This window comes from Epinephelus fuscoguttatus, linkage group LG12, assembly GCF_011397635.1.
Source record: "Epinephelus fuscoguttatus linkage group LG12, E.fuscoguttatus.final_Chr_v1".
Classification (NCBI taxonomy): Eukaryota; Metazoa; Chordata; class Actinopteri; order Perciformes; family Serranidae; genus Epinephelus; species Epinephelus fuscoguttatus.
The window spans coordinates 40,132,375-40,276,553 of NC_064763.1; the positions used below are offsets into that span (position 1 = coordinate 40,132,375).

Here is a 144,179-nt window from a genome sequence, read left to right on the forward strand (position 1 = left end):
ATACAGTTGGACAGTTTCAGTAGAAATTGTTTGGGCATTTTTATGCTGTTCTATAAACAGCTGTATACCATTTTACACACAAACATAGGTGAACAGAGTTTTAACTAAATGTTGGTCTAGTTTTTTGGGGGGACTGAGTTGCCAAGTGTTGGAGATATCGGCCGTAGAGATGTCTACCTTCTCTTAAATATAATGGAACTGATGGGACTTGGCTTGTGGTGCTCAGAGCGCATGCTTGTGGCAACGCAAGCTGTAAATATTAATGGCGTCCTCCTTGGGTGAGCTGTAACGTTAGCTCACGAAGTGGTGCTAAGTGAGCTAGCAGTAGATGCACACTTCTCTCTGCATGGTTGGGGGGTGTAGTTCGGTAGAAAGAAAATAGTTCCCAACTGCTTACAAAAAGCTTTGTGGATTATTTTGAGTAACCAGGTCATGATTTCTAGAAAAGGACATTACTGTAGAGCTTTCTGATTTTTTTGGCGCTTTCAGCATCACAAGCCAATGCCATCTAGCTCTATTATATTGAAGAGAAGGCAGACATCTCTATGGTTGATATCTATAACACTTGGCAACTTGCAGCAAAACAATCTAGACTGATAAATAGCACTACAGGTAGGAGGAAAATTAGATGTTCTTGATATTAGGGTGAACTGTCTCTTTAACAAACTCATATCTGTCGTACTGGAGATGGGCAATATTTAAAATTCTCAACAAAAAGCAAGCCAAGGCAGTTTTATTTATATAGCACATTACAGGGAGACTCAACGTGCTCCACATTTAAATGTAAACAGCAACAGGTGACGAGATTATAATAAATAGAATACAAGAACACAGCACAATAACAAATTAGGTCAGTGTGAACAATTATGTGTATTCTGTTACTATTAGTTGTTGTCCTTGAAAAAAAGAAGACAGCCATTTCTTGTCAAATTGAGTTTAATGGATTTCCCCTCTTCACAGGATAAGCCCAATGCTGTGAGCGTGTCGGAGCTGCATGAAGCCTTGTCTCTGGGCTCCGTGACTGAGGACAGGAAGCTGTTCCTCTTGGCTGCCCAGCTGGGTTCTGATGGAGCCCTGAGGAACTCCTGCCGGGGCCTGGACACCTTCCAGGACCTCCTTCTCCAGCTCGTCTGATCTCATCCCCCCTCAGAGAGCAGAGGAGGGATGCAAACAAAGGGATGGCTTAAAGCGATCTTCCTCCTCCTCTTCCTCCGCCTTGTTTAAGCTGTGGCTTATTTGAGGCAGAGGAGGAGGAGATGGCGAACGCTTCGGGAACTGATGCAGAGAAATTACTGAAGAAGAGATTGAGAAGATGCCAAGACGGAGCGCAAAGCCTTGCGGTACCTCCTCGTCTTCCATCTCACCCCTTTTCAAATCGTGTCAGTTGGTGTCAGAAATACTTAAGCTCATCTCATCAGACGATTTCATTCCACTCGTCTTACTCACCGGAGAGGAGGAGGTGCAGAGTGAGGAGGACGAGGACAGAAGGTGGGACAGAAGGATGAAGGTTTGTTCATGGAGTCTGTGACTCAGAACCACAAAGATCACCTCCTGCCAATGATTCAGACTTTGGACTCGTCTGAATGTCAACCTGTTACAGGTTTATTTAAGCACGTAGATTTCACTGTATAGAAACTGAAATGTGTCGAGTTTGTAGATGCGTTTACAGATTTCGTTTTCTGAAAACCTTTAGTGCGTGACCAGAGAAGTCGGCAGAGCAGAGCAGGTAATATTCACGGTTGCCAAGTTTGGAGTCTTTGGGGAATAATACTGCACCAGCTCGGTGAATTCATCGACGGGGTGTTTGGAAGATACTCGCCGACTCCTACACTTACTGCTCTTCTCATTCCTCTACCTTGTGCCTCCTTGTCTCCTTTCTCTTCCGTCCTCCTGCCTGTGACCTGGAAATTAATCTCAGCACCATCTCGAAGGATATCTTAATTTCTAAAATGCATCTCACTGAGTAGGAAGTATGAGCGAGGATGCACAGGTGTATATTCAGCAAAAGTCTTTTAAGCACACATGACGTATTAAAGAGGCGTGACACGCAGCTGATAATGCAGCTGTGCCACGCTTCATATTTAATTAATGTCGCTTTAAAATGACATCACTAAAGTACGGATCTCTTATTTTGGTAAATACCTGTTACCTCAACTCCTCTCTACTCGTGTCTGCTCTGCTCCTATCTCAGGCGGGAGTGACTAAGACGCAAGGATTGGAGGAGAGGAAAGGATTGAGGATGTACACACGGAGAAATGAGAAGAGGGATTAGGCTTCTCAGAGATCTAGGGGAATTTTGTGAGGGAATTTAAAGGGACCCTGGGAAATTTCGAAAGCAGTGTTGTTTTTCTTGTCCAAATTCTCGTGACGTTGAGAAAGTTTCTTTCCATTTTGTGACTTTCTTCACAAGAGTGTGTTTTAACTTCATTTGCAAGCAGTTCCTCTTCAGTTCGGTTTTAAGTCCCGACACAAATTACAGCCAACTACCACATATCCCACATATTAGCTAAGTACAGTAAATATGCTAAACATCGAATTTCTTTATCAGATGACACTATAAACAGAACGATGTACAGACAAAATCAGGAGTTATACAAACTCAATGCTCATAAGGGAGAAACCTTTCAACAATTGACCTATGGCTAAGCCACGCCCCCCTCCACCGACTACTTCAGTGACCAGCGCTATGGCAGGTGTCACAGTACACAGCATTTCGCAGGAGGCAGGATGATTTTTGGAGATGTGACGATCAAATTTTGGTTAAGGTTTTTGGCTCAGAATATGAGAAAAGGATAACAGACTTTTTACCATCTTTACCAAGAGTGTCTCTCCGTTAGTTTGGTTTACATTAGCCATGTTTCCATCAGCCTGTTTAGATGCACATCTAAAAGTATCGCATTGGAAAATTATGATGGAAACGCCAAAATTCGAATTAAAATCCCCTGGTTCGCACAAACTAAAATACGCTCGCTTTAGCCGGGTTTTGGTTGATTTGAAAAAATGTTGATTCGCAAAACGGGGGATGGAAACAGTTATGTTCGAATTAAGTCTGACGTAGTACACCTCTCTCCATGGTGATATCCACACTCATTTACAAGCTGGTTGCCAACCGCCAGAAAATGTAGAAGAAGAATATGAGACTTGTTTTGTTTCCGGTTCTGCGGAACACTCGCACGAGTTCGTAGTTTTCACCAAAGTCCGTACATTTAATGGAAACACGCAGGATTCGTATTTCTTTTAATGCGCGTTTCCCAGTGATTCGAATCGTTTTTGGATGAAAACATAGCTATTGAATCATTCAGCATAACATTTGCCAAACTTTGTTATCTCTGCCATTCCAGATAAGTTAATGAAGCTAAGCTCCAGAAGTTAACGTTAGCTTAACTAGAGCCCTTTGGACAACAGCTAACAATGATGTACGATCACCAAAGTACAAAACTAGAACAAAATAGGCTAATGAACTCCCAGCAAACAAGGTGACATGATGAACAACGCAGCTAGGAGCTAACGTTAGGCTAAATTTAGCTAATGTTAGCTAGAGATGTTAAAGATAACTTTATATTTCTTTCCAGCAAAGTGACAATATGTTGCCTCAAACACAATGTTGACTTACCTTAGAACAGATGTAGACATCATTGTTAATCTTATTCACGTTGAGTTGATGTTGTGGTCTAACGTTACCACACAACTTTATCCAAAGGAGACACTTTTCTCGCTTGAGATGTGGTTTAAAGTGTAAAAATACACCTGGTCGCCCAGCCTCTCAGGATACCTTGTGTCAGAGTTGCATGTACCCCATGCACACCGTTTGACCATTTTTAAACTTCAAATCTCAGAAAAAGCTCATAAAACCGAACAAAACTGACTTTCTGTGTTTCAATGGACGTCCAGGTAGAGAATGTCCGAGTGTATGGGAATGGCTATACGCACTGTGATTGGCTCATCGTGTTTGAGGGCGGGACTTAGCCATAGGTCAATTAGTACCTGTTTTGCTTTGATTACTGACCGTTAGCATGCACTCCAAATCCTGTGTGCTCCACAGTTAGATCGCTGTGTAGAAGAAGCCTAGACAAGGACTAGTATCAAGCAAAACACATTCTTGAATGTACAAATGCAGATGTGAAGTACAGTATTTAACTTAAATGCTACCTATACAGTTACACTGGTATTAGCTAGACTCAGACTTTTAATGCTGCATGTGTGCAGCAATGTTTGCTTATGACGCACAATTTTGTAATGAATGTGAAGTTTTATTCCTTTTTGATGTACTGTAATTCTGCAGAAATGTTTTCACAGTGACCAAGAGTTTAGTGGATTGTTGTATGTACACGGTTTTTATAACCAATGACTCGTCATGCTCGTCATTCTTGTTTTTATGTGTTACGTAAATGGAAACTGTTTGATATGAATTTATGCATGTCTTTATGTTTTGTTAATCTCTTTTAAGATGTCATTAACGTGTCAGCCGCAGATGCCATTGGGCTATTTAGTCCTAAAGGGGAACTCATTTTAGACATCAAAGTGTGTTTCCAGGTGTTCACAGTCATATTGCATTGTGGGTAATTTAGGCACCAGGTTTTGACAAGATAGAAGAATGCATGGAATAAAAAAAGACGATATCTCTAATTCTCTAGCATCGATTTTGATCTTTCTTTTTTGTCTTACACTCGCCATCATGAGTCAATGAAGTCTTTTAATGTGTTTTTCTGTAATGAAATAGCATATCTTAAAATGTGCAGCCACTTATGGAATTTTTTTAATAATTCACCTTTATTTAATTCTGTAATCTCATTTATAGTAAGATCTCTTATGCATGGAAGACCATGGGAGTACAACTGGAAACATGTAGACAGAAGGCATGCCAGTAAACATACTCCTATGTACACAATATGTGCTCAAATAAGCCATTTTGTCTTACACCATTAAAAGCAACATGGATGGATCCACAAAATGTTACCTAACAAGCGACCTGATAACAAGCACAGAACTGGAAACGTTGAGTCTTGCCCTCTCTGCTGACTGAGCATGTCAGTGCAAACACAGATGAAAATCTATAGACCTCTATAAGTGTACTGACCTTGTTTTCGTAGGGCAAAGTTCCACGACTGGTCTGACAGGAAGCACTGAGACGTCACTCTGGCACAGTTCCAGTGTTTTCACAGCATGCTGTCAGCCCTGCAGGTTACTGTGACCGCGAGGCAGCGTGACTCAGACAGCATGAAAACTCACAGCTTGTAAATGAAAGCTCGTCATCTTTTCAAGCCATTGGATGCAATCAGAAATGAAAAAAGTGATTCATAGTGTCGTGATGTTAAGTGAAACCCGTTAGTATTTATTGTTGCCATGTTTCGGCTGAGGACATTTAAAGGGTTACGTGCTTCTCTGCGAGGTGAGCAAATAATATCACTCAGTGTGTTGATACAAGGTGTTCATGCCACAATAACAATGTTATTCTTACATATTGATGTTTTAACTGAAACAAGGGTGCCCTGCAGCTTTTATGTACTGTATGTGTTCAGACTGCTGATCTAAAAAGCATTTTTCTAATTGAAAGAAGTCCTGCCCACTACAAATACTATATATCACCACACCAATAAAGTAAATATGTTGAGAATTTTCTACGGGTGGGAGTGAAGGAAAGCGCAAAGTTGGTATAGTGGCCATTTTACGACATTTCCACAGAGTGCCCCAATGATTATGGCGAGGTTTCTTTTGACATTCCCTCGCAATAAATTTTGTGTTCTCTCATGATACTTTTGCGTTACCTTTCTTCTTCCATTCCCTCTGAGCCATATGTGTTTTTCCACTCAGTTGCTCCCAGCACAACGCCCCACTATGTAATCACAGAACTTATGTATATTTGCCAAGCACTAAATGATGCTGCTGGCGTGACAAACAATCAAAACACTTATTTAGAATCAAATTATTAATTCTATGTCACCCAAGTGACAACACAAATGTGCTATGATTAGAGCCAAAAGGAGTCGGACCCTTCTTGTTACCTGCAACCTGTATAGACCCTTATAGTATGTTCATTTCTAAACTTTTTATATCTTAACTGCAAAGTTTGATACCAACCACTGCCATTTTCACCTTATCCCTAGGACAGTAGATGGTCTTTGTCAGTCTCTGCTGTTGCGTCAATTTTAGCTTTTCCGATTTAGCTCTGACCATGTGTTTTGGAGTAATCCATCCAATAGTTGTTGAGATATTTCATAATCATCAGCAAACTATTATACAACCTCTTTCTCCACATTTGCAGACATTGAGGAACACTGTAGTGAATCGAGTTTTAGTACAACTCCAATTATAACACCATATTCAAGAAAACAACCATAGCTGGTGTGAAACGCTGTGCAATCATACCTCACATACCTCCAGGCTACGCTTGTTTTTCAAATACCTGTGCTGATTAAGGTTCCTCCCCTCCCTCCTGAATGTGCCGAGGGTGTGTTTACAATGGTCAAACACGTGACTCTGCAGAAATTTGGAACTGTTCAATGGAACAAGGCTGTAAATAGCTGACAAGAGCAGACAAAGCAGACGTAGGTCAAACTATAGTTTGGCTGTCAGCGTGTGCAGCAGATAATCTGAAGATAGTAAAGATAATAAGCTCAAGGTTCGTGACACATGCACTGAGGGAGATTACTGTATGTGTCTTGGTGTTACTATGTGACTTGTAGGTTTGTCCAGACTGTTAAAGTGATTAGTCAACTATTGCATGTTGTCAGACATTTGTAGTCCCTAGAGTGTCAATCCTAATGATTGGTTTGATTGGTTTTAAGCAAAATATCCCAATAACTATTGGATGCATTGCATGCATTCATGGCTCCCAGTCCTGCTGACTCAGTAATTCAATGTGTTCCTCTAGTGCCACCATGAGGTTGATTTTTTAGGTTTTGACTGACACTAATGCTGTGCCCGCTCATAATGTTCCTATTCGGCGCGGACCGATTGTTTGGCCTCTTGTGTTACTGCTTGCAGCTTTCTTGAGAACTGCTTATCCAAATAACTTTACAGCCGACACTGCACTCCTTGGGTCCCGAGCAATACACCTGTCATGACATCGTTGCGTCCTCTAGCAGTGATACGGTATACACGTCATTTACTAACAGTTAGACCAGGCTATTTCCAGGAACAAGTGTTCAGTGCGAAAGTTACATGCTTGAAATGTTTGAGTTTGCTTCAGTAAAATATCTCTGGTCTTTCTTTCTTCATCTGCATTTGAGTGTACTGTAGCAAGCAGCAGAGGGCAAGCTATACCCAACATGCTGTTCATCTACACAGTGTGTACATAATGCACTACTTCTAATGTGTCCCGTAGATATCAAGAGCTCGCACTCGGCACTGCACTTCCTTGTGTCCGCAGCAAAACACCCGCCAAGTGTGGAGTCAATTGGATGAAAAGGTTGTCGAGAAAATCAAAAGACAGACATACAAACAGGAAGCTCCTTCTCTTTTAGTTCGATATGTCAACGACTGGATGGACTGCCATTAAATGTGGTTCAGACATTCAGTGCATTTATATGGACTACGGTCATCTTTGATCGGTAAGCTTATTTCTCAAATGTCATGTAAACAAGAAACCTGGTTTCAGTTATCAGGGTATGGGATTAGAAAAACCTAAGAGTCATGAAATAAATGTATCATATGACGATTTTCTCCCTGACCTTGTATGTAAAATTTAATAGCTGTGTCTGGATTTCTTGGCCAAAAAACTGATTTTCAAGTATAAAAGTATTTTTTTGGACCAAGTCTATATCTTGATTCGTACTGATACTGTTGAAGTCAGACTTATATAACTTGTGGTAGATTACAAAGTAGTATTTCATCTTTGCTCATTTCAAACCACCAAGCTGCTACAGCTAGCTAACAATAGCTGACAGGGTTGGGGATGGTTGAAACACATTTTTAAAATATCAGAACCAACTCAAATGATAGCTAAACACATTGTATTTGTCTCACTCCTTTTTTTCCGCAGGCCAGGACAGTTGGTGAGAAAAACTGACAAGGGTGTGCTTGCGCACATACTAAAATCTGCATCAGATGAGGTGAGGAAGGGGAGACAGTAAGGTCTGTCTCCAAAGAATACTCTACCTGCCATGTGACACTGAGCAGATACTGCAAGAACTGCAAAACCTCAGTGAAAGAGGGTGAACACAAATGCTCTGTGTGGGCTAACACTGCATTCAAAGAGTCTTCAATGTGCAGGAAGAGGATGTCTTGACTTGTTACTTGACTATGACAGCAGGCTTGTATTTTAGACTCACTCTGTGAGAGGTACTAAGCATCTGACAGGTACAGCTTAGCAATCTAGACCTTAGTGGGATCTAGTTATTCGTGTGTGTATCAGTTTTTTTGTATTTGTGTAATTCTTCACTCCTCAGCCCTTTTCCCGCTGGACAGAAAACCCATGAACACCCACAAACATCTGGCTTTTACCTTGATCGGGAAAGGTTACAATCAGCATTCATTCCTGGGACAATGACTCTGCAGTGGTCATGGGTATTGATTGGCTCCAGCTTCGATCACCTCTGATTAGCAGTGATAGAAACATGACAGTCGGGTGGACATGCTAATTTCAGCCCCTTTTCCAGCACGATGTGATGACAGGCCGCCACAAAATATAGTCCATCTCCGTCCAAGCAGCACTCGAACATCGTTCCATATTGGTGGCGCCAAGTTAAACGGAGAGATTGAAGTAACAGATACACGAAGAAGTAACTACCGTAACAATTTCACTGGCCTCCATGAGCTTTCTACTGTCTACTAACCCTGTTTCTGGTGCATTCCTGACATTGAATGTGACACCGCAGTTAAAAAACAGAAAGGCTCAGTCGTCAACTGCAGAGCCATGTACACAGTTCTGGTTTACTGGCAATAGGGAAGAAGTCTATCGCCTGTGTTAAGGGTTTTTCCCTACTTTCACAAAACATACATCTACACGCTAATTTTGGTGGGTAAGGGGTATTGTTGTTACAACTTACCAATTTACCGTGGTAGTGGTGCAGGTTGTGACAGTGGAACTCCTTGTATTTCATGTCAGTTAATGAATACTGTAATATAGTTGAAGATGGAAACACTGCTATTTGTTGTAGACAAATGAAGGTACTTTGAGTCAAAATTTTAGAGCTTTAACACAAAAATTCAGCGAGTTATAAGTGCTGAACTAAAAAGTGTTACAACCATACTCTCTTTGTGCTCTGTTATTATTTTGCTAAAACTCCAAACTAAGATGGTTGAAATGACAAAATGATATCTGCTAAACATCAGCATGTTAGCACTGTCACTGTGAGCACATGACCATTAAGCCTTGACGAATTAATAAGATATGGCGACAAAATCGTGGACTGCTGGAAAAGTAACTGTCAGTTTCTGTTCTTGTGTTGTCAGTAATCACAGCATTAATACATTTGATTAAGCTATTTTAGGCTACGCTTGTTAGATATGTTACTGTATGCACACTAGAAGTTCCTTCAGTGGACATTTCACTCTGTCTAATCACGTCACTTTTCTGACCTAACGTACTCATTTTCATCTATAATCTACCGTGGTCCAATGCTGCAGCTTAGGCTGTCTCTGTATGTTTGATTTCATAAATCCAAGATTACTTTATTTGTCCCTCGGGAGATTTGTCTTGGACATAAAGGCTGCCATATAAAAATGCATACATAGTGCAGAAACAGACATAAAGTGCATAGCACAGACAACTGCAGACATAAAATGCATTCAAATACATGCAGCACTGCCCCTCATTTAACACCCTCCTAATCTGGGTTTAGGAGATTCACTGATAGAGGAATGAAAGCGTTTTTATACCTACTCAGGTATCTCCTCCTGTATTTAATTGGAAGCCTATAGCAAATGTCCCTGTTTTGGACCCAGCTCTGCCTATAAGCGCAGGTTTCATTGCTAAATGTCATTTAAACTGGATTCTTTACCTAAAGAAAATGTTCTATTAGAATCGAACATCCTTGAGGAAAACACGTCACTTTCACTCTGACATTGGTGCTGAAGGGGTTAGAATAAATGCTGAGGGAATACATAGAGACAGTTATGAAAAGTTTCAAGGTTTCCGTCTGTGAAATGTTATGGGAGTTATTTTAGGTTCAGTTGTATCTCCAGGTTTTTGCCTTGTTATTCTATACTGATTCTCTGCAGCCATGGAAACAAACTCAACAGGGTATTCAAGTACAAACTGCAAGAGTCACGTTTAGCTGGGTGTTACGTGACTCAGTGTCCATACATGTTCTACAGATGACAGAAGTGAATGTACAGAATGTACTGAAAAATAACAGTCACTTCCTGCGCATGGGCACAGAAACATGCAGAGATTTTCACTTAAGCTGCTTCCACCAGCCTTATTGCTGACATTTAAATTGGATGCCCCCCCGAGAAGTGATGTATGTTTCTATCTACCTGTCAAACTCGCCTCTGTTGTTTGCTTCACGCTGTTTTCTCTCCCCCGAGCCATCAATGCAACCAGTTTTCCAGTTGATGAGGCATTTGTGTTGGCACGAATGTGGAATTCATTTGTACGTTTGGAGTCTGTTGACAGACGCCAGACTTGTTTCAACATCTGGGAGATTTTCTGTCAAAAAACCCCTCAAATTAAGCCGATGTGTGGATGTTATATTCCTGAACTATTCATACAACTGCAGCCCCATGAAGCTCTGATAGGGTGTCACTACCTGAGGATCATGGGATATGTTGTAGTGTGATGGAACATGAGAAAAAATATTAATATTTATTTATTAATATTAAATGGCAAAAAGATTTGTGGATGTTGCATTTTCTACCATATAGTTTGGTGAAATTTAGGTAGAAAGAAGGTGTCGTAGGTGTGATATTTTCAAGTGTTTTAGACATTTAGCTTTCATGTGTATTTTTAAGTTTTATCTTAACGTGGCAGGTTCAAATATATTTAACCAAAAGCAGTGAAATATGGTTTGCTAGTGTGATGCCACCACATTAATAGCTGCTTGTGTATTTCCATCAAATGCTCACAGCAGTGATAGAAACTGCAAATGGAGGACAACAGGGTTAAATGAGCCAATGTATATTAAGTACTGTAAAAGTAAATAATGAGAATTTTAAAACATTTATAAATACATTCAGGGTTAGAGTAGTGGGAATATGAGCTCTGGGAGCTGCACAACTCTGAAAGATAAATGTGGTTCTAAAGCTTTAAAAGGGCAATAAGTAGGGGTCGCAAAATAAATCTGAGGGGTCGAAGGATAATCAACAGAAGAGAATGTCAGGAAAAATATTTAGAAATTATTTTTTTATACACTTTCCTCTAATCTTTGCTTTACCTCTTCTGAATTATTTGACCATTTTTACACTTTAGGTCTCTTACATGACACTAATGCCACAAAAACAATAAAACCTTCACATTATGCTTGACTCAGATATACGCAACTGGTGCTGAGGGTGTCGAATATAGACATTCCCTCATTTTAATGGGTCATAAGCCAAAGAGGTTTGATACCACTGCAGTAGAACACAAAATGTGTAGTAAAATAGTCCCAAAGAAATGCACCATTTCCTCCTGTTTGACAGTTTGATTAAATAAATACAGTGACCAGCTGTTTATGGAAATTGCTGAGCCTTTTCATAGAAATGAACTGAATATTTGTAAGACATTTTGAAGATTTACATCTTCGGTGGAAATCAATAGGCTTGGAGCTGAGAGCCAGAGAGTACAGAAGTATTGAGAGACAGACAAACACAATTTTGGTTTTGGTTCTTTTGTGGGATTTCTTGAAAATAAGACAAATGCCTAATAACACCAGACTGATCTTTCAAATCCTCATGTATTTTCCAGGAGGTAATCTGTCTCCACATCCTTTCTTCAGTGACTCTAATGCTAACAATATTTCTTGTTGATTTCAAAAGCTATTTCTCACTCTCTCCCCAATGTCGTCCTGTTTATCTGCACTTCTGTCTCCACTGATTGAGTGGACAATTTTGACTCTTTCAGACACTCCAAAAGACACTGAGCATGATCTGTTTTGTATTTGAGTACTGTAATCCAATGCCAATCATTCAAGAACATCCCAACTGAGCACATTTTTATAGCAACCTGTTTTAAGACCCTACTCTTTTACTCTGGCTATGGTTACTTAGAACCAAAAACATTCTGAGAACACTATTTTACAAGAGTTACAGCACATTTACAACCTCAAATTCTTCCACAAAGGCTTCAATTAGCATGTAATAAAGTCTACATTGCATCTGCATTCTTTTAAATTCAAGAAAAACAGTTTTAATAACTGTAGAAAGGGATGTTTTTTTCTCCTGCTGGCTCTTTTTTATAGCAACAAAATGTACCCTCAGTGAGTTTAAGCCAAAAGTTGAAAATAAAAGTGTGTGCACAATTTTTACAATCCGCAGTGACATATTAAACTGGAAATAAAACAGGCTTTCATACTCTCAGAGTCTGACCTAAACCATGTTATTCTAATCTCACTGTTACAAAATCTTTGACGCAAACTGAGTCAATTGGTTAACCGTGTGATCAATGATATCATCTGTGTTCTAATGCAGCTGGAAACATGTTTTCAGCACAAACTATATGCATCCCCGGTGCAGTTTAAACCATGATGCTGCAGAGTTTCCTTTAAGACATCAACATCCGATGCTTTAACTGAAGATCTTAAATGTTGTGTGTGCTGATCAGGAAAACATGAAAAAGTTGGAAACATCAGAGAACTCCCCAATGTGTATGCCAGGATACTTTTCATCCCGGAGAAAGAAAAAAACACATCTGCAAAATGAGCTTCAAGGTATTTAAATGATACATTAAAAATACATCTCAGTCAATCACGTTTGATATTCAGAACACAGGACACACAGATGAGATCAACAACAACAACAAACAAAATGGGGAAAAATAAAAACAGGAAATCTCGACAGGAAGGAAACTAGCAGAGAGTTCCTTAACAAGACACAGAAGTAGTGCTTGTCTCTCAGCGCTCCAGGACATCTCCACTTCCTGTCACTGTTGGTTATTATGATTATTGGTGGTGGATCCGCTGTCCTCACACTGGACTTCTGTCCTGTTTGCACTGCTGACAGTCTTTCCAGAATGAGATCCTGATACAGAGAATCATATAAAGTCCAGACACTGGTGGACAATGCCTCTACTGGACCGTCGGCTGTGGAGCAGCTAGTGAGTTGATGAAGGCATTATAGTGCTCCGGGTGGCAGCGCTTATACTCGTTTATTTTCCTCTTGATCTGTTTGGGTGTGTCTTGGTAATAGTTCTTCTCATCCCTGGCCATCGCCTGCAGGGAGGAGAAGGAACAGGACAGTCAGTTTGGTTAAAGCTAGAGAAATATACCGTGTTTTGGACAGAAGAGCTCTTAGAAGTTACTTCCTTGTTGCAAATTTAAATGTGGCAAAAAAATGTTGAGTTGACATACTTATAAACCCCAAGTTATAACAAGAATGAAAATCTTTAACAATGTTGGCACTCCAGTGAGGTTGTAATGCTCATTACAGGCCTGAAAACAAAAATACCGTTTGTAGATTTTGACTCTTAACATAACTATTCTTAGACATTTACTTGACTGTATCAGCCCCTCACCTATCACCATATACGCCGACGACACTGTCATACTTCTTTTTAATGACAGTAACTCTGTTTAAAGAGGAACACACCACCTAAATTAAGAATTTTAATGTTGGCTGCATGGCCCAGGAAAGCTCAATCAATGTTAGTGAACATGAGCTACTCTCTCTCATAGCCAGATCCCAGAGAAGTCTGGAGCTGCTCCATAGGCAATAAATAGGAGCCTGGTTTTGTGGACCCACAAAATGTTTGATTTCTTTTTTATACCCAAAGGAGCTTTATTACATTTCAGTGTTCTCAACTCTTCATACAGGATATGAAACCATATCCTTTAAACATTCCTCTGGGTGCTCTCTGTGTCACCTATAACATCCTCCCTTATTCACTGTGAATGGCGCAGCTCCAGACTTTACACCTTACGGCATCTCAAGTCTACGTTTTAGCACTCTAGTTTTGGATTTGGGAGAGAGTTGTTCAGGGTTACTAATATTTTTGGACTGGTGTAGACCACAGGAATAACATGTATGAGTCTTGAAAACAGGCGTAGTTCCCCTTTAAGGCTATTAGGACTCCATCTCCCACTGTTTCTGATGTCTTCCGTGTAGTTATGATGCAGTGTACAACATGTTCATGTACTCGTGTATTCGTGTGTGGCAACAAGTTTTCTTGGAAAAAGGCAAAACGGATCTATCTCACCACAAGTGGAGCACAACGTGCAATGTTTGCCTTAAGGGTGGTGCCAGTAGCAATGTCATGCTGTTACCCAAGTCAAAAAGGTTTATTGTCTATATGGTGGGAACTTTAGTACATCTCAAATTCAGTTTGTCAGGCTCAGCTTTACATTGCCAGGCTTGGCTCACTTTCTCATTGTATAGAGCTAATCTTGAAGAGCTATTTAGCACTATGTTCTGTCTTGAACACATCCCCTGCACATACCAAAAAATGCATTCAAATTCAACTGCTGCAGTGTTAATCAATATCGTTGCATAAACTGGCAGCATAACGGTCACACATTCAGTCTCTGGATCACTTATAACATCACAGTTCTGAGAATTCTGGATGATGAGTCGAAAGCAATGTCACAGATTCTCTAGTTTTGGAGTTCTTTTGTAACTAACACTATCGACTAGGAATCAACTGACTGTGTAATTAAGAGACTATACATACAATTTTTTTTACTCAAATAGTACAATTAGGACTTTTACATGCCTTTAGCTTAAATATAGACATGTAGTCTAACAAAAGTGGATGTTGACAATTAGCATAGAAAATTCCTGGGCAAATCCACACAGGTCTGTCCGTGTGATTCAGTTACACCTCTCTGAAGACACTAATAATATCACTGTAACTGCGTGTGGCTATTAGCTCTGAGCTTTGTGAAGTGGACTGGTTTTGCAATGAGGATCATGAGCATAGAAAGGATACCGCACCAAATGTCTGCATATAACCTAATTTAAATATGCACAGGAGCACCGAGACACTATTTGCTAGGCAGTGCAGTTAGGGGTGCATTTCATCCTTTGCAGGTGCTTTGAGAATTATTATTTTGTCTTATTGGTGCAGGTTTAACAGCTGCAAAATCCTTTTGTGAATTATCCTGTCATTGTGTTGCACATTAGCTTTCAAACCTGCTAAGAGAGACTTGGCGGGAGACTCCGTTTTGAGTGCGGTGTAAGGAAGGGTGTCCCTTTTTTTTGGGATCAAGGGGTAGTAGTGGTCGAGGAATATCGATATATATAATATAGACAACAAGCAACACGGCTGTTGCCAGTGCAGAGGAAGAAGCCCATAAATGTGAGTTTATCTTTGCAAATAATTCTGCATTAATGTTAAAATAATCAGGAGTGTCTTTATTTAATTTAGACACAAAGGACTGTGTAATTTGATTGTTATAACAAGTATTTCAGTGTGTTAACAGATCTGTCAGATGTTTCAACTCTTGATCCGTTACTTTTAGCTAACTATTTCAATGTTTACTCATTACTTCTAGCTTACAAATGATATTTCAACTATTTTTCTGTTACTTTTAGACACTGTTTCAACCATTACTCATCACTTTTAGCTAACTAATTTGTGTTTGCGCCATTGTTGGCATGATGACGCAAGGAGTGGCGTCCCATTTCCTAGGTTAAGACTTCAAACCCCTTGTCGTTCCATTCTGAAGGGCCACTACTCAGTCAGGGGCACTCTAAAACTAGGTGTGGGGCCAAGGGGGAAAATTGGGATAGGGCCTTATGTATGATAGTACATAACAGTAGTAGTAGTAGTAGTATCATAATGTTGGAATGGTATCATGAAATTTTATCATTAATCTCAAATTACAGCTGGACCTTGGTCATTAGTTTTAGAGAGATCCTATGTTAGATAAAAAGTCAGAGGATCGTCAGAGTATTGGGATTCCTCCTTTTTAGATCATGAGTGTTGATTTTATGACGACTAGGCAGGAAAAAAAAAATCAAGACCTAGATGCATCATGTTTCTCTTGAAAGATTATGTCTCGATGCAGAACAGTCATACCCTGGAAATCCAGAGTTCTCGCGAGAGCACAATTTGAATTTGCTCAGCGAGTCACTCTGCCAATCAGTAATGATGCTCATTACCCATGCCGTTGGAGCCGAGCTGCACCAATCACATCGGTGTATCTGATATAGGTGGGCCAGACGCGAGCTAAACAGATGACGACAGCGCTGCGACGAAGAAGTCCGGAATCAGTCAGTAAACACTGCAAGATGGCTACGGATGAACACCAGTTGTTTGAAACGGCTTTGGCCGCTACAATGAACGAGTTAGACTTGGCTTTTTCTCTAAAAGAGGAACAGAAGACGGCGCTCGAGTCTTTCCTTTGCAAGAAGGACGTTTTTGCTGTTTTGCCGACTGGATACGGCAAGAGTCTAATCTACCAGTTAGCTCCGCTGGTAGCTAAGCTCTGGATACGTCACCCTGTGTATTGTTCTGATTGGTCGTAGTGTTATCCAATTGCGTGCAGTGATATTTTCAAATGCATGCTTGGTGCCGCCCCTCGAGTTGGGCCATTTGCATTACTCATAGCCAGACCCTAAATCTTTCTAGATTTGGGTCTGGATTTCCAGGCTAGAACAGTCAATAATCGGAAATTTAAACCCCGATGCACAACATTGTGATTACCTGGAAGTTCCTTATGACTGAACCAGTTGGATGATAAAACATGACGGACATAAACGTGTGTGTTGTCTTTACGTTCTTCCATTTGTTACGACTATTGCATTCATAGAAGATGATGGAAGTAAATGAATCTGTTTATTTCAATTACAGGTCATTACAACTACATCATGTTTTCTTAGAGGAAGACAGTCACAGTGAGAAATAATAAGAAAATAAATCATGTGTGGAAATCAAAGATTTTGAAGTCATCCTTCTGCGAGCAAATGCCCACCTCGGGGTCTGAACTTCAGAATTCTAGAGCATGACTTTGAGTGCGATGTGTCGATCACAAAAAGAAACACACAGAACACATTTAAAAACTAACTGCAGCAGTCACATGAAGGTGACCGACTCAGCTTTTCACAATTTAAAGTCAAGGATGGAATATTTTCTATTGAAGGATGTTTCAATGCAGAAAATAACTACACACACACACTCACACAACATCCTCTGTTATTGACTGATTGTGACTTGGCTGTGCTCCCAGTGATGACTCAGTCCCATTTAAGGCAACTGTTGAAAATCCATTTGAATGAGGCACTTTCCTGATAAACGCTGAAGTAATTTAAACTTCTGCCACTTGCTGCTCTGAGCAATAAGAAACGAAAAACACACTAAGCTCTCCGTAATGTGCACCAGCGTGTCCCTTCAATCTAAAATTCTAAGAGAGAGAGAAAAAAAGCAGCAGCTATGAAAGAATAGCGTGCAGCTGAAACCGTATTTGTCCTTCAGATGTGCAGCTTCGTTCAAAACTTTTCAAGGAAACCAAACACTGTTATCATCAAGAGAAAAATATTCAACTGACAAATTAAGTTTCCTCCGTAGCAACTGAGCATGTCCAGGATGGTACAAAGAAAACGTCTTAGACCTTGGCAGCCTGCCCTCATATCTCAGACGTCAGGATGTCCTTGAACGCACCATTGGGGAAACTGTTTTCCCAAATAGTTTCCAGACATGCAGCCTAAATCCAGCCAGTGAATATCTAATGCCTCCTGTAAAACTCCCAGTAGGTCACAGTAAGCTACAAAATAACTTCATCATGGTAATGACGCTCTCCTTTATGTGTGGAGTTTATTGCTTTTACCTCAGCTGAATTGATCACTCACTCATCTACAAAGCTTCTAGAGAGTCTTAAAGGAATAATTCAACATTTTGCTGACGTTCTGACAGAGAGTTTGATGAGAAGATCTTAATCACTCTCATATCTATAGGATAAATATGAAGGTACCATCAAACCAAACACACAGATAACCAGCTGGGGGAGGTTATCGGTAGTGATTTGATGTTTTAAAAATAAAAAAGGGATTTGAGGTCATGATTGACAGCTGTGTGTGCCAATCAATGTGCTTGCTATCAATGGTGCTGCTTCTGATCGGTCCGACAGGTATATGGACAGGAAGTCAATACCAGCAAAGACTACGACTGCACAGACTCTAGCTCCAAATGATGTCACAAGCGCAAGATGGCAGCAGCCGTATTTGGGATATTTTGGCTTCATTTCTGTGCAGTGGGGGAAGTGTAGACGTGTCGTCCATCTTAATAAACAGCCTATGGTCACAACTCTTTAAAAACATACCTATCTCATCCATATCAAAGATGTTTGCTCTGTGTTGACGTTAACAAAAGTGGAATATTGTTTTAAACTCTCAAATACTGGTATCAGCCTCAAAAGCCCAGCATTGCACCCAGGAAGCTTTCTTCAGAGAGAATAATTGTAATCCAAGTTCCACGTTTTTCTCCTCATTGACTTGGTCAATCCATGTGAAATTTGGCACAGTGGTAGAGGGTCATGGGAGGATGCCAATGAAGCAATATTACATCAATTGGCCAAAGGGGGGCGCTATAGCAACAGACTGAAATGTCAAACTTTGAATGGGCATATCTCATGCCCCGTATGTGGTAGAGACATGAAACTTTGCACAGAGATGCCTCTCCTCATGAGGAACACATTTGCCTCAAGAACCCATAACTTCCGCTTATATAGATTTTCCGCCATTTTGAATTTTTTGAAAAACACTTCAAATGGATCTCTTCCTAGGAAGTTTGAGCGATCTGCATGAAACTGGGTGAACATAATCTAGGGACCAATATCTAAAGTTCCCTCTTGGCAAAAGTTGGAAAACTTACTAAAACTGAGCTTCTATAAGGCAATGACTTTAACTATCTGCCTTTCAACGTGCTACCTCAACTACTAATGTACAGTTTTAGCCCACTAACTATCCCACTATTGGCAATGGTACTACTGTACTTTCAATAAAGCAATCGTACTATCAAATTCACAAAAGCTCTGTCTGAATACATTGCTCTTCTTAATGGGTTCAGTTGACTATTTAATCTGCAACTTCCTATGACCTGTATCCCAAACACACACCATGTGAAACTGTACGTGGGCAACTGTGCACTCAATGGGCATGGACTAGTTTATTTATGTTTTGGGAATGCACTTCAGTGGCCGGATTCTGGGAAATGTTTGCCTCGAACCTCTCTGATATAGTAAAGATCAGCGTGCCTCAATCGCCTGTTTCGCTCATTCAACACCACCTCTCCAGTGGCTCCCTGTGGCTTTGACAAATAACTTACATGGAAATGAATAACAGTCATTCTTGAACATTTAATTTTCATGCATTACTGTTGTTGACCTGAAGTGATTCTTACACTCTCTAGTTGTACAAATGTGTAGCTGTACACCGAATATTTTTTGTTTTAACATTTTGTCAATTAAAACATGCATCATGCGTCTATGGCCTAGTGCCTTTTCCTCTACATTTTGCAGAACCTCTAAAGCAGTGGCTAGTTGTGAGTCTCCCTAGCTCCCGAATCCAAAAAAGAAATCCTCAGAGGAAAATACAGAATTTAATAGTGCATGGACAGAATGGTTGGCTTTCACCACCAAAGCTGCAAAGTTTAATCACCAAATTATCATAACTAACCCACTGCAGTAGGCAACTTGTGGGAAAACATACTAATGGAGGCTCATTTAGACTTGTACATAATTCTGATAGGCCAATTTAGACCCAATGGGCTGTTTTACATTTATTATGAGGCTCAAATATGTTTTGCAGCTCCAGAGAGATGGTTCTTGGTCAAAAGCGGCTCTTTTGGTAGTAAAGGTTGCTGCACCCTTTTCTAAAGATCTGTCTGAGCTGGACTTGACACTAATCATAAAGAGAGCATTTTTGGCCGGGCTTACAGGAAGCTGCTCAATCCCTCTCTTTCTGAGTGTGGGTTTTTATGTACCTGGATATTGTGTTCTTAGAGCTGTTGACAGCTCGTGGTCATAGGGCGAAGGAGTCAACGATAGAGATGTGGAGCACAGTCTCAGTGAACCTTTAAAGCCTTTTGGAATGGATATTTTGTCAGGTGTTGGTGGTCTGGATCCCATGGGGGTGGTTATGTTTTGGTTTTTCACATTTGTCTTTTTACTTCTCTTCTGTCTTTCTGAAACTGGCTGTCAGCACTGTTCTTACTCATTTTGAGCATTTTTTCCGTTGCTCCATGCTGTATAATCAACGTCAATAACAGAAAAATTTGATCATGAAAAAGGAGAAAAACCCAGTATTAGTCAGCCTCTATAAAACATGAGGCCGTTGCTGGGTGAAACCTTTCCTCTCAGGTTTTTTATTCCATAAGTGTATTAATCTCGTCTGATATTAGTCATTAATGCACTGAGGTGCTGTGAATAATTTATATCCAATAGGTTTCAGGTCTCTACAGGCTGACCGTCAGAATATACTGAAATGCATAAAAAGCAGAGAATCAATCTAACATGTTAGCTTTGGAAAATTATAGACAGTTAATTGTACTCAATATAAATACTGGGCTAAATCATCCAACTCTGTTATCATGGCAACACATTCCAGGACACATTCAGGCTTTCAGTTGCGGCTCTTACCTTGAAGTTGTCGTTGTGTTCTCGGATCATGTACTGAGCGTACTCGATCAGGTCGGAGGATAGCGTCTTCGAGTCTTTCTCTGGACGGCTGGCCTCCTCCTCCAGCTCTGCTCAAAACAACACAAAGACAAATCAGGACATCAAACACATCTGAGAGAATCTCAAGAAGCGGAAAGATTCATAATATTTTCGCATCTCGTTGGGGTTTAATGATTCATTGGAATTTTTTTTTCTGTTTAGTTTTGGTGAAAAGACAAGGACATTAAAATAAATGGTAAAGCTGAAACAAAATATGCAAGCCATCTCCGTCGCAGTAGAATGAAATATTCAACACAGCGTTAAAAGCACCGCTGGTGTTACTGGAGGAATGAAAGTCATTCAGTGCTGAAATCCAGAGCAGCTGCTGCTGAAGGCCGACTCCTCTGAGCTTCTATGCAACTGGGCGTAATAACAAAAGCATGCTGGAGAAGTGAAGCTCTGCTTTCAGTCAAATTGGTCTAATTAGGCTGAAATCACATTGAGTGTCCAGCTGAATGAAAAGAAAAGATCCTTGGAGGTGGTGCGAAACAGCCTTTATGTAAAACGCCAACTAACGAGAGTGCTGACATTCACTGAAGGAAAAAAATTCCGGTGCAGAGCTGCGGTGAACGTTCTCACTAAAAGCAAATAATTTCGACAGAATCACTGCTCTTAGGGGATTTGCTCACAGAGGCAGGGCACGTTCACACACACTAAAACTTTGATCAACTTTTTTTTAAATTGTTGCTCCCATTAGTCACTTAGACACAAAAACGTGGGTAAACAGAATCCAGATTGAAAAATGCTGACATTATCCTTCAAATGGAAGAAGCTAGACAGTGGAGATTGGCACAGAAGCGCTAAATTAATGGATAAATATCGAATACAAAATGAACAAAGTGCAAATGAAAGTGCAAAGTACTTGATAAAATGAAGGAATGACTTACGATTGAGAACGTAGGGCTTGGTCACGGTGCAGACAGATGCTTTGGCCTCCCTCTCTTCACCGAGGAGCTACACGTGTGAACAAAAACACAATATGAAGGCCACAATGGTCATCGGTCAGTGTGTTTGGACTCTGGGTTAACTGAGGGTGATAAACATTTTTCTTTACCGTAGATCAGCCATCTTCTACCCTAACGGGGCATGACAAGTATGAAATTTTTCATCAGTGATGCCATTTTAAGAAACAATAGTGTTACTGTCCTTGCTCCTGGGCCCAGGGGAGGCAGAAAAATTAATCATTTACAGGTCGCTCACTGTCGTAAGTTAACTAAATGAAATCCTGTCTCAGGCTGGTGAAAACACGCTGCAGCCCTGAGGACAATTTTAACTTTAATTGACCGCAGGGTGAAACCGTTAATGCAGCAGAGAGTGTCTATGACAACAGGAGGACAATGAACTAAATTCATAAAGCACCAAAAACCGAACAGCATCCATATTTCCACAGACTCAGAAACAAGTTGTATCCATACATGTAATGACTCTTACTGTGGTGTTTCCCGTGTGTTTAATCATCATAAGCAACACTCTGTTGCTCCCTTCTGGCGCAAATGAAAACTACATGAACACACATGTTTTAAAATCTTTCCCTGTTGGAAACATTTATTTATTTCTATTCCAATACTAAACGCCTTGCTTTATCAACTCACCAAATCGAAATCTAGCAGCTGCAGAGGGACTCTTGAGCAACACAGTCACCCAGCTACTGATTCAGTGTTCTGGTCAGTTGGCCTCGGACAAAGACTGACTTTGATCCTAATCGCATGTGGCACAAAAACACATCCCGTATGATCTAGTTACGAACACACATCCAGTGTTTCTCACAAATAAAAGTCATTTGGCCGCTCCTTAAATTCCTCCATTTATTAAAGTGTAAGGGCCCCGACACACCAAGTTGACGGCCGGTCGCTGGTCAATGTCGAGCCGTCAGTGAGCATCTGTCGCCCCAGCTTTTGCGAGTGTGTCCTGCACCACTGGCCCTTGTCAGCCCTTGTCAGGTTTTTTCGGCCGATTCAGCATGTTGGATCAGGGTCGGAGGCAGCAGAGCCCGTCGGTGAATGAAGTTACTCTGATTGGCAGTTCAACTCAGTGCACAAGAGGGAAAATGGGAGTGAGTGAAGCAAACAAACGACTAAAGTCAAGACAGAGTGACATTAAACTTGCTGTATTTGGTAATGCTCCTTTTTAGGCATTGAGCTCTTTAACATCTCTTCATCATCGGGTTGTGTTGTTAATGTGCTAACTGGCTAACTAGCGTCTTGAATCCATCCTGTCGGTCTTCTGGTTTGCCTTTCTGAATGATAAATACAGACTACTGTCATCTGCTGGTATGAAGAATCATTTCCTCTCACACAGGCACAGAGCGTACATGCTGGTTGGCCGTCGGCTGTAGTAATTTGGTGTGTCTGGGCCTTAACGTGTGCTGTGCTGCTCATCAGGCTCTGTCGGCCACAAACCTAGCTCCTCCTCCCTCCTCTTGAGCCACTGGCTGGTGGATTCTGGGAACCTGCAGCCAGTCAGTCCATCTGGGGTATATAAAGGTCAAGGAGCTGCTCCTCTAAAACTTCTTTGTTGCCATTTGTGCTGCCGGTCATGTCTGTGCAAGGATTTAGTCTTTAGTTCTTTCGTGTAACCTTGTCAAATTGAGGAATAAATACTGTTGTTGTTAGAGTTACAAACTTCAAAGTACTGTTTCCTGTTGTTTGATCTTTTTGAACTCTCTTCCTGAGCGTCATGCCAGGAAGCCCCACTGGGGCGAGCTGCCATTTTTTAAACCCTTTTTTCATGTTTTTCCTGTGTTGTCAGAAGTTTTAGAAGGTTTAGATGGTACCTTTTTGTTTTTGGGGAGTTCAATCGGCCTTGTGGTTTCGTTTTGACTTGGGGGCTGTTTGTTTATTATTTTGACTCCCTGGCTCTCCCTGGTGATTTCTTCATGCCTCTGTGTCTGGTAAAAGGTGAAGCTACATCAACTGACTCCTCATTTTCTTCCTCTGGCTTTATGTATATGATTTTCCGCGATTGTTGGGCCGTTTTGCCCGCAAGCTGCGAGCGTTTAGACACACAGAGTTGGTGACGCTGCACGTGCGAGCCACTGGCGGTGGATAAACAGGAAACAGCTGACAGCAGGAATTAGCGAGCAGCTAGTAGCAAGAGGGAAACACAAACCTGACAGACACTGTAAAGATGAGCAACTGGGGAGACAAGGAATTGCGCGCCCTCTTTGTCCTCGAAGAGGCCATTAACCATCAGATGATGAGGACGGTAAAGGACGGGCCGACTTACGAGAGAATCACCGAAGGACTGACCAGCTGCGGCTTCCCTCCCACGTCACTGTTTACGTCACACGCTGAGCTACACGTTTTGTTACTTGCTCACGCCCCCCATTGCCCCGAAAAAGGTGCATTCTGTATAAACAAAAGTAGGTACAGTGCCCTCCAAAAGTATTGGAACAGTGAGTCCAATTCGTTTACTTTTGTTGTAGACTGAAAACATTTGGGTTTGACATCAAAAGAAGAATATGGGACAAGAGATCAACATTTCAGCTTTTATTTCCAGGTATTTACATCTGGATCTGATACACAACTTAGAAGATAGCATTATTTGTAATGGAACACAAAAATTTTAGGTGAGCAAAAGTATTGGAACATATAAACTTAAAATAGATTAAAGTGAATGAGACTTAATATTTAGTTGCAAATCCTTTGCTTTCAATAACTGCATCAAGCCTGTGACCCACTGACATCACCAAACTTTTGCATTCTTCTTTTGTGATGCTTTTCCAGGCTTTCACCGCAGCCTCTTTCAGTTGTTGTTTGTTTTGGGGGGTTACTCCCTTCAGTCTCCTCTTCAGCAGGTAAAATGCATGCTCTATTGGGTTTAAGTCTGGAGACTGACTTGGCCAGTCTAAAACCTTCCACTTCTTGCCCCTGATGAACTCCTTTGTTGTTTTGGCAGTGTGTTTTGGGTCGTTATCTTGCTGCATGATGAAGGATCTCCCAATCAGTTTGGTTGCATCTTTCTTTAAATTAGCAGACAAAATGTTTCTGTAGACTTCTGAGTTCATTTTGCTGCTGCCATCATGTGTTACATCATCAATGAAGATGAAAGAGCCCGTCCCAGAAGAAGCCATGCAAGCCCAAGCCATGACATTACCTCCACCGTGTTTCACAGATGAGCTTGTATGTTTGGGATCATGAGCAGATCCTTTCTTTCTCCAAACTTTTTTCCGTCACTTTGGAAAAAGTTAATCTTTGTCTCATCAGTCCATAAAACTTTTTCCCAGAATTTTGAGGCTCATCTCTGTACCTTTTGGCAAATTCCAGCCTGGCCTTCCTATTCTTCTTGCTAATGAGTGGTTTGCATCTTCTGGTGCAGGCCTCTGTACTTTTGTTCATGAAGTCTTCTGAACAGTAGATTGTGATACCTTCACTCCTGCCCTCTGGAGGTTGTTGCTGATGTCACTAACAGTTGTTTTAGGGTCTTTCTTTACAGCTCTCACAATGTTTCTGTCATCAACTGCTGATGTTTTCCTTGGTCTACCTGTTCGACGTCTGTTGCTTAGTACACCAGTGGTTTCTTTCTTCTTCAGGACATTCCAAATGGTTGTACTGGCTATGGCCAATGTTTGTGCAATGGCTCTGATTGATTGTCCATCTTCTCTCAGATTCACAATTGCTTCTTTTTCACCCATAGACAGCTCTCTGGTTTTCATGTTGGTTCCACCTCTAAATGCAGTCTGCACAGGCAAAATCTATCGTACCCAATCTGAAACTGAGCTCAGACGTTCAGTGCTATTTATTGTTTGAATAATCATTGTAACTGGGAGACACCTGGGCAACAAAACACACCTGTCAGTGACATGTTCCAATACTTTTACTCTCATGAAAAATGGGTGGGTTCAAACAAAAGGTGCTATCTTCTAAGTTGTGTATCAGATCCAGATGTAAATACCTGGAAATAAAAGCTGAAATGTTGATCTCTTGTCCCATATTCATCTTTTGATGTCAAACCCAAATATTTTCAGTCTACAACAAAAATAAAGAAATTGGCCTCACTGTTCCAATACTTTTGGAGGGCACTGTAGGCAGCATTTTGCTGCACTCCCTGATTTTGTTTTTATACTGCCAATGCTGAAAAAAGACTGATTGGGCTTTCCTGCAAATTTGCACAATTCCTGTCTAAAAGGGGCTAATGAGACAAACTTAAGGTCAAACACAGTTGAACGTGATCAAAATCATTTCATCTGTTGCAGATGCAGAAGTGCACATCAAAGTGATTGACAGTTTATCTGCTGCATTCATAAATTAAATTCTTTCATTTTTGAATTATGATCATACATGAAAGCATCAGTTCAGAGCTGCTGCTGAAATCAGTGTTGTTGACTCAAGTGTCATATGTCAGAGGAGGAATGATCACTGCGATGACTGAAAAACAAAAAGGCATCACTGCACCCAAACTGCACATTGTTAAAATAGTTAAAGATGCTACAGACGAGTGTCATGTCTGCGGTGTGGTCACACTTTGGCTTCAATGACACAACATGACACCGAAACAAAACAAAACCAAGCTAACTGCAGACAGTTTCCTGATTGCAGTGTAAAGGCTGAATCAGATTGTTTCAGACAGAGTATATGTTAAAATAATGTAAGTATAACTGCAAGAAACTGTCAACACAGACCCTAAAACACCCAGCAAATGGGATTGAGATAACAGGCGCCCTGAAAGTGCTGTTGAAATCTGTAATAAGAGAGGTAAAATACGTTTGAGTTTCCTGTTGTAGGAAACAAATGTGCTCTGAAGTTCTAAATGTATTAAATCACTCAGAGTTTCTTATGATTGTTTAAAGAATTACCTGGTGGTTCACTGTGAGGACGGAGAGTCTTGAGCACAAGTGATCTTTTCATTTTTTTGTTACCAAGGTAAATGGGACAATTAGTAATGTCATATGAAAAGTGGTCGGACTGTGTACTAGTGCTGCTTAGAGGCGGCATGTGTGCTCTGACGACATGCCTCCCGGGTAGATAAAACTACAGGAAGCTTCCAGCAGAACCACAGCAGTAACTTACCCGCGCTTTCTTTATTGGCAGCGTGCTGTTTGGATCGAAAGCCAGACCCATCTCCTGCAGGTTCCTGGCCGTGGACTTCTTGTTGTCCCACGCATTTCGGATCTGTGAACTGAGCGCGAGGACATGTTAGAATCAACCTAACACACAACAGTGAAGTTCAAGCGAGACAGGAATGCTTCCAAGTGTGGTTCTGTTAAATGAACGATTATAAAAAGTATGATTCTGGAGTTTCATATGTTGATGCACCAGTTAAAGTCTTTTTGAGTGATTCATCTCATAATACAGGCGTAAAAAAGTTCCACCCAATAAGAATGATCTGTTATCTTTCTAGTAAAAACCATGTTTGTTTGCATACAATGAAAAAATAATTAAGAGTTCTTTGGACATTCTGACTATTGTTATAACGAACAACAAAACTGTCCAAAGCGCAGAACCACGAGTACATGTCATATGATAAAGCAGAATAATTGAATTTGTGCTGTAAATAGGGATGAGTGACAGTTAACGGTCCAAGGACAGAGGGTGAACATGTGACTTGTGATATTGGGCTATATAAATAAAATTGACTCTACCAAAGCCAAAAACAAGTTCAATTACTGCTGTGCAAATATCCGTTAAAAATGCCTGTATTCTACACTCAAACACTGTACTCAGATATCCTGTTCCCCTTTACGTCTCTGAATTTCATGCCTACAATCTATATGGCTGGTAAAAACTGTGGGACAAAGAGCTGCCATAATACGCCTTACATTATATGAATAAAACCCTTTATCAGTAACGTCAGAGCAGACTTGGGGGTTTCAGCAACATTCAGGGCTTTGGTTTGGTTCATGGAAACATTTGACATTTATTCAATATACAGGAAATAATGAAATTATCTGATGTCTTTTAGCAAATGTGAAGACTTGTTGTGTTTGGTCTAATCTGATTAAGTTTGGTTTTTGACATGTTGGTCAGATAAACCGAAGGGTGACAACTGTGTCTTTGAAGAATCATCATGCTTGGGCATATTTTACTATAATTTCACTTTATAGAATGAGCAATAACTGCAATTAACTGAGAAAATAATCTCCAGGTTAATTTTTTGTGACATTGACAATAACAATCTTTAACATTATAGCTGCTGCGCAGAGATGGGTCGGGTCCGGGCATTTTTAGGCAATTCTGAGCAACAAGCAGAAGAACTGGAAGACATTTAGGAATTTAGCAACACAATCTGCCTTTTGCATCAGCTGAGGCTTGAACTCACAACCTCTGAGACTAAGAATCAGTTTGTATCTCACTGAGCTAATTAGTCAGTGACAATTCATGTGTAGCTTCACAAACTGACTAAGCCAGACGTGCAGGTTTAGCAGCCGTCCATGCATGGAAAAGCAGATTTCAAACCACTGTAAAAAACTTCAGTTATCGAAACAAAAATCTGAAAATACACATATTGCATCTAGACAGCATGGAGATGTTGGTAATTTGTTTGTAACAATGATTGATTTGCTCCATAAGTGAAAAACTGATGTTTAAAATTGCCATTTTTACATTGACTCCAATTGTTCACATTAGAGCAAAATTCAAAATGCTGTCAAAAATTCAGTTTTTGAGATAAAATTCTGAAATTTGCCACACATCATCTACCATGACTCTAGAATTTTGACATTTTTTCATGAACATTGAAGATTTATTTGGTAAGAATTTGCATGTATATGTTTACAGTACCGTTTACAGTCAAACATTTTGATGCACTGTAGGCTCAATTTTTGATCAATCAAAAATCTGAGAAACATAGTTTGTGTAGGACAGTCTGAAGATGCTCTGTAGCAAGTTTGGTGTCAACTGAGCAAAAATTGTGGGAGGAGATAGGTTTAAGAAGTTTTACAGTTTTTGAAAAAAACAGAGTGATGAACTTCATAATTTTTAACAGGTTTAAATGTACAAAAGTTTCTCCAGTATTGGGGCTACAGTTTGATGAAAGTTGTGAAGTTGTAGCATGTATGGTTGATTTGTTATGAAGTTTCAAAGTGTTGAACTTTAGACGCTTGCTGTAGCGCCACCATCAGGACTATTGGCTTGAGTTTACAGCTGAGGATATCTGGCATGAGACTGGACCTTTGTGCAAAGTTTGGTGAGTTTTCACCCATGGGAAGTATGATTTCCTCGGAAGAAGAAAGAAGAAGAATACAGGAGTACAATTCTGACATGCTTGTATTTTTAATGTTGTGTTGTTTAGTATTTTACTTCACTGCTTATTTAGAGGAAAACATTGTACTTTTTTCTCCACTGCCTACTGTGACATACATTTCCTTAAAACATAAAATACATACGATATCCTTATATAATATCATGTGGCAGCACCATACAAGTAGTCTACCCAGAAGTGTACACAACATATCTTAACCCTGTCAAAAGAGCCACTCTGCGTGATGAGTACTCTAAGTAACGTTACATTCTACTGATAATACTTCTGTAATGTTACTTGTAATTGAGTATTCTTCAGAATTTTTCCTAGTTTTACTGAAGTGAAACACCTGAGTCCCTCAACTTAAATTACTGACAAGCAGTTGGTAAGACTCTCAGTTAAACCCCTCTCACACGTTGTCACTGTTAGCTAACATTAGCTTAGATGCTAACATGCCGTTCAGTTTCGCTTACTTTTCTATCCTCGGGTTGTATTTCTTCATGAACTGTTTCTTCATCTTCTTCCGGTCTTGAGTGTAATCAAACTTCTTTCTCTTCGATGACTTCTTGGCTTTCGGCATGATGATAATTTTCTGTTTCACAGCTCAGCAGAGGCTTGTTGGTGGTGAGGAAGAGGCAACGTGCAGAAACCGGAAGTGCGTGTTTGTTTTGTTCCGGTCACGTTACTAGAAACCACGCCTTGTTTTAACCTTTGACCCTTTAGTTTCGACTTTTTAAAAAAAATACGCCTCATTTTTAATTTCATAAAAGGAGAAACAACTAAACTATCAACTCAAAATATCAGTAGTCAATTTAAAAAAATATATAAATCAAATATGTAGTAATACTACAGTAAAACCTGAAGTAAAGTGATCACTGAAATTTACAACAAGTAAGTTATTAACTTTGATTTTCTCCAAGTTATTCTTTTATTGCAAGCAGGCACTGTGTAGGCTATACCTGACACAGTGCTCACAAATTAATACAAATATGCACAAAATCAATATGGAAATAGAAAAAGAAAACACATTAAATTCATTTAAATTCACTCAAAATACTAAAGACAATTTAGAAAATGTAATAACACTGACTAAATAAACAATCACTAAAATTTACAATATGTCAACGTCAATACATACATATATAAAAAGACTGACTATAATATTATCATTGTTCAAGCTAAACATTAACAATAATCAATTATGACTGAATAACCTACAACAAATTACATCATTATTTGTTTTAACATTTATTTGGACAAACCATAGATAAGATGCAAAATGCTAAAGCTAAAGAATGCTCAACATGAATATATTAAAAACAACAACAAAGAAGACAACATATACAAAACTTTAAAAGCACAAGCACTCCTAAGAACTCCTTTACCATTACTGTGACTCTTGAGATGACACCTGAGGCGGGCTGGAAACACCTGCAGCTGCTGCTTTCATCCTCTAGATGTCAGTCTGGGTCAAAAAAATATCTCACAAGCTCCAGACTCATGTTGTTCAACTCAGTATTGATTTTATTCAGGTAGACAGCAACAGGGTCAAATAACACCAAGGCCTGCATCCTTAAAACTGAAAGATAAATGTGCAAAATCTTCACTTTTACTCCTGCTCACAAACTCAGAATAAAAGCTATCCATTGAGTGTGCTCTGACTTACACTGCTCTTGAATTTAAGAAGTCTCTGAAGCCTGTTTCGGTCTTTCTTTATCATTGCTTTGTCTGCACGATGAATGTGTGAATTGTATAGTAATATAAAGGCCTGTTCACACAACTAAAACTGCCTCTGCATAATTACATATCACTGAGAACATGTTGGAAGATCATTTGTTCTTACAAAATGCAAATGGTGGTACTGTTATTCCCCCATTAAAACATAGAAATGTATAAAAACATAGTTATATTTTGTCCTATTTTTGTTTAACAAATGAGAAAACCAGATGGTCACTACCCTCAACACTGAGTGATCCCAATTTAGACCTTAAAATTAATCATTTATTTAAGGTTTGGGTGTTAAAAGGACTATATGAATATATGATACTGATTCTTTTAGAGCCATTCCACTCAGATATTCCTTTCTGACTTACTCAAATGTGACTGCAGATAAACCAACAAACTAAAAAAGGGATTTGCAATATCCTCATCAGAATTGTATTCCTTCCCTTGTAGAGAAGGTAATACACACCGTTTCCCAAGACTGTTCAGGTCAGGACGTCATGTTAAGTGCTCTGTGCTTGTGTTATGATCTCATTCCTTATAGACGCTGTTTGTTGTCTTTCCTGTTTCGAGCAAGAGGCCTTTAAACCCTCTGAACTCTTCAGGCCCTGCCGTCCTCCTCATCAATGAGCAGTTGAAGACACAAGTGGAAGTTTGGACCAGAGAGTGAGTTTTGAAAGCCATGCCCAGAAGAAGCAATCAGAGCGACAGGTTCTGATCAATACCTCTATCAACCCCTCTGCCTGATATGAGCTGCTGTCGTTATGCTGCACAACAAAACAGTGAGAGTCTCCCTTAATGCACCTTTAATGCACCGGGGTGCTTTCATTGATCCGTGCAGGGAAATCCACTTTCTGCAGAGTGAGATGAGCCACAAAGAGCAGCAGCTCCGGAGTCATGTAATGTATTGATTTCTGGATTTGTAACAGTGCATCAACTCTGGCTGATACATCCCAGGGCACCACAGCCTTTTTGGAGGAATTGGATCTCATGCGTGTATTGATTGGAATATTGTGACATATGTCATTGTGAAGCAGGATTGATGTGGTTTGGAATATTTGTACTGGCTGGGTAATTAGCAATTGATCGATCAGGTATGCAGAAGGAGCCCAATAAATCAAACATGGATTTAACCCTGCATGGTATTTACTGCCAGTCTCATAGTGTAACTGTGCAACCTCTTGAGCAGACTTCAAATACTGAGGACATAAAACATGTAAAATAATCCTAAATTAATAAACTTAAATTAGAATCACTGACAAACAAAAATGTACATTTGTTTTCTGGATATATCCGACTGATCACATCCACGATAAAAATAATAGATCCACAACATTTTAGTAATTTTTAAGAATTAAATGAAATAAATAAATGAAATAAATTAATACCTTACAAATCAAAACAGTAGCATCCTGCATACTATCACACTCACATTTATATACTTGTACACTGTTTTTTTTTAGGAATTACTAAATTAACATTTAAAAAAAAATTAAAATACAAAAATATATTATAATGAATAATACATGTAATAAAAAATATTGCTACTACTACTACTAATAATAACATAACAATAATAATAAAAATATATAATAACAATAATATATTTCTAAAGAATTATTATTATTATCATTAATAATAATAACAATATATATTAATAATAACTTTAAATAAATATTATTATTAAGAGTATTATTGATAATAATACTCTTAATAATACTCTTAATAATAATAATAATAATAATAATAATAATAATAATAATAATATTCTTAATAATAATAATAGTTAAAATAATAATATATCATAACAATAATATATTTCTAAAGAATTATTATTATTATCATCATTGTCATTAATAATAATAATAATGATAATATGTTGATAATATATTTTTTAAAATATTATATGATTGATAATAATAATAATAATAATAATAATAATAATAATAATATATCATAACAATAATATATTTCTAAAGAATTATTATTATTATCATTATCACAGCTTTTTCAAAAATATTATTATTATCATTGATAACAATACTCTTAATAATAATAATAATAATAATAATAATAATGATAATATGTTAATAATATATTTTTAACTATTATTATTATCATTGATAATAATAATAATAATAATAATAATAGTTATAATAATAATATATCATAACAATAATATATTTCTAAAGAATTATTATTATTATCATCATTGTCATTAATCATAATAATAATAAGAAGAATATGTTAATAATAACTTTTTCAAAATATTATTATTATTAGTATTGATAATAATACTCTTGATAATAATAATAATAATAATAATAATAATAAATATCACAGCAAAAACAAAATTACAGGTAGGGCCATATTGCCGTATAAGATATCAATTTAACTTATTATGTTTTAGCTTTTTAAAATGAAAATAAATAAATAAATTGATAAATAATAATAAATAAATCAACAATGGGGGAAGTCTGAGCAGAGTGAGAGGTCTGTCTCTAATATCTTTGTCATTTTCTGTCTTTTTAATCAAACAACCATTTTATAACAGAGTGAGACGTCTGTGTTTCTTCCTCCTCTCTGACAGCAGCCTCTGGGCGGAGAGACGGAGGGAGGAGGAGGAGAAAGAGGAGGAGAAAGAGGAGAGGAGGGGTGCGGACTGTCTGTCACCGGACAGGACTGTGCGAAAGCAGAAACGGAGGGTTGAATTTTTCCTCCTTGGCTGGGCGGTGGGAGGAGGTGGTGGACGGTGTGTAGGGAGGATCAACTGTGATTGAAACCGCCGGAGGGACCAGGAGCTCCGTCTGCTGCTGCTGCTGCTGCTGCTGCTGCTGTGAGCCCAGACAGCATCAACATGGAGCTGGAGAATATCGTGGCCAACACGGTGCTGCTGAAAGCACGGGAAGGTAAGGATGGAGATGGCGCTTTGACAGCTCCTCTCTCCCGGTGCCTTCAGAGACAGAGGCGGTCCAGCAGCAACAGGGATGCCCGGGACATGGATGATATAAACTGTTGCTGCACTTCCTCTTCGCCGGTGATCAGATTTTATGATCATGCGATTCAGCCCGTACAGGATATTACCGCTCTCTCCACACGCCGAACTCCATTCTAAACTTTCGCAATTTAAAGTTTTCTGGCTTATTAGTGAACCTACATAGGTGCTTTGACCTATTTAAAGACTTTAGCTAACTGCTTAGCAAACAGCGGACAATTCGGCGTGAAAATTGTTTTAGTAAATGTCTTCTTTTGCGGTAAAATGTCTGCCTTCCTTGTTGAAGGTGCTCATCATGAACTGTCAATAACACTATTGTAACACGCAAACAGCACGACTCAGTTAAAGAGCACAGAGAGGATGTCAAGCTAGCCAGATAGAGTTTAATATTTATTTAAATGAAGCACCGTTTATTAGTGTATGCCGAATTAAAGACTGGGTTCTGGACACTCGTAAAACGCTGTCAGTATTGTTGTGTACAGGCACGGACACCGTTGTAATCAAAGGGCGCGTAAAATTGCCGAATTTTTAAATGAGTTTGGCGTGGCTCTGGTTAAGTACATGAAACGCGAAGTCTGAGAGGTCCGGAAGGGATTGCAACTGTGAAATGTGACTGCAGCGACACATCGGGTTTCCCTTGCTGATGTTGCAGCATCGTCCTGTCGTTTGCGAAACAGGATGTTGAGGCAGAGCAGCTGCTGTACAGGGTCTGTAGGCTGCTTTGTGCACAGAATTGCAATTTATCATGTTAGAATGGCCTTCATCTGCTTTGTAGTCTAGATTCTGGATTCATGTTTTGATACCCGAAGGCTCCCGAGATCCTGTTCAGTCACTCCAGGTTTAAAGGTCAACTAAATGTCTAAAATGCAAATGTCAAGAGCAAATGTTACATCTCCTAAACACTGATACAGTGCATGGCTCTTGTGTGTGATGACACCCTGAGCAGGCCCATGTGCACCTTATGGTGAACAATGCAGACATCATGAGAGCCCTTTGTTATTGTCACTCTGAGCAGGAGACAAAGGTTGTGGTGACTCGCTGCCAGCGTAATCCTAATGCCATCTGCAGAGGGACATGAGAAGATGAGTGTCATGATCTCTCGCTCCGAGCTTATCTGCACAGTTCAGCTTATCTGTTGTGCTTGTGGAGAACCAGGAGTCAGACACCCGTCTGCCCAGCTGAAGAGCCAGTGAGCAAGGCACCATATCTCCCCGCGATCAGTCCTTGACCTCTGCCTCCTGTGGACAAGATGTTCTTTTTTATTATTGGGGAACAAAAGGTTTAATATGATCACCATTATTGCTTTAACCAGTTGTTTGATTCAGGTGTAAGAAGACACATTTGCTAGGATGCAAAGATATTTAACTTAACACACCCAGCAGGAGTCTGCAGACGATTCAATTTAAAACACTATACTGTATTTTTAGACTTATACTTTATATTGTATATTTAAGCCAATTAAAGGGACACTCCACAGATTTCACATCATCATCGATCACTGTAGGTCATCGGGTTCATCTAGGCTAAGGCTGGAGGTGTGAGGTTTGAAAGATTTGTGAGGCAGTGTGTGTTGAATGAAAGACATTATTGTTATCTAGTGTTGGAAGAATTATTAAAGTATTTAACCTGAGTAAAAGAAGTGATACTACAATGTAAAATACTCAGGCTAAAGTCTTGCATTCAGAAGCTTACTGAAGTAAAAGTGCAAAAGTATTAGCATCAAACTCAACGTAAAGCACCTAAAGTTTAAGTGCTCACTGTGCAGCACGGTCCATTTCAGAATTATATGCACAATTATATGCGAATTTAGTTACTTTATTTACTGCTGGCATCATAATTTATTAGTTGATTTATATTTTGTATAAAAATCAAAATCTGCAAAGTAACTTAAATTGTAAAACACATGTAAGTAGCATGAATTCAAAACACTCATGTAAAGTACAAGTGTATTAAAAGTGAAAAAAGTAAAGTTGCATTTCACCACTGGCAGGATTAAAGTGTTTTTGGAGCTTGATCCATAGTAGAGATTAAAACAGTGGTTTTTATACGTGCGTTCATGTCTCTAAGTCTAATGTATGTCCGTCGTTGGCGTACAAACACGAGTTCTCAAACCCTGAACTTGACTCTTTGTAAGATTCATGCAGGTTAAAGTACCCTTGTATTTGATAATTATTTATTTATCACACTTTTCAGAAAGACTTAAAAAATACATTTGAATTACAGAAGCTGGTGAAACAGTGTGTAGGCGGAGGTATCAAACCTCAAAACTCTTTGGCACTGAAAGACATGTACTGAAAATCACCCATTATTGAAGGTCAAATTCATGTTCTTGTTTGGTAATACTTTGAGTAGGTAGTTCCTGATCAACTTCAAATAACAGTTTTAGCCTGTGCTTTAGTATACTGTGAGTCCCTCAACTCTATAAAAGTGCAGTACTAAATTGCTGGAGTGCTCCTTTAACTACAATTGGCGTGTACTTCATATTACCCCGTACCATTTTCCAAAGCCAGTTAATTTGTGCCTTGGAAATTGAGTTTCAGTGGCATAAAAGTAGCTTGAAACCCATCTTTTTAACTCTACTACTGACTATACCTCAGCACAAGACAATGAACTCTCTGTCTCTTCTTTGACTGATTTCTTGTTTTTAAAAAGACGTGGCACCCACAACACATACAGTCAACTTTCACAGTGTACAGTTAGTGGTCGAAGGATGAAAAGGAAGTCCGCAAAAAGAAAAGTGGGCCTGTAGAACTGGGACAAAGGCGTTTTAGGTGGTGTTAAAGTTTTAGGGTGGAGTTTTCCTTTAAAACAAGCAACATTAGGCAACTCCCCGTGTTCGTGGCTCCAAATGGCAGGAAGTGAGGAAACAGTCTGAGCGTCAGTGGCCAAACATCGAGTAGTGTGACTCCAGTTTTGCACGCTAAAGTGAAGGAGAGCAAAGGGAGCAAAGATGCAGGTGGAGAACCCATCTTTCTCTGGATGGAGTTCTCACACCGTGTCATTCAGGAGTCTGTGTGTCAGTCTTGAGCTTTTTGTGCCACTTCCTGTGTACAGAGACATGTTCATACCCAGCAGAGTTTCAGTTAGCGGGGGTTTGGATGTCCAGGTTGTGATTTAGTCTAATGAGAAGTGTGAATGGTTGCAAGGGCGTAATGTCCATCCTAGTAATAGTTTGGTAGAAAGAAAATAGTTCTTGCATGAAAGGTCTGTGGATTATCTTGAGTGACCAGATCATGATTTCTGGAAAGAGACATCGCTGTTGAGTTTTTCAAATGTATTTTTTTGTCGCTTTTAGCACCTTGGCTGACATCTCCAACACTCTGCAACTCACACCGAAACAATCTAGATTGATAAATAGCACTACAGGTAACGGGAAAAATATGCATTTTTTTTCTGGGGTGAGCTGCCCTTTTAAGCTGTATGAGCAACTGCATGCAAATTGTAAGATGCTTAAACCGACCCTCAAGTGGCAGCAAAGCACAGTGCTTAGTAAAGATGTAAGTACAGTATTTATCACAGAGTTTAAAGTCTCCATAAATGAAAACTAAATGTGATGTCAAGGGCTATAAGTGTGTTGTGTATAACACAGTTTACAAGACATCTATTTCTTTTATTAGACCATTAATTTGGGAAGCCCCATAACCTATAATCTGTGCAAATAAATTAACACCACCACCTCTGAAACCAAACCAAGTTCATACAGTAAGTCAGATCCGTTTGAAGGAAATGTGGCAGACGTCATGACGGGCAGAAAAGTACAAAACAGTTTAGTGACCTATAAATACTAACCGTTAAATCTATTAGTCTTTAATTTTCTCTTGCCACATTTCTTTTCTCCGTTTGTGTCAATCATGTGGGACGCACCGAGGCAGCTGTCAAATCCAAGTTGAACTCAGTTAACCTGCACCTTTAGTTTTATCTTTCCATCTTGACTAATTCTGTTTGTGTGAGCAAATGTGTAACTGCTGACTTGTTGGGATTAATGCAGCCTGACATGGTGATTGTTTGTCTGGGGTCAACTGCCCTTTATAGATTCATTAAATGTTTAGGAAAGTTTTCAAGAGTGGGCAAACAGCATTTTGAACTGGCTGATCAGAGACGATGACAGGGCTGGGTATCATCTGACGTTTTTCTACATTAGCACTGACACAACATTCGTCTTAGTAAGTGTGTGGTTGCATTGAATTGATTGAAACTTTGCTATGAATTAATCCTTTAATCTGGAAGAGGAAGATGTCTTCTTTCAACAGTTACACGGTCTCACTTTAAATGCTGTTGAAACCCTTGCAACGGTGCAACAGCCTGGCCTGAGTAAAACACAGTGTGACGTCAGAAAACTGATTTTAATCACGAGGCATCTGATCAAGAAATCAAGATTGCACATCTGACCAGACACTCAATGCCTACTTTCTTTACTCGATAGTTTTTGATCGTCTGTGCTCGACACATTTCTCTTTGTATAGACGTTTGATGCTTCAGCCAGCTTCTACAACACAACATACTGCTCATACTGAAAGCTAAATCATGTTCTTGGAGCTCTCTCTTGGTCCTTTTGAAGATGTCACCATGAGCTGTAAGAACATGCGATGGTCATTTGTCTTTTCTTCTTCTGTTATTGTAAAAGTAATTGTTTATGACCGAACAGTTGAGCGTGTCAATCCAAGAATTGAAAATATCATGAGTTGCAGCCTGACTGTGTTTCACTCTAACGTTCAGCACTCAGCTGATGTGTCTCATTATGCTTCAGGAAAGAAAAAAACTATTCATAGAACATTTGATTTTCTGCTTACGGAAGACTTTAAAGTGCAGACAGAGAGGGGGACATGTGATAGATGTCCCAGACTGGGTTTAACACATCAGATGGGGCATTTACATGGTTCAGGGTTTAAACCACAGAGTCCCTAGGGCCAGTATCTCAATGCAAAATAGTTAGAGCCTGCTTTTTAAATTGCTAGATTACATCACACGCTAATTAGACATCTTAGCGTAACTGTTTAATCCCCCCCCTGAAACCTGGAGCGACATCACTTTTCTTTTGCTGCTTTCAGACACCTTTCATAAGTATTTAAGCCTTTGAACCAAGAAAAATGGTGTGATTTCTGGAAAGAAATGTCCCACAAATTGCAAAAAAACTTAAAATTAAGAAAAAAGCTAGGGAAAATATATTTATAATTATTATTACATTTTGAAATTATGTTACAGAATTATTGTAATTTTTTAAGCACTCTTTCCAGGTCATTTTCTTGTTTGTTTGTTTTTAACTCTTTTTATTTTATTTATTTATTTATTTTTACAAATTTTCTTGTTTTTAATTTTCTTTTTTTAAGTAATTTCCTGCTAATTTTTTGGGTCATTTCTTCTTCCGCTGCTCAATTCCCTTTTCCCTGTTTTTTTTAAATAAATCGAGCCAATTTGCTCAGGTTTCAAAGGGTTAAATAAGCAAGATTTAAGAGTTATTATTTCTGTAAGTTGACTTGAAACAACTTGAAACGTCCATGCTTGTCTCCACTAATTTTCATTAATACAGCTAGGTAGCAATAGTAAGCTCTGATTGGTCAGTTGTTTCTCTAAGCGGGGGACACAGCTGTCAATCTGAGATGTGGGCACCGTTTCAGGGGTTTATGGCGCACTCGTTTTGTACTCGGAGGTTGGAAATTCCCAGTTCCCAGTTGGAAGTTTAAACTCGAACGCACCCTGAGATCGGATTTCCAACTCAGAAACTCAGAGCAACCGCATCAACCCCGACTTATGAATTCAAGATGGCTGCTGGTCACATAGTAAACACTCTGCTAAAGTACCGTTTATAGCAGTTTTATCTTATTTGTTTTACATTAGGTCAGCCTCATCTGCGGAGTGTTGGAGTGCATGATGGTTTTGAAGCTGTCTATACTCCGAAAGTGCAAGGGCAACAAAGGCTTTCTTGCAGGCGTCCGTGTTTTTTTCCGACTTGTACACCATCGTCAACTAGAATGCAAAAACTGTTGTCAACTCGGAGGTGACGTCATTCCCACTTCCGACCTTCAAGTACAAAACGAGCGCACCATTAGAACCTCACTGTATGTAGCTGTAAGGTTAACTTCAGTTGCACAGTAATATCTGGAGTCGACCCAAAGAGTGTATCAACATTGTTATCAGCTCAGAGCTCCTCTCATCTGGATTTCAGCAGCTGGACAGTCAGAGGCTGCTGTTAAGAGAGATTTTAGTGGAAACATAAAAGTGTAAAGCAAAAGCAGGATTTTAAAAAGTGAAGGGGACATGTCCTCCCCAGTCCAGTGTAAATGACGCCCTTCCTCTCTGTAAACACCTTGCAGAGCGTCCCTCAGTCCTCATCCAGAGGCAATGTCAGTTCTCAAAGACTAAAGATGGCGATGCTATGAAATCACTGATTGCTCTTAATAATGCTCCATGATCAAACAAATAGTCAGAGTACACACTGATAACAGAGACTAGCTCCGACTATAGCAGCAGCCTCACTGTGTGTTCGGACAAGGAGAAAGTCAATACCACGCTTCAGGATTTGCTATTCAAATACTGCCAGGCAGCTGCTACTCAGACATGCCCAAGGCAAAACGAATTATTGTCATAGATACAATGCAAACAAGATGTTTTGTTTGTGTCCGGGCAACAGATGATAACATCCCCCACAGAATTACCAATAAGCTCATTGGTAACAGAGAGAGCGAGATGGCCGATGTCCGTCGTGTGCATTTAGTGGAGACGTACATTAAGACAAAGAGCATGTCGGCGAGAGAGGTACCAGAGAGTCTCCACAAAATGATAAACATTCATAATTATACTGAAAGCAGCCCAGTTAGCTTTTAGTCATTGAGAAGGAAATCATCACACTGGCACAGGGAAAGAAGGAGCTTTGTGACAATGGAGGTCAAAGGTGACATCTGTTTTTTTTTAAACTGCAGGACGGCCATTTACAACATGATACAGTATCGAGGAAACTGAAGTTCAGCCTGACAGGAGGTGACAGTACTGCACTTAATAAAACCATGTCACACCAAATTAAAGAAAAACACATCTATTGCTTTTTCAAATGTTCTTGTTCCCACCAGCATGTCTCTTAAACAGCAGATTAACTGATTCACTAACTTTTTCAGTTATGAGTCTGAAAACTTAAAGACATCTTCTGGAGTTTTCTTGTAAACAAATAAGTCACGTTTACATTGAGTGTTACACCGAAGCACTTGGTGTTTGTCCTTGAAGCCTGACAAACTTGTCGAATGTTCTTTGGTCTGTAAAACATAAAATATTAACAAAAGAACATTTTAATTACCCAGAACCCAAAGTGAAGTCTTTTTTTTTGCTTGACCAACACACCACCAGGTTTACTGTAATGTAAGAGTGGTATAAGTGTCATATATTTACACTGAAGAAGCTAGAACCTTCACTTGTTTGGGATTTGTTTGAAAATTAATTTGATTAAATGATCGTTTAAATAGTTGCCGATTACTTTTCTGGCAATTAAGTAATTGATTAACAGCTTTTTAAAGGGAAATTTCGATTTATTTCAACCTGTCTCCTATCGTCCTAAATTTGTTTCAAGTGACTAGAGACATAAAAATAATAGTTAGCATGTTAGCCGTTAGCCTAGATACAGCCGGGGCACATAGTAGCGTCAGACCTGTTAAAACGTAAGTGAACGGGCAACCTTCAAGTGCAAAGTTAGTCCACTAAACAAGCTTTTTTTCCACAAAGACCGCCTCATATCGTTAGGATAAATGTCAGAGAACATATAGAAAACCACATGTAAACGTGTTGTCTTACCTTACCGGTGTGCTGCCATGTTTGTTTACCATTTAGCTCTGCTTTCCAAAGCGCGGCTGAAATATATCTGGCGAGCTCTAGATAAAGCCCAGCTGGATACTACTCCAGGTGGAGGTGTCTCGTCCTCGGTCACATCCAGACCTTGAAAATAAGGCTGCAACCGGTCCCATTCCTTGCAACAGAGGCATTCCTCTTCTGTGGGCACTGGGGCACAGCATTCACAGGTACACCACCAATCTCCAGAGCTACGCAGCCTTGCAGCAGCCATTCCTCCTCTCTCATCCTCTACCTGTTGCGCCTCTCTCTCTCTCTTCCTCCGTTCTTCAATTTCACGAAGCTCTTCGTCAGTGTATTCTGGCTCAAATAAATAAGGGCAGCCATCAAACTCTGCAAAATCAAATTCCTCCTCCACAAAGTCGAAGTCTGGCAAAAAGTCAGCCATTATTCTATAAATCTTTCATAAAATAAATGAATGAACTTTTCAGGTTACTGTCCGGTTCTGCCTTCCAGCTGTTGCTGCTTGTTCTCGCGAGATTTCGGCCGTGCTTTGGAAAGCAGAGCTAAATGGTAAACAAACATGGCAGCACACCGGTAAGGTAAGACAACACGTTTACATGTGGTTTTCTATATGTTCTCTGACATTTATCCTAACGATATGAGGCGGTCTTTGTGGAAAAAAAGCTTGTTTAGTGGACTAACTTTGCACTTGAAGGTTGCCCGTTCACTTACGTTTTAACAGGTCTGATGCTACTATGCGCCCCGGCTGTATCTAGGCTAACAGCTAACAGGCTAACTATTATTTTTATGTCACTAGTCACTTGAAACAAATTTAGGACGATAGGAGACAGGTTGAAATAAACCGAAATTTCCCTTTAATATGATTTATGACTAAATATCTTTGGCTATCGGACTGTTGGCCTGACAAAACGACGTCATCTTTGACTCTGGAAATTGTGATTTGCATTTTCACTATTTTCTGATATTTTATAAACTAAACAATTAATTGATTCTAAAAAATACTGTTTTCAGGTTTTTAAACAATTAATTGCAATTTTCTACTTCTGAAACCAAACACACCTCTGACAGACTGATATGCAGCAGGATGAATACAACTACCATTACTGTCATTATTAGTTACGCTGTTGATTAACTTTTTATTAGCTGTGGCCAGCAGCTGTATCGCTCACTATGTCGGTTGGTTGCTCCACAAACATTTCCCCACCCTTTTGCCAAAATCACCCACATACAAGCAGCGACGAAGTGCGGCTAGCCACAATACTTATGTATTTCTGCAGTCAGGCGGGAAGAAATTCTTCGTAACATCGGTCAACATATCACAGGAGTCGCAGGATTTTGTTTACTGATTAGCTGTTGGTGATCTCTGGCCACAATATATAGCCAAAAGTTCAACTATCTCCAACTTGGTGTGTTTTTGGCATTTATCAGCTACAGGCTGAAATTTGGCATGAGGTTGCAGCTATCACAAATTCACACCTGTTGATTAATAGATCTATGGCTTAGTCTGGAAAATGCCAGAAAATGGTAAAAGACGTCACGTAAGTTCAAAGCAGCGTTCTCAAATGTCTTGTTTTGTCGGACCAAGAGTCCAAAACCCCAAAATATTCAGTTCATAATGATGTTTCAGTCAGACAACTCAGCGTTTGAAATGTTCATGTCAACAGCAGAACATACAGTAGTTAGGATTTTGTGTCTAGACTGACATGAGATATTGGGTAGTGATGAGCCTGCAGGTGGATGCTGGGGTGGAGGTGGAGCTGAAAGAGCAGGCAGCAATCCTGATGTAGGGCAGCAGCAGCAGCACTGACGAGGCAGAGGGCGAGCTGGGAAATGTTTGCAGCTAAAACAGACCGCCAAATTGGGTGTGTGTGTTTCACAGATGACATATGGAGAGGGACATATGATGTGTGTATGAATCAGTGCAGCTTGAGTTGACTGCCAGAGGAGGAAGCCTCAGATCCTCACATTAGAGAAACTTAAACCAGAGAATGTTTGGCATTTTTGCGAGATAGATGAGAGAAGTGATGACTGGATTATCAAATATGTTGTGTGATTTATTTATTTCTGTAGTTCTGAGCCAACCTACGGTTTCAGTTTATTTCACAAGAATAAAATGTACTTGCAGAGACTTGAACCTGTTTGAGATCATAATGTAATACAGTGAGCATCATGTTGGCTCTTGCTCTTGCAGTGTGGTGAATGAACCTGCACTTGAAACTGCATCACTGTGGAGTGTATCTCTGACTGAGTTTTTGAAAGCAGCCTGAGCACCAATGCAGAGAGGACGGGAACTTCCTCTGGCTTTTCTTTGTGCTTTGTTCTGATTGCTCAGTGACGTTCGCTCTTTGTGTTTACTCTCCTTCAGTTTCTGAAGAAACTGTGTATGGCTCTGTGCAAACACACAACCATGTTTTACCATACTTGCGAGGATATTTTGTTGACTTTACATTTAAGCGTAACTCTAAACCTAATATCAAGTCTTTACCCTAAAGCAAATGATTAACCCTGTGGGAGTCCTCACAATGTGACTATGTGAACAGGTTGCTGTCCTCATAATGCTATTATACATACAGTAGTTAAGAACCAAGTGGCAAGATGTGTTGACAGGCTTTTTAACACACGAAATAACACTAACTTCTGATTTATCAATGGTATGTTGATTGATTTTGCAAGTGCAACTGAAGGTAGACACCAGGGTACAAACATTTGATGAATATGTTTGACGCTATCGTGAAGATTCGCTACTGTCACTGATGAATATCCAGTCACATCTGCCGATTTTATGTCTCGGTCTGTCCATTCATTCGTCTGTCCGTCCCATTCTGGTGAACGTGATATCTCAAGAACACCTTGAGGGATTTCCACTTGGACTCAACAATGATTAGAGATTGATGATCAAAGGTCAAGGTCATTGAGACCTTTTCTGTCTCTTTCTTGTGAACACAATATCTCGGGAGCACCTTGAGGGAATTTCTTCAAATTTGGCACACATGTTCACTTGGACAAGGATGAACTGATTACAATTTAGTGGTCATAGGTCAAGGTCACTGTGACGTTGTGTCCATCTCATTTTCGTGAATACTACATCTCAAGAACACCTTGAGGGATTTCCACTTGGACTCAACAATGATTAGAGTTTGGTCATCAAAGGTCAAGGTCACTGAGACCTTGTCTGTCTCATTCTCATGAACACAATATCTCGGGAACACCTTGAGGGAATTTCTTCAAATTTGGCACACATGTTCACTTGGACAAGGATGAACTGATTACAATTTAGTGGTCATAGATCAAGATCACTGTGACCTTGTGTTCATCTCATTCTCATGAATACTACATCTCAAGAACACCTTGATTGAGTTTCTTCAAATTTGGCACAAATTTCCACTTGGACTCAGCAATGATTAGAGTTTGGTGGTCAAAGGTCAAGGTCACTGAGACCATGTCTGTCTCATTCTCATGAACGCAATATCTCAGGAACACCTTGAGGGAATTTCTTCAGATTTGGCACACATGTTCACTTGGATAAGGATGAACTGATTACAATTTAGTGGTCATAGGTCAAGGTCACTGTGACCTTGTGTCCGTCTCATTCTCGTGAATACTACATCTCAAGAACACCTTGAGGGAGTTTCCTCATATTTGGCACAAACGCCCACTTGGACTTGATTAGAGTTTGGTGGTCAAAGGTCACTGTGACCTCACAAAACATGTTTTGGCCATAACTCAAGAATTCATACACTAATTATGACAACATTTCACATAAATGTCTCATAGGATATAATGATGAAGTGCTGACATTATATATCCAATAGGTCAAAGGTCAGCCTCACTGTCACATCATAATGTTCTGCAAAAATACTTTTTAGGCCATTATTCAACTCATATCTCAGCGAGACATTTGGTCAGATACTGAATTGGTTATACTAAGATGTGGAAGATGTGTGTGAAGCATCCATGGTTTCACAGACGTGGAGGTAAACTGTAAGTGCAGTTTGACTGGTGTGCAAAGGAATACAATCATGAGGCGATACTTCTAGTTTTCTTTTTTTACCAACTGGTATATCACTATGACTAGTTTTTAAAATATTTTCTATAATCAGATGATGAGGTAGTTTTTATGCTATAGGGAGGAAAAGTAGGTAGAATTCAAGTAAGTTGAATTGGTTAGGTGGACATTGCCCAACCCTAGATGCTAGGAAAGTAGACAACCTAGGAATTAAAGCATGTACCATGAGCCAACACGTGGAAATCAAAGTCTTTTGTAGTACCAACCATCAGACCTCTGTTCTACATCTGCATCTTTTAAGAGTGCATTCTTGGACTTCAGGTTTAAAGTAAACTTGTTTTTTTGTTTTCTTACAGGAGGCGGTGGGAACAGAAAAGGAAAAAGCAAGAAATGGAAGCAGCTGCTGCAGTTCCCCCACATAAGTTTGTGTGAAGAGCTGCGACAAACCATTGGTAAGATAGTGTTATGATGTTCTTATCTCGTTGGACGTGAAAGTTTTTGTGGTCTTTTATGTGTTGAGAGCGTCTGAGGCCTTTGAAATGGACTCAAAACCTGTTGTATCCATGACGACTTGGTTGTCGCTTTGTCCTCTAACCTCATCAGCTTAACATATCTCGTGGAGCCATCACCAGACCCAAATACTGGCAGGTTGGCTGCTTTGGGGTTGGTACAGAGAAGTTTAAGTGAGCTGGCTCCTTGAGCTGGAAATGAGATTGTTGTAAAGATAAATAATGGTGCCATCAGCTAGCACTTATTGTATAATATTCATAATAAACTAGTGTGATGCTAGGTTTATACTTGTGGGCAAAAACAAATAATGGAAATCATGATTCATTTGTATTAAAAGAAGACTTAAGCTCTGTGAGGCACAGCGGTTCTTTGAGCTAAATGCTAACATGCTGACACTGGCAATGCTAACATGCTGATGGTGAGCAGCTGTAAGGGTTTACCATGTTCACCATCTTAGCATTTGCTAATTAGTGGTAAACAGGAAGTACAGCTGAGGCTGATGAGAATGTCATTAGTTCTGTAGGTATTTGGACATAAATGTAAGTACTGGACAAATTTCAATTTAGAGCTGATGATGGTGCAAGATGTGAAGTCTGATGGATTCAATCTGAGGGGAATATGAATGAATCAATTTAACAGCAATCTATCTGATAGTTTTTGAGATATTTCAGTCAGACCAAGATGACAGACATTGCTATCCATCACAGTGGTGTATATATATCACTGTAGCCTGTAACACATCTTGAATTAACAATTTTACCTATATCAATACATCGCTCAGCCCAACGAGACCCCTTGCATTTTCTTTTATTGAATTAAAACGAAAAGGAGCTGTACAATATTACAGTGATGACATGTGAATTATATTTTAAGGTTGATTTTCCGTGACTCGGTCTCCTTCTTTGTTGAGGGAAAGTCCCAACAAGGCCTCCAGACTGGAATATTAATGTATAATTTACTGCAGAGGACAGCTCTGTGGTTAGCTCTGTGTCATAAGTTACCTTATAACTTATAACGCTCTCCATTATTTCACTGCATCTTCTAGAAAATGCTGTGTTCACTGGTGTCTCTGCACGCACAGCAGCATCTGTAATCTAAAGAGGAAATCAGCAGTAAAGGTCATGATTTGAAGTTTGGTACGGCGGCCTGAGGTTCAAAACAAGAATGCAGCACACAGTATACTTAATTAGAACCAGCAACAGCTTTATTGGCAAAGTATGTGTGCACATACAAGGAGTTTGACTCTGTTTTTTTTTGTTGCTCTCAATGTACAAACAAAGACGCTACACACAAGGACAAAAAGGCTGAATAAATGTAAAACATCAACATTGAATGACTGTAAAGATATAAATATAGAATAAATAACAAGTGCGGGATGATTAATGCAACAGGTTGCTTTACGCTATACATAAGGCAGGTGGATATGACAGTATACACAGTTTTCTTACACTGATATTGACAGTGATGATATCTACATGTTAAAAAATAGTGTGTATTTAAACTATAAAATGCATAATTTACAGGTTCAGTGGATGTTTAGTGTTACAGGGTGATTGCACAGGGATTGTGACTGATGTTAACTGTTCAACACTTAGGTCAGATTAGTTATTTCTGGATGCACAGATGTACAGAAACACGATCCAATCATACGGTAATGTTTCAGTATTTATTGTTGTATTACCTTTCACTGAGTTTATATGATCAGTGTTGATTTTTCATTTCCTCTGCATAGCAGTGGTGGCCTAATAATACCGTACAAAAATAGACATCCATTCATCCATATGTTAGATTTCCATGCTCCCAGCAGCAGATCTCAGGTTACTTATATAAACAGGGTAAAACGGGTGGTGAACTCTTTGGCCCTGTGATAAAAATGACTTTATTAGTGCCTGGAAAGAGCTCACCGACCATATCTGGCAATCTGCACTTTAGCTAAAGACAGTGCACACAAGTACGCAAGAAATCATTTTAACACGTAACTCCCTATGAAACCACAGATTTCTTTTCATGTACAAATTAAACAAACAAGATATAACCTGTTAGTTTTGAGCCTTAGAGGTGCTGGTGGGTGTATTTTTAGAGCCAGGCTAGCTGTTTCCCCCAGGTTCTAGTCTTGATGCTAAGCTAACTAGCTTCATAGTCAGCATACAGATAGAAGAGTGGTAGTCTTCCTTTACACAGATTACATATAAAAGATTCCTCACAGCAGCCTGGTAAATAACACCAACACCGGTTCAGACAAAGACACTTCCATATATCTGCTTAAGAAAAAATCCTAAATGACCACTTACTAGCTTTTGTGATCATGAGAGGTGAAGCCATGGGAGTGGAGTGAACAACTTCTTAGTTCAGTTAAAGGATAACTTTGGTATTTTTCAACCTGGGCCCTATTTCCCCATGTGTATGTGTGCGTATGATTCATAGATACAGCTTGTTTTAAAACTGGCTCAGTATTTAGGGAGGTGGATGCAGCCGGGAGCCGCGAAACGAGCTAAAACGGTAATGGGGGCAAATGCATCCTGTATAAGTTTGCGCATTAAAAGTGCTTTTTTTCGCCACTGACCGGTTCAGATCGCCAGTGCTATCTCTGTAAATAGCATAGTATATGTTTCCCTTACCTCTGGGCTGTGACGTCATCTCGCGAGAGCTTTGCTCCACTGTGTCTGTAGCTCTCTCTACTCGTGGGACAGCCGTTTTCTTGAGGAAGAGGTGTTTCGGGATTGGATGTCTTCTCTTCTTCGGCTGGCAGTAGTCATCTTGGGAGAAGTGAGCACTGCAGACCTGATGGTCTGCAAGGCGCAGTGTCTGGACAGGAGTGTTAGCATCCATTTGTAGCACAACTAGCCACAACTTCAGCATCTCGCCGTCCGACAAAGGCAGCCTATGAAAGCTGTACGGGGTGTTGCGCGACATCCTGTTCTTGCAGTTCGGATAAGCACAAACACGAACCATTGTTTTCAATCGATGCAGTAAAACTCTCAGCTGTACTCCGGGACAACCAGCGCCACTCTGAGCGGCGCTCAGCATGGCTCCTCTGTTTTCTTCCGGCAACAAGCAAAGCTCTCGCGAGATGACGTCACAGCCGGGAGGAGGTGAAGGGTCAGGGAAACGCTTAGTATGCTATTTACAGAGATAACACTGGCGATCTGAACCGGTCAGTGGCGAAAAAAAGCACTTTTAATGCCCCGTTACCGTTTTAGCTCGTTTCGCGGCTCCCAGCTGCATCCGCCTCCCTCAATACTGAACCAATTTTAGAACGAGTTGTACCTATGAATCATACGCACACATACACATGGGGAAAAATACCGAAGTTTAACCGCTACCTGCTGAGTAGCTAATGCTAGCTGGCTGCATATATCAAACATAAATTAATGCATTTAAAATATGTTTAAGAGTGACAGCCTTCATGATGGTGCAGGTCATTTGTTATTCTTGTTCAGTTGTCTTGCACACAAGTCCTAAAAAATATGTTTACAACGAGCTTTTTGCAGGAAAGAAATCATGAATCGTTCCCAAGATCAGGTTCCATGTAAAAGAAGAATTTAAGCAGGAAACACGGGCGATATGTGCAGAATCTATTCTCAGAATTTACAAGTAAACTTGTCAGTAGTGATGTACAACCCAAAGCAAAAATTGTACTTACTGTAAGATTAAAGATGTATCCATTCATTAACTTTATGATGTATTAATTCGTGATGGTGGTGCTGGTTGGTGTTATTTTTGATTTCACGTGTAGGGGTATAACGATACATTAATCTGGATTGATATATCAAGTCAATCATTGATGCAGTGTGAACAGATTGATACATATCATCATCTCTAAGATGTGCCTTCATTTTAAAATTCCTGTCGTAAACATTCAGACAGTGCTAGCAGCCTGCCAAATTGTGTCATGGCAGACTTTATGATATGTCCCTGTCCGTGTCCAAAGACAGATGATATAATATGAAGAGATATTGTGATGCAACTTGTTATTTACATCCCTCGGTGGATGATAAATCTTGTCTTTTGTAATCCAGAGGCTTCCTGTCCAACACATGGACAGAACGGATAGAGTGTTGTTGTAACTTCTGTAATTATTTTTTCCTTTCTACTTTTTCCTTCAATTTCCGTTTCTATGTAAAGACGTCCCGAGGACACACTGACTACTGATCAGCTCAAACTCAATGTTAGCTGTCACATTTACATTCTTACATGCTTCACTCGAAGACAAGCAGCTGAAATGTGTCCTAACTTGACTCCGTTCATACCAAGCAGATCACTGATCCAGTTAAGAAGCGTCAAGCGAATGAGAGCTCTGAATGCATCTAGGCTGCAGAAGAGAAAAGAAAAAAAAATCTTGCTTAAGTACCACAGAGGAAACTGTGGCCTGCGCAGAAAGAGGAAGCAGACGGGTGTTTTTGCAGTTTCAACCAGCAGTATGGTTACTTTCATTTTAATTTACGGCAGGTTGCAGACAGAGCCCAGAGTTTATGATACCAGACCAGACAGAAGAAGTCAGATATACAGTCAGGAGAGGATGGGAGGGAAAGCACAGGGATGAGACGAAGAAGAAAGTTGGTGAAAAAGATCATCATCAAAAACTATTTTGATGATCGATTAATAATTTTTCAAGCAAAAATGCTTCCAAAAAGATTCCAGCATCTTAGTTGTGAGACTTTGCTAATTTTCTTCATCTAATGTGCAGCGCTCGACAGTGCGAGTGTTTCACTCACATTTGCGACTAAAAATAGGTGTGTGCGAACTGTAAAAAATATTTAGGGGCACATGTGCGCATAAAACACGGTGACACGGTTATGGGCGGTTTTCCAAGCCACTGTTGGCACAATGAATATAAGTCCCACTGTCGGCAGCGTGGAAATAAGTCAAAGTGTAGAGGAGACATCCGGGGAAGCCTGCTCCATTCTCCCCGCAGTTAGGGACCGTTCGCCATGGTACCGCTGCTGGGCAGCGTGGAAATAAGTCCTGCAGAGTTTCAGAGGACCTGGAGAATGTTTTAGGACAGTAATAACATTATATAAGATAATCATATTACAGAGATAATATATATAAGATAATAACATTAAAGACAAAATTAAATTGCAATACTTTTTCAAAACTTGATGATGATTTTACCTTTCTGTACATTTTGTATACAAATTCATTCAATAATTTTGCTTGTAAATGTCTATTTGCGTTTATTACGGAAAACACATTATTTGATCAATTTACATTGTGCCCCTAAAGTTCTTTGTGCGCTCCTTACTTTTTCACCTTAGGAGCACATGTGCTCCTTGGGAAACAAGTTAGTGTCATAATATTTGAATATTTTAAGTTTTATTGAGTGGTGTGGGGGGATGTCAGGACATCCCTGGAGGGGGCTTGAATGTGTTTTTTTAAAGACAAAGATGTCTTGTTTTTTTTCTAGACACAACACTAGTCCAGAGAACTGCAATTCCAAAATTTCCCTTACTTGGCCCGGGGCACTGGCACAGTTTTGGTGATATAACCCCGTGAACTACACACAACAACTCTTCTGTTGAACATTTTCTTTTAGTGTCTGATTTTTTCCTGCTGGATGTGTGTTTTGTGTAAGAGCAAATTTTGAAAGAGAGCAAATTTGATTTTAATATTTTTTTGACATACAAATATAGTTGAGATCTCCTATTTAAAGGATAAGGCTGGTGTCGTCCTGTGTTTCTGTTACTGCCAGCAAATCCCATGAAAAGACACAAACACAATGTTAGTTCATTGACTGCCCTACCCTGTGGTTACTACTGAGGACATGAATCTTTAAAAATAGCTCAAAAATATTTAGTTACAGGGAAATTTCAGTTTATTTCAACCTGTCTCCTATCGTCCTAAATTTGTTTCAAGTGACTAGTGACATAAAAATAATAGTTAGCATGTTAGCCGTTAGCCTAGATACAGCCGGGGCGCATAGTAGCGTCAGACCTGTTAAAACGTAAGTGAACGGGCAACCTTCAAGTGCAAAGTTAGTCCACTAAACAAGCTTTTTTTCCACAAAGACCGCCTCATATCGTTAGGATAAATGTCAGAGAACATATGGAAAACCACATGTAAACGTGTTGTCTTACCTTACCGGTGTGCTGCCATGTTTGTTTACCATTTAGCTCTGCTTTCCAAAGTGCGGCCAAAATATATCTGGCGAGCTCTAGATAAAGCCCAGCTGGATACTACTCCAGGTGGAGGTGTCTCGTCCTCGGTCACATCCAGACCTTGAAAATAAGGCTGCAACCGGTCCCATTCCTTGCAACAGAGGCATTCCTCTTCTGTGGGCACTGGGGCACAGCATTCACAGGTACACCACCAATCTCCAGAGCTCAGCCTTGCAGCAGCCATTCCTCCTCTCTCGTCCTCTACCTGTTGTGCCTCTCTCTCTCCTCCTCCGTTCTTCAATTTCACGAAGCTCTTCGTCAGTGTATTCTGGCTCAAATAAATAAGGGCAGCCATCAAACTCTGCAAAATCAAATTCCTCCTCCACAAAGACGAAGTCTGGCAAAAAGTCAGCCATTATTCTATAAATCTGTCATAAAATAAATGAATGAACTTTTCAGGCTACTGTCCGGTTCTGCCTTCCAGCTGTTGCTGCTTGTTCTCACGAGATTTCAGGCACGGTATGAGATCGCTGCTTGTTCTTGCGATATTTCGGCCATGCTTTGGAAAGCAGAGCTAAATGGTAAACAAACATGGCAGCACACCGGTAAGGTAAGACAACACGTCTACATGTGGTTTTCTATATGTTCTCTGACATTTATCCTAACGATATGAGGCGGTCTTTGTGGAAAAAAAGCTTGTTTAGTGGACTAACTTTGCACTTGAAGGTTGCCCGTTCACTTACGTTTTAACAGGTCTGACGCTACTATGCACCCCGGCTGTATCTAGGCTAACGGCTAACATGCTAACTATTATTTTTATGTCACTAGTCACTTGAAACAAATTTAGGACGATGGGAGACAGGTTGAAATAAACCGAAATTTCCCTTTAATTCCCTAAAACATCTGCTGACTGTAGTTTTTATCAAACAGGAGGGAAGTGTGCATGTGTTGGGGACTATTTTCAGCAGCGGATGAATCCACATTTAGTGCAGTAGTGAGAATATGGGTCAGCAGAAAGGGTGTATATGTGATTGAGTTAAAATAAAGTAGTGTGTGAGTTTGTAGTCATGAAGGAACATGTCACCCAGTGCAACAGTGTGGTTCGCTGATGTGTTAGTTATGGTTTTTGGACAACAACAGAGCTCTGTGGCACAGAGAAGAACATAAATCAGATTTTGATACACACACTTTATAGTGTTGTTGCTTTGGGTCTTGTTCTTGAGATTTGTTGGCAAGAACACACGCTGTAAAAGTTTGCCACATCATATAAATTTTGGAGATTGTCACCTTAAAAATCAGTGGATCAGATTTTCCAAGGTTTGAGCCTGGGGAGCTGAGCAACAAGCAACTGCATTTTATAATCTGACCGTTTTTTTTTTTTTATGTGGAAACAAGATACACAGCGTGCCCAAAAGTAAGAGGACATCCTGTCCTCACACTTCAGTGTTCTTTTGCTTTGAGCTCATTTGTCCTGGAGACCACTAATATAGTTTGATTTAAAAATGATCACGATTCCAATTTCATGATAGCTCAGAGAAATCAATGTTGGATATTTTCCTTACTTCAGCCCTGTGTGTGTGTGTGTGTGTGTGTGTGTGTGTGTGTGTGTGTGTGTGTGTGTGTGTGTGTGTGTGTGTTTGTGTTCTGTTGTAAACCGGTGAAGTAGTTTGACCTCCCCTGAAGGTTAACTATAGCAACATGTGATGTCAGTGTGATGTGAAATATTACCGCTCTCAAGATGTTTACAGCAGAGTTGCCAACCATTGGCTGCAGTGTTTGTGTATAAAGGCGCAGCACGCAGTTTGTTCGTAGTATACATCCATACATGGCACCCAGGCCGTGCAGAGTAAACACACAGGCCACATTGTTAGGAAGACATCCATTAAAGAAGCACTGAGGCCCGGCTGATGGTGACCTATGATACAACTTACACTGCCTGAAGGTGCAGTGTGGCGACAGACAGGCGGGTAAGGATCAAAACTAGGAGCCACAAGGATGAATTAATGTAGAGTATGTTTGTTTGGACTTATATATCAGTTAGTCCCGTGAAATAAGCACAGTACATTTTTCATTTTACACTGCGAGAACATTTCTAGAAACAGAAGAACCTTTTCAGAAATTGTTCTTTCATTTTGAACCTGGTCGTATTTTTAGTGTCTGAGTATTTTTAGTGGTAAGTAACTACACACATTTACTCAAATACTGTACTTACAGTAATTATGATTCTGAGGTACTTAAAACGTATAATTTTCCTAACTATTGGATGTGTTAAGATAATATTTGGTTCAATTTTGGTTGGACTTTTCATGTAGCACTGCGATCAGTTCAAGTTTTTTTTTGTGCAGTAGTTTAGTTTCTGATCAGATACCTGCAATCATGCTGAGATAGTGAACATTATACCTGCTAAACATCAACATCATGTGTGTGTGTTAGCATGCTGACAATGACAATGCACTTATCTTGAAGCATTACTGTGCCTCAGAGCATGGCAGTGCTCAGACCTATTTTACTCCACTAGATTTATTTGACAGTTGTAGTTTCTGCTTATTTTTTGGGTTTGAAGTTTAACATGCAAAACACAAGATCCATTAAAAAGACATTTAATGGATTGTTAGCAATTAATCTTTTACCCAACTCAGCCCTCCACCAGCAGCATTAAACTGCTGTTGATATTTTAATGCATCATTAATAATTTTCCAGCAATACCGTGTAGTTATATAACCCCCTGAAAACTCTGTGAACATGTAAACGTGTGAGGGGCTCTATAAAGTTGTCTCAGGTTGGCAGGATCTGGCCCCTGACCCTGGGACCCCTGGGGTTAAGGTTTACAATACTGGACTTCTTTGACTTGTCCAGCATGATTCCAGTTTGCCACCACGTGAACATCATTCAGACTGTGACAGAAGGACTGGTTGTCACTAGAATCATCATTTTGCACCATCCTCATCACCACTATAAACCACACTCTTCAGGTATAATTAGGGTCCTTCTTCTTTCTTCTTCTGAGGAAATCATACTTCCCATGGGTGGAAACTCACCAAACTTTGCACAAAGGTCCAGTCTCATGCCAGATATCCTCAGCTGTAAACTCAAGCCAATAGTCCTGATGGTGGCGCTACAGCAAGCGTCTAAAGTTCAAAACTTTGAAAATTCATAACAAATCAACCACACGTGCTACAACTTCACAACTTTCATCAAACTGTAGCCCCAATACTGAAGAAACGTTGTAATGTTATGTAAAACTTCTTAAACCTATCTCCTCCCACAATTTTTGCTCAGTTGACACCAAACTTGCTACAGAGCATCTTCAGACTGTCCTACACAAACTATGTTTCTCAGATTTTTGATTGATCAAAAATTGAGCCTACAGTGCATCAAAATGTTTGACTGTAAACGGTACTGTAAACATATACATGCAAATTCTTGCTAAATAAATCTTCAATGTTCATGAAAAAAAGACAAAATTCTAGAGTCATGGTAGATGATGTGTGGCAAATTTCAGAGTTTTATCTCAAAAACTGAATTTTTGACAGCATTTTGAATTTTGCTCTAATGTGAACAATTGGAGTCAATGTAAAAATGGCAATTTTAAACATCAGTTTTTCACTTATGGAGCAAATCAATCATTGTTACAAACAAATTACCAACATCTCCATGCTGTCTAGATGCAATATGTGTATTTTCAGATTTTTGTTTTGATAACTGAATTTTTTACAGTGGTTTGAAATCTGCTTTTCCATGCATGGACGGCTGCTAAACCTGCACGTCTGGCTTAGTCAGTTTGTGAAGCTACACATGAATTGTCACTGACTAATTAGCTCAGTGAGATACAAATTGATCCTTAGTCTCAGAGGTTGTGAGTTCAAGCCTCAGCTGATGCAAAAGGCAGATTGTGTTGCTAAATTCCTAAATGTCTTCCAGTTCTTCTGCTTGTTGCTCAGAATTGCCTAAAAATGCCCGGACCCGACCCATCGCTGCGCAGCAGCTATAATTGTATTTAAGCTTTTTTATATAAGTTACTGTATATATTATTTTATTTTATTTTATTCTATCCTAATTTAAATATTTGTATATTGGGTTGGGGGAAAAATAAATACAGCGTAATATCGCAATATTTCGCATAGCTATATGGATACACGTACGCCAAGTATTGATTTTTCTATCTATCCATCCATTTCCATCCACTTTTCTGGGGTCAGGTCGTTGGGGCAGCAGGCCTAAAACATGGTTCCCAAAACATTATGGGAATGTTTGGGTACTTTTCCGGCCTCCTACCAGTTGGATGTACCTGGAAAACTGTAGGCGTCCATGAACCACCTCAACTGACCCCTTTTGATGCGAAGGAGCAGCGGCTCTACTCCGAGCTCCTTCCAGATGTCTGAGCTCCTCACCTTATGTCCGCAATCTCATTCTTTTGGTCACTAATCTTAAATGGTGGATGGACTGCACTTGTATAGCGCCTTTCTAATCTCACGACCACTCAAAGTGCTTTTACACTACATGTGACATTCACCCATTCACACACACATTCACACACATTTGAGGCTACCATACATGCTACCACCTGCTACTCAGTGACCATTCACACGCTGTCACACACCAGGGTTCAGGTTTAGGGTTCAGTATTTCGGATATTCAGAGTGAAGGAGCGAAGGATCGAACCGCCAATTTTCCGATTAGTGGACGACCCGCCCTGCCTCACACCTACAGCCGCCCCGACTACCTAAAACTCTGACCAAAGTCATATTCTCCTTCTCTGCCTCCCTCTCCAACGCCACAGTCTGGCACCACGCCCTGCACCAACCTGCCTATCCATCTCATGCTCCATTTCACCCTCACTCATGAACAAGACACTGAGATGCTTGAACTCCTTCACTTGGGGCAGTAATTTTTTTATGACATTAATTAATAATATTAGAAATACAAGTGAAACTTTTGGCTAAGGATAGACCGATGCATCGGCTGGCCGATATATCGGGCCGATATTTGAGTTTTTTACTTGTATCGGCATCGGCCGATACGCGCGTGGGTTCGCGGATTTATTTTTCCCTGGCACTTTTTTTCATTTGAAAGTATGTGGTTAAGTTGAACAAAGCTGTTGAATCCTACTGTGTACAGTAGTTGTTGTTTTATTTATGCTTCAGCTTAAATATTTGTTTATTTTATAAAGACATTACTGGAAGATTTAAGAGCACTGAACTCTTTTTTTTATTTGAATGTATAATAATAATAATAATAATATTCTACCTGTTCTACCTCAACTTTCCATCTTGTTTTAGTATTTTTTACTGTTCAATAAATGTTTCTTATTTTAAACTTGAGACCTGTAGTATTTGTTATCATTGTGTCATTTTTTTTATGTAAACTGAGGGAGCAAAAGCAGTATCAGCCCCAAATATCGGCTCAAGAAAATCGGCAGTCCATAATCGGTCATCGGCTAAGGGTGATGGAAAAAAATCGGTATCGGCATCGGCCCTAAAAAATCCATATCGGTCTATCCCTACTTTTGGCAGCCTACTAGAATCATAAAATCAAAAACTTTGCCACAAAAATGACTAAAAATGACAAACTAGCTTATTAGATAAAACAGATATTCAGGTAACAGTTTTCCTCTGGGGCATAATTTGCAGTTGAAAAAAGGTAATGAATTGCAAAAACGTATGTTATTGAAATACTCATATTGCACGCATATTGCAGCATTTTTAAAAACACAATAATGTTGTATGGCTACTGTTTGTTCTGAGTGTTTGTACTGTGAAGGGGCTACAACTTAAGTGTCATTGTGCGACCTTTTTACAATTTTTTTTATTTATTTTTAAAGAGAAAATGAGGCCTCCGATGTGGACAAGAGCAGGAGGAACAAAACTTTATTTGATAAAAGTGTTTAAATGCAAATATGCACAAAAGCAAAATCAGCAGTGAACTTCCTAAGACTCTTTGGTCAAACAGGGCAGTAACAGTCTCTGCTGGTGCTATAACATCCTGTACAGTAAATGCAGTTTGGCTGAAGTGGTGCGTGCTTAACATGATCAGCAGCAGATGTTGTTTTTCTCCAGGAAACCTTCACAACAGAGCTGCTTCTTTCCTGAAAGGTGCTATGCAAAAACGCTTTGATTTAAATGAATTCAGTCAAACATGCTGTCTCACAGACTGTGACACACGGAGGCAGGAAGTTCAGCATGTAGCTGCACAAAACCACAAATGTCGTGAAAAGTTAACGTCCCAGTTAGAGGAGGGGATGAAATATACTGATAAATGTAAGGAAAAGCAAAGTAAAACGTGAGGAGTAGAAAGTGTGAGGCTGAGAAGTGGAAATAAGACAAATGGTCAGTCATGATTCAGCTCTGAAAATCCTTGTGGCAGTTTTTATGAAACCAGAAAAAAGAGGTGAGTGGGAGGGAGTCTCGAGAAAGACGTTCAGGAAACTGCCAACTTCCTTGTTTGTCAGAAACAGGTTGTTCTCTTCTCTTGTCTTTTTCTATTCTCTTCTTCTGTCTCTCATGTATTATTACATACCATGCAGGTGATATGCAGCAGTTCCCTGCATTGTTCACATGTTTGGGTCTAAAATTGTACATGCAGTGATGCAGTGTTTGTTCAAATCTTCTCTTAACTTTAACATAAAATGCATTGTTAGCAGAACACTCGGCACTAGTGCAAACACAGGGTGCAGATTTCTACTCAGTCTGTTTCTGCTGTTGACTCATTCTCTGAGTGAGAATATGCAGAAGTACAAAATTGTCATTTCAAAGGAGCACGCCAGATTGGTCAGCTGGTGCAGACAGAGAAGGAAAAGAAGATGTCATGTGTGAATGAAACACGGGGGATTCTTTGGAGACACAACAGCTGGTGTGGAGAGTTAGAAAATTTACAAACACAAATCCCATGTCCTGGTCACACTCACTGAGGTCTGTGATTTGGCCTGTGATGACATTACTGCTGCGATGCCCGTGTTAGATTTGTCTCACTTGTTGAGACAAGTGGAAGCACAGTTTTGCTGTTTGTGTCACATGTTTTTTGTTTGTAACAAGACGTCAGGTGTCGAATGTTTTGCTGCTGTTGTTGACTTTATCCCCTCGTGGCTTTGCTGCTGTTGTCCTGCTCTCTGAGAGACACATGCAGGACATTCAGTGCACATGTGCCTGTTCCCTCTACAAATGGCAAATGAAAACTTCTTGAGTCTTGATAGATGCTGGCTCCTCTCCTCCTCCTCCTCCTCCTCCTCCTCCTCCTCCTCCTCCTGGATGCCCTAGGCCCTTCATCGACAGACCATTAGAGAAACTCGATCTTACGGTAAACATACAGGTCTGGGCTGGCTTTAAAGTCCAGATGCAGAGATCTTTTTTGTCGGCAGCTCTATGCAAGATGGTTTATATCAGGCTTGGGCGATGTGACAAGATAATCATTCAAAATAATATTGGTTGGCCGTGATAATTGTCATCATGTGTCCATGATAACAGAAAGACATTAAGTTATGCAAAACCTGTTATGCATTTTGTGCTCTCTCTCTTTTTAGCTTGTTTTCTCACTAGAATAAATAGAAAGGACGTGGAACTGTGTGCAGTGGTCATTTGTTGTTAGTTATAGGAACAACACAAGTCAGTGGAGCTTTAATTGGAAAACTCAATTTTGCCGTATTTTTACACAACAATCGTACACCAATCCAAGTTTCTTTCTTTCACCAGACTCAGTTAAGCCTGACTGCCTTGTTAACTCATCATAAAACAGGTCATTTGAACTCGACAGAAATGAAACTCACCGTAATGGTTTTAGTCTTGTTAGTCCTCTAACTCTGGTTCAGTCAGAATAAACCCTTGATGCACAGAGTTAGACATGACAACATGATGATCTGCACACAGTTTATCTTCTTGGTGCCTCTCAGCGGCTCTCATTCGCTCTTTGGAGGCGTCTGTAGTTCCTCATGTTTCAGTAAACATGAACTTAATAGTGACATAAGACAATCGGAAATAACAGTTACGGTAATATCTTAGAAGTAACATATTGCTTATTGACGTACTCCACTGCTCGTTACAGCAAAGCCTTACCTCAGTGAGTGTGCGACTTGCCAAAAGGTGGTGTGTTTATACAAAGACAAAATGTAGACCTGTATCTGTCTTCTCCTCATTCCATACATCAGTGTTGATAAAGTTGTTATTGATCTGGAAATGCCCTTGTGCAACATGGTGCTTGCTTCCTATACATTTTGTCCACTTTGTTGCCGCTTAAGGGTGTTACAGTAAATGCCTCTCCATGACGTATCTGCTTCAATCTGTGTGGTCTGTGTGGCTCTCTCTTCACCTTTTTTTCCATATCATTCTTTTTCGTAAAGAAGGAATTTCAGTATTGCTTAGCTCTACGTGCATCTTTCTAGACACATGTTTCTGCGTTCAGCGGCAGTGAGCAACTTAGCAACTGGGGAAAACTAATCTGCTCGCTGATATATGTTGCACTTACTGCTGTGGAGCTGAACTGAAGGCCAGATTTTAACTGACTGTAAAAGCACAGATGTGTGGATTGATCATGGTCGGAAGTGCAGAGCAATCCTGGTTTAAGACCCCGTTTATACGACAATGATTTCAACTGAAAACGGTAAACTTTCGTTGCGTTTTGGCCGATCGTTTACACAACAGCGGCGTTTTGAAAACAGGTTCCAGAGTGCAACTTTTTGGAAATGGCAGCGTCTCCATTGTCACGTAAAATTGCAATATGCAGTTCCTCTGAAAACGGAGACTTTTCGCACATGCGCATTACGGTTCCAGTCACTAGGCATGCCGACCGTCACAACAACAGTGCTGAGCTCTGTTTGTGCTGCTCACCCTGTTGATTTGAAGTGAAGTGTAGATCTGTTACTGTAGCAGCTCCACCTCGTCGTCCATCCAGACAAAGTTATCTGTGCATGCTTTCGCCATTGTGTCTTCTTTGTTTTGGTTTGTAATCACCGCGTTGTAGAGGAAGGCGCTTCAGCGCAGGTGCATGGCATCATGCCGTGGTGTTGCTTTGCAAATTTACACTGCCACTCACTGGCCTGGCGTGCATACTACAGCGTTTCCAGTAGATTTTGCGGCTCCATGTGAACGGGATCGTTTCAATAATGTCGTCATATAAATGCAGAAGTTTTTTAAAATGCAAAGGACAGACTCTTCCATTTTTAGAGAAACTGTTGTCGTCTAAACAGGGCCTGATTCTGGTGATCTGCAGGTGAAAAGATATCTAGGCATATGCTAATCTAAATTTGGAGAAAAAGTTAAAGAGTGCAGTTGGTTGTCTAGGACAGTGGTTCCCAACTGGTGGGTCTCGGTCCAACCAAACGTCGGTCATGGGGCCATTCTGTATGGACAGCAAGTGACATGCAAACATGTCAAGTTCGTATGGAGTTTCTGGCACAGAACTTTTATTTTGAAGTGTCTTTTCCTGCTGTAGTGACTAACAGAAAGCCACTAAACAGAGACAGCAAACAAACTAGATGAGACAACCAATTGCACGAATGACACTGAATTAAACTGTGTGGACCTCAGCCTCATGACTGAGGAGAAATCTGGTGCTCGTAGTTGGACCAGTTGGGAACCACTGATCGAGAACAACATTAAAAAGTCTCTTAAAAAGAGTTTACAACCTTGCTGGTGGCTCGAGGCTATACGCAGACACAGCAGCTCTTTGAGCTAAATGCTAAAGTCATTAGGGTTCATCTATGAAGAACCATTAATGCCAGTACAAAGTTTCATGGTAATCCATCCAATAGTTCTTGAGATATTTTAGTCTGACCCAAAGCGGTGGACCGAGTGACCGACCCAGGAGCCACGCTGCTGGCGAGCTAAAAGTGAGTCCACTACATAATGTCAGCTTGTTTACTTCTATAAACTTCCCCCAATTATTCTATAAAGAGACAGAAGTGCAGAGACCTCAATCCAGTTTCAAACCAGTGGCATCATAAATTCACTGTAGGGACCCTGAGGCCAGCAGGAGCCCTGACAGAGGCCTCTTTGTGTAAGCTCTCTGTGTGATGATGTACAGCATGTTCTGTACAGTCCTGGAGCTCCTTTCATGTACATCACACCTCCTGTGATCTATTGAGAAAGTCCACTGATCCACAACCACATAATGAAAAGTTCCCAGAACTGGGGGATGTTAGATTTCGCGCATGAGTAGCCAGTGTGGGATTGGCCAAGTAGCTTCATGAACTGTAATGAAGCTAATTTTTGTGTGTTTCTGAGAGGACAATAATGGGTTTGGATTTAATGTAAACAGCCACTGTAGACTGTCAATTAGAAATGTTAATTATTAAGTCTTAAAGCCACAGAACGACCTGATGATTTTTTTGTGGTTGCCTTACAGATATCCCACTCTCCAGCTTTGCCTTTGACTTCCGCCCTCACTTTTTTATCTCAGCTGTTTTCTTCATTGTCCTTTTTGCCTCCGGCTCCCATTTACTTCACTTTGCAGCAGGACAGGAAGTATGTTAGAGCAGAGAAGAGAGAAAATAGATGATTAGAGTAGAACAGATGACAACAAAGATGTAGCAGAGCAAAAAGAGAGATCAGTCGAGCAGAAAAAACTAAAGTGAGATATAACAGAGCATCAGTTACCATCAGTCACCATGTCGTTGATGGGAAATGACTCATCAAAGTGACAAGAAAACATAACATTTGAAACAATTAAAGGGACACTCCACCCGAGTCGTGCTTATTTACTGTACCACGCACGGAGGGTTGGTTGAAAAGATGTTATTGGTTGCATTATGGGGAAGCAGGATGTGATGTTTAGGGAGGTTGACCCAGCAGGGACTAAATATCTCAAATCTGTCTCTTACATGTCCTCTAACTTTATGTAAGAGCCGATAATAAATTTAGTAATTTATAAGGTAAAAAAGGAAAACGTTTGCTCCATAAATCACGTACTTGTTACTGTATTTCTGTTGGTCAGACTAAAGCCGTGACTGCACACAACATTTGTGGTATAGTACCCTTGGACAGTACGTAACCTGTGCGGACACGTACCTAAACTGTAGATTTGCTTTGTGTTTCCACCGCAGACAGTGCTCTTATTGTATAGGTGGGGTTGTTGCATCCAGCCTTAGCTGTATTTTCTCGATGCAGAGGAATGTCTGCACCTCACTGATTGTCCACGGAGCGGGGTCGCACAACATTTTCAGCACGAAAACCAACAGGTTGGAGTGTTTGGAGCGAATCAGGGGTGTGGTGCTTTCTATGCTCAGCCAGTCATCGTCAAAGAGTATGTCATGCAAGATAGTCCGTAAAAATAAATGGAGTGGTTATGGTATCCTATAGAGTGTGCCAGTAAACCCAGAACTCCGTTAGCGCTTTTAGCACTTCCAGTTCTCGTCTAAAAGTCAGTACGTTTTTTGAATGGGATTTTGGTAAAATGCCTCAAATAAGGTCTGTGGTTAACAACAGCTTAAGCGAGTTTCAGGTTTTGTTTTACAACATAAAACACGTCAGTAAATGCCCTACTTGTGAATTTTGAAGCTTTTACGTGTCGTAAAAAAGGCGGTTGCTAACAAGTTGCTCAATACGACTACAAACCCTGTCGGGGACATTCAACGTCATCACCCCTGAACAGGCGAGAGTGCTGGCAGTCCGCCATTACAGCTTCTTATTTAGCTTAAACAGTCCGATTTCCCCATTATACAATGTTTTTAAAATAAAGCGGTTGAAATCAGTTGAAAGCTTAGTGGCGGTGACGTCAAGAGTCATGCGACCGTGGAGTAGTCATGTAGTCCGTGAAAGCCTAACGTTAGCTTTTTACTTCTGGCGATCACATTTAAGCTTCAAATGTGGTATGGAAGGTGTTCATATGTGAAGATTATCTCACTGAACAAAACCTGTAAGTATCATAAACTTGTGTTAGCCACAGAGCTTATTTTCTGACATAATCCAAAACAGACAGACACTAAACTTCCGGGTTTTGACGTCAGTCCTGGCACACTCTATTGACATTTAAGGTTTTTGATGAATTCACATTGTCAAATCATGCAGCAACATGCAAGAAAACAGTCCACAGTAAAAGATACAGGTAGCTGCTAGCCTTTAGTAGTAATGATGAATAGGCGGTAAAACATCCGTCCATTTTATTGTAGTTGACTAATGTGGCGTAAACTTGCCACCGTAGGATCAGTGGTTACAGTCCACCGTAGTCGTAGCAAGTGATGGATCTCTGTTGACCACTGACTGCAGTGTTTCTAGCTCCACCTTTTAGTATTGGATCAATGTGCCAGGCTCCTCAACAGAGAGGTGTCAGGCCTCATTTACACGGCAAACGATGCATTCGTGCACGGTCGCTGTTTACTCACGTTGTCATTTCAGCGAGCATGTTAAGAGGTTGGAGCATTCACACCGCAGCAGCAGTTCGGTTTTGGTGTGAATACACGTGTGCTGCGGCTATGCTTATGGACCGCTTTGCGAGCGCTACGCGAACACATCGCTTGCGGTGTAAATGAGGCCTTAAAAAAAAAAAAAAAAAAAAATTCAGGACAGAATGGAACAGTTTTCTTGGTACCATCCACAACTATTGACAATGGAAACGCAAGCATAACCGTTCTAATATGTAATGAACTGAACTGAACTGAACTGAACCAGCCTGCTTGGTGGAAACAAGGCTTAAGTAAGCAGTAGTCAAAAGTTTGCTATGGAGGAATCGTTGGTTACTGTTTGTAAACAGTATTGCCAGCAACTGGGCACAACAACATCTCTAAGACAGCAAATAAGGAACAAAATAAGAAAACACAGGCAGAGTCTCTGCAGAAAGATACACTGCCACACACTTCTAGAGCTGCATTAGCAAACATTCAGTAAGGCCTCTCTATGCCCTTTGTCCACTGGATCCGTCTGTGCTATGGCTTAGTCACAGCTCTGTCATGGTGTCAGTATCCATGGGAAACATTTCAGAAACTGCATTTATGTTTATTTTGTTTGACAACGTCCTAATTAAAAAATAAAGACTGTATAATCTGCAGCTCAGCAGCCTGGGAGAGACTGCGGGTTAACAGGTATTCATAAACTGTGATCAGATTTCATACACATTCAGTTATCTGAGAGCAGGAACAGGGAAATATGTATGAAAGTTTTGCTGTATTAAAACACAGATAGCAGGAGGAGACTCTCCAGCTAACTGCAAACACAAAATCACCTTTGCTTTGTATGTGTTACGACAAATGCATCTTTATTTAGCAATTTCAAATATCAAATGTCCACATTTAAAGCCATGTACAGGTGATTCTCAAGCTTCAGAGATGCAAGCTGCTTCTGCAAAAACAGACCCAGAGTTTTTGAACAACAACAGCTCTATGAAGAAATGTTTTGACGAGAGGATGTCTGGTGTGTGTACGTGCACGAGCATGCAGGGTGACGTGATACACGTGCAAATTGCAGAAGGTGCAGTGCATAAAAGCAATAAAATACCAAAGAAGAATGAAGCAGTAAAAGTTACGGAGGAAGAAGATGTGGGTGTAAGCAACGCAGGGGTCAAAATATTCAAAAAGCTGTGTTGTAAAGGCAAATGTGCATGTTGTAAATGCTTTCTGACGGAATGAACTTTACACATTTAATAAGCCTGGAGAATACATGCAGTGTGTTCTGGTGTGAGACACTGAATGTATGCAACACTTTGGCCAGAAGTCTAGCTCATGTGCTAATAGTTGTTCACAGAGATAGAGACAGAAAGCAGCAACACGGGGATTTGTTATTGTGTAATCCCGTTGTTGTGTTGGAGTTTTTCTTTGAGTTTGGACTCGCCTTGAGTCACTGCCTGTGAAGCCGTCAGAGATTCTCTGAGTGATACTGGGTCATACAGATGAAAACTGTTTGACTTGCAGATCATTCTAGTCCTTTATGTCCTCTCTGCAGACAACGATCACATTTGTTTGTTCATGAAGCTTCCTGAGTCGCTTTGCATCAACATCAGTCAAGGATGCAAATCAACATGTCCTTGGTGTTCGGGGGTTTTTTTGTCCTGAAGCTCAGCTGGGCAGATGAACTCAATCAACCCCAGATATGTATCTAAAAACCTTTTCACAGACTATGGTCGGCTACGTATAATCACTGTTTCAACAGCATTAACATAGCTATATTCCTATTGGGACCTGCTGCACAATGAAATATAACGTTGGCTCTGACAACAGTTTGTGAGACATGTTGCTACACTTTTTAAACCAAGATTTTAAACCAGGCTCCACTCATAAGCCCATCCATCACGTAGGCTGTCTTCAGCATTTCTATGAACGCTGTGTCCCATGACAGATATTGTGTGGCTGCAACGAAGGCCTCTAGTTTCCCAGCGCGGCGCAGGGTGGCGAACCCCACACAGAGCTAGTTTCGAGCAGCGCAACCCGAGGCGCGCTCAGTTTGGTAGTTTGGCAGACCGAGGTGCGCTGAGATGGGTGTGGCAGCGCAGCAGGGGGAGGTGTCGACAGATCTAGCTTGGCGCAGTGACAGTTTCGTGCCAAAAGGCTTCGCCGAAGGTGCGCTAAAAGCTCGCCAGCTGAAACCAGGTCTACTGTCAGCGCAGGGGGAGCGCAGCCGGTGTAAGCCGAAGTTTGGCTGACCGGCGGACAGTGCGCACACATCACCAAAACCTCACAGGCAGGTTTCCAGAATGTCAGGCACATTAACGATGCAATAAATACCCACAAACCACTATTCAATGCAACTATCTGCAATCAGCACATAAATGTATCTCTATATCGACTGTCCCGTCACATCTGATGTCAGATCAAAGGGGATTGGCACGTTTGGCACGCGTAATGGAAACCCAACCTGATCTGATTAACACAGCTGCAAACTAATGAGTTCACATCCCTCTCAGCCAACCACAAACAGCCACAGCATCAGATAGGGAGTATATATTCAGCATCTGTCATCTTAGAAAAGTCAAAAGAAAAGAAACAGAGTGAGACTGCGAGAGAGAAAGAGAGAGCGCGCGCACACAAGAGAAACGCAACATTGATTTACAATTGTGGTGACCTCCTCCCAGGCTACCTTTGCATCATCAGCCCGTGGAGGTCTGCTCGCAGTTCTGTATATTCGGACACTGCGAGCTTGGACCTCCCGGACCAAAACATCAGTTTCCTCCTGGGAGAAGTTTGGCCGTCTGACGCTGCTGCTCTCTTCTGCCATGGCGAATTGAGTAAACTCTCATTACGCCTTCACGCGGCGCATTTAAGGGCGAGGAGAGGGGCTCATTTGATTGGTGTGATGTGTGTAAAACCCACTCCACGCCTTCTCTCCTCCCTCTTTCCAACTTGCGCAGGTAGGAGGGACGGAGGTGGGAAAGAGGAGTAGCTGCGCCAGGCGCACGGTGTGCCAAACTTGCAAAATCCGCCTGACCACACCCAGTTGCTCGCTCGCTCAGTCTGCGAAACTAGAGGCCTAAGGATTATCTGTAAATCTGCCTTTTTTTACTTGATTAATTGTCAACAAAATGTCAGCAAACTGTGAAAAAATGGTAATCACAAGTTCCAAGAGTCTAAGATGACGTCTTAGCATCTTGTTTGGTCCAACCAGTAGTCAGATTACCACACAAAAGAAAAAGAAAAACAGAAAACATCCACATTTGAACAACTGATTGTCAATATTTCCTATGATTTCTAATTATTTTCTGTCAATTGATTGAATAATCTTTCAGGTCTGAAACATTTCCACTGATTTCTCTGACAGTCGTTATTTCCAATTGCCAAAACCTCACTGGAAAGCAGGTTGCATAATTATGACCACTGTCAAACTGGAGTTGTTGCTGCAGCCATACTTTATAAGATTGTCAAAGGATGTTTATCGCTCGATCGAGTTTGAAATAGGGATGTCCCGATCCGATCATCAGTTTGGGTATCGGCTCCGATCACGTTATTTTTACAAAATCGGAATCAGTAATAAAAAATCAGAGGAATCAAAACAACAAAAATGGCCAGGTTTTTCATCTATGTTGTTCATTGTTGCCTCTGCTTTCCAATGTATAAAGATATAGGCCTATTTTGTTTGTTGAAGACAAGAAGAAGATATTGAATTTGTTTACATTTTGTGCTGCTGAACCACCGATAAGCTTTTTGGATACTATTTAAATAAAAAACAAACCTTATGGGACAACTTGGATGCATTCTCTTTTTTTTTTCTTCGGACTCGGTATCGGACTCAGTTTCAAAATAAAGGACTTGGTATTGGATCAGATGAAAAATAAAGGTTATCGGGACATCCCTAGTTTGAGATAGAGCTGGCATAACATCAGACTTTCGCTACGCAATCATCGTGGCCGAAAGAGTTCACGATAACGATATTATCACGATATCTGAAGAAAATGTGAAAAAGAAGGTATCGCTATGCTAAAATGCTATCAGTCAAATTCATCTTTAACTTTGTTTATTGTGTGTTATGTCTCTTTTTTGGCAAATGAATTCCACTCAGTAGAGAGGAGAGAGACTTAATGGATAGTGAGAAGGCAACCAGGTGGTGTTTGGGGATGGAGAAGAAGTGAGAATGTAAATAAAAACACTACACTACATCATCACGTGTTTAAGTATGATGTCAATGTTTCATTTTTAAATATCACTAGCATTTGGACTTTAATTCTTACGTTTTTTCCGTCTGTCCCACAATTTATTCTCATGACTCCGACACAGATGTCAATAGAAGTTCTCCGTTGCTCCTTTATTAAAAATGTTCCTGTGAATGAGACTATGCAAATGTTATCGGTGAGTGGGTGATAAGACCAGCAGCTCTTTGTGCTGATATTTGACTATTAAATGTGTTGGCGTCATTCACTGTTATTTTCTGTTACACTTCTCTCAGTCGGTCAAATTCCTGTCACATCATTGTGTTTATGCAACTCTGTGGATTATAGATTTATTAATAAAAGTATGGTGGTTTAAATCCCTGGTTGGATTTGGCTACTTCAGGCCTTTCTTTAGTGGTATTCAACCTGTGAATCGGACTATTAAAAAGTGTTGAATTGGACAATACAGTGCAAGGAAGATTAAGAAAATTAGAGAAGATTCTCACCTAGAGCTGAAAGCATTAATTAATCAATCATTGAATTGATAAACAGAAAAACTGAGGATTATTTTGATTTAATGATAATATTTTTCGCTATTTTCTGACGCAAACTAATGAAGCAATTTATCCTGAAAAAAATCAGCAGAAAGCCACCGAACCTGATTTTAACCTGATTTTGGCATGTATTTTGGATTGGCACCACAGTTTCTCTTGTGATATATAGTTTTATATCATCATATTTCACAAACATCATACAGTACATGGTCTCAGACTCAAAACAAACTATTTGAACTTTGCGCAGCTTGCTGTGGCGTTCTCTTGGATATTTTTTTAGCAGCTCTGCCCATTAGCAGCAGTTAACATGTTTGTATCTCACTAGCACGACACTTAAAAGCATCATTGTTACCTGTGCAAATATATAAACTAAACAAAGAGTTAATGATTACCTGGCTCATTTTGCTGTGTGATGTAGCGCCACTGTTTCTTAGCCCTGATATTATATTTGGTATCATAAATATTCCAGAGAATTTCTCCTGAGAATAAAATAAATGTCTCTTTATTTTATTCCTTCACTTTAAATCCTGTTTGAAATGCTGCTAGCTGATGGGAAGATGCTCTCATTTATACTTCTTTTGCAGAGACTTGCTCGACACATTTTGATTGAAACATAACTGTACTGATGCAGCTCATGAATCAACTCCGTCTCCTCTCTGTCTCTGCAGAAAAGGACTACAGCAGCCTCTGTGAGCGGCAGCCCATCGGACGGTTACTGTTCAGACAGTTCTGTGAGACTCGACCCGAGCTGAGACGCTGTGTTAAGTTCCTGGATGCTGTGGTAAGATGTGTGTGTGTGTGTGTGTGTGTGTGTGTGTGTGTGTGTGTCAGTGTGATGGGGTGTTTGTCTTGTTGCTGGAAGTGTGTTTGTGCTGGGGAGTTTTGTCTCCCTTTTCCATGAGCACTAGTGTGGAAAGACAAAAGGAATGAAGTGTGTGTGTGTGTGTGTGTGTGTGTGTGTGTGTGTGTGTGTGTGTGTGTGTGTGAGGGAGGGCAGTGGGGGTCTCAAGGACTTTTGTGTTTCTTCCTCGAAATGCTCCTCAGTTCCTGTTACTGAAGGGATGGGAAGGGAGGGATGTGGGCGCTTTGTTGTTTGCTTCCCACCTCAAAATCAGCCTCACGCTCATGCGTCGGTGAGAAGGAAGGAGGCAGGTATCCAAAAAAAAAAAAAAAAAAAAAAGGAGGTTTGATGAAGACAAGGGTGAGAGTGGATGGAAAGGCGGCAAGGAACGAGTTTCTTAAATTGAAAAGAAACAGCACATATAAAGAAAGAAAACACCGACACAAAGGAAGGTTTACTGACATAAAAACGTCTGCAGGAAAAATAATAAAAATGTGCACGGGGATTAAAGAGTCACTTCATGATGAAAAACATTTTCTCAATTAGCTCACTTAGATTTTTTTGGTTTTATGGCCCAAGAGTTAGAGACATCTCCCTCTGAAGTCTTCATGCTTAATTGACAGAACACGTCCCTTATCAGCGTGTTCCAACATGACCCATGTGGTTCTGTTGACCGTTTTTCCACAAGAAATCTTCCAATAAAAACTGTCCATAGCACGTTCTGTGGATCATTCAAAGTAACAAGGACACTTTTTCTTAAAGTAAAGGTTTTTAAATGTTAAACTAAGTTCATTTAATCTCCATTGTACCTTGTCGGAGGCAGAAGATCTAAAAATCTGCACAAATAAAACCAAAACTATCTCTATGAGAAAAGAAAATGTTTTTTTGTGATTTGAGTGAACTGACCCTTTAACCAGCTGTTCACTGATTAGCTAGTTCTCATTTAGGGCCATGGAGGCATTTCAGGTTACTGTGCATAAATTCTGCATCAAACTCTTAAAGTTTGGAGTTCAGGAGGAGGAGGAGGAGGAGGAGGAGCAGGAGGAGCAGGAGGAGCAGGAGGAAGTGGATGTTAATATCTCTTTAATGAAATACAGGAACTCTTGACTTTTGGAGAGAAAACTGCGTCAGCGTGTCGACCTCTCTTCTACCTCGTATCCAAGACACACACACACACACACACACACACACACACACACACACATTCACAAACACTTTCTGTTGACCTCATCTGTCACAGTGAACGACTCGCTGCTCGCTCGGCTCAGTTGAGGAATGTTCAGTCACACTCTTGTTTTATTCCCACCAGACTGGTGTGTGTGTGTGTGTGTGTGTGTGTGTTTGGTCCCATTGATGCTGTTTCACTTTTTTTTTTTTTTTTTTGTGAATACACAGTTATTAAGTGATAAACCATGATTTCCTCCTTCAGTCTTACGGGCACAAAACAGTGGGAAGTTCAAGTTCTTTATTTCTATTATATGCACAACAGTAGGTCAGTTTCCTTCCACCTGTTTAATGCCCATTTTCAAAATGTGCACAAAAAAAACTGGAGTGGAAACATTTTAAAATCTCAAAATAGCAAAAAAATATTTACGCTTGAGGGAGGTGGAAAAGCGTATTGATAAAAGATAAATGTGACTAAGTGCGATGGAAATACATTTGGATAAATGATGACGTACCATCGTTGCATCGGCCACTGCAAGCTCACTTTGTCGTCTCTGGATGGCTTTTAACAGCTTATACAAACAGGGCTGTTAACAGAACTCTTCCAAGAGCACTTAGCCGTAATATTAGTTGTCCAAAACTCTCTATTTGTTAATATACATCCATTGTTTTCCTTCTTTTGAGGATTAACAAGCGCTCTTTTACTTACATCGTCTTGCACCTGACTGGAGAATCAGCACCACCCACCCCTTATCTCGATGAACCAACTCCCAATATTTATGTAACAGCAGTGGATGGAAAACTGTGCCTATTCACTTTTTCTTTTGCAGATTTTCTGAAAATTCGGTCAAAATTTGTGCTGCATGGGGTTGAAAACCCAACTAATCACAGACAAGTAATCATTGGCAATGAAAATCGTGAGCCTCAGACACCCTCCAACAATTAATTATGTATAAAAAACAAAGTAGTACATCACAGGGTGTTTACAGGTCCTAAATGTCTAAAATGTCTCAAATTAAGTTTTCTTAATATAAGGCCTTAAAAGCTCTCGCACTCCACCCCCATTCTGTAGCAAAAACGCCTAAAATGACATACCCAAATTAAAATGACTGTAGCTTCTGAACCTCTCTGACTACATGCATGCATGAAGTCTTGCCAGAAAGAAAACTCCCTGAAGTTTCTTGTGAAAGTGTCAGAAACACTCTAGGTGATACAGAGACAGAGTAATGGGCCTCTGAAGTCAGTAACAAATTGAAGATTTTCCTAAAATAAAACAAAAAATGTGTTTCAGGATGAATAACTGTCTGTGGCTTCATCTGAGCAGGTAAATGACACTGTGGGGCTGTAGGCACACTATCAATGAACATTGGTTTCAAATTTGAAGAAGACTGCTCAAAGTATGACCATTCTACAGTGTTTTTACCATGCAAAGATCCAGGCGGAGCTCAAAATGACAAGAGTGCTCGCTCAGCTTCAAAACAGTACTATCAGTGATCAAACAACACTCAGCCAGCTTCAGACATTGTACCTTATTGAAATCAGGTGTGATTATGAGAGCTGATGTTGTTTATGACACAGAAACACCATAAAATATCACCAAATAAAGCCATATGAAACATGAAAGTTATGATCCCACTTTCTAGATGGTATATCTCAGCCAAAAATAGTGGTAGGAGTGAGACTCTTACCGTTTATAAAACGGCTACGTGCCTGCTAACAGCTCCGCATAAGATCGCAAGTAATTGTTTAACTTTTCCCATTGAAAAACGGCATGACATGACTTGGCACCACTCATCGTGATTTTGGACTGTGTGTGTTTAGGCTGCTCTGGTGCGAAATACATAATAAATAAAAGAAAAACGATGTTATTTTTGAAAAGTCGAGAGCTTCCTGAATCCGGCAACACCAAACATCACATGGTTTGATGACGTAGTGCGTCTGTGAGATACCATTTAACAGAGGAGGGAGGGAGCAAGGATGTCGGCGTCCTGGCGGAGTTAGAGAGGATAAAAGGCGTAAATTGTCTTAAATTCAGATTCGATGGGTCTTAAATATTTTCTGTCACAATTCCACCGAGGTGGAAGTTCATATAAGGTGGTATTAAAAAGGTCATATCTGGAACGCTTAAAGAAGTATTTGGAAGTAACATTACAATGGACCCTACAGTGGCTCTATTGGGTCTACTGCCGAAAGCCATCAAAGGAAGAGCCAAAAAATATCTTCTACAAATACTACTGACAACAGCAATTAAATGCATCACAGTTAGGTGGCTAAAGCCTAATCCTCCAACACACAATATGTGGATTGAGAAAATAAAGGAAGTACACCAGATGGAAAAAATAACTTACTCCCTTAGACTTCAAAAAGACATATTTACTAAAAGGTGGCGCGCTGCCATGGGCATACTATGATAATGAGGAATGCCTGTATACATTTCAAATTGAATCTATGTCATTAATCTGATACTTTTTTTTTTATTATTTACTCAATTTTATTTTATATATTTATACATATACATATATATATATATATATATATATATATGTATATATTTTTTTTATTATTATTATTTTTTTTTATTTATTTATTTTTTTTTTCTCCTTCATTTTATTTATCCAATTATCTTTTCAATGTTTTCTACTATTACAGTCGTGGGTGCTTTTGTTGTGTCCCAATTGTCATTATGTTAGTACTATTGTATATTGAAAGTTTGTGTTGAGAAATCAGCAGATATGATGAATATGACTATATGTATGATTATATGTGAAACTGAAATAAAAATTAAGTTAAAAAAAAAAAGGTCATATCTATAGACACCTTGCATCAAGTATATTTACTCAAGTACTGTACAGTTTTTAGGTACTTGCACTTGTCGTATCAGCGTGCTAATATTTGCTAATTAGTGCTAAAAAAAAAGTTTCAAACTTGATTGCCTTTTGAAGACATGCAATGAATGCACTCAACAAACCCACGGCAGCTGAGCAGCAACCCATGATGCTTCACTCTCTGTAGGAGCCGGCATCATACTGTACTGGAGCTCTCTCCATTTTAAAAGAATCAGCTGTTGTGAACACATAAATGTTTAGTTCTGTAATATAATAGAGCCAATCTGTCACCCAGAAAAAATATAATGTCTTATATTCCGACTGGAAAATGCCATCGTTAGACCCTCGCTGCTAAGCTGAAAGTCTAAGCTTTAATTGTGTTTTAGCTTTAAATGCTGATACAACATGAGTTTCTGAGTAGTTCAAGTCGGACAGAATCATAATCACGGAGAGAAAAGAGTCTGTCGGAAGTGTTGTACTTGAGATGATTCTGTTTGTTAGCCTTCCTGTCTCTGATGTGTGGAATGAAATGTCACGTATGCCTATCAATTGATCAGTGATCAGTAACTCCTTTGATGTCAGCTGTGATGAGTGGAGGTGGAGAGGTTGATGAAGACCTCGTCCATCTCTCCGTCTGTCTGTGCAAAGGCAGAGAGGCTCCAGTCTGACTGACCAGCTCAGCCAAACTGCTTTACAGCTCTCAGTCGTCCAGCGGATACAACTCACATACGAAGCAATTATGTTCTCTTTTACCCCACAACCGCTTCCCGTCTCTTCAATGAGAACTCTGCAAGAGCATGAGATGGAGAGGGGAAAATGAGATTTGAACTGTCTCCGCTGTCACTTAGCATTAGTTTACAGGCTCTCGCTGTGAGAGGGGAGAGGAAGCACTTTGGAGTTTTCCAGGCAGGCTCAGTTTACTGCAAGTCATTCAGAGGGAAGGTTGATGTGAGGGGGAGTAGATACAGTCAGTTCATGTACTGCAGGGTGTGGAACCGGCCTCCCAAAACTCGTCAATTAAATCTTAAATTGGGTTTTCTGAAGTCCGGGCCTTTCAGAGGTCTTCAGTGGACACACACAGACAGCTGGAAGCACAGCTGAGCAATCATTCAGTATTACTGTTCACTGGCTTTCAGCACATCATCATGATGATATGATCAGATCGTGTCATCATGTGGAAAATGTCAAGTAGTCCAAATGAGAGATCCCAAGCTAATTCAGAACTAATAAAGCAAGAAGTAATTGAAGCTTTTGTTGTTTTAACGTGCACATACAACCTGTTTTTGACATGCTTGACATTTTATGACGTTGCATACAATTGTATTTATTAGGTCAAAAATTCAGATCCACACTGTGATGCTGATTTTAACCATATTGCTAAACTTCAGCTTCAGCATGTCGTTTACACATTTGGATGACATGACACAAAGAATATTTCAACCCAAAACAATGTAAATACTGCAATCACACATCCCTAGGCTTCCTATGGTGCCTGTAAAGTTATCAGTACGAGCAGACTTTGACCAGTGGCCGAAAGAAAGGAAGCAAAAAAGAGATTATAAAACGTCAGAAAACTTTTTGAAAATTCCTGTGCAGCATTATCCAAATGTCTTGTATCCATTCTTGAGCTCATGGAAGAATTTTCAGACGTTTTGCTGTCTTTCATTCGGCCTCCATCGAAGTCTGTTTGTGCTGATATGCCTTCATTTTAAGGATGCTCTCCTCAAAGGCCCTGACACACCAAGGCAACAGATGGCTGTCGGGCCATGACAGCTGTCGGTGAGTATCTGGCCCTAGTTTTTGCAGTGTGTCCCGCACTGTTGGCCCTTGTTGGCAGTTTTCAGCCAACTTAGCATGTTGAGTCGGCTTTGAAGCTGGCGGAGCCCATCGGTGAATGAAATCACTTTGATTGGCGGTTCAACTCAACGCATGAAGAGAGAAACAGAAGTGAGTGAAGCAAACAAACAACTGAAGTCAAGAGGGAGTCAGATCAAGGTAAACATGTTCTATTAGGTAAAATCATTTTTTAGGCATTGAGCTCTGAAGCAGAAATGGTTCATGATTGTTTGTGTTATTGTTTGCAAATATCATTTGTTCCTTTCAGCATCAGGTTGTGTTGTTGATGTGCTAACTCACTAGGGCATTAACAGAAAAGTCGATTTGTCGACGTGTTGACGTCAGTGGCACAAGTCGACACCCCCCGGGAGGAGGGGTACGGATTGCAGTCGCTGCCTCTGATTGGCTTACGCTGATACTTTATCCTTGACCAAGTGAACATACTCGGGCGTACTATTGGCGGAGCAGACTCCGCGAGGAATGTCCGCAGTCATTCGGGCTTTCATAGTCGAGCGCACTTCTGCATTGTAGTTTCCTGTAAAAATGTCCGTGAAAAATCCCCGCGATGTGAAAAATACATGCCAAGCAGTCACTGGTGTGCGGAGCGGAGTCCATGTGGTCGTAAAATCTGAGCTTTGTGTGCACAGGGCTTGCGGACGTCTGCTTTGAGTCCACGCGGACTTCCGCAGAGTCCGTTCTGCGTACGTTCCACCCGAGTATGTTCGGGCCTGAGAGTGACAGACACACATCACGTGTGGAGATACTTCACTTTCCTCCGCTGTGTCAATGTGATGACGTCATCAAATGACTTGTCGACTCGACTTCGGCTTTATTGACAGATAAGTCGACCTGAAAAAAATCAAAGTCATTAATGCCCTATAACTCGCTAACTAGCATCTTGAATCCGTCCTGTCAGTCTTCAGGTTTCCCTTCTTGTGTGATAAATACAAGGCGTTTCTCAATACCAAGTACCCCAAGTTTGCGTACTTGGGAGTTTGGACTTGGCAAGTTCGACTCAGGTGTACAAACTCCCAAACACAGCTGCCGTTGCCACTGGTCTGTGAGAAATGCATTCTGGGATACCTGGCTGTCAAAAGTCCACACAAGTCACCTCCCGATGCATCCCCGATGGAACGGGCAGAGCAAGTTCACATCCGGGCATTTGGACTGTACTTGGCTGGATGCAGACTTTGAATTGGAACAGTACTTGTGCTGCGACTGATGACGTTTCACAAGTACGCAAGAACATAAGTACAGGCAAGAAAGCAGATTGAGAAACTCCTACAGACTGCTGCCTCCTGCTGGTATAAAGAGATATTTCCTCTTATGCAGGCACAGAACGTACGTGGTAGTTGGCCACTGGTTGTAGTTTTTGCAGTGTGTTCAAGTACAACTGTTTGTGTGGCGATGCAACAGTCGGCCTTCGCCACCACTAGTTCTTTGATGACAGTTTGGTGTCTCGGCCATAATGCCATTCGATATAAAACACTTTCTTGGACCACAGAGAGTCCAGGGAGGTGAGTGCTATATATAGTTTATACACAGAGCTCGCGTAGCGACTGTTGGTCACCTCTTGCCTCTCACACTCAATTTGTCTCGATGTGTTTCTCTGCAGGCGGAGTACGAAGTGACTCCAGATGAGAAGAGGAAGGAGTGCGGTCAGGAACTCATCGACACATACTTCAATCCAAAGGTAGCTGCTGCTTTCATGGACCTCTGTAACTTTCTGTGTTTCACTACCAACTGTGTGTGTACTTCAAAAGTTGATGGTCTGATTTGATGAATAGTCATCACTAAGTTAGACTTATGTCTAACGTTTTGGATAGCCACTGGCCTCCATATATACATCAGATAAATTTGCATACTTTGACTTGTACAGAAAGGTATTTTGCCCATAAATGTACAAAAATGAATACATATATAAAAATCAAATGAACTCTGACTTCAGCTAGGTAATCCATAACTTTAACACACAGTAATTTACATTATTAGTAAGTAAATGTCTTCATGTCTTCAGTCCTGGGTGGGTTCCAGATCTGTCTGTGCTTTTTCACCGGCATCTGTGCGCACACAGGTCTGAACATGCAGATGTCTGTGAGTGACGAGGATAATAATCTCTGAGCACCATCTTAAACCCAGTTCATCCGGCTTTCCCCTGTGAGTTTACTGTCAGACTTGAGTCACTGTGTCTACCTGGACTTAATGTTTTTTTTTTGTTTGTTTTTTTGCGGCAGTCAGAGGACCATGTGCCTGAGGTGGAGGAGGCCATGATGGCTCAGTGCACCGAGAGGCTGCAGGAGGAGGCCTGCAAAGAGCTCTTCAAGGACTGTACCAAGTAAGATCACAGGGGTCCCATTTTGGGCTTGCTCATTATGGTCTGTTATTCTGTTTAGCCCCTTCCAGACAAGAAATTAGATGCATTCCTTAGTCAGAGCCATCATGTCCTTGGTCTTATTTTCAGAAATATGGGTGTTTTAATGACATGAAAAATAATTTACATTCCATCTAACACAATCTGGCGGATTTATGATATTTTTTTAGACTAAAATAACTGAATTAATTTAGTTTTTGGCAAAAATTTGGTTAACAAAAAAGTGGTTAGAGAAACCACATATAGTAATCTAAGGAAATGCAATTTAGTTAGTTAGTTAGTTAGTTAATTAAAGGAGCAGATAAAATGTGAAATTACGTGATTTTCTTAAAATGGTTCTAAAGTTTGATTTTCCCCAAGAATATCCATGTAGCGCTGATGATGCTGGATGACATCGCCCAAAATGTCCAATAAATGAGTTACCACACAACTTATAACACACAATAACAAGTCAGTGTACAGTTTTTTTCTTTGTATGGACCAAATGAATTGAACTACAGGTGTAAAAGTGACCCTAATGCCACTTCACACTGGAAATGCTGATGGACAGAAATCCAGAAACGATGTGTATTGAGATGAGATTAGTCTTCCTAAATTTAACCATAACAGATCAAATTGTAGAAACATACCAGATGTAATCCATTTCCTGATAAATTAAAGTTCACGTACTTGCATGATTCTTGCACTTTTCAGTTGAATGCACAGAAGTCTTTGGCACTTGGACATCTCAGCGGCAGCAGGATAAAGCCCCCCATGGTGTCCAGACACTGGTGGTGGTGGTGGTGGTGGTGGCCGATGACTATGAGGCTGATGACTGCTGAGGCAGATGAGGCTGATGAATCCGTAAAGACTAAGTGGTGAAGGGCGCGCACGACTGTAGCAAGAACTGCAGCAGAGAAAGAACCATATTTAAAATGAGGAGCAGTAAGATGATAGGCTGAGAGATAAGGTGTGTTGCTGTGCTACTGGTTGATTGTGGATCAGCTGATGACTCAATTAACAGGCCCGATAATGACACCTAGAGATAGAGAGTGAGCATACGAGCAAGGAGTGAATGGCAGGGTGAGAAAGAAAACACACAGCCTGAGCATGGGAAGCATTGTCTGCCTGACTGTTTCATTGTAAGTCGCTTTGGATCAAACATCTCTTCAAACAACGGGTGATAGTGATCACTCTTAAAACAGCCTTCTTCTCATCCCTCTCTGTCTTTCTGTGAGGTTTCTGTTCTCTAGATAGTAAAACAGAAATCCTGAGGTGCAGCCACAGTCATGCGAAGCACATTAAAGAGAGAGTGCTGCGGGCTCCACATAAAGCTGTGGAGTGCTGAACACTGACCTGAATGTCAGCTCTGTCTCTGCTTCTCAAGTCAGAAAACTCAAGTCCCGAGTCGACTGATTCGCTGCTCTTTTTTGTTGTTGTTTAATGATATGAGTTAGAAGTCATCAAATCTGGGACTTGGGTCTGATTTGAGTCTAAGTCATGCGACTCGAGCCTCCACGTGTGTCGGATTCTGATTGGCATAGGGGAAGACTGCCGTAAAGAGTGAGGAGGCAATATGTTTCATGTACGGTTTAGACTACATGATATCAGCCTGATTATAGCCCATCCTGGCAGATGTGAGGCGCCACAATTCATCGTTTTATCCCGTGCAGTGTGTCAACATCCCGACAGAAGGTCTAGCATGTTAAAAGAATTGCTTTCCATGACGTGCTCCCGTTCAACCATGACCCATAGGAGCACAGAGCGCTCTTCCACACACAACTGTAAACATGACGAATCCAGAGAGAAATGATGTTGTTGATGCTGCAGCTGTGAAACTGAGGAAAGGTCACGGTTGTTTTTTTCTTTTCTTTTCTCAGGCTTTTCTGAGCACAAGACAGTCATCATCATACACACCACCATTGTTTGATTACATTGTTGTTCCTGGGACCTCCTTCCCAATGACCTCATGCATGTTATGAAAGACGTCAAGCTAAGATTGGTTGGGGACCAGTGTGTACTCTGTCGTGTCTCTCAGCCAAAGCACAGAATTTATGATTCTATGATCGCCTGATCTGACGCAGTCGTCATCGTAACAGGCAAAAATATCATGTGAACCCAGCATATAGAGCAACTTATAAATTGTGTGAATACCTGGAAATGTTCTGGCTTTATAGATTCAAACGAGGGTGTATCCCAGCATGCATTTTTAGCAAGCTCAATGAGAAAATTACAGAAATACAGAAAACAAAGTTCATGACAGAGCACCTTCAGCCCTGAATATCAGATCTCACTTTTACTTGTAACTCTGGATTTATTCTCCAGTATTTCCCAAATGAGGAAGTTCAGTTCAGTTGAGAGCCCTCAAAATTTGGCTGTGATGCAGAAAAATCTTCTTATAAACACTATAAATTTGAATGACACATGATGCAGGCGAGACTCAGAAGAGCGAGAGGACTATTCGAAATAAATAAAGACTAAATAGAGATAACTAAACACAAGACGGACGCAAATCATCCTAATAAAATACTTGTTTTTAGATGAGGAAGAGTTCATTGTTCATTCCATAAACCACACTCACAGATTGAGTAACATCCTCTAACGGCTCTGTTCGTGCTTGTTGCGTAGGCGTGAGGCAGCACAGAGGCCAGTTTGTTTTTCAAGCCACATCAAGCACAAGACATGAGTAACGTACTACGCTGCTGTGCACAGTATTCACATTGCAAACTCTGCACTCAGTTTATCTTTATACAACTGATAAAAAAGTGGTGAGGAAGCCTGCTGATATTCTGCATTTATCTCATTTTCTACATCTCCCACAAAATCCCTCACAGTCTCCTCCGATTTCAAACCGATAATAATTAAGCTTTTATTCTCTGCATCATCCAGTCAGTGCCCAACCTTTACACAGTTAATGACACTGATTCTAATGAGGAATGAGATCCGTTTCTTTAGAGTAACTATGAAACTACTAGAACATCATTCAAAGCAGTGATGGAGAAATTGTGAATACTGCAACCTAGGCTTGTCACCATACCAGAATTTCAGTAGTCGATACCAATACCAGTGAATTTCCACGATTCTCGATACTCATTCGATACCACAATAAAAATTTTAAAAAAAAAAGAAATTGAAACTCACTCACCTTGAATTATTTAAACAAGCCAGGGTGCCTGTCTTTTAAGTGTTTAGCCAGGTTTGAACTTGTCAATCAGTCAATCAATTTTATTTATAGAGCCCAATATCACAAATCACAATTTGCCTCACAGGGCTTTACAGCATACGACATCCTTCTGTCCTTATGACCCTTGCAGCGGATAAGGAAAAACTCCCCCCAAAAAACGGTAGAAACCTCAGGAAGAGCAACTGAGGAGGGATCCCTCTTCCAGGACGGACAGACGTGCAATAGATGTCGTGATATCAGTGTTGCTGAACGAGCATCCTCCAGTACACCGACAGAGAAGCTAATATTAGCATTGGACTAATACGAGCTACAAAAGTAGCTAAGTTGGCTAACGTTACATATTTCATGAAAATAACAAATCCCCCCCGAAGCAAACAAATAATTACCTGTCCAACAGAAAGACAGCAACCTCTGCATCACTTTTCAGGCCCTTCAGCTCCCTCTGTTGTCTCCACCATTCAAAAGCTGCACCAATGTTAAGTATGGTTTGTCCTCTCACTTTATCCAAAGCCTTTTTCGTTGCAGCCTTTTCTGCTTCCGACTTTCTTTTCTCAGCCTGTTTAGCGGTGCGAGCTGTTACAAGTAACACTGTAAGTGGGACTTTTGGCTGCATTTTCTCTGCCATTGTTCAGAAAACTTATTCTCCTGCTAACTCAGTATTTCTGCTGAGGAGTGTGCTGAATATTTCCGGCAACGGTGACACGTGATGAGTGCACGCAGGGAGGAGGGAGGGACAGAGGGGGGCGTGGGCAGGACCAGAGCGATATATAAGAACGAGACATGAAGGCATCTGATTGGTTCTTTCCACTCACACCGAGAGGCAGGGATTGGTCAGAGTTTTACAGGCCTGCAGCTGCCACAGAGGTCGGATTTTTTTTGTTCCTTTTTCTGAACACATTATGTATTGACTACTCTCAGGATGGAAGGACCATTTCACCCAGTATAACAAGAAGTGTTTCTGAACAGGATTACCAACTATAGCTTTAAGAGGCACATGATGAAGGCTTGCCATGGAAAGAAAGATGAGAGTCAGCCTTCAATGTCCACGTTCGTATCCTTGAAAAAAAGTCAGGTTTAAACTGGGCTCGGGCTCATAATTACTCGGACAGAACGTGCACGAGCTCGGGTGGGGTCAGGCTGGATTCTTTGGGCCCGATCTAAGCTCTAGCACTTGTTGAAGTCACTGTTTCTAGCAAAGACGATTGGAGAACAGGCGTTCTTCTTCGGCGCTCATCCTCGACACAGACTGACGCGCGTATACTGCCCCTGTCAGTTTCAACAGGAATTGACACACATTGTATCCGGTACTTACGGTACCGAGAAAAAAAAACAGGTACTGACATATTTTTTGCTTGTTGGCATGGACTTGGTACCGTCTCATGACAACCCTACTGCAACCAAGTGTTTTTATTTTTATGCCTCCGTGATGGCGATAGCCGTGGTTGGAGGCATTTTGTTTCCAGGTTGTCCATCCCTTTTTTGTGAATGCGATATCTCATCATGCCTGGAGGAGTTGTTTTCAAATTTGGCACAGCCGTCCACTTGGACTCAAAGATGAACTGATTAGATTTTGGTGGTTGTAGGTCAGAGGTCAAGGTCACTGTGACCTCATCTGTTTCATTCTCGTGAACACGATATCTCAAGAACACCATAAGGGAATGTTCTCATTTTTGGCACAAACATCCACTTGGACTGAACAATAAACTGAATAGAATTTGGTGGTTGAAGGTCAAAGGTCAAGGCCACTGTGACCTCATAAAACATGTTTTTGGTCATAACTCAAGAATTCATACATTAAGTATAACAAAATTTCACACAACTGTCTCAAAGGATGAAACAATGAAGTGATGACATTTTATATCCAAAAGGTCAACCTCACTGTGACATCATAATGTTCTGCAAAAACACATTTCTGTCCATTACTCAACATCATGAACAGGAAGAGGTTACATCTGCTAAGAAACTGAATCGGTGACACTAATCTTGGGTGACCACCTTGAAACTGTGCTGATTATCTTCAGTGCTGCCGGGGGGGAAGGTGTGTGTGAAGCATCCATGTTGTCACTGACATGGATGCAAACAGTAACTGCAACTTGACTGATTAATGGAGGCATACGACCGTGAGGTAGTAATTCTATAAATATGACTGTTCATCTCAGTGTCGTTCAGATTGTTACAAAAGAATGCCAATATCTAATTTCTTTTATTTCAATTGATATCATATTCCCTCACACTTTTCACTTTTATTTGTCATTGTTTCGGTCAGACAGTGACCTTGATCTAAACTGTTTTATATGCCAGTTGACTCAAAACACGAGTAAAGCCTTCCTGTATTAGCTCCTAGCTCCTGAAGGCAGCATATTGCCTGAGTTAAGCTCCTTGTCAGAAGATTATTGAATTCAAAATTAATCCAAATGCTTACTTTCATTTGAAACTGGGCTGGTTACATTTCTTTTCCTTCCTCTGCGGCATCACAAACACCTGACAAACACTGGTGTTCTGCGAGTACACAGTGAACTAAATATTAAATGAAGCTTGAATTGCCAAGAAGTGAAGCTAAACGGGCCTTAAGGTGTGAGAACGCAACTTCGAAGAGAAGAAATTGTCCTCTTACTAATGAATACAGGAGCAAAAAATGCATCCATTCTTGTTTTCAGCCAGTGAAGCCTCACTTATGATGTGATATGACCCGTAGCTAAGATACTGTTAACCTCACAATTGCTTGTGGTGCTGTTACACTATGATTCATCATGTAATAGATAAACATGTTGATGGTTTTATCAAAAAAATACACATAGGCAAAGATCTCCCCTTTGCAGCACTACTGATAGATAATAATATGACTGTTGTAGGGCTGCAACTAATCATTTTAAGAATTGATTAATCAGGAGTCCAAGATGACATCTTAAAACCTGGAGATATTTAATTCACTCGCACGTAAGACACAACAAAAGCAGAAAATCCTTATAATTGAGAATTTGGCTCTTGATGATATTGAGCATTTTTACTTGAAAAATGACTAAAATGATTAATCAATTAATAGTTGCCAGTAACTATGAGTTAGGAAACCTACACTGTTTCTAAAGCAGATTTGGTTTTAATTCACTCTTTAAAGCAACTAGGGCTGCAAGTTACGCTTATTTTCCTTACAAATTAATCTATTGTTTACTTTTCCAATTAAATTAATTCATTTTTTAGACTGTAGAATGTGAGGCATTACTGAAAAGGGCCCAGTTGTTTCGCATATTGCAGCCTAACGTCTTCAAAGGACTTGTTTTTTCCAACTAACAGTCCAAAACTGAGAGTTATGAAACAGGAAACAGGAAATCCTCACATCAAAGAAGCTGGATCTAGAGAATTTTTAGATTACTTTTGTATGACTTATGAATTGTTCATTTTTACGAAGCGACTAATGAAGTTAGCATTTCTAATCATTCACTTAAGTGTTCAAAGAGACTGACAGGAAGTTGCTGCAGCCTTTTCAGACTGATGCAGATGCTCTTTTGTTGTGTTTTTTCCAGATTGATCCACGACTACCTGAGCGTGGCGCCCTTCGCAGACTACCTCGACAGCATGTACTACAACAGGTTCCTCCAGTGGAAATGGCTTGAGAGGTAATGTTTGTTACAGCTGAGTGAAATTAACCTCCCCGTCTCATCTCTGTTTCTTTCTCAAGCTTTTTTCTTCTTTGTTCCTCCAGCTGTCGTTTCTCTGTATTGTGTACATCAGCATTATGTATAATTTCTTTACACACATGCCACTTAAAAGCTCACCAGGTCTCATTTAGAGGCTACATTAGCCGTAAGCTCCACCGCAGTACCAGTAACAACATGCTCAGCGAGTTGCCTCATTCCTTCCTCTCCCCAGTGTCCTCATGTCCTCGGGGTTACTGGGGTGAGAACAACGCAATCCTCGAACTCCAGAGCGATATCACCGTTATATATTTCAAGACAGGAGTGTGAGATTGCTCAACTGCAAAGTTTCACAGTTGAGTGCAGTGACATTCAGAGCAGGCTGTTGTTGTAAAGGTTAGACGCAAGTGATTGTACTGTGTTACAGGGAATACCTGAGAAGGTTTTGTTTATTGTAATTATGGGTAAAGTGATGCAGGAGGTGCAGCAGGTAATTCTGGTGTCTAATCAGGTTTCATAATGGCAGTAAAGAGCATTCATTAGTGGAGAAACATACTGACTAAAGACGCTGTATACATTTGTACGTATTGTTTAACTTTGAAAAACTTCAAAGTACCTCTGAAGAATGGTTTCTGTCGTAAAGATTTAAAGTCACAGAGTCTAAACTTTGCAGAAGCAGAAGGTTCCAGGTGGAGGGAGCAGCATACGGGATATAAAAGCTTTAATACTCTGTTTAATGCAGGCTAACTTTAAATGAAAAAGTGTGTCACACATTTATGTGGAATAAATTTACACAGACAGTATTTGTAACATAAATGACATTAAGGAACAGAGAGTTACTATTAAAGGTCATATCATGAGACCAGCTTCACTGCAAAGCTTTTGCTCACAGCCATCGCCACTCTATTTAAATGAATGAATTAACATAAACACAGCCACTGCAAATCAGATTTTAGTGATGAGACCAAGCAAAATAATGCTACAAGTTACCAGGATGTAACTCCATCACAAAAACATGGTTTATACAAGTCTAGAACGCAAAGTAAATGAATGAAAACAATGTTAACAGTTAGTTTGGAAACATAATATAATTAAATGATAGGTATAATTGAAGCCTCAGCTCGATCATGTACCATACATGTGTTGCAGTGGTGATATTAACAAGGTCTCTGCAGTAGGGATGGATATTAGTACTTGAGTATTTGATTTTGATGTCAGTGTTCATTCAAACTATAGAGTAATCACTGTTTGTGGAAGAACATATATAGTAAATATAAACACAAATTGACCATTCTGCACGAAAAGTTTGATTTTTTTGGACAGGACGCAGTGATGTAATGGCTATCTATAGATATCTGCACAGATCCATATTGCAAAAATGATAAATCCACACTGCAGCAGAAAACATTCAGCATTTTTGAGCCAGACATGGCTAACGTTACCAGCAGTTTTTCAACAAATTAACAAAATGAATGTGCAGCGCAACACTACGTTTTTTCGCCTATTGCTGTAATCCCTATAGTCATATGGGTAGGTACATTACCTTTAATTATCAGTGCCTGTTGTTCGGAGATTGGTGGGGCAGAGCTGCCTGCTGCTCAGTGCACAAAATGGAGGTCAACGGTACGGCCCCCTCTCTCCCTCAAAACTAATCAAATACACCATCAAGTGACTCCAAAACGCTCTTGTGGACAACTTGTAGCTTACACATTCACCACGCTATGAAATAATAATGTAATATTACGAGACAGAGTTGTTTTGAAGCCAAATGCACAGCCGGAACTACATTCCAGACATACAGTACTTGCCGGGCTTGTAGTACTCAAGTGTTGTGTTTATATTTTTGTTCAGTGTACCTACTCATATGACTATAGGGATTACGGCAATAGGCGAATTTGCCAAAATGTCGAACTATCCCTTTAACCCATAGATACAGTTTTTGGTTAGGTGTTCATTTCGGGCCTTATTCCCACACAAAATTCATTCATTGCAAGTATGCGAATATGAAATATTGAATATGATATTGTAAGGTTGACGATTGGTGCTGTACCAAAATATTCACTCATCAGGTTTTTTATAATCATCAGTAAATGTGTATGTAATGACAAAGTGAGAAAAGGCAACAGCTAGAACAGTCTGGCTTTTAAAATCAGGAAAAGACAACACTTATGATATTGTGATATCCAAAAAATCATATCAATATATTGCCCAGCCCTACGTGATGTCTGGTTTCTAACAGGGGTTGTAAGTAAATAATGATCAGAGTGATCACAAACTGTGTGCACAAGAACAACGATACAATTTTGAGTGTGGCTGTGTGGTAATGTACCGAAGAAACACGCCACAATAATAATAACTAACAGAGCAGCTGTGTTTCTATTGGCCAACTGAACACATCCGCACCGTCAAATTTGAACAAAGGTGAACTCTGACCTGGAAATCGTGTTGAAACAGGAAACACACACTCCAATTTATCCTTTTTATAGCTTCCATATAAGTGGATGGGAGACAACAGGAGTATTCTATGGACAGAAGTGTCACACGTTGAATCTGCTGTAGCTGAATGTATTACTGGCACACTGTCACACAAATAAACAAAAATCCAAAGTTCCCACAGGTAGTTTCCCTGGGAATAGAGACCAGAATCTGTTTAGAATTTCCCAGAAATACTGGGATCTCATTTCCTGGTATTCACTCACACTGCTGTTTGACATAATTGAGTATGAATCCCTCTGAGTGATAATTTGTCTGTGGATAAATAAATATGTCACCACAATAATGGATGTTATGAGGTTTATCAGGTTTGTGTACAGACAGAGAAAGTTTGTCAGAGACCTCTAAGGTTCCCAGACTCCTCTTTGAAACCCTCAGTGATGCTGTAAACATGCTATCTATCCCGCAGTGGACTGAGTGGTTTAAACTGGTATTCTTAAAGGACCATCTGAAACAACCCACATGGGAGGCCAATGCATCCACAGGGATTCTTGTTTTGGTGATGTAAATACAAAAGACGAGAGAAGAAAGGAAGATAAAGAGAAAGATAGGAGACATTCTAAGAAACCCCAAATCAAGGAGACAAAACAAAAAGAGAGAGGGTAGAGACAGATGGTATGTCTGTGTGCCCACCAGGAGCAGTGTTGGCTTCTCTCCCCATTATTTACAGCAGGATGAGGACTGTTTCTTCCAGCCCCACAAGCTGCTTATCAGATTAAAAAAAAACGCCTGGCATGTCAGCTTTCCAGGAACTGTGTAAGGTTGATGACCTTGAATTTTCTGGTTCATCCAGTGGGGTTTGGAGAAGTTTTCACAAACCACAGGGTCATTTGAGTCCCTCCACAGAGGAGAATTCCTAATCTTTCAACTGCAGTGAAAACATAAAAGCCACCACCATAATTGGAGATGAAATGTTTTCTTGCAGCAGAGATGTTGCAATGACATGTCAGGAGGCAGAGGAGATGAGTGCAGAGTAGAGCACTGAGCTGATTGTGTTATCACAATTACAACCAAAGCTGTGTAAGAGTTTAAGAAACCTTTTAAAAAAAATGTACAGTAGACATAATGTGGGATTTATACTTCTGTGTCATATCGATGGCTAGGGTACAGCATAGGGTCTACGCCACAGTACCCTAGCCTGACGTGCGCTTCCCCAGAGATGTGACTACATGCCGTGGCAATGCAGACCTTCTGTCCATTTTTGGAAGCTGACACCATTTCCAAAATGAAGCTTTTATTTACTTTAATTTCACAGATGAGAAACAATAAATTGTGAAGACAATAAAGCCTCCACAAAAATAGCATTTAAAGTCTTGCGTGTGATCTATCCTTCAGGGATTTATACTTAGGGATTTATCCTGGCTTCATATGAGCAGAGGAAATCTCCGCTCCTCACTAGGCTAATTTATACAATGTAAAACATCATAGGTTTGCGCTAATAACGTTAGCATGTTGCATTTGTTTGGAAAACGTGCTTAATATAAGACAGTTGTTTTGTCAGTGAACCTTGTGAGCTGTAATGGAGCCAAATTTGTACTGTTACCTTTGTTACATGTTGCTGTTGTCCCTGGTTTTATATGAGTAGAGGAAAAGCCCGCTAGCTGCTGGGCTAATTTACACAATGTAAAATGCCATAGGCTTGTGCTAATAACATTAGCATGTTGTATTTGTGGTGAGAATGTGTCCAGCAAAAAAGAAGCAGCTTTGTCTGTGAATGCTGCGAGTTATAGTGAAGCTGATTTGTGTACTTGTGTTTGAAAGTGTCTCTATTAAGCCATGTTTAATGTGTGTTTAATGTGTGTTTTGAATCATTTAAACTTTACAGCACAACACTAGTGTTTTGGAGGTGTAACTGCAGAGTGACACAGACACACCAACGCACAAGTATAAATGTTCACAACAGTGTAGGCCACGTGTGTAGGCTATGGCGTAGGCTCTGCATAGAGCTGATGCACATGTTTAAATCCTGCTTAAATCTCAGCATTTTCATTTCTATGTAGAAAACTAAATGAAATTATTTTCTTTAAAGTTTACATTGTAAAGACTACTGGCTGGTCAGGCTTAACTGAGGTTGAATTAAAGGGTTAGAGAATTGCAAATGATCTTCCTCTGTTACAGTGGAAGTTGACATATAAAGATTAGAATAGAATTCTTTAAACTGCTTATTAATCTCTTGTAGATCTGTAAGTGTTTAACCAGTATTTAACTGTATTTTATGAATAGCAGTTTTTGCCATCTCTCCTTTAAGTTGTCTAGACAGTAACTTTTGAAGTTTATCACTTAATTCAAAATGTTTTTGTTTTGATTTTAAAAGTAGTCTCCCAATTTCACTTTCCAGAAATGAATTGTATTCACTTTTTAATTTTAGAATCTTATTGTAGTCATATTGAGATAGCAAGTTTTATATGCTTCTTTTAATTGGTAATTTCCTGTTCAAATTCTGTTCAATTTTTCTTTTTTTTCTTAGATGACTCAAAAGCAATAATAAATCCTCTCACTGAAACTGAAAAAAAAAAAAGTTTACATTGTTATTTAAGATATCAATCTCACAGGATAAGGGCACATTGAAGACCTGAACACAGGTCACAGAGCCTTCACTCTCTGCTAAACAGCCTTGTCCTGCTTTAGAAACGTACACAGGTAAAACAACCAAAAAGCTAATAATGGACAAGCGTCCGGGAGAAGACAACACTGAATTTCAATCAAATCAAAAAAAAAAAAAAAAAGCCATTGAATATGTGTGACTTAACAATTTGAAAATACATAGTACAGACACAGAATCATATGAAAGTTTCTAGAAATATCACAGGATAGACAATATTCACAGGAAATAATCAGCTCACCCAAATCTCTCATTTACACAAACCTCCCACAGTTATCGTGTTCACTGTTTAGGTTAACTGTACAGTTTATTAGTTGTTCTGTCCTCTTATTCTTGAATATGATATATAATATTTAAAAATATGTCACTTAGTCAGGGGTTGTCAGTCTACTCAATGATAGTAAAGGGTTCCGTATGGCAAAAAGGTTGGGAACCACGGTCTTACACTATGATTGGCTGTCTGCCCAGTCAAAGGCGGGACCTTAGTTCAAACCATTTCTTTTTGCATGGTGTCACTCTGTTGTGTTGCATTTAGGAGCTTCATTTATCTTTTGAATTATAATTTAAACGTGGGAATGTGAGAAACTGAGAAATCCTGTGTAGGTAATGCTATTCCAACGTGTTTGAGCATGCACATACGTCATGCCACCCTTGCATCAGTCAGTGCCCCACTTGGGCAACCCTTTTCAAAAAAGTCTGCACACGCCTCTGCCTTAGATGATGTGCTGTCTGTGGTCTAAGGAGTGTTAAGCCTTTTGACACACACCTGTGAGTTGTTCATGGCTGTGTTTTCTAAAATGTCCAAGAGTACTGAATTTAACTGACAAACATAATGTCCTTTCATCAAAGACATAAAGAAACCCTTTATTTAAGGTTTAAGTGATGCACGCAGAGAATGAAGATCCATGTGCAGTAAGCAGACAGGAGTAAACTGAAAGCTTCTTGCAGACAACACACATACTCAGGCTGGAGGCTCAGTAGCACAGTCTCTACTCTAGAGCATCGACTGACCAGCTGAAGGGACTCATATACCCACAGACTAATGAGCTGATTGAACAGGGCTGGGTAATGGCTGATGAAAGGCAGCTGCATGTTCAAGAGTGCAGCCAGAGTTAGGGACCTCTGGAGGCCACAACGGGCCAACACAGGATCTGACAGACAGCACAGTGGGGTTACAGTAATACGAGGAGGCGTTGGGAAGCTCATCCACAGCTGTGACAGCACTTAGACAAGACTTTCACTATGTTGGCTTCCCGTCCAACATCACTGTTCTGCTGATTCAATTACTTTCACTGAGTGTGTCCAACAGGCATAAACACGACTCAGTCATGAGACTTGAATCTTTATTGTTCATGTTTTAAAGTACAAAGCAGCCTTGTTATTCTCAGACAAATAAAGTTTCAGACAAATCATACACCATGAAAACTCCTGAATAATCAAACAGTCACTGTTTTTTTTTTAAAGTGGATGTCCGCATACTTGGATGTTCCGCTCTCTCCTCTGTTGTTGCAGTAATGTGCTCAGTAATGCAAGTAAAATCTAATCTGACACAAAATCCTACTATACTCTCTGTAATTGACCTATGGCTAAGCCACGCCCCCTCCACTCACCTGGACAAACTATCAGCATTCAGTGACCTGCGCTATGGCAGGTGTCACAGTACACGGCATTTCACAGGAGGCAATTTTTGGGGACGTAACGATCAGATGTCATTGAGAAGTAACCAAAAGGGCCTAAACTACGCATTGGAGGGATATATTCATCATTTTATTGTTGAGAAGGTCAATGAAAAGCTTAAATTACAAGCCAAAGTTTACAGGTCACAGTGTACGCTTGTGAACCGCATCTGGTTGCCGTCACCATCAAAGACAACAAGTTAAAGTGCCACTGAAGTTAAGGTTTTTGGCTCAGAATATGAGAAAAGGATAACGGCCTTTTTACCATCTTTACCAAGAGTGTCTCTCCGTTAGTTTGGTGCTACAGTATTTACACTGAATCATTCAGCATAACGTTTGCCAACCTTTGTTATCTCTGCCATTACAGATAAGTTAATGAAGCTAAGCTCCAGAAGTTAACGTTAACTAACTAGAGCCCTTTGGACAACAGCTAACAATGATGTACCATCACCAAAGTACAAAACTAGAACAAAATAGGCTAATGAACTCCCAGCAAACAAGGTGACATGATGAACAACGCAGCTAGGAGCTAACGTTAGGCTAACTTTAGCTAACGTTAGCTAGAGATGTTAAAGATAACTTTATATTTCTTTCCAGCAAAGTGACAATATGTTGCCTCAAACACAATGTTGACTTACCTTAGAACAGATGTAGACATCATTGTTAATCTTATTCACGTTGAGTTGATGTTGTGGTCTAACGTTACCACACAACTTTATCCAAAGGAGACACTTTTCTCGCTTGAGATGTGGTTTAAAGTGTAAAAATACACCTGGTCGCCCAGCCTCTCAGGATACCTTGTGTCAGAGTTGCATGTACCCCATGCACACCGTTTGACCATTTTTAAACTTCAAATCTCAGAAAAAGCTCATAAAACCCAACAAACTGACTTTCTGTGTTTCAATGGACGTCCAGGCAGAGAATGTCCCAGTGTATGGGCGGGGCTTAGCCGTAGGTCAATTGGTTAATAGTTTACACTCAACATTCGTAACCTCTTCAGCAGTCCTCTTTTCCACACCTGCAGGCGCATTTTCAAAATCATTATATAAGTAAATTTAAAAACCAAGTTATTAATATTGCTGCAAGAAATATCCACATTTCTACCTGACAAACTGCTGTACGTTTAAGGTATTATTGTCTCTGAAAGGTGTCCTAAAACTGTTAACTTACTGTCTATCTAACTACCGTAGTAATTTTACCTTTGCATATGTTGTGGTCTGTGTAATTAATGAGCTTCTCTTTGTGTCCAACAGCCAACCAGTGACGAAAAATACATTCCGACAGTACAGAGTTTTAGGGAAAGGAGGCTTTGGGGAGGTGAGTACACTTAGTCTTGAAGTCTTAAGGAAATGATTTTATTAATTATTAGAAATAAATGCTCCAAGTATTCAAATTGAAAAATGGCAAAAAACAAAAGAGACTCTTGATCTTGACTTTGATAAAAATAATCATGTCTTGGTCTCCATAATTATTCATGATTGATTGGAATTGTAGTTTTGCTTTGAGCTCCATGAACTAAAACACCAGCCCTGTCTCTCCACTATTGAGTGTTGATCAGGAGAATGTGATCATTGCTACTAAAAGCAAAATCCTCGACATACAAATTATCAGGTGGTATAAGAATAATAAAAGGTGCTGAATTCAGAGTGAAATCAGTGAACTTACATTTCAACACTTTGTCTCAACTCTGCAGTGATTAACCCTCCAAAAGAAGTCTGATAAATTATTATATTGTTCCCTTTAACTGGCGTCCATGTTGAGCTTTTTGTTTGTTTACGTCCAATTTCAAATCTCATCCAAAATGAATAAATAGAATAATTTCTAGAATAAATTCTCATTTGTCTGTCATAACCAAACAGGGGATTCATGTTGTAGGATTCATTGTCGTACTTTTTTCACTCAGATGCATGTATACCCCGCTCTTTGTGGTCGTGAAGACATTATGTTAATTTAAAATAATTATTAAATAACTTTTTGGCAGGTTGTTCACGTTACAGTTTTATCGTTTTATTAAGGGATAGTGCACCCAAAAATGAAAATTCAGCCATTATCTACTCACCCATATGCCGAGGGAGGCTCAGGTGAAGTTTTAGAGTCCTCACATCACTTGCAGAGATCCAAGGGGAGAGGAGGTAGCAACACAACTCCACCTAATGGAGGCTGACGGTGCCCCAGATTCAAACGTCCAAAAACACATAACTGAAACCACAAAATATCTCCATACTGCTCGTCCGTAGTGATCCAAGTGTCCTGAAGCCCCGACATAAAAAGTTGTTTGGAAAACTGTCATTTGAAATCTGTTTTTAGCCTCATTGTAGCCTGTAGCTCTGACTGCTTCTCTGTGCACCGCGCTCACGTGTGTGCGCTTGCGCGAGACCGTGACACATGTGTGTTCACGTGCTTTCGTTGGTCTCGTGCGCCATTGGCATATGGCTGAGTAGATAATGGCTGAATTTTCATTTTTGGGTGCACTATACCTTTAAGTATAGCATGTAAAACAGCCTAAAAGCAGAACAATTACAACATTTTGTCCTCTGAACCAGTCAGTAACAAGATGCATCATCCCTCAGTTTTGTTCCAAATTAGACTCATTACAGCCTTTTAGACCTGTAATCCTGACCTTAAAGGGAAGGGCGGTCACACTGTACAGAAACATCACAGACAGACAGACAGACAGACAGGGTAGAGAGAAGTTTTTATCAATAAAAGAGAAAGTTGGTTTGAAAGTGTGAAGATAATTCAAAAGGTTGCAGGAGCAGGAGGTGGAGCACTCAACCTTTCTGTACTTATTTTAGGTCCCTATTTTGTGAGTGTGGATTACCACAGCAAGAACTACGCATCATATATAGGTTTAAAGTAATAATTGGAAACAAAAAGGGATCAGTTAGGCTATTATATTAACTAACACAATATCTTGTTGTTATAACACAGATACATGTGTTTTGCAAAGACATTTAAGTGCATGTTTGGCTGCATTTACCTCAGTATTGACATCCATATCAGCACCGTGTGCATTGTTGTGCTGAATTCTTTTTTTTTTTTCAGTGGCAGGATAGTTTTAATACCCTGATCTTAATTTTACCTCTACATGTGTTACAGTAGAAGTACGAGACTTTTCCTTTAATCGCAGCTCTGCGTGTGTGAGCCTCCTCTTTGAAGTCCTGAGCTGCCGTCCTGTGTGAGACTATTTACAATCACAGTCTTGTTCGGGGTCCTGCGCCCTCAGAAATGTGAAGTCACAAGATGGACAGCAATGAAATCGTCTTTGTTTCATAAAGAGGGTGTATTGTATCTTATATTAGTGCAACTTTTTATATGTATAAATATGTCCTCTTTCTTTCTTTGCCCTGCAGGTGTGTGCGTGTCAGGTACGGGCCACAGGGAAAATGTACGCCTGTAAGAAACTGGAGAAGAAGCGGATAAAGAAGAGGAAAGGAGAGTCCATGGCGCTCAATGAGAAACAGATCCTGGAGAAAGTCAACAGCAGATTTGTAGTAAGTGTCTCATCTCAACTAAGATGTCCCTGCTCACTCGTTTTTGTGCAGTTTAGCCAGATACTGGATATGGTATGCCAGGGGAATACATGTCTGCATTTATATACTTTACATTCAGGTCAACAAATCCCATTAAAAGACCTAAATCAACAAAATGTCACTTCCCCAGCGTGTCTGTGGCGCTCAGCCTCAATTCCATTGGCTTCTTCTGAAGATGTGAATCACAAATATATGGTTTCATCCATCCATTTTCGTAACCGCTTATCCTATTGAGGGTCGTGGGGGGCGGGAGCCTATCCCAGCTGACACTGGCGAGAGGCAGGGTTCAGGGCTGACACATAGAGACACCATAGATAACCATTCACGCCTACGGACAATTTAGAGTCACCAATTAACCTGCATGTCTTTGGACTGCGGACTGTACCTGGAGAGAATGTGCAAACTCTCCTGGGGATTGAACCAGGAACCCTTTGACTCTGAGGCGACAGTGCTAACCACTGCACCACCATGCCACCCTATAGGGTTTATTTAAAAAAAAAAAAGGCTCAGTAATTCCATTTAAAGGGATAGTGCACCCAAAAATGAAATTTCAGCCATTATCTACTCACCCATATGCCGAGGGAGGCTCAGGTGAAGTTTTAGAGTCCTCACATCACTTGCGGAGATCCAAGGGGAGAGGAGGTAGCAACACAGCTCCACCTAATGGAGGCTTATGGCGTATAGCCTGTAGCTCTAACTGCCTCTCTGTGCCTCACACTCACATGTGCGCACTTGCGTGTGAGGCCAGCGAAAGCACGTGAACACACATGAACGCGGTGCCCATGTCTCACGGTCTCACACAAGCGCACACACGTGAGCGCGGTGCACAGAGAGGCAGTCAGAGCTACAGGCTACAATGAGGCTAAAAACAGAGTTCAGATGAGGTTTTTCCAAACAACTTTTTATGTCGGGGCTTCAGGACACTTGGATCACTACGGACGAGCAGTATGGAGATATTTTGTGGTTTCAATTATGTGTTTTTGGACGTTTGAATCTGGGGCGCCGTCAGCCTCCATTAGGTGGAGTTGCGTTGCTACCTCCTCTCCCCTTGGATCTCTGCAAGTGATGTGAGGACTCTAAAACTTCACCTGAGCCTCCCTCGGCATATGAGTGAGTAGATAATTTTCATTTTTGGGTGCACTATCCCTTTAACAGCCAGTCACCATAGTTTTTAATGAAACAATACAAAAACACAATAAAATAGTGCATTTGGTTGGGACAGCAGCGGATTAATCCACATTTGGTGCTCCAGTGAGGCAGCAGGGTATTATATTCACTTGTAAGTAGAAACTTTAAATTATCACAAGACTCGTCCTTTTTAAATTATTGAATTTATTGTATCTTGATCATAATACAACATATATAATATTCTACTGTAATATTGTGTGTTTTCTTTCAACACGTTCAACAGTAACCGCTGAGTGACATTTCTTTCTCCCAGAGATAAACATATGTGAAACTCTTCACATATTTCTTCCTGAGATTGCTCTCTGTGTGCGTCAGTCGGACGTGATGTCTGCAACATTAACAACTGCACTAATTAAAAGACAACATGGAAGTTGCGTCTATTTCTGGTTTGGTTTGATTCTCTGCCAGACGACCTTCATTCAGTTTATTTGATTTGGACTCCAGTCCGTCGGCTGGTCCCGGCTCTCAGGGCTGAGGAGTCCCTCGGGGTTCAACATGGCTTCTATGCAAAAATACACAAACAATTTAATTACACAAGTTAATTTTTTTTTTAGAAATTTTGGCAGCAGGTTGAGTTTGCATTTGTGGGGACGTGCACGACACAGCGTTGTCAGCTTCCTGAACAACATAATAAAGGGAAAATTCACCCCACATCCTTTCTTAGAAGGAGGTATTGCACTTCTGTCATTGTTAAACTGATTTATGGTAACTAATTAACTATAACGACTCCGATGAGTATTTAGTATTAACAACAGGCAAAGTTAGGGACCGACAAAGAGTCTTCCCCCAGCCAGCATTTTCCGGCTGGTGACTTCACTGTTGCTCTCACCGCGCTCCTCAACTTCCGTTACTGCAAGAGCAGGCGGAAGTTTTTAGCAAAAGAAATAACAAAGCTCCAAAAACCCATTTTACAGCAGCAGCTCAAGAGACCGATATCTGCCTCAGGAGGCAAAGAACACAACTCCAAATGAATGATAATGTTTCTCTGTACAGGATCAGCTGGATGTGTAAATAAGTGATCAAAGAATTATTCTGTTTGTTTTGACATTTAATGGATTAATTCTTCAATAAAATCTCAAAAGATAAAAAAAACACACCCCCAAGAAACATCAGTTACTGTTTCCCAGAACCCAGTGTGCATTCTGTAATTGTCTTGTTTTGTCCAACCAACATGATTAATTTTCTGTTGATTAACTGATCGATTACACAACTGCATGGCTGTAATTTAAACATGTCATCAGCCGATATGAAGCAGTTACACCTGAAACACCTGAAGCACCTAAAACGTTACCATGAGCACGTTACCATTAACACATGACCTTCCTCTGTCTCCAGGTGAGTTTAGCGTACGCCTACGAGACGAAGGACGCTCTGTGCCTTGTGCTGACCCTCATGAACGGCGGAGACCTGAAGTTCCACATCTATCACATGGGCGATGCGGGTTTCGACGAGAAGAGAGCCGTGTTCTACTCTGCAGAGATCTGCTGCGGGCTGGAGGACCTGCACCGAGAACGCATCGTCTACAGGTCAGCACCTTCGAACCTCATAGATGTTCATCTCATTGTGTTTCCTCTCTTCTCATGACTCATTGGCTCTGCTCTGTGTTCTCTCTCCTCTCCTTCTCTGTCACACAGAGACCTAAAACCAGAGAACATCCTGCTGGACGACCACGGTGAGTAGCAGCGGCAAAGGAAAAGTCTGATTCGCATTTAAGCCTCTGAAAACTAAATTTCAAATCAATTCAAGTATTTGTCTATAACACAAAATCAGAGGTCAAAAAGTGACCAGTGAGATTGTCTGATTCCTCTCTGTGGGCTCATTTTAGTAAAGTGCATACAATTTCCTAAGAACAACCGGAAGTTAGTTGTTGTTTTGCCCACAGAACAACAGTCGTGGCTGTGACACACTTTGCATCAAAAATTGCGCTTCTTCTCAGTCGAACCTCGGTCATATCTGAACACACTGACATGATACACATTGTTTGAATTCAGCACAACTTACACTTTCTGAGGTCATAGCAGAAGAAGAATTTGCTCTTTATGATAACAGAACTTGCCTGAGAATCATCACGTTTTTAGGTTGTCCTCAGTATCAAAGTAATCCAGTGGTAGTTGTCTAAACATCCATGGGTACATTGCAAACACTGGAACTGGTACCAATTTCCCAAAATGTAAACACATATACAGTATCTCACATAAGTGAGTACACCCCTCCCATTTCTGCAAATATTTCATTATATCTTGTCATGGGACGACACTATAGAAATGACACTTTGATATAACTTAAAGTAGTCAGTGTACAGCTTGTATAGTAGTATAGATTTACCTTCCTCTGAAAATGACTCAAAACACAGCCATCAACATCTAAACAGCTGGCAACATAAGTGAGTACACCCCACAGTGAACATGTCCAAATTGTGCCTAAAGTGTCAATATGTTGTGTGCCAGCCATTATTATCTAGCACTGCCTTAACCCTTTGGGCATGGAGTTCACCAGAGCTCACAGGTTGCTTCAGGAATCCTCTCCCACTCCTCCATGATGACATCATGGAGCAGATGGATGTGAAGACACCTTGTGCTCCTCCACCTTCAGCTTGAGGATGCCCCACAGGTGCACAGGTGAGTTTAGGGCTGGATACATACTTGGCATGATCGCCCCTCTTCAGAAACTGGGCTGCAAGTTTTCATTATCAAGTTTTCCAACATGATAATGACCCAAAACACACCTAGAAGATGACATCTGCCTTGCTGAGGAAGCTGAAGGTGAAGGTGATGGACTGGCCAAGTATGTATCCAGCCCTAAACTCACCTGTGCACCTGTGAGGCATCCTCAAGCTGAAGGTGGAGGAGCACAAGGTCTCTTCACATCCATCTGCTCCATGATGTCATCACAGAGGAGTAAGATCCTGAAGCACCTGTGCAGCCTGGTGAACTCCATGCCCAAGGAAGGTGAAGGCTGATGGCTGGCACACAACATGTTGCCAAGCTATGTTCACCTGTGCACCTGTGGGCCATCCTCGCTGTTTAGATGTTGATGGCTGTGTTTTGAGTAATTTTCAGAGGAAGGTAAATCTATACTACTATACAAGCTGTACACTGACTACTTTAAGTTATATCAAAGTGTCATTTCTATAGTGTTGTTCCATGACAAGATATAATGAAATATTTGCAGAAATGGGAGGGGTGTACTCACTTACGTGAGATACTGTAGGCTAAAAACGTAAATGTTAAAGCAGGAGACAAACTATTTATGGCATTTAATATGATAGGATAGTGGGCTATTACTTAAAAGCCCTTTAAGAACACAATCTTATCTCAGAGCCTGCCTCCTGTTTTGTTCCGGAGCTTTTGACCACATCACATGGTCTTCATCAGAAGATGAAGTTTGCTCGTCGTGGAACCGTAGTTGTTTAAACTTGGCATTATTTAGGGCTTCTAGGATCCACATGGTACAACTGAAAGCTCTGAAACAAGAGAGTAAGTGGACACTGAGTCGACATTGTTTTGTCAGATGTTGTTTCATAGGTCAGTAATAAAATGTCAAACTTAACTTTTAAAAATAATTTCACAGTGAACATTTTTAAAGACATATTTAAATACAGGAGATTGAAAGAAAGTTTTTAAAATTAATTATTAATTATAATAAGTCTCTGAAATCATTATTTCTGTGGCACACTGCATGCACTGTGTTTATTAAACTTCCTTGTCAAAGTGTGTTCTGAAGGTATTATCCATTTTATGCTGTGTCTGTTTGAAAAGCATTGTGTCAGATGATAAATACTCGATAAACACTATTTGTCATTATTCTGGATTTAGTACAGAACTATGAGCCAAAGTTCTGGCTGTAAAGTCGTGTGTTTTTATGACGGCAGTTTGTGAGATAAATTTCCACTATGAATCACCAGAGGGCGCTCTGACTCCAGCAGACTGATCCTGACACCAAACACTTTCAGAGACGACTCACTTCTGGCAGAGTCTCTCACACAACAGTCAGACTGAATTGAAATAGCTATTAAAATCTCAGATGATGCAAGAATGCAATGTGTGAGCTGGTGTGATAACACAAAAGTCCTACAGTCCTAAGGCAAACTCCCACCCTGGTTGGGTTCAAGTGGTATCAAGATGATTTCAACAAGCATAAAGATACAGAATTAGCTCAGGTAATGCGGCCAACTGTTGAAGGCACATCTGTGGTTGCTTGTACATTCTGCATTAAAGGAAATAAATATAAGACCCATGATCATGGTGTCAACACATGATGCTCACAGAGTGATGACTTTTTCATGAAAGATACAACAAAAATTCTCACCAGGGTTGAAAAGAAAATAGCTCTGACTTATTTCTGTATTATGAAATTTTATGACTTTCAGTGAGCTGAGGAGGAACCCATTGATTGTTTTTGGAAGATTAAAGGGATAGTGCACCCAAAAATGAAAATTCAGCCATTATCTACTCACCCATATGCCGATGGAGGCTCTGGTGAAGTTTTAGAGTCCTCACATCCCTTGCGGAGATGAGCGTGGGGAGCGGCCAGCACACCTAATGGCAGACGGCGCCCCAGACTAACGTCCAAGAACACAAAATTGAATCCACAAAGTATCTCCATACTGCTCATCCGTAGTGATCCAAGTGTGCTGCAGCCTCGACATAAAAAGTTGTGTCGAAAAACGTCATATGAACTCTGTTTTTAGCCTCACTGTAGCCTGTAGCTCTGACTGCTTCTGTGCTCCGTGTTCACGTGTGCGCGCTCAGGGTGATCGGTGATGCACGGTCTCTGAAGAGCAGCAGTCTCGTCAGTACTGATGTCCAGATTCTCAAGTGCAGGCATCGCCAATTCCCAGTCCGAGCAGCAAAGACTTTCCTCATCCGTTGGCATTGCTTTGTTTTTGACACAACTACACCACCAGGTTTCCAGTGCTCGACTCCGGTATTCTGCGGCTGGCTGAGGGTTAGGCTCATGAGCTGCGGCGGCTGCTTCGTCCAGTAGCCTGAGTTCCGTGCGTATACTCGGGCTCAAACAAATATAGCTCAACAAAGAAATGCTGTTCCTCCTCAATTTCAAAGTCTTCAGACATGTTGGGCTGTCCTTTGCTAAAAGACCGTAGTGCAAATTATCTTTTAGCTCCATGGTTACTGTTGTCTCCCCCTGCAGGGCACGTGTCACGTAATGTAAAGCTTATGCTTTCGCTGGTCTCACACAGGTGCGCACACGTGAGCACGGAGCACAGAGAAGCAGTCAGAGCTACAGGCTACAGTGAGGCTAAAAACAGAGTTCACATGACGTTTTTTGAAACAACTTTTTATGTCGCGGCTGCAGCACACTTGGATCACTATGGATGAGCAGTATGGAGATACTTTATGGTTTCAATTTTGTGTTCTTGGACGTTAGTCTGGGGCACCGTCTGCCATTAGGTGTGCTAGCCACTCCCCCCGCCGATCTCTGCAAAATTACTTAACTTGCATTTTAAATATCTCCAAGAAATTATCTTGTTGTGATAGCTCTTGATGATTCCTTGCTTTCTCCTCCTCTGACATATGTTTGATTGAACTATTTGATATTTTTTAAGAGCATCAGTGTTTACTTTGCACACACCATGCTCCTTGTAACATTTAAGTATTGCTTGTGCCTTTTGTTACCAAAGACAGTCATATATTACTTTCTCATTTAAACAAATTACTTTAAATTGCAGCCTGAAAATGAAGCTGGTGGTGACAAGAACCGGTTAATCATTAGAATAAAATTTGCAGAGGCATGTGGAGTAGGTAACACAACATAGGAATTAAAAACAGAAATGTAAAAATGAAGAGTAATACAAGAAAAGTAGTATACATTATGATACAAGTATAATACATCAATGCAAAAATAAGCTGCTCAAAGAATTGTAACAATATGAGAATCTAGATGATGATGATGCAAAAATAAGCTGCACACACTGATAATAATGATGTATGCATTATTTTGTGCATGTGTTTGTGTGTGTGTCTTCAGGCCACATCAGGATATCAGACCTGGGTTTAGCAGTTCATGTGCCAGAGGGACAGAGCATCAAGGGACGGGTGGGAACAGTAGGATACATGGGTAAGTGACCTCTGATCTTTATCGCCCTCTGCTGTGACCCATAGAAACTGAAAAGCAGGAGTAAATTACATTTCCCGTGTAGATCAGTGGAAGAAAAGTCTCACCAGGTGTGAAGGTTTTAGATTCTGCGTTTCTTGAATCACCTTCAGCTCAAAGAAATGCTCCCTCTGCTGCCTCCCTCTTCCCTCAGCTCCGGAGGTGGTGAAAAACGAGCGCTACACCTTCAGCCCCGACTGGTGGGCGCTGGGCTGCTTGCTGTACGAGATGATCGAGGGCCAGTCTCCCTTCCAGCAGAGGAAGAAGAAGATCAAGAGGGAGGAGGTGGAGCGGCTGGTGAGGGAGGTGGAGGAGGAATATTCAAGCAAGTTCTCCGAGGACGCCAAGTCCCTCTGTAAAATGGTGGGTGGATGTTCGAGCAGCCAAATTTGCTTGTCTCTCATTTGCTCTGGTCTGTGGCTCCCATCTGCTCAAGCTCCATATTTTACCATATTCTAATGGTTTACCTCGGTGTTTCAAAAAGAGGTCCCTGAGATTAAATTGCTTGTTTACAAAAACGCAACACATTTCTCTGCCTAGTTAGTCTATCTCTCCGTCTGTTTGGCTGCGTCGCTTTCTTCACATCACGCTACAAGGGCTGGGTCACACTCGCATCTATTACATTTCACACCAAATTCAATTTGGAATCACCGGAATCAGAGATTTCATCCACAGCATGAGTGTAAAAACAGTTAAATTTTAACATGCTTAACCTACTGCTGTTGACAAATCACAAATCTGACCTCAGAGGGTTTGATCACACTGTTTGGTCTGCAGTCAGTTTCACATTCAATTAAAATCTTGCAATAATAAGCATGTTTCTCCTAGCTGTCATGAGGGATTGTTAATTAATTTCATTTTATCTGATAGGGACGATGCAGTTTAACATAGGGTGCGGTTACATGATGGCTTCTCATTCAGAATGAAATAAATCTGAATGAAATCATTCGGAATTAAAGTCTTTCCAGGTAGTTTACATGGAAAATATTCATTCCCAATGAGGGTTTACACGGAGATCAGTTTAACCGCCTTTATTCAGGTCTGTGCAAGGTTTGGGGCAGGGAAGGTTTCTGATTGGATAGGGGGCGGGGCAGATGTTACATGTTTACATTTACCAGAAGAAAACACTGTAGTCCTTGCTCCGGATAACAAGATGCTTGGCGGCGCCGTTCTTAGTGCCTTTTTCGGGCTTGTTTTGCTTATATTCTTGAAGCAGCAGTACGACAACAACCTTGTTCTGCTAATGCTTCGTCTGTTGAGGAGGAGAAGGGAGGTAGAAGGTCGAAGAAGGGAGATAGAAGACCGTGCTTTGGCATATGGAAACCGGTTAGTGCAACGAGTCCGACTGCTCTATCTCAGCCCGTTGCTATGTGCGCCAGAAGGGCAAGGAAACGAGCATGTGCAGAAAGACCGGAATGAACTTAAAGAGGAATGAGTGTATACAAGTGCGAGAAATTCTTTCATTGGGAATGACAAACGGAATATTCCACCCCCTTTAATCGGATTTAGTCGGAATGACCGTTTACATGACCACTTTTAATCGGAATGGCCTTTCATTCGGAATGAAAGTGGAATTAAACTGTCCATGTAAACGTACTGAATATTCCAATACAGAGTATGGGACTGATGTGATGCACAGAAAGTTTATAGCTATTGCTAATTTCGTGTTGACATGATAACCATAAACTGTACAAAATAATGGATGCAACCACCGTGACATCACCACCTGGTTTGTAGACTCCTCTTTTGAAGCCTTAAGTCTGGCAATTTGACCGTCACCATCTTTGATTTTTCGGGCCAGATTTGACCATATTTGAAAAACAGAGTGGAGCTAGCCCTAATGCTAGCTGCTAGCTTTGTTAGCACTGTGCATTACACTATGTTTAACTGTGCTAATGCTAATGTTCTCCAGGTTAAAAACAGGCTTAAAATCATAAAAAACGGATTATTCGTAACTGGAATACCGAACGTCCGAGTCCTTAGAAGGTCCATTAGTACAAACAGATGCTGAACAAGACTTTTTTAGGCAGCCAAAACAGCTACAGCTACACTTATACTCTATAAATCTATAGGGTTTGACTGTAGTTATGATACCTAATCAACGTTGTATCAGCGGTAGCGATTTGTCAACAGGTGGCACACATCTGTCACTCAAAGGGGCCATTCTGAATTAAGCATAATTTTAAGCCTTAATAAATTGTATTAACAGTTGTCATTAATGGTGGAACAGTTCTTTTGTACCAGGCTGTAAACATGTTTATTTCTGCTGTAAAGTTGGTCAATTTAACAAGGATGTCTGTGGCGATTGACTCGCTTTTGGAGCCAGCCTCAAGTGGCCATTAGAGGTACTGCAGTTTTTGGCACCTCCACGTTGTCTTCTCAGCCCTGGAGATGGATGCTGTGCTGGTGATAATGAGCGATGGATGTTAAACCCTGTCTAATATAGTTTTATAAACTATTGTGCAGTGTTTTGGTGTCTGACAACCATCAAACCTATGTATCTGTTACTCAGACTAGATCCATAAAATACTTCCTGGACTGTTTTCCCCACCAAAGCAGCCCCTTGTGTTCTTCTAATGTCCCTTTTCATTATAAAAACCTGCTTTTCCTCTAAACCCCAATGTTTTCCAGCTTTTGTCACTTCCTCTCCATTGTAAGTGTTCTTTATTTTTTTTTTTTATTTTTTTTTTTTAATCCTCCAGTTTCTGGCCAAAGATCCTGCAGAGAGGTTGGGCTGCCAGGGAGGTGGAGCCTCTGAGGTCAAAGCCCATCCCATCTTCCGTTCCATTAACTTCAAACGCCTTGAGGCTGGCATGCTGCCGGCGCCCTTCATTCCTGATGTAAGTCCACAACATATCATCTCAGACACAAAGTTCACTGAACCTGAGGAAGGTTGTGCCGCACATTGGTCCAGAAAGTATTAATCCACACAAAGGTGTAACCAGTAGCAGGTGCGACTAATATTATTAACATGAAAGGTGACTAGTAACATTATTGGTATCACAGGTGTAACTAATGACAACAGAATCTCATTTATCTTCAAATAAGAAATGTCTCTCAAAATGTCCTTTAAATAGAGCGCTAGAAAATTCAATCTTCTCCTCAGCTCAGGAAGTAGAATTAATTAATCAGATTAATAAGAATGTCACTGAGGCTTATTACATGGAGCATGCATAATTAATCTGCACAGTGTCTGTTACAGGAAGGATTCCCCACAGAGAGCACGCTGTTATCTTACAGCAGGTTTTTTGTTATGTAAGAACAGAGGGAGGTTAAATCTCGATCAAAACAAAGACTTCAGGAAACTCATCACCTCCTCAGTGTTTGGTTCCTGTCTCTTGTCACTCCTGGTGTTGCAGTGATAGCTGCAAGCATCTGAAATGCAAATGTGTTAAAGTTAGTGTGTCTGTGTGTGTGTTTTCAGCCACAGGCCATCTACTGTAAAGACGTGCTGGACATCGAGCAGTTCTCCACAGTGAAAGGAGTGGAGCTGGAGCCGAAAGACGAGTCTTTCTACAGCAAAGTGTCCACAGGCAGCGTCTCCATTCCCTGGCAGAATGAGGCAAGAGTAGTAGTTTCAAGTTTTTTATTATCATATGCACAACAGTTACAGTGAAGTAGTTGTTTGTGAAAATCTTGGACGTTAGGATCCCACCAACAATGCATTTTAAATATCTAAAAAAAAAGAAAAAAAAAAAGAAAAGAAAATCACTAAAGTAAAAAACAATAAATGGAAACGTAAGGCATAAAATAATTCAAGTGTCCCAAAACAGAACTGAGGTAGTGGAAGTAGTTTCCAACACTTAAAGATGAAACACCTTGCGAAGTCAGCAACGTCAGCAAGTTTTGGAAAACAATTTGTTACTGTACGATCAGAATGTAGGCTGTACAAACAACAGATGGATGGACTAGCGTAAACTCATCAGCAACTCGGTTGATCACAGCGTCAAAATATTTAAACAAATCGACTTACCCAAACGAAATCAATCAGAACTAGAAGATGTCGTAGGCGCCTCCTGTTTTCAGCATTTCGTCTCCGTTGATTCATCAGACAGAGCAGAATAAACATAGCACACGCCACAACACAAGCGCTGGAGACCGCATTTTCCAACCTGAATGACTACCGTTTTCTTGCGTCGCTACTATGCGTGACGTATGCCTGCATGTCGGCCACGCCGTGTCTCATTTCTTAGGGAAAGATCTCTACCTTAATATTTCTCACTTCCCTCATCAAGGGTTATCTCGCAAACGAGGGCACTCAATACCAAGTGGAAGATTTAAGGGGTAGAAATGGGATTTGGCCTTAGTGGCACCTAGTGGTGAGTTTGCAGATTGCAACCAACTGAAACTTCTCTGTGGGCCAAGCATGTAAGAGAACTACAGTGGGCGACACAAAAAGGTGAATGGCTCTATCTAGAATCAGTGTTTGGTTTGTCCGTTCTGGGCTACTGTAGAAACAACATGGTGGACTCCTTGGAAGGCAACCTGCTTCATATGTAAATGTAAACAGCTAGAAATAAGGTAACATAGACACAATTCTTATTTTCAGGGGATTAAACACTAAAAAAACATAGTTATGAATATTCAGTTTCTGCCAGTATATCTCACTGCGTCCTGCACACTGAACTTTTAAAACAGGAATAAAACATAGAATAAAGTAATACAAATTTGTGGTAGACGGTATTAGCAAATGAACAAACTAAATGTAAATAGGAATGTAGTAAATGTATATTTATTTACTTATTCATTTATTTTTTTATTAGGGACCATGTACAGAGAACACTGGACTCAACAGAGTAAAGATGCACTGCACCAGATTATAGCTTTTTAGCTAGTTTCCATCTGCAGTCCCTGAGGCAGGCAAAAGAAGAAATAACAAGAGAAAAATTAAAATATTACAAAGAGACATATAAAAAGACAGACTGAAACGGTACAAGAAAATAGAGTGCATTGAAATCCATGGGACAACGCACACACAGCGTCCAAAGTGCGAGTGCTCACAGTTTCAGAAAACAGTCAGCTTCAGAGGTCAGCTGAACAAAGGGCTTGAGGGTTGGAGGTGCAGTGTTGTGAATGATTTTAAAAACCAGACGTACATCTGCATACATGATCATGTTATCAAAGTTTAGCATCTTATGTTTGTTGAGTACGTGGCAATGATGATACTGTCGTGTTTTCTTACCCAAAACTTTAAGAGCTTGCTTGTACAGTGACTCAAGGGGCTGCAGGGTTGTCTTGTTAGCTTGGGACCAGCATGAGATACAGTAGTTAAAATGTGACATAATCATGGCATTAAAAAAGGTTTTGGCTGCTTCCATCTTAAGTGAATTTCTGATACATCTGAAATTTGCAAGGTTGTATTTCAGAGTGCGGCTCACCTGTTTTATGTATTTTTTAAAACTGAGAGTGGAATCCAAAATGATACCCAGGTATTTAAATTCAGTTACATTAGTTATTTTTTCTCCATTTACAGTTATGTAGGGATAGTCCTTGTGCTTTTGTTTGTTGGTGAAAAACATGGTTGCTGTTTTCTTAACATTTAAATTGAGACATGATTCATTTAGCCAGTTAGACACTTTCTCCATGGCGACTGTTAACTTGGCTGCCACTTGGTCTGCATCCCTCCCATGCGTGTGGATAACCGCATCATCCGACGGGAGGTCGTTTATGTACAGAGTGAACAGTAGTGGGCCTAGAATCAAACCTTGTGGCACCCCTACTGTGCAAGCTCTTGTAGGCGATATGAAACCATTTATACACACACATTGGGAGCGACCAGAAATGTATGATTTTAGCCAGGTCAGGGTATTCATGGACAATTTATACTGTGTCAGCTTTGAGTGGAGAATTGAATGATTAACCATATCAAAGGCATTGCGCAGATCTAAGAAAATTGCCCCTACCACCCCACCTTTGTCAAGATTCAGTTTGATAGTTTCAAGACAGTGACAGCATGCATTTTGAAAAGTATAAATGTATATAAAGAGTGCACAGTTTGTAAATATGGTAAGCAAAAGTATGAAAAGGTAAAGTGACTGTCAAGAGAAGAAGTGAAGAGACACATATGCATGTGGGATGTGATATACTTTGAAAATATGATTGGTTTTTCAATTTCATCCATAGAATCAGATCTAGAGAGCACCAGTTAATCACATATATGATATCTTAGAGCAGTGTCTATGCAGTGTTTGAGAGAATAGACCAAAAATAGGTGCAATATGAAGGAGCTGCAGTAACCGGGGACGAGACAGATATATTGACTGAATAATAATAATAATAATAATAATAGTATATTTATACAGTATATTTACACTGCTGCAGTTCTGGATTTCAAAATCTTTGTGCTGTTGTGACATCACGTGTCATAAACTGTCACATCCTGCTGTGAAATCTTGAGCTCTGTTTCTCAGCTCTGGTTCCATTTATTTGGTTTCATTTAAAACATTTATGCCTCTCAAACACAGGACAAAGCTGTAGAGAAACAACACTTATACGTCTTATATTAAGATGAAAAAAATTGACATTCCAATAACCTAGTGGGGTTTTTTATCTGATATTTGACTAAGCGAATGTGTCCTCTGAGTTACCTCTTGTCTTAGTATATACTGTATGTCTCTGTTCATGTGACACAAAGAGTGAAGTTTGGTCTTTTCTCCCGCAGATGATCGAGACCGAGTGCTTTGCAGAGCTGAATATTTTCCACCAGGACGGGACGGTTCCTCCTGACCTGGACTGGAGAGGACAGCCGTCTCCACCACCCAAACAGGGACTCCTGCAGCGGCTGTTTGGACGGCAGGTCAGTGGACTCCCCCACCTCACCTCTCCTCACCTTACCTTACCTTACCTCACGGACATCATTACACTTTAACCTTCCAGTGTACACCGGCGAGAGATCAGTTTGGCCCCAGTTTGCGCCTCTTCTGCAATCATTGTTTTTATTTGAAGACTTTGCAACTTAAAGTCCCCCTCCACTTAAAACTGTGTTTTGCTCATTGTTGATTCACTTTGATATTTGAGCTTCACTGTGCAGAATGATGTTTGTGCATTTTTTTTCTACATACATCAGGTTTCTCTGCACTCACCTCAGATCTCATTTTAACAGTTGGACGTGCCAGCAGGATTTAGTTGCATTACAATTGATTTATGAGCAAATGAGTGTCACTTACAGGAGGAGGGTGTAGAAACCTCCCAGTCACACTGACAATAGACTTTTCTGTGAAGTGGGAATGTGTCTAACAGTTAAACTCTTACAATGAATAATATTTGAATATTCTGTATTTTTCAATATTTTTCAACGAGGCAGAGAAAAGAGAAGGAGTGTCATTTTATTTTTTCTTATAAAGGTAACAACACTTTTTGTGGAAAAAACCTACATCAGACACAAATCATTATTCCACATACAGTATTTACGGTCTTAAAACATATGCATCATTTCAGCAGACCAACTTCAGCAAGGTGTTTGACGTAACAGCGCCGAGTATATGAAGATTGTGATCTGACAGAAGACACATACAAACAATATTTTTTCACAGACAAAAAAAAACATAACTTAAAGCCGCTACAAGGAACTTTTAACTGGATATGCAAAAGTCTCTGGTTTCTGCTGATGTCTGTGCGTGACCTACAACAGCAAATGAGACCATCGGTGTGAAGATAAGCTATTTCTATATAGTGTATATCCATACCTTTAGGAAACTGTCTCCGGGTCCGCCCCAGGTCGCTTCCAGGACGAAACGATTTACGGCACTCAGACGGCACACGTCATCTTACCTAGCTGCTTACATTTATAGTGACTCTTATAAATAGTCGCTATTCCTCCTCCTCGACCCGACGTCCGCGGGGAGTTAAAATAGCAGCAATCATCGGGTAAAAGTTCTGTGAAAGCACTGGACTCACCAACAGTCAGCCACGTCTCAGTAACACAGAGAAAATCCAAACCTCAGGAAGTCAGGAAATCCTTCAGGATAAACGTTTTGTTCGCTAGCGATCTAGCATTTACCAGCCCAATCCTGGCAGGAGCCGGCAGGTCCACGGCGTTAGCTGTCCGGGGAGCCACACACAGAGGCCGCAGGTTGCGCAGATTCACCCCGCGCCAGCGGGGACGAAGAGAGCAGGGGCCGCGGGGCTGGAACACCTCATCTGGGCCGACGACAGGTACCAGCCAGGCGTCGACAGGGTCCAGCGAGTGCCGAGAAATAAAGAGGCAAGGCAGTGCTCCATACTCAGTCCAAGAAGCCGTGGAAGTGCTCACCAAACAGGCCTTCAGCCTTACCAGCCAATGGCTGCGTTTACCCCAGCGGCGGTGGCGCTTACGCCACAGAGGTGGAGCTCCGATAGGAGCGGGGGCAAAGTTTTCCCGTCTTGTTGTTTCATTCATCCCCAAAACAAACACATACGCGAGCCAGGTAAGCGTCTTTACGACAATACGCGCTAGAGCTCATGGGAAATGTAGGCTTCATTCCGGCAAAACACTACGGCTTTTGTCCACAGGGTCGCCAAAATCAACTCAAAATGAAAGTTCCTTGTAGGGGCTTTAAGTAGAAGATGAGAAGCCGTTCGGTTCAGATACGTCTCAAAGTGACTCTGTGCTCTCTGCCTCCCTCTGCAGGAATGCTGTGGTAACTGCAGTGACAGTGATGAGGAACCCACCAGGCTGTGACACACACACACACACACACACACACACACACACACACACACACACGATCTCATTTGTTTACAACTTTTGCACATTTGTATTTTTAAGATAGTACTATCTCTAAATGTCAGAATGTATATTTTCAGCATAGCCATAATGTTTTAATGTTATTTAAAAAGTTGTGAAATGTCGTCTGTCGACACGTTCCAAACGAGGAGACGGAACTTACAGAAGATGAACATTTGTTTCTTTCATTTGCTTTTGTTTATTTTGTTTTGTTTGTTTTTTTTGTCATTTTGCTTTCACACACATCCACTTAACACACGTCCATGTAACTGATGTGGGAGCTGCTGCCGACCGCTGAGCAGCTCCACTGGAACAATCACCTGCTGTAAAAGTGCCTTGCTGGAGGACACTGTGACAGTGGTTACTAAGGGAGGACTGAACATTCCTCGATCTCTTTACTTTTCCCCTACTTTGTCCAGGGAATCAAACCAGTGACTTTCAGCTCATGAACTGTGACCACTTTTCCTCTCTTGCTCTATATTCTGCTGTGACCAACCTCTTTCTTTTAAAAGTGTGATTTTAATTTTGCTGTAGGACATTATGGTTTTAAAGGGTGATGCCAGAACCATGAAGTTGTCTACATCTGCAGATTTTATTAATAGTATTATTATTTTTGTTTAATTTTTGGATTATGGATTTCTTGAGACAATCGACTCGTTGTGTCAGTGCGGCTCCAGTTACTCTTGTCAGCTCTGTAAAGATTGTGTTATTTTAGATTAAACTGTTGTGTGGTCACATTTTACGGATACTTTACTGTCAGATTATGCTGACAGTTATAAGTTGCTTTTACTAACATGCTTGTGGCTTTTCGTCAGCTCCAAAAACTTTACCATGATAAAAAAAACAAAAAACAAAAAAACAAACAAACAAAAAAAAAACATCCCATTTCTGGTCCGCAGTAAACAGCTCACACATTATGTTAACGCCGCAGTTCTTTAACTGGAATAGACCAAATCACAATGTTTGTTGACGATAACCCCAGTGTCAGGCACATAAAGTCAAACACCGCTTAGCAAACGCTGCCTCACTTGGTTAGTTTTTAGCCACTTAAGAGAAGATCCAACTAAAAAATTCAATATCAGTTGAAGTATACGGTATGTTAAGAATACTTTCACCACTTTATGTTACATCATACAGCCCTTTCTGACGGGGAACTGAAGCTGTTATCTCAAAGCCACCAGACACCATTCATAAAAACAGTCATTTTAGAACAAGGAAGTTTCTGCTCCACTGCTTCCTCTATCAGTAGTTAGTGTGCAAGGTAAAGCAGTGAAAATATTCCAAATATAGAGTGCACTTAATGTTGATTTTTTTTTTCCTGGTGGGTCTTTTGAGGTGGCTAAATTATGTTTTGCTGGGGCTCCTGTCCACAGTGTGCTTGCTTAGCTGGTAGACTTGGTTAATCAAAGATGACAGCAAAGCAGCAAAGTACATAAAATTAGCACAGCAGAAATGTCATAGAGGTCGGACCACTTGGTTTGAATATGTATCTTTAAGTGTTACAGTTATGGCTGAATATCTACTCTATTCAAAACAATACAGTGGCCTCCACAGAAGCGTTTGTGTGACATCACAGTGATTCGGTCCATAAAAGCGGTTCTAGTACTCCGAACCAGCAGCCTGCAACACACACACACACACACACACACACACACACACTTGGCAAAAATATGACAATATTTGTCTTAAAGGGCCGGTGTGTAAAATGGGTTGAAAACATTGACATGTAGCGTTTAGATTCTAGATTGCAGCGCTCACTCGCTTGCCTGTGCTCACCCCTCCCGTCGGCTGAATTGCTTCTTATTTTATTAATCAGTCTACAAAACAACGCGTTTCGCCCATGGCTTCATCAGGTTTGTTACACAGTCAACAGCACAGGTGATTTGAAATAGGCTGCAGCTGTACTGAATCCAATCAGCAGGGTACACAGGAGTAACGTTACTGCTATCCTATTGTCTGTTATGCCTTTGACATAAGACTAAAATTTTCACAAGTGTTTTACAGTAATTGCTCTACCTGGAGATGATGTAACGTTACAAACTCTCCTCCTCACTCCCTACTTGTCGAGTCCGACACGTAACGCTATTATACTACGTGCTGACAAATAGTAGCATTTATTTTAGTAGTTTACCTGTCCAATAGGAAACATGCCACTTCAGCATCGGATTGAAGCCCTTTGTCCTTCATGAACCCCCTCCATCGCTGAAAAACATCACAGGTGTTTATTCTTTGCCGCCGCTTGTCCCGTTTTCTTTGCCCCTCTTTGCGTCTTCTTTTCCTCGCAGATGACGGTTCGGGTTCATTCTCTCCTGTTGCGTGGTAAGTGTGGTCCATTCGCAAACTTTATAACTAAAAAAACTTTTCGCTACTCTCTATCGACGAACTACTAACACTCTCTGCTGTTTCCTCCTCCTTCTTCCTTCCTTCCGCTGTCTTCGTTGGTTCATTTATACACGTGAAACGCGTTCTCTGGCTGGCTGGATTGTCCGCTCAGTCTGCCGTACATACATGGCGGCGCAAGATGGAAACCTCTCTAAAGCAAGGCCCTTGCTATATATATATAAAAGCATAATTATAGGGCTACGAAAACCAAATGAATTTTATTTTATAGCGATTATACACTTGTATAAACATATTAATGGGTAAAATATTCAGATTCAGATTTGACAATAAACCATGCCAAATATTACACACTGGCCCTTTAAATGGTCCCTATGTCCAAACAAATTCTTCGAAAGGTTTCTAAAAAACGATCAAGAAGTCAAAGTTATGAGACAGTTTCTTGAGTGTAGTTAGTTTTGTTAAGTAAAAAAGCAGTTTTTGATGATTTTTTTCTGAGGAATTTTATTGAAAGAACTGCTTCATTTAAACTCAAAGAACCATCCATTCATTTTTTTCAGTATTGTTGGAAGCTTTATGCTTTATTCCGTCTATATATTTTCTGTAGCATTTCAAGTCTTTGCGTGTTCAGTTGACCTGCAAAACTTGTGACTGAAATCCCTCAAGTGTCAGAGCATTTAGTGGCAACTTGTGGTTATATACGTTTACTTATTACAGTTTGTAAGTGAATCACACAGGTTTGTTTTACCACTTGTCTCTCAGGGTTTCTTTAGGATTTATTCCTTTTTGCGATTTTATCCCCTGCCCTTCCTCGTCTTTTTTTTTTTTGTTTCCACTTTACTTCATACGTGTGGCAGTAACAATGCAAGAATAAAAGTCCAAAGTTTTGCCCGTCCAGATTTGTCACATGCCGCATCCTGAGCTGATCACATGACTAAAGTCACACTGAAGCGACGACAAGAGTAACTGAAGCTTTTGGGTCAAATCCTGAGACTGAAGCAGGTGTGTTCATCACCGCAGTGAAATGCCTCAGCTGGTACTGTTGCAGTCAACAGCTTCCTCAAAGAATATGGCCTCTGAGTTTAAGCTATTAAAATGAAATACCTCTGAATGTACAAACGGCTGTCATGTTATTTCTGACATCTGAGAAGACCAGACACCAAGTTTTTTTCCTTCTGTTAAATATGATATTGAATCACACAAACATGAATTCCTAAATGTGTGGGATTCACCTTTGGTTGTTCTACATGTCCGTCCTCTCTGTGTCCTCCAAAATGAACCAAAATTGAAGTTCAGGCTTCATTTATCAAAGCTGAAGCAAACAGTGAGGTTGTATTATGAGTTATAAATGATGGCAAACATCATTTTAAAGGGTCACTTCACCCAATTTATAAAGAAACAACATGTTTTCCCAGTTGCCTCAAGTGGTGTCCAGCCATGCAGATAGTTTTTTTATTAGCTCAGGTTTTGAAATATAGACAAGTGTGACAACTGTTCTTCCTCTGTTTTTTTTATCCTGGATCTTATTTAAGTGTGAACATGTGATAGCTCAGTATTCCAGCATACATTTTTATCGACCAAAAGGACTCTCAAAACTCGCCAAATGAAACCAGAACTGTTTGCCTGGCTGGATGCTGCTACATGGCAGATGAGAAAAGTACAATTTGGTGTAATTTGAGTGAACTTACCCTTTAATAAAGTCCAGGGCCGCAACGTACGATTGTTTTCATCTGCTGATTATTTCCAATTGTAATGGCGTATAAATGAAATTATAATTTTTCACAGCCAAAATAGTCCAGAATCTAAAAATAGATAGTATACTTACTTGTGTGATAAAGAAAAGCGTCAAATAGTTGCCAATTAACTTTCTGTCGATCAACCTATCAAGATTTTGTTACGGCTCTAATACTGTGTGTTGAAAAACAGGTTAAAGGGAAATTTCGGTTTATTTCAACCTGTCTCCTATGGTCCTAAATTTGTTTCAAGTGACTAGTGACATAAAAATAATAGTTAGCATGTTAGCCGTTAGCCTAGATACAGCCGGGGCGCATAGTAGCGTCAGACCTGTTAAAACGTAAGTGAACGGGCAACCTTCAAGTGCAAAGTTAGTCCACTAAACAAGCTTTTTTTCCACAAAGACCGCCTCATATCGTTAGGATAAATGTCAGAGAACATATAGAAAACCACATGTAAACGTGTTGTCTTACCTTACCAGTGTGCTGCCATGTTTGTTTACCATTTAGCTCTGCTTTCCAAAGCACAGCCAAAATATCGCGAGAACAAGCAGCGATCTCATACCGTGCCTGAAATCTCGCGAGAACAAGCAGCAACAGCTGGAAGGCAGAACCGGACAGTAGCCTGAAAAGTTCATTCATTTATTTTATGAAAGATTTATAGAACAATGGCTGACTTTTTGCCAGACTTCGACTTTGTGGAGGAGGAATTTGATTTTGCAGAGTTTGATGGCCGCCCTTATTTATTTGAGCCAGAATACACTGACGAAGAGCTTCGTGAAATTGAAGAACGGAGGAGGAGAGAGAGAGGCGCAACAGGTAGAGGACGAGAGAGGAGGAATGGCTGCTGCAAGGCTGCGTAGCTCTGGAGATTGGTGGTGTACCTGTGAATGCTGTGCCCCAGTGCCCACAGAAGAGGAATGCCTCTGTTGCAAGGAATGGGACCGGTTGCAGCCTTATTTTCAAGGTCTGGATGTGACCGAGGACGAGACACCTCCACCTGGAGTAGTATCCAGCTGGGCTTTATCTAGAGCTCGCCAGATATATTTCGGCCGCGCTTTGGAAAGCAGAGGTAGATGGTAAACAAACATGGCAGCACACCGGTAAGGTAAGACAACACGTTTACATGTCGTTTTCTACATGTTCTCTGACATTTATCCTAACGATATGAGGCGGTCTTTGTGGAAAAAAAGCTTGTTTAGTGGACTAACTTTGCACTTGAAGGTTGCCCGTTCACTTACGTTTTAACAGGTCTGACGCTACTATGCGCCCCGGCTGTATCTAGGCTAACGGCTAACATGCTAACTATTATTTTTATGTCACTAGTCACTTGAAACAAATTTAGGACGATAGGAGACAGGTTGAAATAAACCGAAATTTCCCTTTAAGTAAATCCACCATCTGTCTCATTTTTATGAATTTTGGTGACAAAATGGGTCTTTTGATGAGCGTGTGAGGAGACTATGTTCAAGTTTCTTTGTATTAATCAGACTGAAAACCTCCTGCTGTCTGCCTTTTGTTTAGCCACAAAGCTCTTGATGAGTTTTTTTTCTTTATTGAAGCACTTAACCAGTTAGTTAAAACCAGTTGTCCATAGAAGATCAAAGATGACAATGTCCTTCCCATCCAAGGTGCCTTTTGGTGTTTGAAGGTACTCCTCCAGCCTGTAGTCGCCTCTTTTTATACATGCTGTATGTGTCTGTACATGTGAAGCCTGCTGCTGCGTCAGCGCCAGTTCATTTCCTGTCTGTGGTACCTCGCGTGTTCGTCCTCAGAACCATCACTCTGGAGTCTCTTTGTGGAAACGAGGATGATGAGACTGAAAGAATCCCTGCACTTACTGTACAGACTGCCGTCGACTCTGCCCTCCCTGACCTCTGAACTCTGGAGTCTGCAGTGATTTTATAAAAGACTGAGAGGTCAAAGGGGAACGTTGGGAGTCAGAAGAGCTTGATAACATCCTCCATGGACGTTTAAATCAGGACTCAACTGCTGTGCTGTGTCACTCTGCTGTCAGATAACCTCTGTCCTTTATGTTTCCTTTGTGTTAAGGATGCACTGTAATCTGCCTTAAAGGATAATTCCACTTTATTACAACTTGGGTCTTATTTTTGTAGTTTTGTTCATCATTCTTATCAGTAACATTAACATTGTATTTACAAAGTCCATTGCTATACTAAATGATATATTTATCATGCCATGTGTTTTAATCAAGATGAGGGAGGCTGTGGCTGCCTCTGAACGAGGAGCTAGTGATAATATTGTCAAATAAGCCTAAAATGTTTTTGTATAAACGCTCCAAATGTTTCCAACCTGTCTGACTGTCTGACTTCTTTTCATGAATGTTATCGTGTTCCCAGATCTCAGCTGTTAATGTGGTGAGTTCAACTTTATTTTTACTGATAGAAATGATGGACAAATTGTGACAAGTCAAAAACATTTGAGGTGAAAACTGTTCAAATAGGTATAAATTAGAATAGAAACAGATGTACTTACCTTCTAGGACTAAAATCTTGGTTCATGTGTGTCTTAAATTTAAGGAAAAAGACAAATGATCTTGAATCTCTGTAACAGACATTATGTTTTCATCTGCCTATATATATCTTGTTTTGCTAGAAATGATCCAAACTGATCATACAGCTCTGCTTCACTGTCACCTGATAACTTGAATATCAGTTAAATCAAGAGAAAAAGTTGTGCTGGAGCAACTTGTCGGGTACAAATCCTATTTTATTTAATTGTTGTTGTTTTTTAGTTTAGCAATAATGTTTTATAGATTTAAAATTAATGTCAACTGCTGAGAGCTTAGAGCTGTGTGTGTGTGTGTTTGTATCATGTTTTTCTGTTTTTTTCTGAGCCGGGCTTGTAAATGCTGTAAGAGCAAAGGCCTCTGTTTTGTACCATAAACCAACTTATGTGTATGTATATGTGTGTGTGTAGTTTTGTATTTCTGTCTTTGTGGGGACCAAGACTTGCGATGTGTTTATGGCCCAGGAAAGTTCAATCAATATTTGTGAATGTGAGCTACTCTCTCTCAAAGCCAGAAACCAGAGAATGAAGTCCTAAACTTGTGATGTCATAGGGTATAAAGTTTGGAGCTGCTTCACTGACAAAGAATGGGAGACTGATTTTGTGGACCGAAAGAATGTTTGCTTTCTTCTTTATTCCCAAATGAGCTGAACTCTATTGCAGTGTTCTCAGCTCTAAAACAGAAAGTGCACCCATATACTCAGATCAGTCCCTTGGGTGCTCTCAGTGTCATCTAATACATCTTTTCCAATTCATTGTCTATGGAGCAGCTCCAGACTTTGACATCACAGATGTGAGTTTTAGCGCTCTAGTTTTGGGATTGGGGGAGAGTTGTTTAATAGTACTTTCTGGCTGTTCCAGACCAAGGGAATAACATATGAATTTTGAAAATGGGCGCAGTTCCCCTTTAAGACGTGGGAAGTGAGGACATATGAGGACAGTTTGTCTGGTCCCAATTTTGTCAAAGGGCTGCTTGAAGGTTACGAGTTTGTTTTAGGGTTGCAAACAGACTCAAGGGAAATTTGTCCGCCTGTTTTTCATAATTATAGCTGGTCATAATCACATTTACTTAACAATTCTGTTGAATCCTGAAAATCAGACTGAATTGCCGTTACCTTTCACCTCATTAATTAAGCCTGACACTGTGTCCATGTTAGTGAAATCATGAGATAACTTGCAGCTGTGGTAGTGGTTGATTACCTTTTGTAGCAAACCACACTGCAGTTGTGCAGCAGTAGGTCAGCCATAGAGCTCTATAACAACCACCCAACATGTACCTCAGTGGGTGCATTAAAAGATTGTGGAGTGCATCTCAAAAATTAGAGTAACAGAAATTCTTCATACATTCAATTATTATCCATAACTGTATCCTGTTCAAGGTCATGGGGTGGCTGTAGCCTATCCCAGTTGAGGTTGGGTGAGAGGGGTGGTACACCCTGAAGTTGCCACACCATCACAAGGCTAATACATAAAGCCTGTTAGACCTGGTGTTAACATGTGTTTTGGTGATCTGATCACAAGTTAAGAGTACTAAATACAAGTCTAAATAACCACCAAGATGCATTGTGAACCAATTACTCAAAATACTTGCGGAGATGTCTGGGACGTATTTGAAAACATCTTTTGTAGTATTAACATTAATGCATCTTGATGCCTCCCCAACAAGGACTATATCATCAGTGCAGGACGTGGTGGTTGTTTTGATGACAGTGCGCTAATACTCTATAACTTACCCATTTTATGTTGAATTGGACAGTGTTGTGTGACCATTCGTCGTTTTGCCCTGTGGAAGGAGACGTGTTGAATTCTGCTGACAGCTATATCTCCAGCTGTCCTGTCACAACCACTAACGTATCTAGCAAGCATGCTAAAGAGCAGCTAGCAAAAGCATGGATGTAATAACTGTGTAGGGCGGTAACGAAATCTGAACACAAGTGGTCTGCTGGAGACGCATGATAGACACAGCTGTGAACTGCAACGTGTCTTGGCTGTTCACATGTATTCGCATAACTGCAAAATAAATGCATGTTAATACCAGCCATTAACAGGCTTACTTGAGAGTAAAATGGCTCCAGCCGGCCAGTGGGTTTGAACCAGGCATTCTGGCAACAGCCCCAACAACTGCACCAGTGTGCCACCAGAACAGAAACTATGATTTGGTATAAGACAAACACAGTTTTACATTGTTCAGGAGGAAGTTAAACACAAGTATAGAAATACAGATTGGAGTTAGGCTGATCTTTAGTATTTTTACTCTCACAGTAACCAATACAATACAAACTATGACAAGTCAGGACCACAGGAGACAGCTGCAATCAACCTGAGGCAGGTTCAATATCTTAATACTACAAAATTTTTTTACATGAAACAAATGCATCGTCATTTAAAAGATAATCGTGTTTTGTATTAAAAAAATTAGTCAAGTAACTCTTAAATAAATCTATTAAAACAAAGATATTTCCTTGTATGTAACAAGTAATATGACATTGAAATATTCAAGTGGAGTACAGTTCTCGAGCATGTATACAGGAGACAAATCAACCTGCAATGTGACTTGAAAGTACAGCTGCTACGCTTTGTGGTTAGCTACAACAGAACAAGGGTATGGAGGGATGTACGTCCTGTTTACTCTCAGTCAGACTCAAAGATGATCTCTATTAAATTTACACATTTTTTAGAAAGTTTACAAAGTAGTATATAAAGTTGTTGCTGGAGTTGAAACATAGGCAATAAGTACAATGTAATCATGAACAATAATGGCGAAAAATATAAGAATGAGATCCCTACTAACCGTTCTGTGGTTAGGGTCGTTGTGTCAGCGTGGCTCCTCATAAATATAGACGTACAAACATTTATACGTGTAAGTTACAGTCGTCCCACAGCCACATTGCAGTAATGCATCACTTTAGCTCTACTGTTATCAGGTTTCAAGCATTTTCATTTTGTTGTCTCAGTTTCAAAACTCAAACTGTTGTTATCAAAAAATTCATAAACAATCACCTCATTTTTATTCTTAAGAAAAAAGATTATAAATTTTTAGATTTAGATTTTTTAGATTTAGCCTGTTTTAATTACAATTAATTACAACAAATTACATTTACTTATAATAATTACTAATTTGTTTTGTCCAGATGACCATTGGGCTCCATTAATTTCAACTGGATGCAAAAATAAAGATTTACTTAAGATACGGTTAATAAACTCATCATAGTAAGGCTCATGCCTGCTTTTATCCCTGTCCAAAATATATAGTTTGACATGTGAATGAAATTAAATCACCAAAATAAAACAGTTAACATAAAATAGAAAAATATAGATGCTACGTATTTCAAAACAATGACATTTATTATTTCAATTATGGAAGAGGAATCTAAAGAGTTTGACAATATTTTTTATATCAGTCACATTAAAACAGTTTATTTAATCAACAACACTTTAATGGCATTTCAGTTACTACTTGATTTTGAAACTTCCGGTCTTTGTACAGGACCACAGAATCTTAAAATGAAACAGTGGTGGAAGTTCTTTGATGGCTGACTTCTACAAACATTTGACACAACCACAGTGAAATCACCTTAAACTTCACTAGGAGAAGAAAAATGTCTGTGCCTGATCAACTGTATGGTATCCAACATTCCTGAAACACCTGATCTTTACCTCAAAAACAAAACTGTTCATTGTTGTGAGAATCACTATGAATTAAAGGGTTTAAAAATATAAATTAAAAATACCAGACGAAATACTTGTAATGTTTTGCTCAGCTTGCTTTTGTGTGAAATGCTTTTAATTTTGTAATGGCTGTTTGTACTTGGTAATGAAATGGTTCAAGGATTCAGGGAGTGCAGCTCTGAATGTGTCCATGTGCGTTTAACTGCTCTCACCCTTGTTAATAGACCCTTCATTTATTAATTCTAAGAGCCATAAATAGCCTCTATTAATAAGCCGACTGCTGTCCTTTTCAGTCGAGCTAAATCAAAGGGTAAATTACTCCTGCCACTTTTGTGATGTTCACAGATTGCTTATGTTGTCTAAGAATGGTTATGAAAGACCTTTCCAAGGAAACTTCCATGCTGTTATCCTGTCATGATTTTTTTTAAATAAGGTTATGTAAATTGCATTTACATAACTGAGATCGACTAAGTTAGTAAGTTTTGCAAGTATTTAATAAATCACAGACAAACAGAAACCTAATGGGGGGTCACCAGTGTTAATGCGTCACTCGTAAATAGCTGGTTACTAACTAGTTACAAGTAATATGTGACAGTAAAAATATTCCATTCTCCAGTAACGAGTAGGGTAAATGATCTGTAATAATATTTCACAACGTTATTTGTTATCACATCACTACTGACATGAAATACAACATCACATCAGAGGACTCATTTTCATAATAGCTGCGCTGTGCCGAGCTCTCCTCGGCTGTGGATGTTGGCTGTATCCCAACACTGGCTAAACAACCAAAACTGGATTTTACCTGTGGGCAGCTGCAGGCTGCAAATAAGTAATGAAGCTTGTGGTTGGATATGTTGTTGGATGAAATGTTTCTCCAAGAGTGACTCCGTCTTCCAGGCAGAGCCTTGGGGAAATACCTGTCACAGGCAACTGAAGATCTCCAGATAGAATAAAAATGAACAAAAAAATAATAATTTGCATGCTATCAAGCCTCAGCTACACTTACTGGCAATTACCCTGACATTCACGCAGAGGCAGACATCTGAATTTTGGGCAGATATGCAATTACTAGGGTTGGGTACCCAAACTCGGTACTTTTTGTACTTGGTACCGATTCACGTCAGTACTACCGAGTACCGATTCACTTAAAATGAATCAGTGCCAAATTTCGGTACCCGAGGTGGAGGCGGAGCAAGAGTGCATGACTCGCACCTCAGACTCAGCAACAATGGCGACAAAAACAATGTGCAGACAAAAGTTAACATGCAGCACTGTTCCTAAATATTCTCAATAAAATGTTGAAACTCAGAAGCTTAGACTAGGGGCCCGAACGACGCATAGTGCGTCCAAATTCACACCCGTTCTTCTCTGTGGATTTTCCCTGCGACCGTGAGCGAGAAGCCACGCATATCACGTGAAACGGAAGAACTGTAGCTTTCCAACAAGGCCAAGCACTTGTCGATATTCTAATGTTTTCACAGCGAAAAAAATGATAAAATTACAATAAAATTATGTATAACAGAGCTTTCATGCAGCTTTGCACACACATTACTGTTGGATGGATTACTCGCGAACACAGGCTCGCACAGAAATGCCACGCATATCACATGAAAGCGCAGGACCACACACATTGTGCTGTCATCCCATCATGCTATAACGGCTCACATGGTGGCCTTAACGACTCTGAAACTAAGAGGTCACGTGACCACTACGACTCTGCAAGGTTCCCACCCACACAGGGTTTTTAACCTGCAACTTCGTACCAGTCATTTAGAACTGAAGAAGCAAACATCTTCAAGAAACACAAGCAAGTCCAGTTGCCTACAATACAGCACTTACGATTCATGCAGGCTTGAATTCAGGAATTGCTGCTTGTGGCTATATTCAATGATTGTGTTTAAAGTTTAGACTTGATATGATGAGCTCCTTTTACAGTGGTGTAATAGGAGTATATTTACTAAAGTACAATTTGAGGTTCTTGTAGCCTACTTAACTCAAGTATTTCAGTTTTAGTAATCTTTATACTTCTGCTTCACTACATCTCGGAGGTTAATATGTACTTTGTACTCCACTACATTTGTCTGACAGCTTTAGTTATTTTTCAAATGACAATCTTTAATCCCCTTCCTGTCCAGTAAAACCATGTATCTCCACATGTGTTGATTTCAAATGTTTGTGGTAAACTGTACGATGAAGTGCTCCTTGTGCGTTGAGAAAATTCTTATACATGATGAGCCAAATAAACTCTCAAAAACCCCTCATAGATCAGCTGGAAGATGCATTGTCACAAAGCTGAAAACTGTTTCCCTGATGAAAAGCTGACTTTTATAACATGTGGTTCTCACTGGACAGCCACAGTACAACAATATGATGATCTTATAGAAAATTATACATTGCTGCAGATTAAACTACTCAACAGTATATAAATGAGATAAAAGTAGCACAATGTTAAACATCCAGAGCAGTAACATGCAGCATACACATTAATGCAGCAATAAATCATATGTATAATAGTGACAGGGAACAGTTTACTGCACAATGCTCCATAGAGCAAGGGGCATCACAGAGTTCATCATACAGAGAGACCCTTGTCGCATTATGCAGTCACCTGATCCACTTTTAAGATAAACATATTTCAAAGTGCAGCTTTAAGTATTTAATTATCATTAGTACTCATTTCATTCAGGGTTAGGGTTCACACAGGCCTTGCGCAGATCGCCAGGCTGAGAAGCACAAATCAAGTATAAACAGTACCCGAGCTGACAGCTGAAAGACACGCCAGCTTGAAATTCTGAAGTCTTGATTGATGGTTACATCAGATGTGATATAACCTGTCACACAGCCTACAATTTTAGTTCTCAGTGGTCCAAACACGTTCTTACATGTTTTTGTAGCTCAGTTTGGAAGAGGCTTTGAGAAAATACTGTGTTTCGCACCAATATGATGTTTATTCTGCTTCTCAGGATGGTTAGATATGCTGTTGGTTTGTTTTGAATTTAACTCTTTATTAAAAGCAGAAATTATTTTAATATGTATATAATAGCACTGAAAAGTGGGAGGATCCAGAAGTATCTCCTATATCTTTATATCCATCCATCCATTTTCACCCATTTATCCAGAGCCAGGTCGCGGGGGCAGCAGGCCGAGCAAAGCACCCCATCCGTCCCTCCCCCCAGCAACGCTTTCCAGCTCCTCCTGGGGTACCCCAAGGCGTTCCCAGGCCACATGAGATAATTAGTCTCTCCAGTGTGTTCTGGATCTACCCTGGGGCCTCCTACCAGTGGGACATGCCTGAAACATCTCCAACAGGAAGCGTCTAGGAGGGATCCTGATCAGATGCCCGAACCACCTCAACTGACCCCCTATTGATGCCAAGGAGCAGCAGCTCTACTCCGAGCTCCTTCTGGATGTCTGTGCTCCTCACCCCATCTGTAAAACTGAGCCCAGCCACCCCACGAAGGAAACTCATTTTGGCCACTTGTATCCACAATCTCATTCTGTCGGTCACTACCCAAGGCCCATGGCCATAGGTGAGGGTTGGGACATAAGGCCCGTTTCCACTGAAGAAGTTCCTGGTACTATTTGGGGGGCAGGAACGTCCTCTAGCTCGGCCCTCTCAACCGCCGTGTCTCCACTGAGAGGGCGGAGTCGGAGGAAGATTCTTGTGACCCGCAACAGTCGCGCAACAGCTCTGGATGTGACGTAACCGTTGCACGACCATTTTAAAATGCCAGCCTGGACCTCTTTGTTGGTCCATTTGTCGTACAATTTGTCTTCCATTTCTTGCTTTTCTTCTTACGACTCCTTTTAAAAATGTCGGCTATTTTGTCGCTTTCTGTTGACGTCACATCCCACCTTGAGTATATCCAATCAGCACCAAGTAATCCCCAAGCCCCAGCCAGGAGTTTTTCAGGGCCGTTCTGAGTACCTACTCCGAGGCAGGGACTTGTTTAGCCCCTGTAAAAGTTCCAGAACTCTGTCCTTTGGGGGTGGTTCCTGCGGGTGGAGACACGCACCAACGGCCCCGGCCCCGTAAAATTACCCTGAAGTCCCTGCGGTGGAAACAGGTCTATAGATGGATCACAAAATCAAAAGCTTTGCCTCCAGGCTCAGCTCTCTCTCCACCATAATGGTTTGGTGCAGCGCTCACAAAAATGCAGATGCTGCACCATACCGCCGATCCATCTCCCGCTTCATTCTCAAGTGAGGGTATTTCTTAAAATGATATCCTCAAATTTCAACACTGAAACACATGAGTTTCCTGGATAATATAAGAATCCTATAGATTGAATCACTGTGACGAACACTTCTGGGCACACAACTGGCAATTGTTCTGAACTGCGGAGATATGTGAAATTGGCCAACATGTTTATTTCTGTTGTTTTCAGTTGAAACTATAACATTTAAAGAACATGGTGGTTTGACCTTTCTGATGTTTCTGATGTTTTTAGCCTATATTTTATGTACTGTGTTGCTTTGCTAGCATTCTTGATAAACCAAAGCTACCAGCACAGAGGCTAAACAATGTGCCGCTGTGGACGTTGCAGTAAAGCGTATTTTAACCACCTAAAAAGATCCACCTGAAAAACTCAATATCACTTTAAGTGTACGCTATATTTTGAATGTTTTTACTAACACACTAACCAAGCAAGGCAGCGGCAGATCAGCAACTCCAAAGTTCTAAAATGACTTTTTTGTCAGTAGAGTCAGGTGGCTTTCAGAAAATGGCTTCACTTCCCTGTCGGAAAGAGCTGTCTGACAGCAAGGTAAAGTGTTTAAAATATTTTGAATATATTGTACACTTTAACTGGTATACACTTTAACTGCTAAAAACTAGCCAGTGGAGGCAGTGTTTGCTGAGTGCCATTTGGTTTTATGTACCTGGCACTAGGGTTTTCTAGCCCAAAGTTATTAGAAACAAACACTGTGATTTGGTCTACAGGTTTCTGCTATGGCCATCAGTCTGAATTATTTTAACTTTTTTCTGTCACTTTGTTGTGTTGGATTTGTTTTGGTTATGTCTCCCGGTCTTGGAAAATAAGATTAGCACCTACACTTGGTGCCTTCATGCTCAGTGGTGAAAAAATGACTCAATCTGTGCATCACGAGGGGTGAGAACCTAAGTAGCGTTCAGTGACATTTGACCAAATTTACAGGACAGCAAAAAACAAAAACTGACCATACTTTTCCCCAATTTAGTTTATTGACTTTATCTTGAACATTAAAACTTCATAAACATGTGGCTGACAATATACTTAACAAACAATATTTTGACATTTATTAAAAAAATAGTTTCAACTGAGTATGTGCACCCTTTGGCCCCAAATAGTTCAGTATGTTTTGGTGTTAAGGATTTTTGTTTTTGAAGAATAAAACTGAATTGGTTTAGAAAGAGCTCATCAAGAGCTTTCAACCAACATGTCACTTACGCCCCTCTGGTTCTCACCCCTCTATTATCTGTGGTGCGTTAAGAGCAAGAGAAGTTTAATTTTTTGTTACAAAAATTGCAGATTGTGACAGAACTCGTGATTGATGCCTTTGCATCAGTTGCTGCGAAAACAAGTGAGGTGGCGAGGACCTTTGTTTTTGCAAAGATGCTGTTGTTTGTTTCACGTTTCCCAAACCTTCATCTTTCCTTGACCATAACTTGGTTGTTAGCCATAGATGTGTAAACCCATAAAGCAGTGATGTGTTACTGTTTTGGGAGGCACAAACAAATGATGTTGGGCTTTCTGTAGGGATGACATGACGAACAGAGTATTCTGAGGTTCACTTTAGATGTCTTGTTGGATGAGCACACCTCTCCTAAAAAACAGTAGAGAGGTGCCATTTCTTTATTTGAGAAAGTTAATACAGTGCTTTTACTCTTAAAATCAGGAACATTAGGGGCATCAGTAGTGTAGTGGATAGTGCCGGCACCCCATGAACAGAGGCATTGCCCCGTTGCAGCGGTTGCAGGTTCGAGTCCGGCCAGCGACCCTTTGCTGCATGTCAGTCCCCACTCTCTCTCTCTCTGTCTCCCCATTTCACACACTGTCCTATCAATTCAAGGCAAAAAGCCCAGAAAAATAATCTAAAAAAAAAACAACAAAAAAACCCCAAAAGAAACACTTTGAAAATTTCTGGCCAGTTCAGATTGGCTCTGAGACACGGGAAAAATTCAGGCCCAGGTGTCAGAAATCAGGCGGCGTTAATTAGCAGCCACCTAAACCTCATGATTCATACATGTGACATTCATACTGCACTACAACACACTGATCTCTGCCAAACAGCACAAGTGGTGGGTTTCCATTTGGGTCAAGGAGTCCCACTGCTGGCTTTCATTTCACCATTTAATAGAGCACAGACTCAAAGCAGGTGAATGAAATTAGCTGTGATTAGCTGATTTAATAGAAACAGGCAAGACTCTGTGTCCCTCTGCAGTAACTGTGTGCAGGTTTGTGAATTAAAAGTATAAAAACAGGAGGAATGGAGTCTGTTTTATTTCAACGTGAGAGCTCATCTGTGCTTTTGTGTTGGTCCAAGATTCTGTTGCTTTCATGTACAGGTCTTTCTTGTATGTATTTAATCCCTTTGTTCTTCTCCCTCTTCTGTTATTAGCCTATTTTTTCTCTTTTCCTTGATCTACCCATTGAACAGTCTTCTTTTCTTTCTGAACTACTCATCTTTTGCTTCACACCTTTAATCATCCTTTCCAAACAACAAAAATGTCATAGTTAATATGTCACTGCGAGGGCCTGTGCCAATGCTGAAAAGCTGTCTAAATTTACAGCCAAAATTATTAAAGGCTTTTAACACCACTCAGCCCAGTCGCTAATAGAAAATGTTGTCACTGTATGTTTTTCCAAACCATGGATCAGTACATTCGTGCATATTTTTGTGAATACATATCATATCAATGTTTCTAAAGTGGCATAGTGTATGAGCTGACTGTCATCTGGACGTGGACGGGCGGAGGATTATTAAGGGAGATGGATGCCAAGCTACAGTCCACTGCTCATGATTAACAACAAAACTGGTTGGGTTTTTTAAGCAAGCCGTCAGTGGCATTTCCAGCCATGACTGTGGCACCGAAGCTGGGTATTTTAATTCAGCCAAAACATCATCTTTTTCTAACCATAACCAAGTGGATTTTGTGCAAAACATAACCACACTTTAACCACAGTGTTGTTTAAACCTAAAGGTTCAACATATGTGTAACATAATAACATACAAATGTTATCTGTAGTTTGCAGAAACATACAAAACATTTATTATTCATGTGATTGGGTTTCATGGAACATTTTGTGATTTTAGTTAAAAACAATAATCTAAATACACATTTACTTTTCCCTTCGCTGGTCCTTTTGGCTCGTCACAAACAAAAGACAACATGTTTCTAAGCCACGGATTTGTTACATAAGCCCTTTTTAGATAGGAGCTGTGCAAATTAGCAGGAAAGCCCAATCAGTCTTTTTCAGCATTGGCAGTATAAAAACGAAATCGGGGAGTGCAGCAAAATGCCGCCTACCTACTTTTTTTTTTTATAGAATGTGCCTTTTTCGGGGCAATGGGGGGCGTGAGCAAGTAACAAAACGTGACGTAAACAGTGACGTGGGAGGGAAGCCACGGCTGGTCAGTCCTTCGGCGATTCTAAGTCGGCCCGTTCTTCACCGTCCCCGTCATCTGACGGTTAATGGGCTCTGCGTTTGCGAGGACAAAGAGGGCGCACAATTCCTTGTCTCCCCAATTGCTCATCTTTACAGTGTCTGTCAGGTTTGTGTTTCCCTCTTGCTACTAGCTGCTCGCTAACTCCTGCTATCAGCTGTTTCATGTTTATCCACCGCCAGTGGCGTCATCAACAGCTCCTCCCACAAGTCTTCAACAGCTCCTCCCGTGGCAGAAGGGCACCTCGTTCTTTTTACACCAAAAAGGGTTCTGCCAATATGTCTACCCTACGAGGCAGAAAATTGGGCATCTCGGATCAACTCACCAATCCGGCTCTGTGTGTCTAAACGCTCGCAGCTTGCCGGCAAAACGGTCCAAAAATATATATATATATATCTGGCAGTGTAAAAGGGGCAATTATTTCGCCTAGCTGCTGTTTTTTAAAAGTTTAGTTAAATTTTATTGCTCTTAAGCAGTGTACAATGGTCACTTGCCTAATTCAAAGTTATTTCTGAACAATTAGTCACTTTTTCATTTCATTCACATTTAGCTAATGTAATGCTAATGTTAGCCAAACTCAGACATAGTAGCATCCAGGACTGACTATGCAGTCCAAAATGGTTGGCCAACGACATACCGGCCTCTTACGTAACGCCAGGTTGGTACACTAACTACTGTTACCTGGCATGCTAACATTAGCATCCTACGATAAAGCAGAAACACACCATTTAATCCATGTCACTTCTGCTCTTGTGTTTTTGGTTTTGGAAAGGCTGAAAAAAACATCCTCTGACCTCTTATAGCTACGTTGCTAAGTTATGATTGGACAGTTTAGCAAATCTCAAGCGAGAAAAAGTAAAGCACAGGAAACGGTAAAGGCTGATAAAATGAAATAAAAAGTTAATTAGTGCAGATCTTTATTATCCCACAAGAGGATTTTCTTTATGCAGCAAGGCAGCATAAAATCAAATATTACTACACATTCTAACTCCAACATTTGCTCATGGAATTTCCACGTCCAGATATGACGTGCAAGGTATCCTGGGTGCGTTGGTTGTAGGTGTTCTGGGACGCCGTGACAAGTTCTGCCTGTTGCATGCATTGTCTTCTTTCAAAATACACTTCTGTTTTTACAGGAAATTTAACGTTTACATCACGTCTCTTTCAAATAAATGCACTAAGTTGGTACAACACTGCAAATTGACTTTTTTTCCCCGTCAACAACAAACGCATTTGGATAGGTGTACGTGACAAAAACACATGGTTGGATTTGGGAAAAAGAACAGGGTTTGGTTTTAAAATTTTATGGGATGTGAACACTGTTCTCCTGAGTGAAAGTCTGTGTTTGTTAAACTAAAATGGTGACAGGCCCCGTATCATGCCGACATTATAGGATGGATTTTTCATCTGTGTCTGACGCTGGAAGTCACTGCCCAGGTGCCAGATTTCGACGACTTTGGAGTGAGACCGGGTTGAACATTAACACAGTTAAAACACTGAAGACAACTAAAGACATTGCAAGAGCTGCACTTAGTATGCAGAATAAAACAAAAGAGATATGATGAAACTAACTTTCTGCTTAGCTCTGTGAGGGACCGAGAGGCACTGAATCATGTATTAGAATGTAGAGCACCATTATGTCTGCAGAAAACACAGCCTTTGTTGTCCCAAACAAGCTGTGTCCATGTGTGTAAACATCTCCCCTTCCATCCTCCATCGTCGCCTGTGTTACCACGGCAACTCAAAGTCAGTACGGATTTAAATTATATCAATACCCTGTAAATATACACACGCCTACACACGTGTTTTCACCCACGCAAAAAAACCCAAACAAAAAAAAGCCCCCAAGAACATGTTCAGCATGTTCAGAGCGCTGAGTGCTGCTCGTCTTTATGTCGTGATGACCTCCTGCTGTCGTGTGTTCAGACGGCGAATCCTCAAGAGCGAACAGGTGAGGAGGATGCAGGTGATCGCTCGCTGATTTCATGAATACATCCTCCAGTTTCATTAAGTGCAGATACAGATGAAAAGAGGCAGATGGGCTGAAGAGTCCTCTCAGCAATCAGGACATGAGTTGTGTGAAGTGGGCTGGAAGTCAACCAGCAGGGAGGAGCCCCTGATATTTCATTCATTTCATTGAGTTCAGTCATGATATTAAAACATGTAATGGCCCAGAGGAACAAAGGATGGATGAACATTAGACAATCTGGAAAAGTGTGGGTGGAAACGAGGCTGTGAGACTAATGAGGATGATGGGGAACAGGTGAGCATGTGGGCGGTAAAAGGGTTGGAGGGAGTGGCTGGATGTGGGAGTGAGGTGACTGAGGCAGATGGAAAAGTCTGAGGACAGTTAGAGAAACTGCAATTAAAGGAATAGTTCACCCAAAAATAATGTGAGCTGTACATAGTCCTCATCTCCCTCCGCTCTCTGTGGTCCCTGAAAATGTTTTCTATCAAAAGGTGCTTGGGAGAGTGGAACGTTAGCGTTACAGTGCAAACAGATTTGACGGAGTCTGAATTAAAGACAGCAAATTGTTCTTCCCACTTTGTGTTCATGAGCAATAAGCGGAAATTCATCATTTCTAGATTGAAGGAATTAAAAAAAATCGCTATGTGAAGAACTAGAGGTGTAATTTCATCTGGAGTACAGCATGACGTCACACACCCTCTCTCTGTGTTGATCTCCAGCCCCTTGTTTACAAGCCGGTCCGGCCGTGCGTTCATGTACGTTCATGTGAATCGCCGTCTCCTCCTCCTCCTCCTCTCAGAGCCCTTGGCCCTCCCTCCCTATAAAAGACTACAGCCACTGAGCAACGGCAGCGCGTATTTTCGAAGCGAAATGGCGGAGTGTGGAATGAAACGTTCACCTGAAGACGACCAGGATCCGACATTACCTCTAAAGAAACAACGGTCGTTGGCGAAGAAGTTGTCGAATAAAGAAAGGGACAGAACCTGGATTAACATTGGCCTTGCATTTCCAAGGTGGAGAGCACTGCGAGAGCTAAAGGGGCTACAATTTGACTCGGAGCTAGCTCTTCTTCTCCTGGACAGGTACAACATAAAGTCAAATGTCTGTTTTAATTAGTGTTACAGTAACGTTAGGCACATGTCGCCATGTCGATTCATTTACGTTTAATGTTACAATCGTAGCATGGGTTAATGTCCGGAGTTTGAGTTATTAGCGGCTCGGTCCCAGCAATGGGTCAGGCGTTATGGTTGTGTTAGGTGAGTAGCCCGGCAGCCCAGCTAACATTTGCAATTAGCATTGTAAAATGTAGCCAGGCTAAAACATGGCTCTCACTCACGGAGAAGAGTAGGAACGTTAGCGTTAGCTCCCGGTGTTAGCACTAACCGGGATCCGGCGATGGCTCTAGCCGAGTCGGCTGCCACCAGCTACTGGAGTAACTTACAGCTATGGAGCGCTTCTTGAATAAACAGCTAAACCATGATGTTCCATCTAAACCTAACCACATGCTTTTTTTTTTGACATCCCGTCATTGCCAGTGGCGTCCAGGAATGTCAACAGCAGATGCAGAAGCATAGCGTGTTGTATATAGACGTGAAAAGCCACAAAGTGGTGATATATGATGACTTGGGATGAGAACGTGTTGGGGAACAACATGGATGTAATATACAACAAGGACTTGTTGTATATTACAAGTAGGGGTGGGAATCTCTAGGCACCTCACGATTCGATTCAATTCCGATTTTGAGGGCAACGATTTCAATTATAATACGATTCTTGACTCTAAAATGAGCCAATAAGAAAGTTTACACTAGATATTGAAAAAACATTATTGTATTATAAAGCTGGGAATACATACCAGCGCATACAAACTGTATTACTTACTGTGGTTGAGATGACTACACTCTACCAGTCTCCACCGGTCCATCCTCCTCATCCACAAATCTCAACGGGACTCTCCTGTCCCTCGTCGACCTCCTCGACATTTCTCCTCCAGTATTTACAAAACTTTTTAACTGACTATAACTGTCTATGAACTATAAAAACACAAACTATTGTAAAAAAAAAAAAAAAAAAAAATACAAACGATGGCAAAACTACGAACTATACAGCGATAGCGTGAATGGTCAAGGAGTTAAGGTAATTTGAAAAATAAAAATAAAAATAAAAATAAAATCGATTATGAGTTTTCCAAATCAATGCTTGCATCGTTCAAGACAGAATCTCGATGCATCTAAAAATCGATTAACTTGTTAATTTAGCTTAACTTGTTGGTGCGCCAGTACATCTCCTAAAACTACTAAAATTTTGCTTTACCAGATTAAAGGCCTTTGAACCCCAAGTAAGTTTTATATTGCATGCTTTCTCACCGTCATTAAGAATATTCACAGTGCGAGACAAAACCAAAAGACATATTTCCTCCCTTGCCTCTCTCCACTGGAGTTACGTCCCTGGCTGTAGCTACTGTCTCCCCATGTCTTGCATCTGTGGCTGAAGAGGCTGAACTGTCCTCCATCCTGTTTTGCATCCTCCTCCTTGTCATCATCATCCACCTGAATATTACCACCCGACAGGTTGAAAGTAGGCTGTCGTTATGAAATGATACTGTACGTGCCGTTCCTCTCTCTTGTTCCTTCCATTTCCTTCACTGCCTCTTGGTCAAACAGCTCTCTAAAGGCTTTCGGCAGATGCAAAAAATGCAGAAAATCGAACCTGTTCTGAAAATTTTAATGATGGATGAAAGTTTCTGAGTCAGTTTGCAAATATAACTGAGACAGCGTAAGGTTGTTTTTGTTTGTAAATGTGTCCATAAGGCTGAGAGAGAACTTTTCATACTAATCTGAGCCTACATGGAGAGCAGTTACAACCTTATACCATATTACAAATCACATGTGAGCAAAAGATCGACATGCAATATGCAACCGAACAGTAACTTTATATAACATAACTTCAACTCAGCAGCCAGACCACCAAAATTTTCTGACTTCCCAAGTTGTTGTTCCAACTTGAGGGGCGTTCAGGTGAATTTTCCTAGTTGGGAACCATTCTGACACTAATTATTGAGAGAGCCTAAGGAGGGGATTAACCTATATACAATTAATAATTTTTGGGGGTGAACTATCTCTTTAAGAGGCCTGGAGATTGATTGTTGGCTGTTTTGGGCCAGTGTCCCGGCACAAAGACCTCCACTGTGTGTACAGTATGCGTGTGTGGTGCTGTGTCACTTCTGGATCGGACGTCATGCAGTCACACTTTCTCTCTCTCACACGGGCTCACCCACACATTTGTCACCGTTGTGTGTCACTTGATGTCAAATTAAAACACACACACTCTCACAGAGGCTGACTTGGAGCTGTGACGTCACCCCGAACCCACTCAGACCATCGTTTTCTCTATTCATTTCATCTCTCTCTCTCTCTCTCTCCATCACACCATCTCTTCCTCTGGGTCAAATCCCACGCTCAGCTCCAACTCTGGCTGAGCGTTTTGTTGTATCGTGCAGTTGTTTTTTCACGGTTCTCTGAGTCACTCCACCAGAAGCGATGAGTAGACAGCACTCAGATTTTGGCTCATCATATCGAGGGGTTAATTTCAGTTTTGTATGATTTAAAGCCACCTTTTCCTTCTCAATAAATGCCCTTTATTAAATTTAACAGAGCTCTAGGGTTAGTGAGTCGGTCAGACGGCCCACCACTTTGGTCCACACTGAAATACCTCAATAACCATTCAAATGACTGCTGTAAAATTTTGTACAAACATTCATAGCGTAACTGAATGACTCTTTCCTTCAGCACCACTTGTCATAGCAGGTGAGACAGCAACGAATAAGACCCACATGCAAGCAAACACACATGAGGCCAGCAGGCAGGGTAAAAGGAAATTTACAAGAAGCTGTGAACAGGAACAGGCTTACAAAGTGGCAATGGAAAGGCAGTCCAAGCAGTCGCACAAAACAATTGGCTATTCCTGTGTCTCAAACTGGATACTGCACTGCCTACACTGTCTACTTGCTTGTGCAGTGCTGTCTCAAATCAAACACGGCTGGTAAACACTTAACAGAAGTGACAGTCTCAAGATCTGAAAGCTTTGCTGCTTGGTGAATTGCAGCCAGGTAGAGCATCATAGACATTTGACAAATGTTAAATCCGCTTTGCTCACTTGTCTTCTTCTGTATTCATTTATTCATAGTATTAAAAAGAACATACTTTCACAGTACTTATGAGTGTCTGTGGCTGACACTGGCTGGCTCTGTGACCAGCTGATCTTCCGAATCAATAATAGATGCCACATTTTGCAAATTCACAACTTGTCAAGCATCTGAACACAAATCTAAAACTAAAATCTAATACAATGACAACAACAATCTAAACATCAAATACAAGTAGGCTGACCAAATGTCCTCTTTTGCCCGGACATGTCCACTTTTGACGTCCTGTCCAGGGCGTCCGGCGGGTGTTTATAAATTGATGATAATGTCCGGTTTTCCTTGTGTGTGTGTGTGTGTGTGTGTGTGTGTGTGTGTGTGTGTGTGTGTGTTAGAGTGTGGCACGGGCCACATATTTCTGTCCGAAACTGAACCGAGCCCGACATTATTTAATGACCAAAGCACTGAGTTTGTGTCACACAGTTGTCATGGTTACAGGCTATTTAACAGGCCGGGCGTGCTCCGTGGCTGCTCAGCGGAGAGGGAGACCTCCGTGTATGAGACGGGAGTGGGCGGCTGGAGGTCCGAGGCTTCCAGCGAGGGGAGAGGTAGAAACAAACAGCCAGTGTGTGTCTGTGTGTTATGTTCAGGTGTTGTCACGTAAATAACAGTGCCCAAGCAATAAACAGGACAGACAATAGGATTTTATTTATTTTTACACTACATTTTCACTGAAAGCTGACCGAATCCGACCCGAGCCCGAATACAATTTATACATTTTTGACCGAACCCGGCCGACCCGAATTTCTGTCTTTGAGAGATATTATTTTGTAATATAACTGAATTTTATATCCATACATATAAACTTTAAATATTTAAAAATTATAAGGCATCTTTGAGTAAACTGCAAGTATCATTTAAGTAGGCTATCTCATGGCTGGGCCGAGTGTCCTCTTTTTTGGAAATCAAAATATGGTCACCCTAACTAACGTAATGCCCTTAGACTATACAGTTTATACCACAACACATGTAACGTCAATGCCTGATGATAATATGTGCTGCTGTTAGCTAGCTCACAAGCTAATGTTAGCGTTTGCGTTATTATTTGCGATACTGAATAATTACAAAATTAACCCAATAAACAAACTGATGACTTCTATCTGACAACTGTATAGTGCTAATGAGAAATACACACGTATATTGGAGCAATGCTTTGGTGTTCACTTCGGTAGTCAGCCGACATTCCACAAGTATGCCATGTGTCTGCGGTCCTGCCCTGTCAGCTGTGTAGACGACACGGCAGTGACTGAGGGTGACACTGTTTTGGGTGCACCATCCAGGTAATCATGGCATTTTGCAATATTTCTCAGTGTGAATGCACTCAAAATATTAGGTATGAATACAGAGCAATGTGCTTTGAGACACAGCATATGTTTACATGTACAAAATATTCAGGTTTTTGCCTTTATTCTGAAAAAGACAAAATTTCAACTGAGCTGTTTAGATGGCTAATATAAATTAATATAACACCAGTAATTCTGTTTACGTGCAGCCGAGCATACTGCAATTAACGTGCCCTAAAATGTTATTTACCTCTTTGACCATGTGAACACAGCCTCCCTCTTTTTTTTCGCTCAACTACTTTCTTCAAAACATCTGTTAATATCCTGTTAAAATCCAAGTCTTTCCTAATATTTAGAAGAAGGTGTGTTTCTAAATCTGATCAGAAATATAAGTTTTGCTTTTAGGCATGCATCTTTACCCTACAGCCTTGCAAACTGTTGCACAAAACATATCCATGACAACGCACAGAACTGATCCTAAACAGGCAAGATGCTGCGTGTCACACACTGTGGTAAAAACCTCAATTAAGATGCATAGTCTGAATGTGCTTATATGTGTCCAAAGAATGCTCCTAATACCTGAATATTACTGACATATCCCATGTCTTAACTGGAAAATGCTACATTTGGTAAAAGGCCTGATTTGAATTATTTTTAAATGGAATATATTGTTTATATCATCTGCAAATTCGTAGTGTTGACATTTGTGGTTTTTAGTGAAATATCAACAACTATTCGATGGATTGTGATGAAATTTTGATCACACATTTATGTCGTCCTCCTCTGACCTTTCAGTCAGTGTGACACTTTGGTTTATGACTAAATACCTGCCAATCTAAGACATTCTCATTATCTGTACCAAGCAGTGAGCATGCTAACCATTGCATCTGTTTAGCACCAGCAAGTTAGCATTGTCATTGTGTTAGACTCACAAGTCAGTCTTTAGACGCTTTGCTTAACTAAAGACTGATGACTTTCTCCCTGATTTTGTGTTTAGATGGGCGGATACAATTTCAGAGTTTAAAAAAACTCCTTACGTTGCAGAACCAATAGTAAATCTGCAGGGCAGTCCTTCAGTGGCTCGCTGAACTCTTGTGCTTGTAAACAGAGTCCCACTAGAAACACGTGTAGCGGTACAAAATGGCTCAGCCGTGCTCGCAGAAAACTTTGTCAAAGTTAGTGGATGTTTGTCGCGTTTGCGGCGACACATTCTCGCCAACTAAAAGAAACAAACATAATCTTTTACAAGGCCATGACTCATCCGTCCCGCCGGACTATAGAGGGAATCGCCTTGTAAACAACAAGGTGATTCCGGGTGAGTCCGGGTAGAAAACCAGCAGAGCTTTTAGCTATATATATAGCCTATATATCACATTTTTCACATCACTGTATCACCGTTTAGACTAATCCGATGTTTGTAAAGTCTATAAACACAATGATTGAACAAACATTACTATTTCTGTGTGCACGTTTAGCTGGGCTAACCGTTAGCTGTTAGCCCCGTTAGCTGTTAGCAGTGTATGTAATAGGTAATAACTCATTAAACGGTCCATGAAAAAAAATATTTTTCCAGCGGATATCTTAGTTACAACATGACTGAGCTAGCAAAGCAGTTTTGTGTTGCTATGTGTGGTATTTATTCAGTTATGGGAAATCATGATGTCTAGAAAGCATCAGTGGCTGCAGCTGACAGGGACAGCTAACAGCAAGTTAGCAGCAAAGCTAACATCAGGACGTCATCTGTTAAAAGCCTCCTGTTGTCGGATACGACATGAAACTACTCCAGTTAGCTCAATCATGTTGTAACTAAGACATGCGCTGGAAAAAATATTTTCTTCACGGATGAGCACACGTTTGATAAAACAGAGTTAAATCTCTCGGCATCCATTTTCAAGCTCTCTGTGTGTTTGTTTCCTTGCGGACGAAAAAAGGAGGCCGTTTTCGCCGGTGTGTTAAACACACTTTAGAAAGGAGTGTCCCCAGACTATCAGAAGGCGGAGATCTCTCATTGTCTGGTGGCGAGACTATCATTGTGTTAGCATGCTAGCATTCAGAGCTCAAAGTACAGCCTCACATTGCCGTTAGCATGACTCTGGACTTTGTAGATGAATCCTCTGGACACTGTGTATATTGGTGCCAAATTCTATGGCAATCCATCATCCTCATTGTGGTGCTCAAGAAAAAGACAGGGTATCACCAAAGTCAGTAGGATATAGAGAATTTCCCACATGTATCTGAGCTTCTCACCTCTACAGCACCACCAGATTGTTCAGATCCAGCCAGCATGGCATGTTGGCTGTGCCCTGTTCCCTGGGACAAGTCTTTTTCCATAATGGCTCCTCAGCTCTGGAATAGCCTGCCAGAGGTCTTTAGTCGTGCTGAGTCTGTTGATGCTTCTGAGATGCATCTTCAGACTGATTTCTATTCTCTGGCTTTTAATTGTTTGACCTGCTTTTCTATTTTTTAATCTAACTTCCTGAGTTTGAATTGTGTTTAAACTTGTTTCAATTTAATCTTGTTTAACCCATCTGTGCACCTTTATATCTCTGTGCCTGTTGTCTGTCTTTGTTAAACAATTTGGTGCCAAACCTGTTTGCTTTCTGAAGTGCTATATAAACACTAAAAACTTGAACTTGAAACTTGATGTATCCCTCTTGGGGCCATGAGTTGTCTGGAGACAATTTCATGTCAAACCATCCAATCATTGTTGAGATATTTCAGTCTGGACCAAAGTGGTGGACCCACGCACATGATTGGAGTGAGTCAGACAGTTTGCAATTTGATTCCTGCCATCTCGTATCGTCACGTATAATCCACTACTCACTCTCTCTCACACTCATACTCAGTGTGGGTGGACTCCGACAGTGGAAACCACGTCAGCTGTAAATCACTTTTAGAGGAGTTTCCACTCTCTACCTGCTGGGAACCACAAACAGCTCAGTAACAACTCCATTTTTAGAGCCTTCTTCAGTCTAAAAATGAACTGTTACTACACCGTTTCTCACCTCAGTTGGAGGGGAAACGACAGCTCTGTATTTGTTCGGGGATTGATATAGAAAGCCCAAACATTTGGGTTGCTTGGATGCCAATCTTCTGATTTTGGCAATTAAAATGAGGTCATAGTGTAAGTTAATGTATTAGTCTGTCATGTTGAAGAGTAGCCTACATGCCTTACTTCAAACTTTACAGTACAAATGCCTTAAGACTTCAGTACTGACAAAAGGGCTTTTAAAAGCTTTAATGTGCCCATTTATTCTTTTACAGAGAGCTGTGAAGACAGGGAAGAATCAAGCTTTTGTTTGAGAGCAGAAAAAAGAACTTGAAGGAGACTCATGACCCTGAAATTGTTCTTTTTTTCCCAGGCGGCACTTAATGCCTTAATACCATGCAGTCGGATTTCCCTGCTGAGGGCAGGAAACAGGAAAGAGACATGAAAAACAGGCAATCAGCACTTTGGCATCTCATCAGCATGCCAATGAGCCTTTCATATTTCTGAAAAGTCGACTTTCAAGGAACAAGAATAAGGAAAAGATTTCTTATTTCCACAGTTAAAGGTTCAGTGTGTAGGATTTAGGGAGGTATATTGGCAGAAATTGAATATAATATAATAGGTATGTTTTTTCTAATCGTCTGAAAATAGGAATCGTATTTTCATTAACTTAGAAGAGGCGAGTGGGCCCTCGTTTATCGAGATTGCCACGTTGCACTAGCACTTTGCTACAGTAGCCCAGAACAGACAAACCAAGCGACACATTCTCACTCCAACCTCATCACATATTCCCACTTGGTCGTGGACTTTCCTCATCTACATATGACAAGCAAGGTACCCTGTGTACGTCTGTTGTCGATATTCTGGAATGCCGTGTCAAGTTCTGCCTGTGACATGCATTGTGTTTTCACAGGGGCTCAGAGGTAGAGCGGGTCGTCCACCAATCGGAAGATCAGTGGTCCGCTCCCCTGCCCCTCAAGTCTGCATATCAGAGTATCCTTAAGCAAGATACTGAACCCCACATTGCTCCTGATGGCTGTTACATCGGTGTGTGAGAGTGTGAGAATGGTTACTGAGTATCCTCGGCCATCAGTGTGTGTGAATGGGAGAATGTGAGACTACAAGGGCACGATACAAGTGCAGTCCATTTACAGGAAATGTACAATTTGTATACAGTCTGTTTCAAAATAGACATACTACACCGCCGAGTTGATGTTTTTTTTTCCTTGAACACCAAATGCACGTGGTTACGTTTAACCAACACATGCATGTGGTTTAGGTTTAGGCAGCAAAAAGAAGTGGTTACCACTTACCACAGTATCCATGAATGTATAATTTATTTTCCTCCTCGTGACTATTACAAACAAAGACGTGTAGATAGGCACACTCGGACTGCCACTCGGGGCCGTGCGCATACCTGTGCCACATGTCCAGGCGCCAAACAGAGGAGCAAAAGACAATAAAAAATCCTTCTCATCTTATCTGAGTTCTGTTGTATGTTTGTGCTCCGTAGATTTAATTGCAAACTACAACTGTTTAGTAAGTTAAAGATGCGTTGCTGTTAACGACAGCTTGAAGTGCCGATGGGGTCTTAAGGTTTTTTTGGAAGGTTTTAAAAAAGTATTGAAATTAACCTCAGGATTCCTGCATATACCCTGCTTTATAATAAAAAAAAAAAGAAACCGTCAGTGATTGTTGGACCCATCCCCTCCCTCCAGCCCTACTCAAACTTTTCGGACCCTTAACTTACATTGTCTGGCTGTGTTTTCTCCTGACGCTGTCAGGCGCCCAGCTGCGTATCATGCTGACATGAAAGGAAGGCTTTTTTTTGTCTGTGTCTGACGTGGAAGTCACTGCCCAAGCACCGGTATTCAACAATTTCAGAATAAGACCAAGTTGAACCAAGCACCATTTGTATTTTTGTACTGGCCACCGTAGTTTGCAGTGCCTCCGCGATGAGAATGACATAAAAACAATTATTTTTCTAATGTAAAACTGCCTCATTCAGTATTTTTGCCAAATAAATCACCAGGTCCTTTTGTTTTGGAAAGGAAGAGACTTATGTGGATAACTCGGCTCCTGAATGTTTTGATCTTGAGTTATCAGAGAAGAAATGTGAGCACACATTAGCAAACTAGCTAAGTGCTAAACTAGCAGCCCATCTCCAACATGCCAAACAGCATTAGAGAAACACTGTACCTTGAAACCTTTATTTGGTGTTTTAACGGTTTAAATCCTCTGGCCCATTTGTGCTGGAGAGGAAGAGTCCTCTGTGGACAATTCCCGGTTAAAATCTCCTGATCAAAGAACACTGAAGGAATTATAACCTGGAGAAGTTTCAGCAGGTTGCAATCTGCAATCCTCACCGCTAAGATTCCACTAATTCCCTCCTTGTCTTACACACTGGACCTTTAAGAGGCCAAATACAGATGGACACAGCACATCCTGTTTTTTATTTATGCTTTGAGAGCACTTTTATTGCACCTGCTGAAATTATTGATGCTCTCCCTCCTCTTCGTCTCTGCATTCACTAGTGCCAGTGCAGACAAGGTGTTAGTGTATCCTGCTCACTCCAGGTTGTGCTCCACAGAGAGCTTCCTCTCCAGTAAGAGTGCTCTGTAACCCTCTCTGGCCAGTCCTCCAGTAGCTGTTGGTGGTCCTGCCCTCCCAGCATCTGTGATGGAAAAAAGAGAATCAGCTTGAAAAGCAGCATCGGGTTGTAGGTTTGCAGTGTTGATCGAAAAATGTGGGGTATGTGGAATATAGATCTGATGAATAAATGGTTATGTATTGATGGAAATGGGAAATACAGAGCTGTCAGTATGGAACATTAACACCATTATTCACATTTGCACACTCACACACATTCAGTGGTTATTGCAATGACCCCGCTGAACGACTTGAAACACTTGAACCACAACAGTAATTTAATAACACCGTAGAAAGGCGTTTAATTTCCATGTATTAAACTGCTCCCTGCACAAAGACAGCAGAGTTCATGGCTCTCTTTATGTAATACCTTTTGTTAGTCTCTCGCTCCCACAGAGAGCTGTTGTCATAGCGATGCGATCGTCCCCGGCTCATTGCTGTATTGTTTTATTGCCGTCATGTTGCAGGAGGATGCCAGTTTGAACCGTACGACGTCTCCTTCTCATCACTGTTGGGTGACTAACTTCTAAGCTTCCTGCAGAGCTGGAGATCACAAAACAAAACACAGAACATCTCCACTCCTTCGCTAAGTCATTCTCCAGAACAAACAAGCAAATGTTTAAGACACCGGGCACACACACAGACACACAGACTGAAAAATGTTGCGCAGTTTCCTTTGTGTGTAACAAGATCACATATTACAGCTCTGTGCCTTCATAGCAGCCGTAATGAGTTTTTTATTTGGCCACTCAGTGGTATGGAGTGGTTTGGGAAATAAAGCTAGGGTTATGCAGACACGTGCATTTTGTGCAGCTATCATTTTAAAGTGAAGACCCTGAGTTGCATTTTGAATGCATAACCAAATAGAAATAGGTATTGGTGCATGCTTAATGGCTCATTGGAATTGGAAAATAATTTAATAATAAGACTGTTGGCACGTATTGCTGCTCCAGTGTGTTGATGCACGCTTTTAAAATCTCTGCAGTTTGACATCAAACTTTTGTTTCATAAATCTCCAAAAACCTTGTGCAATGTCTTTTTTCCTAAGTTGTCTTTCCCAACACTGTGAAAATGGAAAGCACAAATCCCACATTAACATATTGTACAATGGTCAATAAACTAGTGCTGGAAATCCAACCTCAATATTGTTTCGAACACTGACTATCAAAAACTGCTGAGCACTGAATGCTTGCATCAGCATTTGAATTAAAATCGTCATCCCAATTAAACACCCTGTCCTTTTTACCAGCCTGGTGTGGCTATACATTTTGACAAATAAAGGCCTGTCTCATTGAGACGCCTGGTCTGGCTGCCAAGCAGTACTTTTTTTTTATAGATGTTCTTCAGATGTATAAAACCAGGTTGTTGGCTACCGAAAATTATGTGTCCATTCCTTGATTGCCCTGCAAGTTATTCATATTTCTGTAGTTTGTAAGGGTCCACTTATCAAATTAATCAAAAGGGCTTTTTTAATTAGAAATAATCAAAGTTTTGAGTATTGTTTTAACAGTGTAAAGTGGTGTCAGTATGCTGGGTGCCATTATCCTTGAATGTTGTAATTCACTTTCTCTCTGTTGGAGCTAGATCAAATGAATGATTCATAACTAATGTTATCCGAAGCCAAATTTTTCAACACGTAATACTCATACTGGTTTATAGAAACAGTTTGATTGTATTTCCTGATCTTTGCTGATTAAAAGTTTTGTATGAAAGGATATAAAGTCCCAAATATTTGCCTGTTGATTTCAGTGATTTAAGCAAATAATAGCCCGGCTGTTAATTGAGGTTTTTACGTATATTTAATTGAATCAAAGTTCCTGAGCCACTGCTTATGTTTAGACATACACACATTTAACACTTGAGAACTGTGGTTTTGTTTTGTTTAAATGTGCAATACGTAATTTTCTGCCGCTAGGGGTCTCAAACCAAAACAATAACAGAAGACGGA

At 40.5% G+C, this 144,179-nt stretch overlaps 3 protein-coding genes and 1 long non-coding RNA gene across 4 annotated transcripts in view; 3 read left to right on the forward strand and 1 right to left on the reverse strand.

Annotated features, from left to right (window-relative positions):
• arl10 (ADP-ribosylation factor-like 10) overlaps positions 1-3,719 on the forward strand; it is a 24,693-nt gene extending 20,974 nt beyond the window's left edge. The window contains exon 4 of the mRNA XM_049591382.1: positions 961-3,719. Within this exon, the coding sequence (XP_049447339.1) occupies positions 961-1,134 (174 nt within the window). The 3' untranslated portion in view covers positions 1,135-3,719. The remainder of the gene's footprint in view (positions 1-960) is intronic.
• Positions 3,720-5,218: 1,499 nt separating this feature from the next.
• Positions 5,219-9,158, forward strand: LOC125897912 (uncharacterized). The gene is made up of 3 exons (XR_007450535.1): positions 5,219-5,389; positions 7,325-7,550; positions 7,982-9,158. It is a non-coding gene; the product is annotated as an uncharacterized LOC125897912 (long non-coding RNA).
• Positions 9,159-10,956: 1,798 nt separating this feature from the next.
• On the reverse strand, positions 10,957-29,558 carry nop16 (NOP16 nucleolar protein homolog (yeast)). The gene is made up of 5 exons (XM_049591383.1): positions 29,378-29,558; positions 26,735-26,843; positions 21,614-21,680; positions 20,649-20,755; positions 10,957-13,289 (listed from the first exon to the last, which is right to left on the reverse strand). The coding sequence occupies exons 1-5, from the start codon at positions 29,482-29,484 to the stop codon at positions 13,146-13,148; spliced, it is 534 nt and encodes a 177-aa protein (XP_049447340.1). The 5' UTR covers positions 29,485-29,558; the 3' UTR covers positions 10,957-13,145.
• A 3,729-nt stretch (positions 29,559-33,287) lies between these two features.
• On the forward strand, positions 33,288-117,604 carry grk6 (G protein-coupled receptor kinase 6). The gene is made up of 16 exons (XM_049591370.1): positions 33,288-33,535; positions 45,778-45,873; positions 69,746-69,858; positions 77,359-77,436; positions 77,978-78,078; positions 84,799-84,891; positions 92,934-92,997; positions 95,034-95,174; positions 97,737-97,927; positions 98,036-98,073; positions 102,390-102,479; positions 102,670-102,878; positions 105,218-105,355; positions 105,940-106,077; positions 109,177-109,311; positions 111,124-117,604. Exons 1-16 carry the CDS (start codon positions 33,484-33,486, stop codon positions 111,172-111,174), a joined length of 1,728 nt encoding a protein of 575 aa, XP_049447327.1. The 5' UTR covers positions 33,288-33,483; the 3' UTR covers positions 111,175-117,604.
• Positions 117,605-144,179: the final 26,575 nt, after the last annotated feature.

Excerpts from the sequence above, each read along its gene's own strand:
- nop16 (XM_049591383.1), bottom strand. The coding sequence starts at position 29,484 with ATGCCGAAAGCCAAGAAGTCATCGAAGAGAAAGAAGTTTGATTACACT. Across the intron at positions 26,844-29,377 it reads TACAACCCGAGGATAGAAAA|TTCACAGATCCGAAATGCGT; the intron begins GTAAGCGAAACT and ends CCTCGCGCTCAG. Across the intron at positions 20,756-21,613 it reads CAAGCCCTACGTTCTCAATC|AGCTGGAGGAGGAGGCCAGC; the intron begins GTAAGTCATTCC and ends TGTTTTGAGCAG.
- grk6 (XM_049591370.1), top strand. The coding sequence starts at position 33,484 with ATGGAGCTGGAGAATATCGTGGCCAACACGGTGCTGCTGAAAGCACGG. Across the intron at positions 69,859-77,358 it reads TTAAGTTCCTGGATGCTGTG|GCGGAGTACGAAGTGACTCC; the intron begins GTAAGATGTGTG and ends GTTTCTCTGCAG. Across the intron at positions 97,928-98,035 it reads CGAGAACGCATCGTCTACAG|AGACCTAAAACCAGAGAACA; the intron begins GTCAGCACCTTC and ends TCTGTCACACAG.